The sequence below is a fragment of the Pogona vitticeps genome, chromosome 2 (assembly GCF_051106095.1).
Source record: "Pogona vitticeps strain Pit_001003342236 chromosome 2, PviZW2.1, whole genome shotgun sequence".
NCBI lineage: Eukaryota > Metazoa > Chordata > Lepidosauria > Squamata > Agamidae > Pogona > Pogona vitticeps.
In genome coordinates, this window is record NC_135784.1 from 156,063,914 (window position 1) to 156,208,092 (window position 144,179).

The 144,179-nt window shown below is 41.7% G+C and overlaps 2 protein-coding genes across 7 annotated transcripts; both read right to left on the reverse strand.

Moving 5' to 3' along the window:
- Window positions 1–25,260: 25,260 nt before the first annotated feature.
- On the reverse strand, window positions 25,261–100,585 carry MMD (monocyte to macrophage differentiation associated). 6 transcript variants are annotated; one of them, XM_072990930.2, is made up of 8 exons: window positions 100,202–100,315; window positions 63,422–63,547; window positions 38,058–38,139; window positions 34,941–35,101; window positions 32,947–33,021; window positions 32,113–32,214; window positions 30,518–30,587; window positions 25,261–28,060 (listed from the first exon to the last, which is right to left on the reverse strand). In XM_072990930.2, the coding sequence occupies exons 1-8, from the start codon at window positions 100,237–100,239 to the stop codon at window positions 27,860–27,862; spliced, it is 855 nt and encodes a 284-aa protein (XP_072847031.2). In that variant the 5' UTR covers window positions 100,240–100,315; the 3' UTR covers window positions 25,261–27,859. The 6 variants fall into 6 exon arrangements, with proteins under 6 accessions (XP_072847031.2, XP_072847032.2, XP_020639577.3 ...); XM_072990931.2 differs by lacking the exon at window positions 63,422–63,547 and having other exon boundaries at window positions 100,202–100,585; XM_020783918.3 differs by lacking the exons at window positions 63,422–63,547; window positions 100,202–100,315 and adding an exon at window positions 56,272–56,653.
- Window positions 100,291–100,575, reverse strand: SMIM36 (small integral membrane protein 36). Its single transcript, XM_072990933.2, has one exon. The coding sequence runs from the start codon at window positions 100,573–100,575 to the stop codon at window positions 100,291–100,293; it is 285 nt and encodes a 94-aa protein (XP_072847034.1).
- Window positions 100,586–144,179: the final 43,594 nt, after the last annotated feature.

Consider the following 144,179-nt stretch of genomic DNA (forward strand, 5'->3'; position numbering starts at 1 on the left):
CCGTGTTCTATCTGTTGCCCTCCTCCAGTGAGCAAGCTCCAGTTCTTACACCTTTCACTGAAACTGGTCGATAATCCCTTAAAGGGCTTGCTATCCACTCTCCTGTACTGCACTTTCCATGGCAAGCTTTCTATAAAACCTGCTCACTTAAATATGGGCATAATTTATGAAGTATAGACAGATCGTAATAATCCCAAAGTCCCACAATCTTTACGTTTTAAAAGGCAACAGCAGTGAGCATCAGCTATTCTCCATTTTATTTTTCTTCATTTAAAGATATTTGCAGAGGTAGTTTCAGACCTTCGCTAGTTAAAAAGAGAGGGAGTGGAGCTCTCCTGAAAGTCCCATGATCAGACAGACATACTCTATTCTTTGATTCAAGAATGGGGAATCCATGACCCTCTGTGTGTGGGACTACAAGTCCCATAATTCCTGCCACCCTCAGCCGTTCTCATGGTCCGCTGGTAAGATCCATCAGGTGGGCAGACAAAAGAGGCAGTGCGATTCAAGGGGTGGCCCACCCCTTATTGTGGAGTTACTTTACTGATCCTTTTGAGCAAGATCTAGTTGTTTGAATTGTCTTTACATGGAAATTGCTATTGACTAAGTAGGTTTTTGTAGCAAAAAAAAAATACAGTGGTGCCTCACTTAGTGATGTTAATTTGTTCTGAAAAAATTGCTGCTAATTGAAATGCATTGAAAACTGGATAATCTGTTCCAATAGGAACAACTTGCCGTCCTTAAGCGAAAATCGCCATAGGGAACAGCGCTAAGTGAAACGCGGTTCCCCAATTGAAATGCATTTAAACCTATTCAATGCATGTCGATGGGGGAAAAATACAACAACAAATTAAAAAAGAGTCAGAACAAAGTCACATTTGGTTAACAAAGGGTTTATTAAGTGCACTTTTTGATTTCAAACATTTTAAACAGTAAACTTTAACTTTATAAATAACAGAAAAACATTTAAAAAACAGCAAACATGAGGCTGTTTAAACCATCGTTAAGTGAAACAGGGGACCCAAAATTTAATCGTTATGTGAAGCATGGTCCCAACCATCGCGAAGCGAAAATCGCCCATAGGGACCATCGCTAAACGAAGCACAAAAAACTCCAAAAAAGTCATTGCTAAGCGATTTCATCGCTAAACGGAGTGCCTGTTAAGCGAGGCACCACTGTAATTAAATGCTTTATGATGTTTTCTTGTTTGTACCAAATGTTTGGTTTTTATATTACTGGCATTCAGCATTTTTAAATATTTTTAAATTTTTAGGATTTTTAAAAAAATGACAAACTGCCTTGAAAGGCTTCATGCCTGGAAATTTAGACAGAAATACATGAAATAAAAGAATAAATGCTTGCGACTTTTCTTTTATCTTTTTTACATCATTTATATATGTTCACCTTTTGGACCAACTCTATGCAATTATCAAGGTAGTTTAGCATCATTTTCAGTCTCATGAGCCAAACATATATACTTGAGAATTAATAGGGCTATATAAAATTAAGAAGACAAAATCCATGATGCAGCGCAAGTTCAGGAAAACCATGAGTCACTTAAAGTGAAGTGAAAACTGAGAGTTGCAGTTCAGATTATCCAAAGAGCACAGTGATGGTACCAGCTTGCATCAGACATGGAACATAATGGGGACACATTTTGTTACATCTGCTTGCTATATGTCAAATTCCGTTTTTGCCCTTTTAAAGCTTTTCAGCTTATGACAAATCCCAAACCAACAACTAAGAGGTACCGTATTTTTCGCTCCATAAGACGCACCTTTCCATAAGCCGCACCAATTTTTAGGAGAAGAAAACAGGAAAATATAATCTGTTTTATTCACTCCATAAGACGCACAGACTTTCCACCCCCCTGTTTTGTGGGAAAAAAGTATGTCTTATGGTGCGAAAAATACGGTATATGACAATGTGCAGCTCTTTCTGTGTTCCTCCTCACATCCAACAGCTCCTGGTTTTCTAGAATTTGTTATAATCAACTTTGCAAGGTGTGGGACTATTTACTGACTTGTGCACTTGAAGTGAATAAAACAGCATCACGTGGAACTCCAGAATCTGCTTCAGAGCAGTGGTGGAGAATCTGTGGATTTCTAGATATTATTCCACTGTCACGCTTCATCATTCCTGACCACTGGACATGTTGGTGGGCACATGGGTCAAAATCTGGAAGGCATTCGTCCCCTCTCCCTTCAGATTATACTAATTTTTACCCTTCATTCATAGTGCCTCTAATAATAGGGTTGTCCAGGAGCCATAGCCAATGGTTAATAAACAGCTACAAGATACAAATCTTTGGTGGGAAAGTTTACAAAGTCTGAGCCCAAGCACAATCTGAAAGTGATGAACAGCTTTCTTTGCCTATGCATCTTGCCTGTTATGAAGGCAAAAGTGGAAGATGTTGACCTGCGGCTCTCCTTCTAGCACCTGTCTAGCCCAAATTACCAGTGGTAGGATTTGGAAGTAGATGCCAAGCAGGCTTGCCTATCCTCTTTGACTCTCTGACCTCTACTTCCTCCTGTATCTATTGTTAGATGGATACTCTTAGGGTCTCCCCATCGTTCTCACCTCCTGCTTAAAGAGGAGATGTGCTGTGGCCCTTTCCCTTGTGCCCTCTAGGGCGTACTGACTCCTAACTAGTTAGGAAGTCCATTGAGAGGGACTAACAAGCCAATTGGTCAAAAACAGTGACTGCCTAATTTGCTTTGTATCTCTGGTTCTTTAAAGACTAGACTTACTTTAAAGAAAAGAAAACTTGGACCTTGGGGCAGCCAGTGGTTTAGGTAGACGACTGAGGAGCCAGAGAATGAGAGTGCAGTTCCCCACTGTGCATCCTAGAAGAGCCAACCTATGTGGCCTTTAACAAGCTATACAGTCCCAGGATGCTCACAGAAAATGCTAATGGAAAATTACTTCTGAGGACTCTCTACCCATAACCCTCCTGAAAAGGGGAGCCATAAATCACAGTTGACTTGACAGCACAATATTATTATTATTATTATTATTATTATTATTATTATTATTATTATTATTATTATTATTATTATTATTATTATTATTATTATTATTATTATTTCAAGCCCAGCTGTCCACTGAGTCACTCTCATTATTATTATTATTATTATTATTATTATTATTATTATTATTATTATTATTATTATTATTATTATTGTTGTTGTTGTTGTTGTTGTTGTTGTTGTTGTTGTTGTTGTTGCTGTTGCTGCTGCTGCTGCTGCTGCTGCTGCTGCTGCTGCTGTTGCTGTTGCTGTTGCTGTTGTTGCCAGTGTGGTGGAGTAGGTAGAGTGATGGATTAGGATTCAGGAGCCCTGTGTTCAAATCCCCACTCAGCCATGGAAGCTTACTGGGGGAGCTGCAGAATTGGTAAAACAATTCTTCAAAATGCACTTACCTTGAAAGTCCCATTAGGGTTGTGATACGTTGGTTCCAACCTGACAGTGCATAACAAAAAAAAAAAGTCAGCTAAACAGGCACCTGGAGACCAGGTGAAAATCCAGGCAAAAACAAAACAAATGTGTCACATAGTAAGTGGAAACCCCACGAACAAGGCATGTAGAATCAGTAAGTAAAGGAAAAAATGATTCCAGAATTCCAAATGTTATCTCATTGACCTGAGTGTATGTTCTAGCTTTGCATCTACCTGTTACATGCAGAGAAGTAAATACAATAAGACGTGTGTGCGTATGTGTGTGTGTATGTGTGTGTGCCCGCATGTGCGCACGCGCGCACACACACACACACACACACACACACACACACACACACACACACACACACACACACACACACACACACACACATTTTGGAATGTTTTCTTTCTCTTTTCCTTTAATTACCTACTGGAACATCATTAAGCAACTGTGATGACAAAACAAAATGTTCTTTCTGTAATGTGAAAGTGTCCTGAACATGTCTCTTTGTTTAACTAGCCACTGGATTGTTACCATTGTTTCAGAGCCCATGGCCCTTTTGCGATTCTAAAACAGTTGCATAACTTGTAAATAAGTTTGAAATGAAAAGAGAGAGAAAAGGGTGATGGGAGGTGAAGAAGGGAACAAATTATCAAGTTACAGCATCAGGTGACATTCTGAGTCCGCTGAGCAGCAAAACGAAGTGTCTGATTGCTGCCTTTTGTGCTGTTACAGTTGTCAAGGCCAACATGAATGGCACTCAGCCATTGTTTGCTTTCTAAAATGAGTGATGCCAGGCTTATAGCAGACCCTTAGAGCAGCGGTCCCCAAACGTTTTGGGGCCGGGGACTGGCTGAGGAGAGCAAGATCCATGCGTGGGGGGGCTGGGTCACCCCCGCACTCGCACAGTGGGTGTGTTGTGCCTGCAGGGGGTGTGTCATGCCCCCTGAAGGTGCAACACCCCCTGTAGGCACGACACACCCACCGTGCGAGTGCGACAGGCCCACGGCGAGTACAACACAACCCCTGCGCAAACGTGACACACCCACCTGCATGCATGTGGGGCTGGGGGTGGAGATCTGTATCTGCGGCCCATTTCCACGGACTGGTACTGGGCTGCGGACCAGGGGTTGACGATCCCTGCCTTAGAGGGTGAAGGATGCATATTTGAGCATTCCCTCATATTTGCATGAACACAGAAAACCAGTGGCATCACATGAGGCTGAGATTTTGGCCTGATGCCCTTTGGGGGCAGTCATTTTTTGTCGTTCTTCTGCACCAGGCCGTCTTTCAACTTGCATCCCCACCACGTGCAGTCCAAAGCAGTACAGACCCGATGAAGGCAGGCTGTATTATGCCTGGATTATATGCGGAGACAGAATTCTAACTTCATGAATCAGAGCTTGGAAAAGTTACTCTTTGGATTATGGCTTTTAGAATTCTCCCAGCCAGCATGGCCACTGGCACGCAGGCCTGTGAACAAGGAAATGATTCCGCTTAATCCTCAAAAATCTGTAGACTAGCTAAGGGTAGTCAATAGTGAGGTGAGGCAAAGAGACCCATTCTTTTTTTAAAAAAAAACTGTTCTTTTTTCTTTATACCAAGTCTGTTCCCTGGCACTAAAAACAGATTCTGGGCTTTCTTTATCAAACCTGAACCCAAGGGTTGAAATTCATTACTAATTCCCTTATGGTGTTTTAGCCATGTAATGTCAATCAGCCAAGCACTTAGGAAAATGTGGCCCACATCCTTTGCTGCTACAGAAGCCAGGCAAAGAATTTGTTTTTGCTCTTTATTAGGGGATGATCATAGGCTCACCCAATCTGCCATGGTCAGTATTCTGAATATGAAGCCAAATTTTATTTTTCTTGTCTCCAGCTATAGCAGGGGGATAGCCACACCCACAGGGCTGCTGTTTCACCAAGATGAAAGGCCCTTCATACATGTTATGGCAAAAGAGGTGGGATGGGGGCAGGATTCCATGCCCTTTTTGCCACGATGGGCCTCTACCTGGTCCCCCTTCTCATAAATCCCATGGGCCTGCAGATCCACACAGCTTTGGGAATGCTGGGACTGTGTGCAATGCGTGTGAAATTTGGGCAGGAAGCTCAGGGCTGGGCTGGTAAGTCCCTATGGTTAAAACCTCTCTAATCTCTGTCTGGTAAGAAACAAGCAGGGAAGATGCAGCTTGACCGTCACCCAGCATTTTTTAAGCAACTTGCACCCTCTTGTGGCAAACATCTGCTTGATCATGACAATGTGTGAGAAAAAGTGCCTGTTTCCTCTCCCCCCTCCCCCCCCCCCGAGATTGAAGGATTTCAGACTGGCAGGTCACACATAGAAGTCAACAAGGAGATGATGGAGAAAAAATATTCACCAATATCCATGAGCCTGCACACACTTGAAAGCCTGGCTCTTTTCATAAGCCCTTTGTGGCCTAACCCCAGAGTAATCTTGCTAAACAATTGGGCTTTTTGTGTGTGTGCTTACGAACTTGTCCAGTTTTTGCCACCTAATATTCCTGTATTCAGTATTTACAACTATTTTGCTTTTGCATGCTGTTTATGTACTTGGGGGGGGGGAGAAGGGTTTGCTGTGTATTTTACTGTACATCGTTGTGCTTTGTTTGCTGTCCAGAGTAGTGGCTCTGTCACTAAATGGATGGGACAATAACAAACAAACAAACAAACAAACAAATAAATAGGGAAGATGTCTAAAGAAGAGGGGGATAAAAAGATGGAGGAGGAAATACAGTAAGGGTTTTGGCAGGCATAGAGGAGAGGAGAGTGAAAGGAGAGAAGGAAGTGGAGGAGGAAGATGAGGAAATAAGGGCTGATAATGGGATGATGGTCCCATCACGTCCTGGCAAATAGAAGGGGAAGATATGGAGGTAGTGACAGATTTTACTTTCTTGGGCTCCATGATCATTGCAGATGGTGACAACAGGCAGGAAATTAAAAGACTCCTTCTTCTTGGGAGGAAAGCGATGACAAACCTCGACAGCATCTTAAAAAGCAGAGACATCACCTTGCCAACAAAAGTCCGAATAGCCAGTTTTTTCCTGTTGTAATGTACGGAAGTGAGAGCTGGACCATAAAGAAGGCTAACTGCCAAAAAATTGATGCTTTTGAATTGTGGTGCTGGAGGAGACTCTTGAGAGTCCCCTGGATTGTAAGGAGAACAAACCGATCAATTCTAAAGGAAATCAACCCTGAGTGCTCACTGGAAGGACAGATCCTGAAGGTGAGGCTCCAGTACTTTGGCCATGTCATGAGAAGAGAAGACTCCCTGGAAAAGACCCTTATGTTAGGAAAGTGTGAGGGCAAGAGGAGAAGGAGATGACTGTGAGGGTCCGCTATTCTTCACCTCCCCCGTCGCAAATAAAGCAGAAGGCACGTTTGAACTAAACAATTTGTCTTCTTTATTTAACTGGGGTAAAGGGATGGAAACGTCAATCAACTTGGGAATGAACTTCTCCTGCTGAAGTAACGGTTCATACAGGGGCACCCAATCTTCGTCGAACGGGTTGCTTGACTTCGACGCCCATGGACCGGCCTGAACCTGTGAGGGTTCTTCGGGATCGAAGTCCTCCCGCTCTGTTGTTAATAGTGGGGTCATCTCTTCGAACCCTGCGTATCCCCAGGGTATGGAGGTCTCTGCCCCGGGTTGTTCCCAGGGTCCGGATAGTAACCCAGCCTCTTCAGCTCCTCCAGATGCCATCTGGTCTTCTCCTCTTTCTCTCTCTCTACCCTTCTCTTCTCCTCTACTAATTTCCTGCGCCACTCTCGGGTCTCTCTTTCTCCCCAGTAAGAGGGCCGGACTCTAGCCTCATTCCTCCTCCTCTCTTCTGCCTCTTGTTTAGTCAGGCAGACCTGTTCCCATTTCCCTGACCAGGGATCTTGGATGGATACCCACTCCCATCCGCTCTCTTCCCCTGCCTGTCGGTAACTGACCTCTCCTGCTGCTCCCTCCTCAGGGTCCTTCGTCCCCCTCCCTGCCCAGACCCGAGGAGTCTGGGTAGATATATTTAACCCCTTCAACCCCTTCTCCAAGTCTCCTGTATCTACAGACTGGTGTAACATCCGGGGTGGGAATGGCTTGGGAGCTGTCTGCGTGCCCACGGAGGCTTTGGGGCGAGACGGCACTCCTAGCATCACCTCTCTACCCGGCTCACGGGTGTCACAATGACAGAAGAGGATGAGATGGTTGGACAGTGTCATCGAAGCGACCAACATGAATTTGGCCCAGCTCTGGGAGGCAGTGGAAGACAGGAGGGCCTGGCGTGCTCTGGCCCATGGGGTCACGAAGAATTGGACACGACTAAACGACTAAACAACAACAACAATGAGATGATGAGAAATGTTGAACTGATAGACGAATGGAAAGAAGAACCAGAGAGAGAGAGGAGAACACGGAGGACAAGGAAGAGAGATTCATGAGGAAGGAAAATATAGATGAAGCTGAACTTCCTGAGGGATGAGAGTGGATAATGAAAGAGGACAGAGACTGAGTAAGGTTGAGGATTCCCAATGAACAAGCCGAAAGGCAACACCAGCATGTAACTCCTCACAAGCCTTCAGAAGTTTTATTAAAATAAATATTTTTTTTAAAAAAATGGAAAATGTACCTAGCAAACCCAGAGGTTGAATGAGTGTAAGGTTACTGAAATAGTTTTTGGGTTTTTTTAAAAGTACAAGCTTTTGGAAAAAAACAAGTAAAATCATACAAATAAGAAAACAAACTTTTGGCAAAGTGCTGGCAAAATATTACAGGCAATCTAGCAAGAGAACAGTACTATCAGAACAAGAACGCGACTCTGCTATGAGGGCTGGAATCCATTCTTTCTCACTCCCCCCTACCCCATCCCAGGATGGCTCAGCTGTTTACAAGTTTCCTTTGCTAAAGCCTTCCTCAGAGGGCATCATTAGTCACCTTTTCCCTGCTAAGGACTAACTCATGCCCTTTCCCCCTTACAGATGTTCTCCCTTCATGTTGTTCTCTCCCCCTCCTCTATCTCCTAAGACATTTCTTAAGGTTTCCTGAAGTCCTTGTCTCCATACTTCAAAGACTCCAAAGTGTGAATTCAAGAGATACACATCTGGGATTTAAGAAAAAGAAAGGAAAGAAAAGCAAACGGTGCTGTCTGTATGCCACCTCATAGTGCTTAAAGCACTCTCTGAGTGGTTTATTTTGTAAAAGAAAATGATAAAGGCTACATAGTGCTCTCCCCAAGAAGCTGGTTACTTATTTTACTGACCTTGGAAGGAGAAGACTGAGTCAACCTCAAACCGTTTGTTAAATTTGTTAGTATCCGATGCTGACCGTGAGCAGGGTTTTGGCTGTTCTGTGATGCCCAGAAGGGACTTGGTCTTACTCTTGAGGAGAAACTGCGTCTGTTTGCCATTCTACAAAGCTGTGCCAGGACGATGCCCTCTTTGCATGTCCTAGAATTAAGCTCTCCCTCTGCTAAGGTGTGAGTATTAGATAGGGTAGATTCACTTTTATTGGTTTTTGGGGGGGCGGCGTGTGTTTTCTTCTTGAATACATTTGCTCTTGTATTTAAAAACAACTTGTAACTGTTTGGAACTTTTACCCGTCTTGTCCTTTTTTTTGTTTGTTTGTTCTTTTTTCCTGTATAATAAACTACACGAATCCTTTCAGGAAGCTGTCTGGATTTCTGAATGATAGGGTTTGTGGTACTAAAACCAGTCCTTGCCCAGGCCAGTTACTGGGACTTTTGTAGCGGTTCTTCGTGGGAGTCGTGGCAGCGATTTAGCAAGGTTGGCGCGCTAGCTCTGAGAGCCTCGCCTTGGGAATTCCTTCTTGTGTTAGACTCCTTGGGGCACTGCTAAGTTTGGGAGACTTGTCAGGTTAGGAGTGATATGGTTTCCCTCAGTGTCCATATCCTTCACCATATCTGGCTCCTACCTCGGCTCTTCAACCCCAGAATGAGCAACAGCAGTGTGGCTGAGTGGCTGTAGAGAGGGAGGCTTGACTGGGGAACCGTGACACAATCCATCAAGTCAGTTCCAACTTATAGCAATCCTTCACAGACATTTCTAACAAACAGTTTGAGGTTGACTCAGTCTTCTCCTTCCAAGGTCAGTAAAATAAGTAACCAGCTTCTTTTTAAGAAACAATTAAAAACATTGATGTATAGGCAGGCCTTCCCAACAGATAACCCCTGACGATCTTCTCTTTCTTTATATCTTTCTTTGATTTTTACCTTTGTCTAGCTGTAATGTTTTTAAAATTATATTGTTGTTTTTGATTGTAAGCCGCCTAGAGTGGTCTAATAAGACCAGATAGGTGGGATAGAAATAAAATAAATAAATAAATAAATGAAATAAATTCTAGGTTTGAAGTACTCACAAGTGGCTTACCAGCCCCTCCTTCTGGCATATGTGTGTGTGTGTGTGTGTGTGTGTGTGTGTGTGTGTGTGTGTCTGTCTGTCTGTCTGTCTGTCTGTCTGTCTGTCTGTCTGTCTGTCTGTCCAGGACTGTGCAGCTTGCCCACTGTCACACAGACTGGACTGACTCTTTCCCAGGGAAACACAGTGTGGAATTGAGCTCCTGACTCCTGTGCTATATCTCACTGAGCTATCCAGCCATTTGAAGGACAGGATAGCAGAAGTTAAGCTTTTGCAACCCTGATCTGTCTACCAGAAGTACTTTCCCTGTGGACTGGCCATTTCCTCCAAGTCTTTTGTGTGTGTGTGTGTGGAGAGAGAGAGAGAGAGAAAGAGAGAGAGAGAGAGAGAGAGAGAGAGACTAATTCGACCTAGATTGTCGGTCTTTTTTTTTTTTTAATCAAAGTGCACCACAGTGCAATTTTAATCAGCCAGCAAATCGAAACCATTGTCACGGAGCAAGAATTAATTACAATTATGGAGATCAGTCTCCCTAATACTCTCCTCTCTTTTTCTCTCCTCGAGCCTACCCCACATAGAGTTATCTTGGTTTTTATTTTCCACCACTATACAGCATATAATGTAAGATGAAAGGAGCAGGAATAAACACAGAAGAAAAGAGACCTGTGGAAAAGAGGAAAGGAAGTCCCTTGTCAGATGCCTGGTCTCTGGCCCAGGATTTCCATAAGACAGCATTGGGACTTTGACAATAAGTTTACTCTGAGGGAAAAACAAAACCTGCTGCACTAAGAGAAGTGGAAACCGGTCTGTCACTCTCCTGGACTTCATCCCTTTGTGAGAAATTCTGTTTTCTTTGACAGCAACAGAGTAGAATTTTGAAATTGTCAATACCCTTGTATGATTGGCTGCAGGATGACTCTTTCCATATTCCTATAGGGTCACCTTGCAACTATCATTTGCTTCTTTTCATGTGATAAAAGAATTGGGGAAGGTGGAACTGGCTTGGGTAAAAACGCAATAGCTGGGGCACGTACCCTGAGTCCAGTCCTACTCCCCCTGCATAGATTTTCATAGCTCCTAGCTTGTTATTTGAGCCCTCCAAGAACCGCTGGCGGCTCAGTACTTGCCAAGGTCACGCCCAGAAGACCACACAAAGGACGATGGGCATGTTGCTCCCTTTCGTTTACAGCAGGAAGTGGGCCAAGTGCCGTTCTGGGACTGCATGCAGGAAGTGCAGCACTCATTTTGCAGTCCTGCCCCCCCACCACACCAGCTTTCTCCTTTTCTGTCAAAGCAGGTGAACTGCAGCTCCAAAAATCCCCCAGGAGTGGTCATTCATCTTTTAAATAAATCTCTGGGGGATCCCACACCATTTAACATTTCCCAAATGCCCATTTTAAAAAACTGGAAACAGATTTTTAACTCCTTGAGGCATTTCCACCAGTCTGTGGGCCTTTAGAGGTTCCTCGGGGCAGAACACTGACCTCCCTACTCACCCAAGTTACTCATGTCTGACCAACAGAGTGGGGGGGGAACTGACACCCTTGTTTTCCCATGGATTTGCAATCCGCATCTTGAGTTGCCACTAGCTTGAATTCAAGAACTGCAGTATAGCTCAGTGGTCTATGTCAAGCCAGAGAATGGGAGTTCAGTTCTCCACTGGGCTTCCTTGACAGGAGCTGATGATCCATAGGGTCCTTTCCAGCTCTGTAGTTCTGAGATTAGATTGTCAAGAATTGTAGCTATTACATCTAATCAGATTTTTTTTTAAAATTAAACTTTTTGCTTCTTCCCAAGTTCAGCTGAATTTTCTAACATCTATGCCTCATGAAGCACTCTCGAAGACCTGAAAGTGTTCATTGTTTGTAACATTTCAGTGGCCCAAAAGAAGTACTGTTCAAACCAGACGTGTGTTAACTCCTGTTGTATTTCCAGTCACCATCTAAAATAGAAATGCAAGAAAATGGATCTAAAATATATGCAGTCTTCTGTCGTCACACAAGGGGTCACCCGAGAGCTACACTGATAACCATCATCTCTAGCCCTGGCTCTGGCAAATCCATTTCCTGTTTGTCACGACTCGGAGCTGTCTTGGAAAGGAAAGAAAGCAGAGACTTCCCAGTACCTATAGTCTGTTGGGAAGAGATGCCCAGATGCACAAGGACAAGGATTTCCCCCCTCTCGCTATTCTAGTTTATTGGCATAGAGATGGGAGCATTAAAAAATGCTCTATTTGCTTTACAGGAGGGTATTCAAAGATAGTGAAAGCGACCAAAAATGGTTCTGTAAAATAAAACAATGCCATTTTGAAAAAGCAGAAGATGATAACAGATCTGATGCCCTTTCAGAAACAACCAAGGAGTGTAAAAACTGTAGAGCAACCCAACAGGACCCATGAATTGGGGAGACACATCAAAGATGTCATAAAATAATATTTATCACTCAAATGCCCAAGGCATTTCAGCCTGTTAATGTCTTAAGATCCTCTTCACTGGGCTGCAAAAACATCCTACAATGTACAATATACATTTTGTGTATATAAAGGTCATTTTGTATAAACGACAAGGTGTACATTGTTAAGACATCAGTTATGTTCTTTATCATGTTCTTTATCATGTACAAATATTTGAATTATTCATTTGTTGAACTTTATAAAGATATGTCAGTTTCTTTATAGATTTTTACAGCCCACTGATAAAGGCCTTAGTAGGCTGAAACATCTCAGGAATTTTAGCAATATAGCATCATTTTGACATGAGCGTGCAATACCTTTTTCCAACATGTGCTTTCAAAACATCTCCCTGTGGAAGGATTTAAAAGCCTTCCCTGCCCATGGCTTTCTGCTGTGAGGAACAGTGGCAGATCCATTAAGGCGAGTAGGATGCTGCCCCACCTCCGGCTAAGGCTAACCCCCAGCTGCTCACTCCTGCTTGTGAATGCTTGTTTGTTTTCCTCTCTCTCTCTCTCTCTCTCTCTCTCTCTCTCTGTGTGTGTGTGTATAAGTGTAAGTATGTGACCCCTGTTTCTGGCGCCATTGAACTCAGAAGGTGTGCTGTCCTATCCCAAGGAATGTACACTGTCACACACCAGTAGGGGTCTTGGAGAAAGAGGTGGAGGAGTGGACTCTGAAGGGGAGAAAACTAAAAACCTGGGAGTGGGGGGGGGGAGGACTGGCAACCAGGGGATGTGTTGGAGGGAAGGGAGGAAGGTAAAATGAGGAAGGAGGGGGAGAAGGAGAGCAGTTATACAGTCGGAGGTTGAAGGAGAATGCTGTTGGGGAGAGGCGAGGGAAGGATAAAAGTGAAGAAGGCTGGGTAGAAATAATAAAAGAGGACCCGTGGAATGATGAAGGGGTCCAGTTTAGGGTTCCAAGAGAAGAGGCTGGAAAAGAGTGGGAAAAACCAAAGTATATAGAAATCCTCCGTACTGGGGACAAAGAGAACAGAGAAAGAGAGTGGAGAGGGAGAGAGACGCGTAACCTGGGAGTTCCCGTGGGTAGCAGAAAAGGACGATAAGAGTGTTGTGTGTACCTCTCTGTTGTGAGAGAGTTGTTGTTATTTGAACCTAGTGGTGAAGAATGGGCTCTGAAGAAGAGGGCAGTTCTATGGAAGAATGAAACCCTTAAATACTATGCAAAGGGAGGACTCCATATTATCAACAATCCCCCTGTCAAGATGTGAAGTTTTCAATGCATAGGGTGTTAAAACAATTAAGGGGGAAGGTAGAAGAAGCAGCCCTCCAAAAGTACATTGTATCAAAAAAAAAAAGGTTTGAATAGCAGTTTACTAAAAATCACTGTTAAACCATCAGCCAGCTCTCCAGCTGAGTCTGGAAGAAAGGTTGCTGTGCAAGAACATGGCCCAGCCAAATAATCTCTTTGTTGACTGACAGTCGAGCATGAAAGTAAAGTAAAGAAAAAAACCTCCTAGAGTCCTGAAGTGCAGGCAGAGTAAACAGGTATTTGAACACCTGAGTCCACCAGGACTTTAGGCCCATAGTATTTTGCTTACCTGGTAAAATGGGACCCAAGCAACTTACACCAGTGCAACTCACTTCCCTGGCAGATGAACTCATTGGTTAGTTAAAACAACAGTTCTTATCTGCTAAGTGCATTATTTGCCTCACCTGTAATTTACAGAAATTGTATTTTGCCTTCCCTGCCAGAGCAATAGAAATTTCCGTTTCTGTTGTTAATCAAATCTTGTGGCACAGGGTTAAACATCGCTGGCTCAAGGTTGACTCAGCCTTCCATCCTTCTGAGTTGCGTAAACTTGAGTATTCAGCTTGCTGGAGGCAGGGGGTGATGTGTAGCCTGCAACATTAAAGTGTAAGCCACCCAGAGAGTGTTTTAAGTGCTACAGAGCAGTATATAAACAGCACACTTTGCTTTTTTTGACCATATAGTGAGCCCCAGTAAGTCACTACACCAGCAAAATCCAGTTGTTTACAGTGGAATGGAAATGTAAACAACTGAGAGAAATATAGGGAGACAAGAAATACATACATGCAACTCCACAGGCCATCACGCCACACACACTGGATATCAACAACACTGATACCAAGGAGAATCAGGCATCATGTAGCAGCAACAACAGTGGTAGCAGATGAGGACAATGTTCCATTTTTCTCCATAGAGTCACACTTCCTTGATTGGGTGAACACTCAGAATACAATTTTCTGGCCGTTCTTATAATATGCATAAACACTAAAGATTGCTCAAAGTTATAATGCTTTGTACTTTTAAATCCTGTGTTTTAGAAATGTAATTCTTTGCTTTTTGATCATGTCTTCTCAGGCTACAAGCTCCTGCATTTTCAGAATGTAATTAAAATACTCTTCTTGGTATTTTACTGTACCTTTGATGCCTCTGTCTTTTTGGATTCAATTCTGACTTCAGTATTTGCCTGCAATTTAAGTTTAGTTTTCATATATGCCTACAATTTTCCATAGCTGTAAGTCTTTTGGATGTTCTCAACAATTTTGAAGTTGTTATGTGCCATCAAATCGCCTCCGGCTTATAGCAACCCTATAAATTATCAATCTCTATTTCAGCCTTTTTTGCCTCTAGTTTTGGCTTGATTTGATCTAGGACCTACTTGTTTATCTTTCTGGCAGTCCAAGGTATCTGCAAAGTTCTACTCCAGCACCATATTTGAAATGAATCTATGTTTTCCCAGTCAGCTTTCTTTACTGTCTAGTTTTCACACACATGCATGTTGATCAGAAATATGAGAGTGTGGATGATCTTGGTCTTAGTGTCCAGTGACACATCCTTACACTTGATGATCTTTTCTAATTCCTTCATTGATGTGTTTTGCCAGGTACCAAGGTTCCAAACCATTTAGGGCTTTATATGTTAAAACCATCACCTTGAATCTTGCACGGAAGCAGAAAGGTAGCCAGTGTAGTGCGGCCAGGGTTAGGGAGATATATTGGCATCAACTAACTCTACCCAATAGATGGCCACCATGTTCTGGACCTGCTGAAGCTTCCGCATCAGCCTCAAGGGAATCCCCACATAAAGAGCATTACAGTAGTCTATTCTTGAAACTACCAATGCGTGGACCAACGTGATGAGGGACTGGGTGTCTAGGTAAGGACACAACTGTGCAATCTACTTAAGATGGAAATAGGCGGACTTGATCACTGATGCTATCTGGTTTTCCATTGACAGCGCTGGGTCCAGGATAACGTTGGGAAAGTGCACTTCATCCCTGGTGGATAAAGTAAACCCACCAAAGGAGAGAGAACTGCCCAAACCACAGATGCCAGGGGCAGCCACCCGGAGGACCTCCATCTTGTTCGGGTTGAGCCTCAGTTTATTATCCCTCATCCACCACAGCACAGCATCCAGGCAGCACTCAAGGGATGGGACAGCATCCAATGCAGAAGGGGGGGGGGGAAGGAGAGAGAAAGTTGTTTGTCATCAACACATTGAAGCCATGATGTTACCTGAAATCATTGCAACAATGAAAAGACAGTGCCCACTTCTGTTCTAATTAAAGTAGCTTCTTAACTGCTTGAAAATTAGGAGGGCAGCAGCTTTCTAGAAACAGCAGGGCACAAGTACAATAAGGGAAGTGTTATTGCCAGTTCTTATCTCTGTTCAGGAGCTGCCTGATGACTTCGCTCTGGCATGGAACAGTAAATGGGCATGTTTCTGGATGATGGTGGGGAGCCCCCCTCTCTCTGCCACTGCCAGGCCCCAGAGATCATGAATAGAGAATGACTGTCTGTGTGTGAATCACTGAAATCTAGTGGCCAAAGCCTGCTTGCTATTCCATCAATCAAGGCAGAGACCTCACTCGTTGTACTGAATGAATACTTTCTTTCAGTCCAGAGTAAGATGGGAATAGTTACTACTTTCTTCTCCTCTGTTCACGAAACACCAATACTGTACAGATTTTAAAGTGCAGTGGTTCCCAACCTTGGATCCCCATGAGTTCTTGGAATAAAACCCCCAAAAGCCTTTGCCACTAGCTGTACTGGCCAGGATTTCTGGGGGTTGTAGTCCACAAATAACTGGGGAGGCAAGGTTGGGAGCAAGTTTGGAAAACTCAACAGTGGCCAGAGGATTGGAAAAGATCAGTCTACATCCCAATCCCAAAGAAAGGCAGTGCGAAAGAATGCTCCAACTACCGTACAATTGCACTCATTTCACACGCTAGCAAGGTTATGCTCAAAATCCTGCAAGGTAGGCTTCAGCAGTATGTGGACCGAGAACTCCCAGAAGTACAAGCTGGATTCCGAAGAGGCAGAGGAACTCGAGACCAAATTGCTAACTTGCGCTGGATTATGGAAAAAGCCGGAGAGTTCCAGAAAAATATCTACTTCTGCTTCATTGATTATGCGAAAGCCTTTGACTGTGTGGACCACAGCAAACTATGGCAAGTTCTTAAAGAAATGGGAGTGCCTGACCACTTTATCTGTCTCCTGAGAAACCTATATGTGGGACAGGAGGCAAGAGTTAGAACTGGTCATGGAACAACTGAGTGGTTCAAAATTGGGAAAGGAGTACGGCAAGGCTGTATATTGTCCCCCAGCTTATTTAACTTATATGCAGAATACATCATGCGGAAGGCTGGACTGGAAGAAACCCAAGCCGGAATTAAGATTGCCGGAAGAAATATCAACAACCTCCGATATGCAGATGATACCACTCTGATGGCAGAAAGTGAGGAGGAATTAAAGAACCTTGTAATGAGAGTGAAAGAGGAGAGTGCAAAAAACGGTCTGAAACTCAACATCAAAAAAACTAAGATCATGGCCACTGGTCCCATCACCTCCTGGGAAATAGAAGGGGAAGATATGGAGGCAGTGTCAAATTTTATCTTCCTGGGCTCCATGATCACTGCAGATGGAGACAGCAGCCCTGAAATTAAAAGACGCCTTCTTCTTGGGAGGAAAGCGATGACAAATCTTGACAGCATCTTGAAAAGCAGAGACATCACCTTGCCAACAAAAGTCCGAATAGTCAAAGCTATGGTTTTTCCTGTCGTGATGTATGGAAGTGAGAGCTGGACCATAAAGAAAGCAGACCGCCGAAGAATTGATGCCTTTGAATTGTGGTGCTGGAGGAGGCTCTTGAGAATTCCCTGGACTGCAAGGAGAACAAACCTATCAGTTCTAAAGGAAATCAACCCTGAGTGCTCACTGGAAGGACAGATCCTGAAGCTGAGGCTCCAGTACTTTGGCCATCTCATGAGAAGAAAAGAATCCTTGGAAAAAACCTTGATGTTAGGAAGGTGTGATGGCAAGAGGAGAAGGGGACGACCGAGGATGAGATGGCTGGACAGTGTCTGCGAAGCAACCAACATGAACCTGACACAACTCCGGGAGGCAGTAGAAGACAGGAGGGCCTGGCGTGCTCTGGTCCATGGGGTCACGAAGAGTCGGACACGACTAAACGACTGAACACACACACACACAGTATAGAGGTAACCATTTTTAAATTTGAATGCTACGGTGATTGAAAGATAAAAGCTAAAGAAAAAAGATAAGAAAAAAATAACAAGACAGAAAAGAGCTGCTTCCCTCCTTGTCCCCTTCTTCCAGGAGAAAGCTGTCATTCCCCCCCCCCCGCATTTTTCTAAAAGGTATAGCACACCAGTGCTGCTATGATGTGCTCTCAAGATGGTTCTGACTTGTGGTGGACTCTCCCCAGATTTTCTAGGTATAATGTAGTGGTTTCCCAGTCCCTCCTTCTGTTGGTGTTCCTGGACCCTAGAGCTTGTCCATCAGGAGTGGGAGGCACAGTCAGGATTCAGATTCCTTTGGCTCTGCAGTCAGTCCAACCTACTGAGCTACACTAGCTCATACTATGGATGATACCAGTATGAAATGTATGTCATAATGGGTCCAACCTTCACTAATTTAAGAAAGGTGAACTCCTTGCACTCCATGGTCCTGCCTTTGTAAGGTTTGAAGTTAAATGTTGCCTCTTCTGCAGTGGTTATTTTGCAGAAACATCTCCCCATGACTTCAAGGGCAGAGGGGTGCATCAATCATGCCAACATCATTGGCAGTTTGCCTGAGAGAAAAGTCTAGATAGGTCAGACTCTCTAAATGCGTGAGATATATGCCCATGCCTACGGAGGGTCGTTTATCCCCATAATAATCCTGCAGTCTAGTTTTTGAATCAAAATTGCACATAGATTCAATGCAGATTAGCTTGCAGAGTTTATGTCAATGCAGAATTCTGACTCATGCACCTCATTAAAAGTTTGATTTCCCTTAAAGAATAGCCAAAAATATGTACCAACTCGTCATTAAAGGAAGAAGGGAAGAAAAGAAAAAGGAGAAAGGGCAGAGACTTTTTCAATGCCTTGAGACATGATGAATCACTACACTTGTACAGAAACAACTCAAGATGACAGCAGTTTTAAGGAAGCAACGCAGTCGATACTAATGGTTGCTATGGTTTTACATCACCTGTCTTCTCAACTTGCCTAAGGCTGCTGTTTCAGACTTTAAAAATTCACATTTGGCATCTCATAAAAGATAATAAAGTCTTCTTCAAATAAATTTTCATGGTAAAAGCAGCTTTTCCCCCACCTGGTTTCCTATAGATGTTATACAGTACACACTACAGTGGACCCTCTACTTATGGAATTAATCCGTATTGGAAAGGTGGCTGCAGGTCGAAAAGTCTGTAGGTCAAGTGTCCATTGACCTACAATGCATTGAAAATCGATTAATCCCGTCAACGGCCATTTTTGTTCCATTTTGTTTTTTTTTCTGGTCTGTAGGTCGATTCTCCGGCTGCAAGTCGAACCTACATTTTGCGGCCAGAGAAGTCTATAACTCAAAAAGTCTGTAAGTCGAGCCATCTGTAAGTCAAGGGTCCACTGTATTAAATTCCCTTATCTCCGAGTGTTAATGATGACCGCAGTCCCAAACACCAGGGCTATATGCCCTATTGGGTATGTGTGACAATGCTACAGGACTACAGGACTACTATTTTTGCAGTGTGTCTTCCAAAAGAATGATGCTACACGGAGGACAGAAACCAGCTTTATACCGACTTTTCTCTTTGATGTCCTTGCTGCTAACATAGCAACAATGCAAATTTAATACGCAGTCACCATCACCAGGCACGTTTCCTGTTGGGCAGGAGGCAGAGATACCCCAAATAATACAACTAACAATAATAGAAATATTGAAGTGGTAGTTCATAGCCATATCTTCCCATCAAAACTATTCCATTATACTTTAATTTGCCCACAAGCAAGCAGGGAAAGACCTCTGAAAGGAAGCAAAAACTTGACATTCATGAGTCTGTATACTACCTGCAGTGTATTAAGGGGAGGGGTGGCAAATTTAAATGGGACTAAAGGCGTTTTCCCAATTTTTACAGCAGTCTAAGGACCTCATTAGAGTGGGGCTAAAGCAAAGAGGCATGGTCAAAGGGTCAAATTCGCATACCTAAAAAATGTTAAAAATAGGTTCTCTTAATGATTGATTTAACTTTGTTGTTTTTTTAAAAAAACAGCAGTCTTGTTCTCTCATGTTGTAAAATGTGTGAAATCACTTCTAGATTACAGCGACTTTAGGAATTAAATGACCTGTCAAACAGCCTGTCCTTTACCTCTTTTAGTGTTCTTAAAAATAATTTGTGCCTAGGGCAAGCCCTCAGGGGTTCTGGCAGGCCTTCAAAACTTGGCAAGACCACCCTCTGGATGGGTCAGAAGGCTCCCCTCTTCCAAAACCCTCCTGCTGCTCATACTGGGCAGGGCAAGCAGTGGGCAGTCATCTCTCTTTCCTTTCATGGAAGCCACCACTCTGAGGTCACAATGGGAAAGGGGCCACCTATGTTATGACATAGAGAGCAGGGCCTAACTCTGGAGGTACTGGGGAATGAAGGGATCCTGAGCCTACCTCAGTGGAGCTTGGAGCTGGAGGAAGAGGAGGACACTTCTGCTTTCTCCTCCAGTTAGGCCATCTGTTCATGACATTCATAGAATTGCCACAGTTCCTTGGCTATTCCCACAATTTAGAAGCAGCAGCAGCAGCAAACAAACAAACCTGAAGTTAACAGTGGCTCTCCTAATATTTCTCCACAGCAGCTTCTAGAAGCTATTACAGTTGGCTATGCTGAATCTAGCTGAATGGAGCTATAGGCAGAAAACACTGGGGTGTGTAATAATAATAATAAGAATGTGCTGTCAAGTGAACCCCTACCCTTTTTGGGGTTTTCTAGGCAGAGAGTACTCCAAAGTGGTTCACTGTCCCGCCTTCTGGAAAGCACTGTAATAGAGGCTACATTCTTCAGAAGGACCAAAGCATTAGTTTTTCTTGTTACTTTCCTCCTAGACAATGGGCATCATTTCAGTGCCACAGATCTGAATAATGATTTGGTGCAGCATCAAGTAAAGCATTGAGAGTTGCTTGAAACCAGCATCTTAGCCACAACTGTCTCCATGGAGACAACTGTAATTTCAAGATAAAGGGACATTATTCTAGTAAGAGGTATGTAGTGTTTCCCTTTATGATGTCAATGGTTCATGTTTGGTTATGCTAATTGTTCATGCACATTCATGTTGCTGAGAGGCTCTAAGAGTTTAGAGAGCACTTGTGAAAAAGCAGAAGCCAAGGGTCAGAGCAGATCTGAGGAAATAGAAGAAAAAGCCAAGGCTTGAAATAGAAATCATTTCAGTGACTGGAAGTAAAAGAAGGACAGGTCCATTATAAAATCAGTAGAAACACACTCTAGAATAAGTAACTCAGATAAATATGCCTCCCAAAGGAACTAAAAGACCAATAATAGTGGAAACTGAGTCTCAAGAGGTACAAAGTTTGGTACCTCAGGAAATGGGAGGAAATTGAGACCCTTTAACTCCAGGAGAACAGTTTGAGACTGAGGAAAATGCCTCTGAAAGACCAAGTATCCTAAGCTTTAAAGATTTTCTAAAGTGAAAATCACATCAGGAATTTAAATTGAAAGAATTAGCGATCAAAGTAAGAACGATGAAATTAGAAAGGAAAGGAAAAGCTGAGCAAGAGGCCAGACAAATGGCATTTGAGCAGGAAAAAAGACAAATGGAGTTGGAGTTAAAACAAATGAAATTTCAATTAGAAATGAAAAGATTAGCACGGCCTAGTTCTCAGACCCAAATGAAATCTGAGGTACATTTTAACAAGCAGAATTGGGACGACAATAAGAAGCCCTTTAATTAAAATTACCTCAGCAAAACAACAGGAAATGAAAGCCACAGTGGTGCCTCAGCTGAATTGGCCTGGCTTAGTTCTCAGAACCAAATGAATCTTGAGGAAAAGTTTAATGGATCTCCTCAGGACGAGAGAAGGAATTACGGATGCTGCAAATGCAGCGAGCCTAGTCATTTACAATTCAATTGTACGAAAAAATAAAGCTAAAAATGTGTAGAATAATGGCCAGATCAAGAAAGTACAGTGGTGCCTCACTTAACAGGTGCTCCGTTTAGCGACAAAACTGCATAGCGACGAAGATTGTGCGATCGCAAAAGCGATTGCATTGCAATGTTTTAAATGGGTTTTTTTCACTTTGCGATGATCGGTTTCCTGTTTCGCTTACCGATCATCGCAAAGTGATGATTTTTTAATAGCTGATCGGTGGTTCCAAAATGGCCGCCGGGTTAAAAAAAATGGCCGCCCGCTGTGTTTAGGGACGGATTCCTCGCTTAAGAGGCAGCGAAAATGGCCGCCGTATGGAGGATCTTCACTTTAAGGTCAGTTTTTTGCCCACAGGAATGCATTAAACAGGTTTTAATGTGTTTCTATGGGCTTTTTAAAATCGCATAGCGACGAAATTGCTTAGCAGCGATTTTTGCTGCACCGATTAATGTTGCTATGCGAGGCACCACTGTATACTGCGTGGGAATTGTAGAGGCCTCTGAGGGAAACCATGGCCAAGGTTCTGTCTCCATGGCAACCACAGCAACTGAGCAAGGAGACATTCCTGTAGCTCCTATAGTCCAGTGTTTTTATATAAAAAACGATAATACCCCTCTCAAAAATGCTGGTGAAGAGATATTAGTGGGAGGAAAGAAATACATTGCTATATAAGGGACACAGGATCTCAAATTTCTATAGTACATTCTGATTTGATAGCCCAGGATGACATAATCCCAGGAAGAAGTATGACCTTAAAAGGAATTGGGAAAGAATCTGTAGTGCTGAAAGTGGCAGAGGTTCATATAAACTATGGGAACTGGACTGGAAAGTGGCAGGTGGCAGTTTCAGATGAAATACCAGCTGCTTTTCTAATCGGTTGGGACTTAATAGAGCATGTCAAGAGTGTTTTTGTGCTTACACACTCAAAGTAGGGCCAAACATCACCCACTGCAGCAGAATTGGATACAGTAGCAGGGGAAGGCCTGGAGAGAGAGGTTTCCTTGGATACCCAGCTTAATAGTGGTGCTGAAGCTGAGCACACACTACTGAAGCCCAATAAAAAATAAATTTGCCCAGGAGCAGAAGGAAGACTTCAGCTTGGTGAGTTGCTTTGAAACAGCCACCAGTACACCCACTTTATTATCTCCTGAATGCCCTCAAAGGTCTTGCCTGGATAAGGAGCTGTTATATAGGGAAAAGATCCTTAGAAGTGGCAGAGCCAAACTTTGGAAGTACTCCTGGAAAAGAGAAAGGCTTGAATGAGACCCAGGAAAGAGTATTCTGTCCTGAGGACCAAGTAGTAGAACTGAGAACTATAGAGGGGAGAGAATTGCTTTTGCCAAGGGAGGAACAAGTAGACCTTAAGACCTTGCAAGACAAACCCCTACCTAGCTTATCTATGAATGAATAGAATCAGATAACACACTCAGTGCATCTAAAACAAACCAATCGTTTAAGACTGCACTTAAACGACACTCACCTGAGTCTTAAAGTGACCCATGATAGTGGTCCCCCACATAGGGAAAACATTGTAATAAAAATACCTTTGAGTGAATGTGTGAGTGAGGAGGAAGATGTAAGCCCTGATGCCTTAAAGACGGATGCATCTAAAGATGTTCGGGAGGAGAAGAGGGAACTGCCTACACTTTTCCTAGCTGAGCAAGTGAAGCCCCAAGTCAGACTTAAAGCTGATGTCACTATAAAACGACCAGCAGACGACATCCTGTGGTCAACTGAGTGGCCGATGACCGCCAGTCGATGGAAAAGATTGTGGAGGAAGGAGCCAGTGGTTGACAGAGGGACTCCTGAGTGCCAGCAGAGGTGTGTCCAGCTGAAGGAGATGACAACATCCGGACCAGTCCACAGTGTGCCAGACTACTACAGTAAAGGAAGAGACTTGGAGTTTGCAAATTTTGCCTTTACAACAGAGACTCAGATCGTGCCCCGAAAGCCCAATGACTGATGGGGGTGGATAACCCAAGCTGATATTGTATTATAAATGTTCTGTTTGTAAAGGTGATGAAAAATTGAACTGATGGACAGAAATGTGCAGAACGATTCAAGGACTTTTTATTATAAACTGAAATGGACTATGATTCACAGTTTATTTATGTAAAAATTTCATGATTGTGATTTTTGTATGGTTGAAAAGGTTACATGTAAATGATAAGGTAAAGTATATTATTGAATAGTAGTAAAATGTTTAGAGTAATAGGAATGGTAATTGTTATACTGAATGTGATATGACCTATAGAACTGTGATAAATGTTACGTAAGTTATAGAATTGTCCCTGTTTGTTTAGGAAGAAAACCGTGTTTCCCCTCCCAAACAAACATATTTAAGGGGAGGGGTCTGTAGTGTTCCCCTTTATGATGTCAATAGTTCATGTTTGGTTATGTTAATTGTTCATGCATATTCATGTTGCTGAGAGGCGGAGCCAAGAGAGATGTTATAAGAGGCGGAGCCTGAGAGGGAGCGAGTCAGAGATGCGTAGCATGAGAGAGTGGAGAAGGAGATAGAGTGTGGAGTTTGGGGAAATCTGAGGAGTGATTAGAGTTAAAGGTAAAGGTTCCCCTTGACATTTTTTTCCAGTTGTGTTTGACTCTAGGGGGCGGTGCTCATCCTCGTTTCCAAGCCATAGAGCCAGCATTTTGTCTGAAGACAATCTTCCGTGGTCACATGGCCAGTGTGACTTAGACACGGAATGCTGTTACCTTCCCACTGAGGTGGTCCCTATTTATCTACTCGCATTTGCATGCTTTCGAACCACTAGGTTAGCGGGAGCTGGGACAAGCGACGGGTGCTCACTCTGTCACGTGGATGCGATCTTACAGCTGAAGATCTACAGACCTTACAGCACAGAGGCTTCTGCTGTTTAACTCGCAGCACCATGTTAGGAGTGTATTATCAAACAGTAGATTGTTGTTAATCACTATCAATTTCTGTAATCAACAAACAAAAGTTATATTTAAAAGACTTTGAAGTGTGGACGTGAATCTTCATCTTCCTGAAGTAATGGTGATTTAGTGATCACCTGGTGGCAGTAGTGTAAAAGAGGGGATTGTTTGCCTTCGTGTGCTCAGAGTTTGACAGTCAAGCAAGGGGGCACGAGGGTGAACGCCACAAGGTAAAATATCAGAACTGTCAAGTTAAGTATCATATCTCCTCTCTTTTGGACTGTAGATACAGGCTGTGATCTAACGCATTGGTTCTTAACCTTGGGTTACTCAGGAGTTTTGGACTGCAACTCCCAGAAGCCTTCACCACCAACTATGCTGGCTGGGGTTTCTGGGAGTTGCAGTTCAAAAACATCCGAGTAACAAAGGTTAAGAACCACTGGTCTAACGGACTTTAAGAATCTGTTTGAGTCCCACTATGGCTGCACAAAGTCAATTTAACAGCAAGCACCCACACATCTACATTACATCACAGAAATGAAATGATGCTGAGTGCATGAAACAAGATTCATGGCTAGTCTGGATTATGGCCACAGTCTTGATTGCTGTGTCTTATCCATGATGAAGGAACAGCGGTGAGTCCTCTTCAAACTAACAAGCACAAAATTCATTAACATGACTCCAAATTGCACAAAATGTTTATTTGCATTACTCTAGTACATTTATACCTTTGGGGACAAGACAGAAACAAAAATATATTTGGCGAGTTTAGTTATTGTTGTTTTTAAAAAACCCAAAACAAAATGCTTTCACCCTTAAAAACCAACACAGTAAAAAGAGTAATTCCCACAAAAGTAGCAGAATTAATTGGAGCAAGTTTTGACAAATGTGGAAAGCTTTACATATATTTTAGTGGTCAGAACAATACTGTACTTGAATACAAGAATGCACAAAAAGTGAATATATTCAAAGACGATCACATTAGGGTTTTTTTTTTTAAAGGGGAGACAACAAAGACAACAGACAACATTCAGAAGTTCCAGGACTGTCACAGTAAATATCTTCTATTCTGATGTTTTATTTGCACACTAACTCAAAGAAATCTGTTCTAGCCCCACCAAGGTCTTCCAGAGCTCTGCTTAGAACTTTGTGAACCCCTCCATTCTGTGCGATAGTGTGAATGCAGAATATGTGCCATACTGACTCCAGTGGAGTAACTACTGCTTCTTCAGAACACTAATGTATATCTTGGTGCCCTGAAGAGCTCAGATGTGTCTCTGGAGTGGGACAACAACTGTGCAAGTCATCAGCTAATACTACATGGAAACCAAGTTATTTTAACACAAGCATTTGCCGCATCCTGCAAAATTGTATACAAATGCACCTCATTCTAAAATATAAACAAAACCACTTAACAAGTTGAGTGGAGATTATACATCACCTCAAGGGAAAACCTCTTGCCCCCAACATCATTTCTATAGTACAGATCTACTGTTTTGACAGGCAAAATATCCAGAGTAATATCTGAAAAAGGCAACGTGTTTGATTTCTTTTGTTTAAAACACTGATATGAAAAACAGCAAGTTAGAAAAAAGAATAAATTCAATCTTAATATAAGACATTCATAGTACAGTGGGACACACTACAGTAACCGGACACCGATCATTACAAAAAAGAGTCTAACATTTGATGCATGTTTTCTACTGTAAAATTGCTACCAAATTTCATTGTCCCAGATGCCCAGTTTCCCTACTTTATGTCCCAGACTGACGAGACCTAGCAAGCTTCCCTCCCTGAAAAGGCCATTTGGGTGCAGGATGAATTAATTAAACTATTAATACTCAAAACTTATCAGCAAGTATTAGGATAAAGTGTTTTTTTTTTAAAAAAATGATAGATGTCACCGATTTATACCCAACAAGAATTAGTGGCCTAAACTAGCTGTCTTGAACATTCTAGAGATGCACTCGAGTAAGTCTGAATGAACATCGTGAGACTTATTTCTCACTGTGCATAGGATTGCACTGTAAGCGTCATTTAAGCACCAAAATGTCTTAACACACCTACAACATTACTGTTGCTTGAGAGTAATTCAGATTATTTTTTACAGTTCTTAGCTGCTGGCCACATGAAGGACTAGAGCCACCATTTCTGGAGAGCCTTCTTGGGTATGCAACACATCTGCCTCTAGAAATGGCATAGCATGATGAATTCCATGTGTCAGCTAGAACTATTGGTATGCTTAAAAAAAAACAACCCCAAATTAGACAGTTCAGTTTACCACAAAGGGTAGCAAGTTAAGACTCAGCAAAGCCAATTTTGGAATTCCTAATTATCAATCACAGCCTTTTAATAAAAGCTTTTAATTGAGGTATAGTACAGTATCAGGACAGAATCTGGAATGTAACTTGCAGTTTCATTGTAGGTAAAACAGCAGAAATGTAGGCTGTGTGCATTTCTAAAGTTCTGTTTAAAAAGTTCCTTTTAAAATATAAAAAGTTACATTAGTACAATTGATTCGTGGGGGAGAGATAAAACCTATCTATCTGTGTCTTCTGTGTTATCAAATAGTTCCCGAAAAAGTGGTAGAAAGCAACCTTTCCCCCCACCCCCACCCCCCAAGAAAGGGGAACTGGGTCTTTGCTAATGCATTAACTGCTACAATTTAAAGCTGTCATTTAAAATGCAGAAATGTAACATTGCAGAAATTAAATCCATTAAATACATTTTAAAAAAACACACAACCAGACACAAAGGATTTGTAAACATCAGGCCACCAAACATTTTTATGCTGTTTTCCCTGTAAATGTGGAATAGACTATTTATAATGCAGCATGATGTTTTCAACCAAAATGTCTCCTCCCAATATGTGTGCTGGATAGTAGCCCCCGATAATGATGGTGGATGCAATAACAAAGGGAATTACCTGTGTGCAAGCCACACTGAAATGAATAGGAGATGCATCGTCTTCTCTTGGCCTGATTCCTATTCATTCCAATAGGGGCTACCCAAGGAAAAGTTTCAGAGAACTAATGTGCCCAGCACTTGACAGATAAACAGTGATTCTAGGAAACATTTTTATCACTCCAGTTCACAGTAAATGTGTTCAGAAATCAGAGTCAGTGCATTTACCCCCCCCCCCCGGTCCCCGTGCAATATTTTGACCCACTTCCTCAGAATTTCTATTACCCAAATAATACTGAGTCGGAGGCACAGAGTAGCCTGCAGAAGTGTGTGTGTGTCTGCGCGCATGCTGTGCGTGCGTATTTGTGTTTAATATCATAAATGACGGATGATATCTGCAGGGCTCCTGTAAAGATACTTCCAGATAGCATAATAATGAACTGCCGCCGCAGTAGCGACGAACAGATGCCAGATGGCATGGGCAAACGGGATCACTCCATCACACTTGAAGAAGATCACCCCCATGCAATAAATCAGACCTCCCCAGGCAACCTCTTGTAGTCCGTCAGTGTTACTCTGTAGAGAAACAGAAAACACACAATGTTTGATTTCTGAGAAATAGTTGAACACTGAAGGATGGTCAAAAGTTTAAGGGAAGACCTGTCTTCTTGGGACCAAAGGTTCAGGCACAGACTAGCTGAATAACACATAATACAAGCTAATAATGACATTCTTACATTCTCTAAGACGAAGAGCCATTCTTTTTTTTTTAATCTTTCCTGCTCCCAGAAAGTCTACGGGCTACCATGGGTGAAACGTAAACCCTGCTGCATCACTTGCTAAGCTCTCCTTGAAGATGAAGAGAGCCTTCCTTCAACCTCTCAAGAGACCATGCAGATTATGTTGCCTTTAAGACTAAACCTCTCTCCTCCCTCCATACATCAATAACATTTTGACAGAAGGAGAGACCTGTTAATCTTGAAAGTCTGCACAGTTCTTTGCACTGTGTTGATTATCCTAATAAAAGTATTAACTCAACAGTACACACCATTCTAAACACAGCTAACATTATGCAGAGGTAGCACAATAGTGGCTGTTTTAACTTCCTTGCTAATCACAACAGACAAAAAAACTAGGCTTTTTCACTCCTGATACACATATTGAACTGACTCCTCCCCCCAAACTAGAAGCCACAACCCCCAAAATATATTCCAAAGAATCACAGCCAAATCAGAACCCATATCTGTTTATGGGAAGTTTAAGATTTATTGCCCCAGTGTTGGATCTCTTGACATTTACTTCTATTATATTTCATTTGCGGTTCTGTTGATGGGCATGTTCTGTTTCATTTAGATTTTGCTTACGTCCTTTCCTGGAGAGATTCAATGTCAGGTTCCTCCAACACATTTTCTAAAAAACATTGTTCTTGTCTTTCCTGGGATTATATCTCAATGTGGAGGAGCCTCTGTGTCAGTCCAACAAAAATCTTGTGCCACAGTCTAATGGACATTTAACTGAATGAACGTGCAGGGGGCAAAATTAATTGATTTTACTTTTGAGGACCTGGCCAACCAAAAGAGGTTTGTTAACATTATAAGAATGGACTGCTTAAAAGCTAGTGAGAAAGCACTGGCCAAAGGACAAGGAAGCACTTACGAGTTTTGTTCTAACATCTGGTATGTTGAACAAAGAACCACAAAGCTTCATTGTGTTACATCTTACTTTACTAAAACCAGGCTGCCTTTTTTTTTTCAGATTCATGTATTACTTTGTCTGAAAGCATTCATGCAGCAATTGCATGATAACATGAGTAACAGAACAAATTTGCCAAAGGTCTTCCTTTCACATGTTGCACCTCTGGAAACCTAGGTCAGCTGTCCAACATTAGTATCTTCTAAATGATGCAAGAGACAGTTCTTTTTCACAGGAGCATTAAAAATTTCACATTCTTTTCAGGGTCTCATTACTTCTGTTAAGTCCTGTTCCTACCACAGTCACCTCAAGTATCCAGGATCATAACCCAAATACCTTTGTGAATCACCACAAGGGTTAAACTAAATATTATAACAATATGTCAAAAAGGATGTTTGAAACCAGAAAAGCCATTTCCGGAGTGCTGGTTGGCATGGAGAGAGAGAGGTGCTAATTTTTACCCTGCTCTGAATTGCTGTTTCTCTCCAGTAAGAGCATTTCTAAGTGGAAAAAGGAACAAGCCACTGAGGGTTGGTGAGCACTGGAGCTGGGAAGCTGTTGAAGCAGCACCAGTAAATCACCACTTCCTAGCAATCCTCATTCACTTCTTTGGAGTGAAAACAAGGTTAAAAGACACCTCTTTTTTTTGGTTTAAAAGTGTTCTGCCTGGAGTGAGAGATACAGCCTGCTCTATTAACTCCCTGCCACTGCCTTTTCTTCTAAAGAAACTTGCACCCTTGGGGAAACTTGTATATTTCAGCCCTATATCTTCTCACCTCCTTACATTCTCAGAGGCCAGGAAGATTGATCTCCCTGTAATCACTAGCCATGTTGGCTGGATAGAAAAGCTTTGTTTTAACATGGTTTTGAATGCAAGCTGCTGGTCCAAAACAATAAAGGTGTACTTTGTCTCCCATCTACGCCCTTTCAGTTTCCATCAGTGGTAAACTAACATGCTGTACTCAGACCTTTTGTACGTGTATATTCTTTTTAACAACATGAATTCCGCTTGCACATGTGGGCAAACACTGCTTATCTATCATCATTAAAAGTATAAGATTCATCTAAAGTATAGATATCTATAGGACATACTTAGATCTAAAACCCCTTGAGGGCTAGGTAATAACTATGCCTTGTTAAACAGAATGCTTTAAGATGGCGCCTGCTTCTCAAGAGAGCACTTAAGATTATTCTCAGGTGTGGAAAAAAAGTCAACAAACAGCTGAGGAAATGCAAATACTCTTTTCAGTACCAAGGATATTAACACATATAACAATTATGGTTTAAAAAAACATTTTATTAATAATAGAAACTGTTCTCTAGCAATCAAGCGTTTCTTACCATGGAAGTCACGACTAGTGCAGGAGAAAAGCCCATTGCTAGATAGAAGAAAAGCTCTACAATTTTATACCTACAAAAATGAAAAGTGTATGAGAATCCTACAGGAAACATTATCTTCACGCACAGCTAGTAAGTTTTATTTGGGATAGATACGCTTGTGTGAACTGTACCCCACTTCATTAGATACATAATTACATCAAATAACATGTTTTAATTTTTAAGTGTCACACCATCTTGTTTGCTGCAATGGTCTAACATGTCTACCTTCCCCATAATTCCAGTTTCTTCATAAGCAGGTGTTTTTAAAGAAACATTCATAGGTGCCTTATTTTTACGTCTGCATTGGACTTCCCTAAAATGAGAAGGGTTCCTGCTGATCAGCCTTTCCATTATGAGCAGTTGGAGAAAGTGCAATATCTCATAGCCATTCAAAGGGAGGGCTTTCGAACATACCCATATATAAAAAAGCAAACAAATCTAACCATAAGTTAACAAAGTAGATGTCTCTTTTCTACAGACCAGAAGAAGAAAGAAAGAAAGCATAAGGACACATAGAAAGTATTTTGTCTGGGTGGCAAGGAAGGGACCACATACTTTAATTAAAGAATCTGCTTCCCTCCTGCTGTTATGACTAGAATTTTTAAAGACATTGATCTCGATAGAAAGGATAAATGTTAAATACCGGAAGAGTGCAGGCTGGCTCCACTCACTGGAATCCAAGACAGACTACACTCCCCAAATTCTATTTGCTTGACAGAAATCCAGGCCCTCCTCACCCACTCGTACAAAATGCAACTTGAATTATTTATCAAAAGGGAATCTGAAAAGTGAGACACAGTCATTTGCTATGCACTCGTTATAGGCCTAGTGTTGATATGCTGAGAGGCAGTTTAGAAAAGCTAATTTAATAGCTGAGCCAAAGACTGCTTTTCTCAAAAGGAAGAAGTGAATATTTTAAAGTTGGCTTCTAGTCAGAAAAAGCCACTGTTTCTGTTTTCATGGCATTACAGTCACTATCTGTAACAATTAGTTAAGGAGAAGACACATCACTAAATATAAAATGTTTCTTCCCAAGTCAGGATGAGTTTGGCAACCTTCTGGTTTTGTGCATTGCTTAAGAATTCTAAGTTCTTAAGCAAATAAACACATTAGGTATTCTGTGCTAATAACCATGGTTCAGAAATTGGGATAAGGCCATGGATCTCTGTCTTCTCCCCCCCCCCCCCAGATCTGTTCCCTAAATTCACCTGCAAGATCCAGAACACTCCTGCATTTTATATCTGAGCCTCAGTCTAAATCAGGGATTAAAAAGCCCTCTAGATGTTGCTGGTCTGCAGCCTATATCAGCTGTAGCCAAAAACAGCTACTGGACCTTCAGTACAACTTCAGCAGGAGGACCACGTGTTGCTCATCCTATCATCTCTTCATCTGCTCTCCATTCCTAAGCCACGGTACATTTTTACATTAGCATAGAGTCTGTATCTAAAGACTCTATGCTAATGTTATATTATATAGTTACATTATAGTGGCAAAGTTAATCAACAGGAGAAAACAATCCAATATAAGGACAAAAACATTATTTTTCTTATTCTTACTTTTCATGGTAGAGAAATACGTAAGTGGCTCCTCCTGCAGCCATCAGCCAGATAAACCAACGCATATGGGATGCCAGAGGTCCAAGTTCACGAAGATTTAACCTAAAAAGCATTAAAGTGACTTCTAAAGATGACAACATGTCGGTGATATTACAATATTCTTTTCACAGATACCACAAAATGATTACAATTCTCTCAAGAAAGCTAGTTGGGCACTGGAGAGAGAAAGGCAAAGATAGAAAATCTAATAGCAGAAAATAAATCTGCTATTAGATTTTCGAAGCTCACGATTTAAGATCTATTTATTATTTTCCTCTATGGAGATGAAATCAATTCAGTAAAATCAAAATACCAGAGTCTGCATAGATTCATACCTCATTTTTTACTTTTACATTTGATTGCAATTGCTTTTAAAAATGGCTCCTGCTAGCAAGCAATACATGATTTTGTAATGTTGTTTATTTGTCTTCAAATATCTAACATGACTTACAGGTTTATCATATATCATATATTTCATATATGAAATGCCCTGGACACCATCCAGATGGATGCACACAGCCCACAGTTTTGCATGCACACTGACCCAGAAAACAGGATGGGTATGCAGAAGCCTGCTGCGGGATGCACGTTGCCCTTGCTGGGTCAGAGCAACTGTGTTGAAAATGCAAAGACAGGAAAAAAAAAAGACTCAATTTATGAAATGGAAAAAGGATTTCACGATACTGCTTCTAACCCTAGCACATTAGGTCAACCAATCCATCAAGTGGAAAGCTGTGATGGGAATACGCCACAGCCATTTTTTACCTACTGGAAAGCACACATTTTAATCCTTACCACGGTGCATATGATGCCGCAATGAAGATATAGATCATCACTCTGTCACATATATGGAAACAGTGCTCCATTGTCCTAAATGGAAAAGCAAACAATGAACAATTCACTAGGAAATGAAGAGAGGTGTGGATTATGGCTCTGGGATGGCAGAGCTGATGCTGTCTGGGCCCTTGCCCCACTTTTTTGTGCTTTTTGGGGGGCAGGGAAGCCTTAGGGTATACTCCCTCTCCACACCCACAATTTAGGGACCCCCCTCTTTTTAAGAGGTGGGCTCTTGGGAACATGGAGGGTTGCAGACCATCTATTCCAAATGGCTTTTCACTGATACGAAGTTTGTTGTAGTTTGCAAAAATTATTATTTTTATATGCTGTCGCGTTTCTTTAGGTTTTGTATGCTAAATGGTATTTTATTTCAGTTTGGTGTTTTATATTGCTGTATGCTGCATTAAGGACTTTGGAAAAGCAGTCTAAACCTGTTTCAAGAAATAAATTTAAAGTGACAATATATACAATACAGGTGGGCAACCTCAGGGTCCACCAAATTTGTCTTCTCATCCTTCTCTAAAAGCTACACAAAACCTGAATATGGGCTTCCAACTGCCAGACTCATATCGACAGTTATATAAATTGTGCACACCTGGAGAAAAGCTCAGCTGGAAGGGTTCATGGCCTAGGAAAGGCCAAGTTCTGTTCTAGCTTCTCCTCAGAAAAGGAAGTCACCACATTTCTTGCTGGGACTTCCTTTTCTAACAAGAAGCTAGGCCAGAAGCAGCCCGATCCTAGGCCATGAGCCCTTCCATCCTGGCCTATGTATCTCCAGGGAGCACAATTTAGGTGTCTGTAGATGAGGATCTAGCAGCTAGAACTCTCAGAATGGAGAATCCTGAGATTTGGAGTGTGTGTGGGGGGGAACATCAGAAAACAAAACAAAAAAATGAATACATGCCTAATAATTATCAAGACCTTCACACAATTTTTAAGACTTACTTGAACAGTAGACAAGCAACTGCACCATGACATAAATCCAAAGTTAAGACGCTGCTATATATGTATATGTTAAAAGTATGCAGCCCACCACCCACTGCCTAGTCTTGTATTAGTACTAAGTTTGAGGGAAAGCAAAGCAAAAAGCAAAGTGTGCTGCTAATATGCACCCCCCCCCATGCACTCTCCTGACAGCTTACAATTTTAATTATGCAGGCTACACACTGCTGCACAATGTGTAGCAGAACACACTGCTAGTTCAGTGCCATGTCTGGGCACAGCTGCTGTACCATAGTTTGCCACTACATTTACCTTTGGCCTTGTAGGCTGGTCACTAAAGATTTTCAATACAGTAGTTTTTTTTAAGCTCTGTGGTTTTTCCCCCCCCCCAACATACATTTATCTACAAGTCTAGTTGTGCGCATCTGTGTAAATGAATACGTGTCTAGGATCTTTAATGAAAAGCTATGGTGTTCTACAGAAAAATCAAGGCACCCAGGTAACAAGAAAAGTGTGGCCTAGGACAGCTTCTTGGGGACTCAGATTCTTGCGGTGCCTGGAGGCATTCATTTCTCAAATGGCAGCTGACTTACAAGATAAGCTCCAAGATGCTTTAGGGAACCGAGGGCAGGCCCAGTCCCAAGTTCTTCTTGAGTCCTCTAAACTAGTACCAACATGGCGGGGGGGGGCAAGGTTGCTTCCAAAGGCCTCTCAAGTCTAAGGATGGAATAGGAATTATTTAATCAAATGTTTCTGCTGTGAGGTGGGGTTTTCTCATCTAGAATTAAGAGAGATGATGCAAGAGGTGAAGGTGGGCTTTGGTCTCCCCGTGTATGTGATGAGTAGAAAGCAGTGCCTGAGAGCATGTATTACTCAAAGCACCTACAATGAAGTCAAGAATGAATCCCAGCAGTTATTTTTTTGACAAGAGAAAAGGGAAAATGCAACCTACTTAAAAACACAGTGTAGAGGACAACATCAGGAAGTCCAGACCAGTGTGTATTTTGTACCTTAAATGACTCTTTTTCCATGAAATGATATGAAACACCGTGGAAACGATGAAGAGGGCGCACAGACCAACTCCATACATCCATGCTGTTATCTTTTCCCATCGATCATCAGAAAGCCGATGAAGCAGAGCACTCCCCACAATGGCTGGAACAATGAGAAACTAGGGAAGGAATAGAACATGTGAATTGTCGTTCTCCCAAGCTGTTTTTTTTTTTTAAAATCTTTCTGCTCCTGATACCTAGATCAAACTCCTTCCTCTCTCTGGTCCTAGGCTTCAGAAAGGAGCCATTGCAAAGGACTTCAGTGTCTCTTGTTTTATGACATTAAAACAAAGTTGCTGCTGAGGCATATTACAGGTAACAGGTATGAGTAGATTTCTGTCCTCATCATGAAAAGTAGGAAAGGAAGCTTCCTTCAACTTGATCAGTGAAACTTTTAAGCATTTCCTTCAGCTGAAGGTTACAGAACTGCTGTATCATTTCCCCACCTCCACTCTCATAAAAAAAAAAATCCCCACAAAGCAGTGCCAAACTGTCAAGACAGTTCACTGTATTTGGAATTAAAATATGCTGAAACTAACACTTTTGTAAGTTCCTCATGCAAGCAAAAATGGTAGAAACTGCTTACAGCGGACGTAATGCAAATACTTCTGACACCCAAATGTATAAATAATACCCCCACTTAAAACAAAAGCCCTCCACAATGAATTGTATTTAAGGAGTAGCTAAGGGATAGGTCAGCCCAATATCCAACTTCCAAGGCTAACAGCAGTGATGATGATGATGATGATGATGATGATGATGATGATGATGATGATGATGATGATGATGATGATGATGATGACGATGATGATGACGATGATGATGATGATGATGTCTTGTCAAGACAATTCTGACTTATGGGGCCTCTTTTCTGGGTTTTCCCGGTAGAGAGTACTGAGCAGAGGTTTATCCTTTTCTTCTCGGGCACATCCTGGGACTGTGCAGCTTGCCCAAGGCCACACAGGCTGGCTCTATTTGCAGGAGGCACAGTGGGGAATCGAACTCCCAACCTCTGGCTCTAGCAAACAGATACCTAAACTACTGACTTACGGAACAGTTATTTACTATACACTTTCAGCATGGCTTGAGCTTTAGAAAGATGCAAGATCCTCAAATTAAGATGGAGTTTGGAAAAGTAATGACTAGTGCAAAGGTTTTTTGTTTTGTTTTTTAAAGCAGATTTTCCAACTGCACAAATGTCTTGCTGCCCCTCCTGTCCCCAAACCAGAAAGCCAAACATTAATTTTCAGGCTGAATGGTTGTTGTAGTGAATATTAAGTACGTTTATCTCCAGCCTTCACGGTGAGAGCCTGTGAGGCGCACAACTAAGATGGTGGCTTAAACTTGTCCATTTTACTCTGCGGCCAATAGAGGGCCTGAGGTCTTCAAGTACTGATGGAAATGAAGAAGAGTTGGTTTTGGGGGGGAAAAAGTTATTTTAATATTGTCTGGGCATGTTGAAGTATCAAACCAAACCTCACCCTAATATAAACTGAGTTCCATGACACTGCCTAACATTTCAGTTCTTAATAGCTATGCAAAACTTGCTTAATTTTTTTCTCAGTTTCTGCAACTGCACATCTATTAGTCTCCAACTACAGTTTTTTTTTCAATTGCACATTTTTCCCCAACTGCACACTAAACACATGCACCCCTACACACACTACAGGTGCAACACGGATGTTCGGAGGTTTGACTAGCCAATTTGAACCTCCCCTCAGCTGTTAACACACTAAGTAGCCTTCGGCAAGTCATTCTCTCTGCACCTTTCCCGCCTCCCTGTAAAATAGGGAATAATACTAATCTGATCTACATGGTGGTAAGAATTGCAGGTAAATAGTATTTGGAAAAGGCTTTCAAGTGCTGTCAGAGCTTCACATACATTGTGTGTGTGTGTGTGTGTGTGTGCTTGCATGCGCACACATGTACACACACATTATTGATTTTAAGTTACAAAGTAAAACTTCCCAAATATTTTTGTAACTTAGTTAAGATGTGTTTGTTGTATGGCATTCCCGAGCCTGCTGAGTCCCCACAGGCTACTTGACATCATACACCAATTATTTTATGAAACGCTCTAAAACCTGATGAAGGGCTTCAATCATGCGTGGCCCATGGCAACTGTCCAAGATAAACAGGTGACTGGAAATCATAAGCTGATCAGCACGTATTTTATTCAGGCGCCTTTTCAGATCCAATATACAAACACTGTGGATGGTGTAAGCCATCAGGCTTTGTAGCAGAAAATCAATCCATTAGCCAGGGAAGGCAAAAGTTATTCATCCTTTAATACCCTAGGACTTTATTTTATTTTATTTTTAAAAAGCTGGCATGCATTATTCTATTTGTTTGAGAGATTTCCCTTGATGCTTGTCTACAAAACTCTGCTGGTGCAGAACAGAACAGCCCCCTATGGGGGTTTACAATGGGAACACACTATGTTAGGAGACAAGCCGGCTTACACGTGACTCGGGAAGCTATTTCTGACAGATAAAATCCGCAACATTTTAAAATAATAAACTCATCATATCCATATTTTACTCAGAATAAAGCTCAGAAACAAAGAATTGGGGCTTCTCCTCTTTAACAACACATAAGGCAAGTGTGGGCAGTCCGTTTTACTGTCCAAGAGTTGTGGTCTCACCAAAAAATTAAAATAAAATAAAATAAAATTAGGAGACAATAATTCTCACAGGCTTATTTGCCAGTCCTTCCAATTTAACATGGAAGATATACAGTAGTAGAAAGCACAGCTGCCATCTTTTTCAAAGAAGACTGTCAAATCCACTTGGGCAGTAAATCCAAAATGCCAGAATGATATTTAAGCAATCATTAGTTTGGGGGGAGTCTACTTTCAAAGGGCCTTAAGCAGAAGGAGGAAGGACTGTATAATTAGGCTCTGCTGGCCTCCAAGAACAGGCACTTCTCTCTGCTGCTTCATCCACATTCATGACACTTCCCAGTACTCGCATGCACTCAGTCATGAAACAAAGCCTAGTAAAATCTAGTGCAGATGGGAATTTGAATGATTTGGATGCCCCATCAATTGTACTGCCAGTAAATCCATTTACTTACCGCGTGAGTGTAACAGTTAGCAGCATGCTCATAACAAGTGGGTTTGTACCGACTGTTTGCTGGAGCGGGATGGTTCATAAATCTGTTGAGACAATCAAGACATTCGGGTGATACAAGGGGATAATTAAAAGAATATAAAAGTGGGTGGGCATCTCTATTGGTTCAGGGGTCATCCACAAACCTATCCCTGTATCTCGGCAGGGCCACATCAATCAATTATTTTCTTAAATCAAATTGATTTAAATCATGATTTTTTTTTTTTAATCATTAAAAAATCTGGGATTTTTCTGGGAAACCATTCCCCCTATTACAAAAAATGTTCTTTTCATGTATAAAGCCCTTCATGGGCTGGGACCACATTACCTGGTGGAGCGACTTACCCCAATTTCATCTACCCAACCCACCAGAGCTTCTCAGGTCAGGCTCCTCTGGGTAGCCACCCCGAGAGAGGCCTAAAGTCATCAACCTGAGGCAGGGCCTTCTCGGTGGTGGCACCAAGGCAATAGAAGCAGCTCCCAGAGGAATTATGCCTGGCCTCCTCCCTGTATTCATTTAAGAGACAGCTTAAATCATTACCCTTCAGGGAGGTTTTTCAATTCGACCCCGACTGAGTGCCTCCCATCTGGTCCACTTTATTGTGAAAATTTGTTGGTGTCATGGGCTTTAATGCCAATGATAGGTCATTGTTACAGTATTTCCATTACATTTTAAAATCCATAGTTTGTCTGTGTTGGTTTTTGCCTGTAAATCACCCAGCATACTCCCTTGGCATTAATGGGACGGTATATAAATTAATTAATTGATAAATAAATAAATAAATAATAAGAAAAAGGCCTTGCACCTCCTTGCAGCCCATTTAAAACAAAAAATACAAACAACCGGGGACTCAAAACATGGCAAAATTGTCCCCCACCACCTCCTATAAGGTATAAAGAGACTTTCTGAGCAAACAAAACAAACTAAATTGTTATATTGGGGAGATACCCCGGACTGCATTTGGGCCCTTGGAGGCTGAATAGAGTTCATGGACTGTATGTTAATCATCTCTTATACAAAGCAATACACTCACTCAGATTAAAAAAAAAAACATTTAATGTTCTTGTATTCTAAACATTGGGTCTTAAAAGAGACGACATAGCTAGGTGGAAAGTTGTACGGGCGGTGTTTATACGTATTAAGTTTAGGCTAAAGGAGATATTTAAAGATGTTGTTGTTCTGTGCTGTTGAGTCAGCATTGACTTCTAGCGACCTTAATAGGGCTTTCAAGGCAAGTCAGATAAGGAGTGGCTTTGCCGGTTCCAGTCCCCCAGCAAGTTTCCATGGCTGAGTGGGGATTTGAACCCTGTCTCTAGAGTCTTTGTCTGTTACTCTATCTACTACATACCACACTGGGTCTTACTTAAAAAATATACTTAGTATTTAACAGGTAAGATTTTACCAGGGTTGCTTTCCAAACATCAGCATTGCAGCTCATCTCTTTTGTTCTTTGATTCCACTCTTTCAACTCCTTGGCCAAGGTAAGGCAAGAGGAGTGGAATCTACCACTTGAAAGCACTGGAGAGAATCCTGTCAGAGATTTACACCAGGGGAAGTGTAACTGCATAAATCGTGGTATTCAATCGTTGTCAATCCATGAGTTACCACTCACATTTCTAGCTGTGTGTCTGTTGGGCAGTCAGGAATGCAAGCAACAATTCAATAATCAGCAGCAATTGACTACCACAATTTATGCTATTACATTCAAGCCAATATAAACCTCCAAACAAGATTCCCCCCATATTATCTCTTTTATATAGTAGAAAAGGCTAGACAGGTTACCAAGAACCACCACCTCAACATGAACGTCTCACTCCCCACCCCCAACAGCTCTACTAACAACATTTATACTGTAATTCCATATGCTAAATATCAGCACTGTGTGATCAGTCTTATTTATTCATATAACACCATCAAATAACATACTGCGTGCGCGCGCGCACACACACACACACACACACACACACACACACACACACACACACACACACACACACACACACACACACACACACAGAGCACAGACACCTACTTTCAAGAGCTTATACCCAAAGTTTTAATGAACAGATGCAAAGGAGCAAAATGAGCAAACAGTTGCCTTATTTTTTCTTTGTACAATGCAACGGGCAAGGAAAGGAAGAGAGATTTTCACCTGAAGATAATCTGAGCATCATAGTCATCTTATGGTTGTTGTGGGTTTTTCGGGCTCTTTGGCCGTGTTCTGAAGGTTGTTCTTCCTAATGTTTCACCAGTCTCTGTGGCCATGGGCATCTTCAGAGGACAGCACCAGAGACTGGCGAAACGTTAGGAAGAACAACCTTCAGAACACGGCCAAAGAGCCCGAAAAACCCACAACAACCATTAGATCCTGGCCATGAAAGCCTTCACGAATACATAGTCATCTTAGTTGGAAGGGACCCCATGGAACACTGAGATCCGCCCCTCACAAGGCGGCACAGGGGACAATCAAACTCCCAACCTCAATTTGTTGCCTTCGTATCATCCTACCTATACAAGCTTCTGATATACAGTCCCAAATAATCCTTTGTTGCTAGGGTACTTCTAGGACATGCCCAAACACTAACAGCAGAACACTTCAAGAAAGCACGTTTTACTTGCAGATTTGCATGTCAGTGTTGCTTCAGCACTTTCAGTGGTGCTGAAAGATGTGAAGGTCAGAATTCACCTGATTTTAAGAACGTTCTGTAATCCTACAAACAGTTTTCAAGGTATTGTGAATTATGTCACTTCTTTTTTTGCAAGTGAAAATCAGGGTTCTGGCTTCTGAGTTAACAAGCAGAATGAGGAACATACCAGTTAAACTTTTAAAGCTTTATTTTGCTTGGCCACCTGGGACACAGATCTCACTAAATAAATATATTTAAACCAGACTATAAACTGACTGCATAGCTCAGTAGGACAGGCATCTGGCTGCAGAGGCTGCCTGTCCAATTTCTTACTGTGCCTCCTCCTAGTAGAGTTAGCCTGTATGATCTTGGGCAAGTTGTACAGTCATAAGGTGGCCCCTGACAAAAGGAATGGTAAACCACTTCTGAGTACTCTTTACCTGGAAAATCCTGGAAAAGATTTCCATAAATCAGAATTGATGATGGCAAATCATGATCATCAACATGATCTTAGCTTTAGTGTAGCATGAGTGTTTCTAAGTGCAGAGTTCAGGACTGCTATCTGCCTTGCTCTGCTTATAGATACTATTGACGACACACAGGAAATTAATTCTAGGCTATGTGTGGGGAAATCCCCACTTAATACAGCAAGACATATTTGTCTCTGTTATATTATATCCATTTTAGCACTCCATTATGTATAAAGGAAAAAGGACTGTTAGCTTCATACTGTAACATGTACGGGTTCCATACATCAGCAAGTCAATGTCTGTGTGTTTTTATTTTCTGCCCAAATGACAATTTATTCATGTAAATATACATTTACAATTGTGGTGCCAGGAAAATGTTCATGTCAAGCATCAGAATCAACACTGAAATCATCATTTAAAATAAATAAATTTCTTTGCGGCATAGATGTCTACACTCAAAACAATCACATTTCCATGGTGTTGAAAAGTATGCATACAAAACCAGGGCTCCCTACTTCCACCCCCTTAAATTCTATTGGGAATTTAAGATCTGCAGATACACTAGTGAAGAACCACACTGGCCAGTTTGGTTATCAGACTTATTCCACTGAAAACTCTGCTAACTGTCAAAACCATTTCCTCTTTTTAAAAAAAAGAGTAAACATGATTAACATTGTGTTATAAATCACATGATGTTCAAAAGGGCTTACTTCAGAATAAAGAAGTTTAAAACTTTAAGACTTAATAACTTTTAGAAAAGAGTTCATATATTTAAGAACTGTATATAGGAGTTCTGCCTTGAGCTTAACATTCCTTTTCTGTTTGTAAGGATAGCCTTTTGAAGAGCTAGACAAAAGGGAAAACCAACCAAACCAAACCCCATGAGGCATAGTCTGCTCACAAGCTCATTTTTGAAGTGGGACAATGGTTAGCAGAGTAGAGTCACACACCAAAAAGATGTGGGAAAGAGGCATTCCTACAAACCCCATTGTGTTACACCAATAAAGGCACAATATAACTCACAGCACTTGAGGGAAGATGAATACTGTAGTTTTTAAATAGCGGAGTAAGCAAAGAAAATACTTGGTTTTGCTTAATTGCTTCTAGTAGCATCCTCAATCTGTAAGATAACTTTTAACTGTGTGTTACATTTAGAGTGTAACTTGATCGTTTGGAATGCCAATGGAGAAAATGACATCTAAGGGCCTGAAACTATGGCAGGTTGACCCACACTGTCCACTCAAAGACGGGAGAAAGCCTCCTTCTGTCTAAGACATGTGATGAAATCCACAGGCTCCTGTTGCTGGAGAAAAAGGCAGGGAGGTGATTTCTCTACATTTCCCCTTTCTTCTTTTTCATTGGTTATGCTGACATGGAAGGTGCTCCAGCCCTTTGGAGGAGCTTTTCAGGAGAAGAGGCTCTTGAATAAAAAATATTGTGATTCTTCACATACCCATTCCTATAGCAAAGAACACCTCTTTAAGTGTGAAGTTGGAACCAATTCATAATCTTATGTAACAGCAATTTACCTGGCTATCACTCAATTTTACACTTTTCATCTGGAGTAGGTCTGTTTGGCCACTGTAACTCCCGACGCATCTAGTGAGCTAGACATGCTAAGATCTCAAGAGTTCTGCTTGCCACACTTGTCATGACAAGTATGCATGATAAGCAACCAGACTTCCTCACAGGCTTTGAAGCCACAGCAATGGCAGTTGCATATAACTCCTACCAGCTGCAAGGTGAGAAAAAGGCTTGAGATGGTTTGGCAGCTAGATGGCCAGGGCACCCAGAATGCCCACTCAAGGCCAAACTGGCAAGCACCATCCCAACAGCCTCTCATAATCCAGAACAGAAAAGGCCAATACTGTACAGAGAGGAAACAGCACACAACCTGCTCCCTCCCTGCCAGCCATTCCCTGACAAAAGATGTGGGTTGTATGTTTTGGAGACTACTGTGTGAAGTTGCCTGAAGTGTCTTCTCACCGTGGTTCCCACACCAGCACACTCCTCTCCTGCCTTTCTGGAAAGATGGGTGGCTGAAAGGCTCTTGTTGCAAGTGACATACCTCTGCACGTACTTTTTAATACAACTTCTGAGCAAAATATTTTTCACCTATAAGCTGTAAAACCTATGTGCATCACCTTTCATGAATGTTATGTACTGCCCTTCTAGTCTACCTGGTACTTTTGCCTTTGAAAAAAAAGGTACAATAATCAAACATTTTCAGCATAGGACCCACATTCAATCTGAAACCTATTACATAGAACCAAAGAATCATGAAGTTGGAAGGAGCCTATAAGGCCACTGAGCCCGGCCCCCTGCTCAATGCAGGAATACAAATCAAAGGATATCTGCCAGGTGGCTGTCTTAATTTCTCTTGAATGCTTCTAGTTTTGGAGCACTCACCACATCTAGAGGTAATTGGTTCCATTGCCATACTGCTATAACAGACTTTTTCCTGATATTCAACTGAAATTTGGCTTCCTGTAACTTGAGCCCATCCTGCAGTCACCCCTGCAGTTAGGGATGATCAAGAACAGACCCTGCCCCTCCTGTCTCACAGTTTTTCAAGTACTTGGAAAGTGTGATCATATCACCCCTCAGTCTTCTTTTCTGAAGACTAAACATGCCCAGTTCTTTCAGTCTTTCCTCATAGGGCTTGGTTTCCAGCCCCTGATTATCCTTGTTGCCCTCCTCTGAACTTGTTTCTATATATCAGCATCCTTCTTGAAGTTTGGTGTCCAGAACTGGATTGTCTCTCTCTCTCTCTTTTCTTTTTTAAAAAACTAAATATACCTAACATCGAAGCTACCATCGAAGCTACTACAGTAACATGACTTTGACCCAACTCTGGGAGGCAGTGGAAGAGAGGAGGGCCTGGGGTGCTCTGGTCCATGGGGTCACGAAGCGTCGGACACGACTAAACGACTAAACAAAAACACCTAACTTTCTCCTTACCAGTCATGGTGCCCCTCTTCAATTTCCTGATTTAACCTCCCTTTTCTGAAAGAAAAATAATTCTGGTGATGGTGGAGGATAGAACAAAGTTATAATTGGACCCCTGGTGCGAGCCACTTTAAGAGAGCTCCATAATGGAGTACCAATATATCATATCAGTCAAAGATCAATAAGTTAGTGTTGTTTGTATCCTGTATTTTAGACTGAATGATTCATATAACTGAAATAAAACTCACAACACAAACTGCACGGTACAAATAGTGGTCTGAAGAGAAGGATCCTTCTCCAGCAGCCCTAAAAGACCTGGGGAACTCTTAGGAACAGGGTGGCTGAAATCTTGTTGCAGTTAAAACTTTTGGAAGCAAATCATTGTAAGCTAAGAAATCTTATCTGTGTGCAACAGATAACATCCACATAGATTTCTGAACTTATAGCAATTCCATTCCAAAATTTATACCATTCTGTGATTGGAATTCAATACACAAGTTGGTGTTACAATCCTATGCAGTGGAAAAATTTCAGATGCACATAAAATGATTTAGTATTTAAATTCCAAAATAGTCTAGTCAGTTCTCCTAAAATATCTCTCTAGGACAATAAAGTGAATAGGAACGCACAGTATATTTTGTGGTCAAAGCATAAATCTTAAGGTTAAGACTCAAGGTAACAGACACACATAACTATGAGGGAAGTTAAACAAATCAAAACTTGAAAAGCTGCAAAGTTTTGTTTTTGTTTTTCCCGAGATGTGGTGGGTTAAGATTGATACAGTATTTCTGTCTTCATACATACTGTACTGTCTTCCAGAAAACAGAAGATAAATGTAGCTTCCCCCACGGAACAGGAGCTACTGTCAGTAAAGTGGAGACAAAATATTGCAGTGAGCTATTTTAACAATTTTTATTTCAGTGATACAAACTATTAAGGCTAAAACACGGACTGCAAACAACATCCTACCCTCAACAAATGATCTTGTGGACACAATCCACTGCCTCAGACACTGAAAGATCCCACAGAAATAAACTGGTTAAGTCTTAAATGTGCCACTATATTTTTGGTTTGGTTGCTGCCATGACAGACCAAAAAAAAAAAAAAAAAAAAAAAAAAAAAAAAATCCTGTTTAACTAATGTAGTCAGTCCAACACATACGTGCAGCAATAAGAAACAAAATTAATCATCTATCCCATAACATATGGAATGTTATCAATTACAGACAATACATAAGCACTTATCTGGACATCCTGCTAAAGTAGTCAAGAAAAGATAAATTACGTGGCAGATCAGAGTACAAGTGCAATTCAAAAATACCTGAGTCAGAATGTTGTGAATGGCTTCTTTACTTTGAAACAACCTATATTCAGTGAGCAAAACGCACCCACTTTTTGTTTAATGCCGTTAACAGCATTCCATGCTCAATCAAGTGTTAAAATGCAGGTAAATAAAGCTGTTAAGGGTCATGCTCTTTAAAAAAAATTCTCTGAGCAATGTGCATATAGTTTGGTACCTATGCTGTGCTTAGAACCCAGCTTTGCTGCTTTCTTAACACTGGACAGCTGACAGTGGCAGAGCGGTTCATTTTAGTATGATCCATTTATTCACCTGAATGGATACGGCAGGCGAATTCATGCACCATGACACATTAGAAACCATGTCTCTATGAACATCAGTCTCTTTAGAGAGGTCTTTGGTTAAGGCAGCAAGCTGTTGAGATGAAGAGGTCTTTTAAAATCTGATGCATAGTTTATAAAATACTTTTAAAATTGTATATAATGGTTTCAATTTTTCATTATGGTTTTTCATTACTTGTGGATTTTATATTATGTCTCATTTATTTATTTATTCATTCATTCATTCATTCATTCATTCATTCATTCAATTTTACCCCGCCCCTCTAGACAACATCTACTCAGGGCGGCTTACATAGGTCATTATGTCTCCTTGGGTCGCAACTGTGGAGAGAAAGATTTAAACAAACAAATGTATGTTTGGTGGTATGCTGGTACATGCTGGTTCATCAGCCCCACTCTGCTCTGTTGTGTGAATTGTGACAGCTACCCTTCCCTGCTTTCTTTCTCTCCCAACAAGCCAGAGAAACAAAGAGGAAAATCCTGCATTTCTGTCTAATCTGCGGAGTGAAATATAAACTAAACAAGTGCAGCTGCCAGCATTTGCACACAATGATGAGCAAACCATGATGTGATTAACCTGACATCTGATGCACATGAAAGGGGCTGAGCAGCATGCACCAGCACACTTGTACAGGGCAAGCCAGGGTTCGTGCACATCTTGTACATATGGACACACCCAGGGAGTCTTTGTTATTGAAGCTGTGATGCTGCTAAAGCCATCGTTCTACATTTGAGGCACCCAGATGGTGACCAATATTATACAACTGCAATGATAAGGACTTGAACGGACAGGATCTGCCAAAGTACTGGTGGTCATTCATCAAAAGTGAAATCACATAAATAAACCATCCAGAATGTAGGTCTGCCTTTATCACTCATAAAGCAGTGCCAGAAGAGTGGCAGGGTTGTTTATGTGCCAGAAAAAAAATAGCAAGAAGTTCCTAATACATCGCAAGATTTAGAACACTTCAACAGCTTACACCATTTTGCTGATCCTCCATTGTTTTATGTGGCTGGAGCAGGTCTACATTTAGAGACAGACAAGTATGCTCCTTAATTAACTAAAAATGGATAAGGCTGCATATAGACACAGCATTAAAATGACAAATCCATTAATAATCATGCACACATTAATAATCTGATTAGCTTGCTGATACTCTATTATTTTATTACTTTTAACAATTATAACTGAATTCCTGAACCCCATTTTAGAAGATAATTTTAATCTTTTTTATGTTGTCATGTTTTCATCTTTTAATTGTATTTTAAATCATATATTGATAGGCGGGATATAAATTAAATAAATAAATAAAATAAATTTATCTTTTAGTATTTAACTTAGTTTGTTTTTAAACTGTGTGAATTTTTATGTTGTGAGCCACTTTGGGCCCCTTGTTGAGAGAAATGCAGCAGATATAATAATACTAGTTGTTATTATTATTATTATTATTATTATTATTATTATTATTATTATTATTATTATTATTATTATTATTATTATTATTATTATTATTATTATTATTATTATTATTATTATTATTGTTATTGTTATTGTTGTTGTTGTTGTTGTTGTTGTTGTTGTTGTTGTTGTTGTTGTTGTTGTTGTTGTTATTATTATTTTACTGGACCATTATGGTCTATTAGGAACAGACTGCCCTTATCTAGTTTATTTTAGACTTAAATTCAGGATTTAATCTTTGGTTTTTATTTTGGGTATTGTTGTTTTTGGCTTGTTGGGAGAGAAGGAAAGCAGAGAAGGATAGCTGTAACAATTCACATGACACAAAAAACATTAGTCTGAAGCTTTAAGTGAGAAATCAGCTTCACAGAGAGACATACCAGGATCAGAAGAGATGGGGACCAGAGGAAAGAAAGAATGTGACTTGTATTGCATACACTATAAATGGTGCACTCTCAAATCTATCCACAGGCCCCATGTGAACACTGACTACGATTTCAAATGTAATACAAATCAAATTGCAGTGAAGTCTTTTGATTTGGCTTTCCAGTGTAGAGGCACCCTTAATCTCTGGATTTCCTAATACAAATCTGATGGTGGGATGGGGGTGGATAGGAAACAGCAGGGTTGTCTTTACTCTATGCCTTTCAATAACTCAGAGATATGCAACAGAACAGAAATGGAGAGATACATCTTGTTCTCAAAAATATGGGGCCAACACTAGTGCTTTCTTACGCAGAGCCACAAAAATCAGTGGGATGGCTATCAATTCCTGTTCATTTCACTGGTTCTAATCTAGATGGGATTGATAATGGAATTAGCCCTATTGAAATTTGGCAAAGCAGCAAACTGGCCTCAAGACCAGGAAATCCATCCTGCTAACGTCACTGGTAGCCTATATATACAGTAGGAGTTTTGTACTTTTTCCCCCTGTTGAGTATCTAGGCATGACAAAGAACGTACTAATTCAAATGTCTGAAAACAATCTGTCTAAAAGCAGGTCTCAGCTTCATCTATTCTCTCTTACTCTATCAGCTGGCCAGGATGGTCTTACATTCCTTCTTTAAGGGAATGGTTGTTTGGCTGCTGGTGTTACTGAAGCAGCTTTGTAAATAAGACGATAAAAGTGACCAGCCTACTGGATACTGAGAGAGGAGGAAGAAGGTGCCCCATCCCTTCTCCATCAGCCTTCTGCGATGCTCTCCACCAACAATTCACTTGCTTCTGCATCCCTTCTGGACCAGCCCACTCACCTTCACAAGATACCATACATTCTGCAGTCCCTTGCATGCAAGTCCTCACTGGGAATGGCTAGTACACTGGTTCCTAACCTTGGGTTACTCAGGAGTTTTGTACTGCAACTCCCAGAAGCCTTCACCACTAACTGTGCTGGCTGGGGTTTCTGGGAGTTGCAGTTTAAAAACATCCGAGTAACAAAGGTTAAGAACCACTGGGCTAGTAGACAAGTGATTAATTAAATACAAAGCCACATCAAAGAAGAGCAGCATATAATAGTCTGGGCAGTGTGTAATCCTTTGTGAAAGACAGATAGCCTATGCAAAAACATTCTCAGGGCCAAAAGCAATGCTGAAGCCTGTTATTTTCAGATGTTGTTTCCTAATAAAGAGTACGTCAAAAAGCCTCTCTATCGCCCATTTTAAAGGCAAAATACATTACAAATGTCAGAAGAGGAAAACTGTGATATAGACCAGTGGTTCTTAACCTTTTTGAAAGAAACGCCCCCTTGAGCCATTGAGGAAGTTATCATCGCCCCCCTCCCCGCGGTGATGACATCCTATTTATTTATCTATTTATCTATTTAGCAATCTGTCTGTCTGCCTGCCTGCCTGCCTGTCTGTCTGTCTGTCTGTCTGTTTATTTATTTATTTATTTATTTATTTAAGACACTTAAATCCAATGACCCCTGAAAACAAAATTCAATTCCAAGAAAATGAAATGCCCCCAAAAAGCAACATTTAATGATTTAGTTGCAAGCAAATTTTAAGACACAAAAAGAAATATAAAAAGGGCATAAAAACAAACCACAATGCAGGAACTAAAAATTTCAAGACAAAAATTCTGAAACTAAATTAAGATTGGAGGAAAATATATATTCATGCACACTGTAAAAAGGCTGCAGCCATCTTCACAGGTTTGGCTTGCTCCAGTGCCCCCCTACCGCCCCCTTTTGCTCCAGCGCCCCCACGCCGCCCCTTTTCGTTTTACCGCCCCCCTGAAAAATGAAATCGCCCCCTGGGGGGCATTATCGCCCACGTTAAGAACCACTGATATAGACAAATCTTCAGGTTTAGGTGAAGAAGGCTCTATCATGAAACAAAGCAAAATGATATACAAATTGCAAGTGATGTGAAAAGTTGCTGCTGTGACATTTATTTATTTAAAATATGTTTATCCCGCCTTTTCCCTTAAGGAGGACCCAAGACAGCTTACATCATTCAAAGACAACATAAAAGGAAAAAGTGGTAAATATACAAATAGTGAAAAAGATTAAACAAATGCTACATTAAAAGACAGTAAGCAAAAGCAACAGACTCAAAGCAATAAAGCACAATCATCCACTTAAAAAAACCACTCAGGCAGCCTGTTGCTTTCCTGAAGAAAAAGGTCTTCACCTGCCTATGGAAGGACAGCAAAGATGGGGCCAGCCTGGCCTCCAGTGGGAGGGAGTTCCAAAGTCTGGGAGCAGCCACAAAGAATGCCCTCTCCTTTGTCCCCATCAGATGCACCTGAAAAGGTGGTGGGACTGAGAGAAAAGCCTCCCCAGATGATCTTAATACCTGGGCAGGTTCATAAACGAGATGTGGTCCTTGATAGCTTGGACCCAAGCCATTTAGGGCTTTCTAGGTTAGAACCAGCACTTTGAATTGTGCCTGGAAACAGTTTGGAAATGGAACCATTTGAGGCATTTGCCCTTCTGCTGCAGTATCTTCTTTAATCTAGGGGTGGGAAACATCTAGCCTGCAGGCTATATATACTCCCCCAAACAAACATTCTGCAGGCTTCTAGCACCTCTGGGAGCCCCATCCCCCTCTAATTTGGGAGTCCATTATATCTGCTAAGTAGCACAGAGGCAATTCTACAATATTCTGAGAAGTCCCAGGCGTCCAATTTTTTATTTTTCAAGAAACTTTTTTTTTGGCCCATAAAGGGCAGAAGGGGGCCTTTTCTATTCAAGAAGACATTTTGTTTCAGTTAAATCAATTTTTCAGTGAATAAAAACCTACTGCAGTATCCTGTACGGTACAAAACCACTGCATTGGAGGGAAGGTTAAAAAAAATCCAAGAACAATTTAACCTCCTTGGCCCTCTGATCCCTTAAGAATGCCTACTCCAGGTGTAATTTTTAATTTGACCTTCAGATTGTTAGATTCTTACATATGCTCCATGTCTCTTTCTAATCAGGAAAGAGAGCAACCAAGTCTGCAGTCTGAGTAACATTAGGCTAAAATCCTATTATAAAACACCACGAGCTTAAGGGAGATTATGCAACAGTTTTTGTGATTTTTCTCACCATCTGTTATGCGCCTGGGGAGCACAAATGAATATGGAACTGAACCACATCTAAGCATGCGACAGACAGCTGGCACAATCAGTTAAGTGATTTCTGGTTTGGGCTGCAAACCGCAAATATGATTCTGGCCTATAAAAGAACAGAATTTCCTGAAGCTGTCCCCAAAAAGTAAATCCAGTTGGCCCAAGCATTAAGATATGCTCAATAGTCTCTCCGCTGCTGCATTAATTGAGTGACAGTCATTGTGTGGCACAGACTTCAAGAGAACAAATGGCTTTATCCATCAGCCCACTGACCAATATTGCTGTTTCACAGTTTTCCCTGGAAGTAAGTAAAACCTGAAGGCACCCAAAGGAGACTGGAGTGGCTATGATGACTGAATGAGCAAACACTAATATTCCATTTGGATACCACCTTCCTACCAGGAGGCCCACCTGGAATCTTTCTCCTTATGTATTCAAATGAAACTTTAAATCAATAAGCACACATGAACCAATGTTTGCTGTTTTTTTAAAGGGTCACCTCCAGGGCTAGGGCAGTTTAACATTATCTTTCTTAAACCAGCTTTCAGATTTTGTTGTGTGTTCTAAACAAAATATATTCGTATTTTTAAATAAGATTCTGAGCTGAAGCACAAATGTCATCTCTCCCCACCTCCTGTCTTGCCAGATCATAAATTCCAGGTAGAGACTGGAAAAAGCAGCAGGTTTTTCTTAGCTTGACACCCAAGTCATGTCATTAAAGCCATACAGCTGGCTTTCTAAGTGCATCCTAAGTGCATTACTACACATAGATCAAGTCCATTTTGAGTGTGAAGTGACCATTGTGATGCTTTAGTCCCAGACTCCAATTGGAAGTATTCCATTCATAAAACCTCCCAGCAGGAATCACAGCTGTATTTTGCAAGTCTGTTCCACAGACATAGGATACTGGCTCCACAAATGTGGATACTAGAAGAACCTGAATTTTGAGACAATGTTTCTGGTTCTAGCCAAAACTGTTCTGATTCACAAAACACAGGATGTACTGTATTTAAAAAGAAAGAAAGAAGCAGAAGCAGTAGCCAGAATAACAGTGTTGCAACATTCATTTGCCTCCTTACTTGAATTCCTATTTTAACTCTGCATCTCTCTACACTGCAATCAGCAAATTAGGCAATCCAGATTCACATCTGCTGAAAGAAAGAAAAAAAGGAAGGCCAAAGGCAAAAGAAAGCCTGTCCTTCAGCATGTCTGATGTGCAAAAACAGACTAGGCATGCTATTATTGCAGCAGTGGGCTGTGTAAAGAACAGCCCTACTTTTCTCCCAATTAAATTATTCCAGCATTTCTCACAACCTAGTGCTTCAGTTTTTCTTTGAGGATTAAATCAGAGATGTCTCTCTCTCTCTCCCTCTCCCTTTCTCTTTCACAAGCACATAAATGTATTCTACTTAAGATACTGATCCCTTTATACTAGGTTCACAAACAGATGTATTAGCATCCGATTCCTCAACAAACACATTTTAGCCCAAAAAAAGAGATGAGAGATCCTCTTGCAATCCCTCTTAGAAGATTTCTTACTTTCTTTCTACTTTCTTCATCTGTTCCTCTTTCTCCGCTGTTCCGATGTGAGAATAGCCCAAAGCAAAGAGCTGAGTCCTTCCCTCTTGCAGAGGCAGTCATTCAGAAAAAGAGGCAGGGGAAGAAAGGCTGAAAATTCCTCTCCCAGTCAAAGGGAAAAGAGCAGCTTAGTCCAAACAAGACAAATATGACAAGCACTACTGGATAGATGAACTTTAACCTACTTCCAGAAGAGGAAAAGCTGCTTCCCTCACAGTGACTTGTTTCCTTTTTAAACACAAAGTGGTATAACAACCTCCTCTCTGTACAAAGTTGAGCAGATGCCCACCTACTTTTCTCAGCAGCCAAGAGAGACCAGAAAGAAAGAGAAAGAGGTAGACAGGAGGAAGGGAAGGAGGGACAGTGAGAGAAAGGAGAGGAACTTTGTGGTTGTATGCCTGCATAGTTTCAAGCGTCTGTCCAATTGCAGGTACTATCAGATGTCCACATTCTCTGTAAATCTCAGTATCTCAGCTATCACAAAGAACGGCATTGAAGAAGGTACAGAATAACCCAGAATTGGGGGAAAGTACAGGCACATACATGATAGGTGCAGACAAGTTAGAATGGGAGGAGACATGGTCTTGTTTTGAACAATTCAAGCAGGACCTAGTTGCTCTCTAGCTTAATTAGATCCATTGAAAAGAGTCATCTTGTGCAACAGGTTTATACCCCAAGGGTCTTAACTCTGCATTATGCTGTTTACAGAGTCACACCTGAAGATCTACTTACTTACTTACACCCACCCTTCTCCTTGAGAAGGACCCAAGGTGGCTTACAACAATGAAAGACAATATTTGAAGTTGGTGAAAAAATGAGTATACAAGTGGTTAACATCAATAACAATATTTATAGCTAAGTACAATGAGTAAAGAGGCATTATACATCATTCAAAGACAGTATTAGAGCTAAGAACAAGTATACAAATTTTTTTACAAAAATGCCACTCTGAGAAATGGAAAATGTAGAAAAGGAAAACACAAATAGTACTAAAAATCCAATCAAAGCAGTAATGCATAACAATCCATCTTTAAAAAAAAACACAAACAGGTAGCTAGTTACTGAGGGAAGGATTGCCTGAAGAGAAAGGTCTTTGCCTGCTTGAGGAAGGACAGTAAAGATGGGGCCAGCCTGGCCTCCTGTGGGCAGGAGTTCCAGAATCTGGGAGCAGCCACAGAGAAGGCCCTCTCCCCCTCAGAATCAGCTGTGAAGGTGGCAGAACAAGAGAAAGGTCTCCCTTGACTATTTTAACACCCAAGCCAGTTCATATTCTCTGAGATAGCTTGCACCCAGGCCACTTACGACTTTATAGGTTAGAACCAGCACTTTATATAGGTTAAAACCAGCCTAGAAGCTGATCATCAGCCAGGGGAGCTGCTGTAACAGCAGGGTTATGTGATTCCTCTAACCAGCCCCAGTCAGCAATACGGCTTCTGCATTTTTGACCTGCTGAAGTTCCCTGACTCTATCCATCAGCAGTCCCATATTACAGTAATCCAGCTGGGAAGTAACTAGGGCATGTGTCACAGCAGCCAAATCAGGTATTTCAAGAAACAAATGTGCTAATATACTAATTTTAATTGTTCAAATGCACTCCTGGCCATCAACGAGACCTGGGCATCCAGGGTCAGCAATGAATCTAGGAGCACCCACAAGCTGTGTACCTGATTTTTCAATGGAAGTGTAATCCCATCCAGTACTGCCTGCATTCCTATTCCTTGATCTGCCTTTCAACTGACCAGGAGCACATCTGTCTTATCTGGATTAAGTTGCAATTTATTCACCCTCATCCAATCCATTACTGCACCAAACACTGATCTAGAGCTGAAGCAGCTTCTTTGGATTTAGATGGCAAGGAGAGGTAGAGGTGGGTATTGTCCACATAATGGTGACACCGGACCTCAAAACTCCGGATGATCTCTCCCAGTGGTTTCATGTAGATGTTGAATAACATTGGAGACACAACAGAACCCTGAGGGACCCCACAGGCCAGTGGTCAGGGTTTTGAACATGAATCCCCCAGCATCGCCTTCTGAGTTCTCTCCTCCAGAAAGGACTGAAGCCACCATAAAAAAGTGTCCCCAAGTCCAATTCCAGAGGTAAGGGTCAGGAGGATACTGTGGCTGATAGTATCAAACGCCACTGAAAGGGCCAACAAAGCAACAGGGACACAGATCTCCTATCCAGTTCCTGATGCAGATCATCTACCAAAGCTGTCTCTGTCCCATAACCAGGCCTGAAGCCAGATTAATAGATCTAGATAATCTGTCTCATCTAAAAAGCTCAGGAGCTGAGAGGCCACAACCCACACTAGTAAAAAGCAAAAAGCAAAGCCACAGTGCTTATATACTGCCCTTCAAGCACTCTTTGGGCGGTTTTATAAGTTAATTATGCAGGCTACACATTGCCCCCGCCCCTCAGTCAGGTGGGTAATCATTTTACTGACCTGGGTAGAAGGCCGAGTCAACCCTGGGTTGTAAGCGCAGTTTTGGCTGCGCCACCAGGCTCTCTAGTACCTTCCCTAAGAATGAGATATTAGCTACCAGTTGGTAATTATTCAATATTGTGGGGTCCAAAGAGGGCTTTTTAACAGTGGACTTACTATGAATGGAGCAATGAAAGAATGTCCACACATTTCCCTTTGTTTTCTAGAAGGGAGCATACAGATACCTACTTAATCTGCAAAAGAAAATCAACTTTTTAAAAAATCCATTTTTATTATGCATTCATCCATTCACTGTATCAAGTGCAATTGTGCATTCTCAGAAGGCTGCACTTTATCAACAGATGCCAGCGACAAACTGAAATTTAGTGATAAAAACAACGATGCCATAACCTGGAATAAGTTCCACCAGGTGAAGCTGAACTAAAATAACTTCCCACTTACAAGCCTGGCTCCACAGTCCAGTAAAACACACGCCTCTTTCCTATATGTAAAAGTCATAGACTACACAACTCTCTGTCCTTTCTCTCTCACGCAATAGTCCAAGACGTATGCCTGTGCTCAGGCAGACATGCATATGGAACTGTTTTTAAACAGTTAATAATACTGTGGGAAGAAACCCAGAATGTGATAAATGGAGGCCATCTGATTTTCTAGGGCAATCTGTATGAAGTGAAGAGCTCTTTAAAGATCTACTGGGAACTGCCAAGGCTCCTCTCTTTCTAGCTCTCCTGGGCTTTTCCAAAGAGGCTACTCACAAAATATAAAAAATCAGGACACAACAGGTTGCATGCACTCATTGACTTCAACCGCAGGAAACCTAGACAACAAGCGACATCTATGCTACTCGATCTGCTGCCATTTATTAACCCAGAAAAGCTGCTGCCACTGGATACTGCTTTCATAGTCATGAACCAGGTTTCCCTTTCTTTCACAAACGCATTTCGCCTTTCCTTTAAGAATACTGTACTGTATCCGCCTTCTAAATTAGGGTTCCACTTAATCCAACATTTCCCAGGAAACTTTATTATTATAAATACGAAGAGCTGTTACTGAGAGATAAAAAGTAACCCGCTATTTTTAGCCACCCTGATTCCGTAGCTCTTGGCTCTGACATGCATACATTCATTGAAAGGTGCAGCGAGCGAGCAAGAAAGAAACCAAAACTCCACTTTTTAAAATCGCTGGTGAACACCACCGACTGATGGACTTGCACGGTCCAGAAAGGAGCCCATCTGGGCCAGTTATTCGCTGATCTCCATACGCGCGGCATGCTCCCGAAAGGATAGCCGGGTTGGGACCCTTGAGCTGAATGAAGGGGTGCGTGGATTTGCCCAGGTTCAGACAAAAAAGGGGGGGCTCCACCGAAAAGGGCTGCCCGGAATCCTCATCCCTCCACCCACCTCCTTCCCCCACTGTCCCCGGCCCCGCAAAGGCGACGGCGAAGGCCGGCTCACCTCCGGAACTTCTCCTGGAGCCGCCGCATGGGGGTCCACTCCGCCCGCCTGGTCGAGAGCCGGGGGTCGGCACGGGGGACTCCGGGCGGCTCCTGAGGCGGAGAGGGCCGGAGTCCGGGCCCTCATTGGCTTGCCAGCCCCGAGCGGAGGTAGCGAGAGAGACGGCGGCGAGGCGAAGCCAGGCCGGGGGTTGCCTCGTCTTTTTCTTCCCACCCACCGACCCTCCCGAGTTGCGTCGCCGCCCTGCGTGTCTGCGCCCTCGGGGGGGGGGGGCAAGGAGGAGCGTCAAGCCGGCGGCGGGCTCTAGGTCGGGGGCTCTGGCTTGGACCGCTAGCGGCGCCAGCTCTGGGGCTCAAAGCCCGCCCGGCCTGGGCTCCGGCCCGCCCCCGAAGTGTCAGTCGATGCCGGGGCTGGGAGGGGAAATCCCGCCTCTCTTCTGAGGGCTCCGAAGAGGAGGAGGGAGGAGGAAGGAAACGGCGGGAGAACAATGGGTGGCAAAGAGTCGGGTGCTTTCGGGCGGGAAGGCGGCGGCTGGAAAAGCGGGCGACGTCGAAATGCATCCGTTCCCTAATTTTTTTGGGGGGGAGGGAGGAGGGCAGAAAAAAGCCGCCGCTGCTGCTGCTTGCAGCCTAAAAAACTTCCCACTCCATAACGTGCGGTGAGGGGTGGGGGGAGAGGATGAGTCATGGCGGTGACGCGCCCTTCTCCTGGCGGGGGAATTTGCCTCAGAGGGGAAAGGAGGGGGCGTTTATCAGGTTTGTGAGGGAGAGTCGGTGCCACCCCCCACCTCCCGCCCCATCCCTTCAGAGGTGGAAAGAGAGCCGCTCTTGGGGGGGCAGCGTGGCGTGGCCGCCCCTCTCTGCTGCTGCAAGAATGGAGAGGCAACAGGGACGGGGGGCGCCTGCGAAGACGGTGCTCGCGGGGCTGCATAGAAGTGGGGGCCAGCGGATTAAAAAAAGCCACAGGTCTGCTTAGTTCAGCGTCCTATTTCCACGGTGGGCAATCGTGGACAAGCCGGGGGCTGTTGGACGGAACCCCTCTACAACCCTAGCTTGCGATGCAGGATGATGGGCCTTGAAGTCCAGTAAGACCGGAACTGCCCCCCTTGTCTTATCCTTCACGAACCTGTTTCATCCCCTTTCAAAGCCATCCAGTTTATAAATACGTAGTTCGTAAGCCTTTTCCTGTTGCCTTCAACTTTTCTTAGCCTTAATTGTCTTCTCCAGAGAACCTTGCCTTCTCAGGATGTGGCCAAAGTATGATAGCCCCAGTTTAGGGGAGATGGGAACAGGACTGGAGAAATCCCAAACCAGAATTAAGATTGCGGAAGAAATATCAACAACCCCCGATATGCAGATGATACCACTCTGATGGCAGAAAGTGAGGAGGAATTAAAGAACCTCTTAATGAGGATGAAAGAGGAGAGCACAAAAAAAATGGTCTGAACCTCAAGATTAAAAAAAAAATAACCCCAAGACCAGGGCCACTGGTCCTATCACCTCCTGGGAAATAGAAGGGGAAGAGATGGAGGCATTGACAGATTTTATTTTCTTGGACTCCCTGATCACTGCAGATGGTGACAGCAGCCATGAAATTAAAATAGGCCTGCTTCTAGGGAGGAAAGTGATGACAAACCTAGACAGCATCTTAAGAAGCAGAGACATCACCTTGCCAACAAAGGTCCGTTACTTTTCTAAGTCTTAATTATGTTTTCCAGAAAACCTTGCCTTCTCAGGATGTGGCCAAAATATGAGCCCCATTTAAGGGGAGATGGGAACTGAGATGCTGTCGGACTACTTCCTTGGCAGCTAACATCTCCATTAGTATGCTGGGAAAGAAAGGAACAGAGGCTGTGTGATGATGTCTCTATATCTATGACCTTATATCTTATGCATTGCCCTGATGCCTTTTAGTTTTCTGGGAGAGAGAAAAGGAAGCCGGCTGGCACATTCTGGGCTCCATCCCCTGATGAGGCAGGGACTCCCAAGCTGTTGTCCCTGGTGTGCTGGCCCAAGGCAGGAAGACGGTTCTACTGCCCTCCAAAGATGTGACTCCTATAAGCGATCCCTAATCTCATTTCTGGGATTTTTGGTTCCTCACCCCTTTTTGCCAAGAGACGTTCTGACACCAGCATGGAAGAATTCATCCTATGGACCTAAGTCCTAGAAAGTTTAAGTAAATTCTGTTCTCTTTCAGAACAAAGAGGAACAGAATCAGGCAGCATGAGTGCCCCATTCAGAAAAGCTTTCTGAATCTAATTTTTCTTGTTAGATGTGAACCACTGGGGAACTTGTCTGAAGTGTGTAATAAAAATGTCATAAATATGACACAATAAAATGTTTTTAAAAATATTCTATTTTTATTTCTTTAAACGGTGAGTTGGATCCAACAATGCAAAATAATAAAGAGTTTGGGTCTTGCTAATCTTAAAATAAATTTCCAAGTACAATTTCTCTTTTCCCCAGACAGATTTCTTTTCCATATGGGGCACATCTTGAAACAAGCTACTTTGTGGGACAAACTGTGCGCTTGCTTTTGAAACCAAGCAAAAAAAAATGTCCTTTTAAAGAAAGGAAGAACCACAGTGTGCTGGCAAGCAGATGGAATTTCCATCATATGACAAGGACAGAGGAAAATAACACTTCCTGCTGAGATCCTTGTGTGAATCAGTCTTAAAAATGAAAAAGCAGCATTTAAAACATAAATTTCAGTGGGATCAAAAGAACTAACAAAGAGGGGACAAAGTATTGTAATCTATGAGCTAAAACCACTCTATATTAAATGCATAGTTAGCATGCAGGTAAGTTTCTTTTTCTCCCCCACGCCCGGAAGTATGCACATTAGCTTCCACTATAAGATCAGGACCCTCCATGTCACCTCAGCCCCCTTGCAAATTCACCTCCTACACTATAGGGGCTAGAAACAGAAAAAAATTAACATCATAGCTGTTGCCAGTAGAGTGATTCTTGCATTGATGGGGTAAACCATATTTAGGGGAGGAAATCATTATGAGAGACAGAATTCCCTGTCTCCCTTAATCCACATAGCTGGCTGGATAGCTCAGTGAGTTAGGTATTTGGTTGTGGAGCTAGAGGTTGAAAGTTGGATTTTCCACTATTCCTCTAGGGAGAAGAGCCTATGTGGCCCTGGGAGAGCTGCACATTCCCAGGGTGGCCCCAGAAGAAGGAAATGATAAAGCACTTCTGAGTATTCTCTGACAATCCTGAAAAGGATCACCATAAGTCAGAATTCACTTGATGGTACATGATGATGTTGATGATCATTGCCCACATGTGGTGGTCCTATTGCTAATGGAGAAGGGTCTGCTGTAAGTGAAAGATAAAAGGAGGCTTAGCCTCAAAGCCCAAACTAGACCATCTAGTTAGGACATCACATTTTGAACTTCAGCTTCTTTTTGTTTTGCGATTGGCTGTCAGGAGATGAAACCTGGCTCCTTTGCAAGTCTGATTATGCTTTGAAGGGAAAACCTTGAAGGGTAATAGCAAGAAATACAAATTTCCTTAATGTATCATTTGACCTCAACATAAACTGTAATTTAGTCCTCCAAAATGTTTTTGCAAGGACAGGAAGAATTTCCCAAATTGAACTACAACAACAACAAAAAATGGTTCTAAAAATGATAACAAAATAGGAAGGGAGAAGATTTACAAAGAGAGAATGGTAAAATAGCCACCACTGTCAACCTGAATTGTGGATAACAATATTCAAGATGCCACAAAACCATGAGTCAGAGTTACATCTTTCAATATAAGTCCAAACTTTATACTGTATATAGTCACCCCAGAGAATTTAGATGGATTTAAGCCAGCTGGCTTCATCTCTCTAAAGTCATGGTTCCTCTTGGCCAGGACTGCCTGCCTAATTCAACTCCTCTTGTGCTTGTACAGGAGTGTGGCTCTGCGTGGCACCAGCAAGTGAAGCTTTGCAAACTGAGGGCTGAATCAAACATTACATATCTCTGAATTTTCCTAAGATTTAAGTCTGTATCTAAAAATATAGTAGGCAGATAATGCAAATGTGTTTTGGGAACCCACGAATCATGATGGTGCAGATCCATTTAAAAAAGAGAGCCAGGATTGGCTTTCTAAGGGAGAATATTAGACACTAGAAAGTCAGGGAGCTTTTGCACCAAATTGTAACCTGCACATCTAGGTCGACCTTGATCTGTCCTGACCACTTCTTGCATGATAAGATGAAGCTCTGTTGTAGCACCCTTGCTCTACTACAGTGGCTGCCACTAAGGAAGGACAAGGAAACTAGGAGCATAGTGTTGCTATTACACAGCAAGTTTCACCACATGGCTTCGGGTGCAAGAGGAGGTGGGGATGCTTCTTGAAACTGAAGCATTCACTAGACCAGTGGTTCTCCACCTTGGGTCTTCAGATGTTCTTCGACTAAGACTCCCAGAGGCCTTCACCATTAGCTGTGCTGGTCAGGATTTCTGGGAGTTGCAGTCCAAGAACATCCAGGGACCAAAGATTGGGAACCACTGCACTAGACCAACCACCCGCACCTTCGCCAGCTGTACTACAGATCATACCCTTGTACAGTACTCATATAGTAGCCCAGAGCTTTGTCTTGATGACTTCTTTGCTGATTCAAGACCCCAGTGGGGCAAGTTTTATTTTATTTTTGGTTGCCATATTCTGCTTTTCTGCAAGAACTGGGCCCCACAGTTGTTTATAATTTAAACCCGCAATGCATTCAGGATGTACAGAGCAGTTTATGGCACTGTTTTGCAATCTTGGCTATTGATACCATATTCCAGATTCTAGACAGTGGTCAGAATCCTGTTACTTCTGTAAGCTGGTGAAAGCATAAATTGCCACTGACAAATTGCTGATTGCTATTATGTGCACACTTGTATTCCTCACTGAATGCCAAGTCACATAACTCAGCACATAACAAGGAATGCAAGCACTGTTTTCTCAATTAGCAGCAATTCACCAGTGCAGTTTATTGGTATGTGAAAGTAATAGGATTCCGGTCTTTATAAAGCAGGCAGAAAGCTTATAGAAATAAAATGAAAGATTAAATTAAATGGATAAAATTTATAACCTCTGTGAATAGGGTCAAATAATTTACCATTGGAATGATTAATTCTGTTTGTGTGGATATATGCTTTTCTAGACCTTTAAGTATTTAGAATATGACAAATGATAGAAATATATGTTTAGATATATTAAAATATATGTTTGCTTAAAAATATAAGTCTGCTGTTTCCATTGTGAGCCTAAAATAAATTTCTGTACTTCTAAGAATTATATAACAGGCAAAAATAGAATATCTTGTCTTTTCTCATATCATATCTCCTTACAGTACTGGGAAAGAGAGTCTGTTGAATTTCTGTCTGTACATCTTTGTTACTAGGTTATGAATGTGGCCATCCAGCATCTGATGAGTATTCCCATATATGATTCATAAGGATTGTGGCCAAGTAACCCATTCCTTCTGTTTATTTTATATATATTCTTTATTTTGTCTCCACATGTCAGTCTCCCCAAGGGTTTATGGCAGCATATTTTGCAGGAATGAGGAACCTCTGGCCTTAACAAAGTTGTGGGTTTTGATTCCTAATGGTCTCAGCCAGCCTGGCCAATGATGCATGTGTCAAATAAGATCTGGAAAACTCCAGGTTCTCTACATTTGATCTATGGGATTATCTAAATTTTCTTCATGACTGCCCTGTGAGGTAGGACAGGCTGGAAGATAAGGGCTATCTTGCCCAAGCCCACACCCAGTACCATAGTATACATCCCTTCCTTCCAAGCCTCTGTTGACAGAGTGTGGAAATTATTGGCTTAAAAACCTCTAATTATGCAGAGCATAAAAGTTCAGAGAAGGGACGTGGTGGCGCAGAAGGGACGTGGTCGCGCTGTGGGCTAAACCGCAGAAGCCTGTGCTGCAGGGTCAGAAGACCAAGCAGTCGTAAGATCGAATCCACGTGACGGAGTGAGCTCCTGTCGCCTGTCCCAGCTCCTGCCAACCTAGCGGTTCGAAAGCATGCAAATGCAAGTAGATCAATAGGGACCACCTCGGTGGGAAGGTAAACAGCGTTCCGTGTCTAAATCACACTGGCCATGTGATCACGGAAAGATTGTCTTCGGACAAAACGCTGGCTCTATGGCTTGAAGAGCGGGATGAGCGCCGCCCCCTAGAGTCGGACACGACTGGACAAAAATTGTCAAGGGAAACCTTTACCTTTACCTTTATAAAAGTTCAGGGACCTACAGAGCAGAATCTGCTTCAAATCTCCTATCAGTGGACCACCCTTTATGGATTAATTCTCCTTAGCTGGTACTTATTGTCTCAGTAAGTTGCTCAGAGACACAGGACAGAGAAAGAATAAAAAGGTTCCATTTTACTCTCAGTTCCTCACAGAAACAAAAAAGCAGCATTCAGTAGCAAAATAATGGTTACATGAATAGAGCTTAGCTGAGTAACGAGCTTCATGACTGACTCACTACATGACTTGCTGACTGTCTGCATAGCTCTAACTGTCCACAGACTGTCAACTACATTGCTAACTGACAGAACACTCCTAACTGGGGGGGGGGGGAGGCAGGAAAAGAACTTTTGGGTAGAGCGGCATGCTTCTCTCCAAAATCTGAGGCAGAGAGGGAACAATTGGTTGCTACTGGGCTGACTGACATTCGCCCCAGTCTAGAAAGATCCCTCCCAGCCAAAACCTCTTACAAACAGCATGGGAAGGTTGCTAAAGCCCAGCAGTTTCGGCCTCTAAACAAACAAACAAACAAACAAAAAAAACAAAAAAACACTTTCCTTGGATCTGTTGTCAGTGACCACAGTACATGAAATCTTCTAAGACCAAGGCTTTAAACGTTGTCCAGTGAAATCTGCTCCAGTGATTTTTGCTTACAATGTTTCCATAAAGGCAGGGATCCTACTCAGGCAGAAGAACACGTTCAGCTTTGGAACCAAACAGCAGGAAATACAGGAAAGCTGCCAACAATGTTTGATACCACAGCAAATGTGATGGGGTTGCTCATTGCACTGAACCCAGGATGTAACAGCTGTGCCAGATGCAGATGTGTCTGCTTAAGGCAGGATGCTGCTTAAGGATGCTACTGGAAGATGCTCCCCTTGACTGGTATTCCACCATACTCACTTTTCTGGGTCTTCTGCTTTCACAGGCAGGTTCTTGTTGGCCAGAGATTTCCGTATTTTGCCTCTGGAGTTATCTCCCATTTTCCAGAAGAAAAAGCACGGTTGCAATACTTGTGGAAGAGTCCTTCTGAAGTGACAGAAGGAGTGCAGTTAGTTAGGGATGCCTCCCTTGACCTGGTGTAGAGCGTGTTGCATGAACTTATTCAGTCCTGTCGGAAAATAAGAATGCAAACACAGCCGAGGTACTTTGCATGCCTAAAAACGGGTCCGCCTACTATATGGATATGGAGTAAGAGAGGAGAATGTGCTCATGCGACTGGTTGGGCAAGTAGTAACTTTTTAAACATTCCAGATCATTAAAGGAACACACCTTTTACCTTGCAGATGAGGTTGGAGGTGATGTGTGCTGCCTAACCTTTACTTTTCCATGCTAAACAGTCATGCTTGTGGGAGTATCCAAATTATCTCTCTCATCCATAATTTGCCAAAGCTGAGTCCTTCAGTATTTGGCTCCTTCCATGGACAAGTGCATGCCATATATGTGTATTCCTGTGTAGATGGAGCCTACTTTCATGACATTTTAAAGAATCACGAGAGTCTGCTAATTTGTTTAACATATTCTTATGCTAAGAGAGTGTGTTGGCTTTTCAACACTTGATAGTATTGTTGGTTCATGTTGGTTTTACTTTCACAAGAGGGCATTTGACAAGAGGGCATGGCATTTTGAAAGAGACAAGGGGACTTCCCTCCTTAGCCTATGCACACTTTGTTTTAAATCCCAGAAGACAGCTAGGAATTCCCATCCATCTACCTCAACTGACCTGGCAGTGAAGCTGTGGATTCTCTCCCTTCCAGTTCAGCCATCTGCCTCTTCTGTCATCACCACTGCTGGGACAACTGTTGTAGCACCAGCCAGTCAGGATGCCACACTAGCAGCTGGCCTGTTTTCCTCTGGAGACTTGAATTCAGACCCCATCCAGGTAAATCCCTTCTCTTTGCTAAGCCATGTATTTCCACCAGTTTTCCTGGGAGCAGCTGACATCTGCCTGCTTCCCACAAACTCTTCTGGTAGCAGAAATCCCATTTGGTAGCAGTGGTGTAGCTACATAACTCTAGATGTTATCTGTTTATAAGTTACATTTGCACCCACTTTTGCTCTCATGAGCTTTGCACATTATCCTCACAACAGCCCTGTGAGGTAGGTCAGGCGGAGAGACCATGACCAGTGAAAGGTTATCCAGGAAATTTCCTGTCTGAGTGGGGATTTGAACCCAGTGCTCTCGAGTTCTATGGGCTGCAGTTAATTAGAAGGAGGCACCAGTCTATACTGTATGGTGCTAAGACATAGCAATGCGGACATATGTCATTGCCTTTGTGTCATCAGCATCTATTATTCCAGTTCTTACTCACATCTATGTACATACCTCCCTGTAAGACGTGTGGCAAAAAAAAAAAGTACAGTATGTCAAGTTTAGCAGCTTTGGAGGCAAGGCCCCATTTAAAGGAGGGTGTAAAACTGGTAAGAAACAGTCATTCCAGCCACTGCCTGGGAAAGATAGCATTTCTCGACTTGTTCTCCATGGTCTGGAGGATATGGTGGATGTCTCAGTCATTTGTCCACAAGATTGTTCTCCTGGTGAACAGAACTGAAGGGAAGAGATCAAGGAGGCAGCCAAGGAGAGGGAGGAGGACATAAGCAGGTAGACAGAGGTGAGGATCAGAAGAGCACAGCAGGAAATGGAGCAGAGAAACAGAAAGGTGAAGAGAGCTGGGAAGAGATGCTAGGTTTGCACACCCACTTGCTTACAACTGCTTTCCATATACATTTCCAGTTCTGGCTGGGCATCTTTTTAGTCCATCATAACATGCATTAACATTCAAGTCAGTGTCCAATGACTAATCAAAGCAAGCTCAACCGATAAGTCATTTCCTAAACATCTCTCTTCCTCTTCTGCTTTGCCCTCTAGCAAACATCTATGGCCAGTAAATCAAATTCTGCTACTTGCTGAGTTCCTTTTCTAAAAAGCTTGGGTGTACTTTCATGATTTATATTTTTGCTTGAAGATACATCAGTATGTATGTTCCCTGTGTCTGAGAATGGCCCAGATAGGCGGGATACAAATAAAATAAAATAAAATAAAATAAAATAAAATAAAATAAAATAAAATAAACAAACAAACAAACAAACAAACAAACAAACAAACAAACAAATAAATAAATAAATAAATAAATAAATAAATAAATAAATAAATAAATAAATAAATAAATAAATAAATAAATGATTAGAGGACACATCAATCAGGACGTTGAGGATGTACTTTAAGGTTGTTGTTGTTGTTATTGTTTAAGAACAGAAAACATACAGAAACACTTGATTTTACCCAGAAACTGTCAAGATTATCTGGTATTGAGTGTTGGTGACTACAACTTGGCCTATGAATACTGAATTGAATAACCACTTTAGAAAGTGGTGTTAAACAAACAAAAAACGTTTAGGTAAGGAAATCCATTTAGGCACATGGATAAGGAAGGCTAAATGTAGAGAAGATCATAGTGGTGGTTTCCATACATGCACATCAGGCCGTCGTTTCTTCAGAAAGAAAAAGCAATAAGAAGGACATGATCCTAGAGAAAAAAGGCTAAAGAGTACCAATCCACATAGAGACATAGAAAAAAAAAAACAAGAGGGGAAAACACCAGGGCTTTCTGTCTCTCTGTTGGGCCCCCATTGGTTCACTTCGCTTGGTGCTCTATTACAACAGAAACAACGTTTGTTTCTATGTAATGATTAAACTGTATAATGACACTGTCCTTGCAAAGTGGGAGACAAGTGTGGTGGAGGATAGCTATCAGGAGGACAGGATCAGGCTGCCGACATTATGGCCTGGGGAGCCTATTTGTCAAGGAGCAACAACCTGTCCATGCTGTGTCAGGAAAATTGTGAAAATGGCTAATTTCTCTCTGAAATACATTTATAGTTGTTGAAAAAAGAATTAACAAGTGGTTAACATTCTGATACTGTCTATGAACAAAACGGTATCTCTGTTTAGCATCTGTCACCGATAAGAAGGAATTTGGGGCTGACATCACCAGGTACCTGCTCTAGGCCCACATCCCTAAATGGGGCTGACTACCTGCCACTGCTGGTGGTTCACCTGTCTTCTCCTATAGCGGTGTTTTCCAGCTGGAGGTTACAAAGCATTTTCTGGAGGTGGGTGGGGTTGCAGATCACCTTTCTATGTGTTGTAGCCTTGTTAAATAATTTCTTTCTTGACCTTTTGGAGTGTGTGCGTATGTATGAGAAACAGGCCTTTTGGGGAAGAAAGAAGCCCTGTCTACATTCTGAGAAGAGATGACTTTATCCCATTACAAATGCCTTTTAATGCAAACATGGCAGGTCTGCTGGTTTCCAGGGTACTTGGCTGTTATCAAAGTGGGTCATGTCTAGAGATGAACATGACGTGATTTGGCCTGGTTTGCCAAAATTCATAGACGCTACAATGCCCTGTGCCCACCAGCCGACTGGCTACCCCACTCACAAGCTAGCGCATGCCAACTGAGATGTCCTCCTGTGGCATCTGTCCAGTTTGGGCAGGAACCCGGGCTTCCCTTCCTCACCTCCTCTGCCAGCTGACCATTCAATAGCAGTGCAGTGAGGATTCTCATCTCGCCTCCTCATATGAATGGTTGGCTGCTGATGGAGGTGGGGAAGGGAAGCCTGGGACAAGCTGGCCAGCTTGTGAGTGGGGCAGCTGGCTGGGGGGTGGGCAGAGGGAATGTGTGGCATCTGTGGTACCATGCCAATGAATTGTTATGAACTGGGTCAAATCGCTATGTGCCCATCTCTAGTCATGACTTGAAAAAGGTTGGGAACCACTGTCCTAGAGTAATGGTTCTCAGTCTTGGGTGCCCAGTTGTTCTTGGACTAAAACTTCCCAAAGCTACCACCACTAGATGTGCTGATCAGGATTTCTGGGAGTGTAGTCCAAGGTAAAGGGAACCCAAGGTAAAAAAACCACTGCCCTATAGAGTGAAAAGTAACAGAAACAATGAGAAGCAGGCAAGACAAGGCCCTAAGGACTTGTGGTCAAGTGAACAGGAAGCAGCAGTAGCGGTAAGGAGGAGATGGACCTGGTTCACACTGAAGACATCTTGCCCAAGACCCTAAAACCCAGATCATTAATGAGTATTATATGGCTCTTAACAACAGCAGCAGCAATTGCACCTTGCACTTTTTTGAGGGTGAGCGAGTTAATTACCATCTCCCAGCACATTGATAACAGGGAAGTAAATTATTGCCACATCCTGCTGCAACTGCAATGACAAAAAAACAAAACAAAACAAAAAAACACAAGCAAACAATACTGCACAAGGCGAACTGTGACCGAGAAGCTGAACCAGGCAGACAAAAGGCACAGAAAGGGGAAAACAAAAGGAGACTCATCTGATTTTTGACACCACAGAGTGTGTGATGGCAGGCTGTCAGCATAATTTCATGTGGTTGCTGCTAGTACTGGAGTCCGATTTTTCAGTGTGATATGGGATATGGGATTAACTTCTTGCCTGGTAGCATAGATGTGTCCTGCTTGTCTTGTGCCAGGCACAGCCAGGCTTAAAACAGGAGGCTTGCACTTTGGTCCCTGGCACTCTGCATGGCCCAGTGGGTGATCAGATGGAGGAGAAAGGAAGACAGTGCCAGCCAGAACATTCAGATGGCACCCCATGGTCCTCCTGGCCTGCAAAGGCGATTGGCCCTCAGGTGATACTAGAGGGCTCATCAGATGTCACTGGCTGATACAAAGCTTCTCTCTCTCTTTGGAGAAGCTTTGTATCAAGTTCTTGGTTTTGGAAATGTCCTTGAAGGAGATTGTGACACTAGATCTTAGCCTACCTCCCCACTGCTTCTTGACCGGCTACCCATGTACAGGGTGCTGTGGAGACAAAACAAAGTACTCTCTGTGCACGGTCACAGCCAGAGGTGACTTGACTTCTTCAGGCTCATGCCTAGTCAAACGAAAAGGTGTGGTTTTATCCATATTCAAAAGAATTAATGTGAAGTGCCCATCTCTGGTCTTACCTTACAAGGTGGCCTTGGGCAACCCACTACCTCTCAGCCTCAGCCCCTGTAAGCAGGGTTAATAATACCAAATTATTACATCCTGAGGGTGAAAGACTACCTTAACAATATTTGAAAAATCCCTTTTAATGATTCTGTTGCCCTGGTCTACAGATGCAGAGGAATGTGATGAGATTCATAGAATCACAAAACCACCAAGTTAGAAGAGCCCTATAAGATGATGGAGTAAGGTGGATAAAAAGGGCTGTACTTTTTCAATTTATCACTATTCTATATTTAGCTATTGAGCAAACTAAACAACCATCCAACCGATCAACTTTAGGAAGAACTCTTTCTTTGCTGTGCTGATTTTCTCATTGCAGGGAAGGCAATATAGAAGAGCACTCACTGAAAAGATTAATCCAGTTTGTATTCAGAAACGATCCATTCTGCCATCCCAGTAGATGGACACTCACTCCTACCTTACTTGGCTGTGCACATATATAAGCTAGGCCTTAAGAGTATGCACAGAGGGCTCAACAGAGTGTTTTGACTCAACACTCTCAAATACTATAAAAATGTGAACATATTTGGACACTATGGTGGTAATACATATGACTGTTTACAACAATTTTTTTCTAGTACAGCAGGATGACCTCAAATATTAGAGATTTTTGCAAATATATACATGGAATGCAGCATGTGTCCAACAGAGCTGCAACTGGCAGTTTTGACACCTGGGGCAAGCAGTAAAAAAAAAAAAAAACAACGCTCTCCCAAATTTACTTTGTAATTCATCATGTGAAAATCACACACATATACACCCCTATTTTCTGAGGAGGAGGCTATGCCTTCACCATAGTAGCTGGGGAAGAAGTCCATTCTTTTAATTTTGTATACTGGTGCAAAGCCCCGGTTGCATCACCTTAGCCATGTTCCTGGTATTCTACAACTGCCTTGGCCACCTCATCCCCCATGGTTGTTTGGCCACAGCCACACACTTCTCTGCCTGTTCTTTTTCTGCCAAGGCCAAACTGCTAAAAGGCCAAACTGCTTCCCTCTCATGACAATCAGCAGTTTCAGGAGATATAGGTTTTCATCAGGACCACAGTGTTCGGGGAAGAGGCATGCTCTCCTGGCATGCCACAGACCATATCCTGATATCCACCCCCACTGCCTACAGTCATTACAGACAGACAGACAGACAGACAGACAGACAGACAGGCAGGCAGGCAGGCAGGCAGGCAGGCAGGCAGGCAGGCAGGCAGGCAGGCAGGCAGGCAGGCAGATAGATAGATAGATAGATAGATAGATAGATAGATAGATAGATAGATAGATAGATAGATAGATAGATAGATAGATAGATAGATAGATAGATAGATAGATAGATAGATAGATAGATAGATAGATAGATAGATAAGAACACTCAAGGTTGGGAACCACTGCATTGATGCATTTAAATAAGGGCAGGCAACTCTAGGTTATTCAGATGTTATTGGATCACAACTCCCACCAGCACTGGCCAACACAGAGAAAGGATTACGGGAGTGTAAGCAAACAATATCTGAAGGGTCATGGGCGCCTAACCCGTAATGTTATGTATACTTTGACCCTTAGCCATAGGTTTTCTGTGAGAGTTCCATCAATTGTCTTCCATAATGTTCTCTCCCCCTCCCCCCCCCCAGGCCCATCTTATCCTCATTTCTACACAATTACATTTTCCATGCTCCCAGAGATTAAGAAAACTGTCTTTTTAAAACATCCCTGTGAACACACCAGCCAGCATGGCCACTGACCATGTTGGTTAGAGTTACCCTGGGGTTTATAGTCTGAAATGGGAACTCCCCCTGCCCCTGGTTACTTGGGCACTTATTATTGCTACTAACCTTGAGTTCTCTGATAAGTGGGAAAAGAAAATAATCACATGAAGAGCATGGTGTACTTGTTTTAAGATAGAAGCAAACAGAAAAACTTGCCCAGCAGGTTGGAAATGGACAAAACTTGCATTTCTGCTTAGAGAAAGGTTATGGAACAAACCTCTTCAGTGAAGAGTGTTGCTGTGTTTCTAGCTGCCATTCACTTGGGGTCAACCCAGCACAACACAGTGAACATCAAAATGCCCTTCAAAGTCATGCTAACTAAGGATGAAGTGTGTATTGCTTCCCTCCAGGCATTTAAACCCTTCAAAGATAACATGCCTGAGAAATGGAACATGCCTATGAAAGCCCTGTGTAACCACAAGCTAATCTGTAAGATGCCAAAGGAGGCCGGTCCATGATAGAACAACATGCAGTTTTGTTGCTAAAAAGGTAAAGGTACCCCTTGACATTTTAGTCCAGTCGTGTCCGACTCTGGGGGGTGGTGCTCATCCCGTTTTTCAAGCCGTAGAGCTAGCGCTTGTCCAAAGACAAGTTTCCACTGTCACTTGGCCAGCGTGACTAGGGAGCGTTGTTTTACCTTCCCACTGAGGTGGTACCTATTTATCTACTCACATTTACATGCTTTCGAACTGCTAGGTTGGCAAGGAGCTGGGACAAAGCAACAGGAGCTCACTCCGTCGTGTGGATTCGATCTTATGACTGCTGGTCTTCTGACCCTGCAGCACAGGCTTCTGCTTTTTAGCCCACAGCACCACCACGTCCCTGTTTTGCTGCTAATAATATACTAACTTTATCATTTAGTCTGGGCCTAACTATTGTTTTGGAGAGGAATGAATGAGGAGGGGAAGAGATGGGAAACAGGTATGTCAGCTGTAATCTGAACACATGATTTCTGCTTGGAAATGTTACTATTTCTTTCCTTCTTTCTTTCAGCTACAAGTCTCAGAATCTCCCGCCAAGCACACACTGGGGACCTGTAGCCCGACCCATATTTTCCCCCTGCTCTGAATGAGCAGACAAATCCATTCCTGTAGCAGCTATAATGATACCAGGCGGAGGGGAGTCTACCTTGCACCTAGTCAGCCTCTAAATAGACCAGGGACAGAACTTAGAGATTTGAAGGACTGAACTTTGGCAAGCCCTCCTCCAGCATTCAAAATATGCAATGTGGAGGGAGGGCGGGGGGGGGCTGGCCTTGGTTTAAATCTCCCTTATTCTTGCCACAGGGAAGAAATTGTCCTGGCACATGAGATATCAAGTACACGGCTGCGGAAAGCCGATCAGCCATGAGTTCTGTGTCTAACAGTCCTTTGTAACAGCTCCTAAAATGGAAACAAAGTCAAATACATTATTGATGGGGCCTTGCCCGAGCGTACAGATATAGTGACACACATCCAGTCCTTCTCAGTTGTTCCCAATAAAAGAGGCCATAGCTGAGAACAAGGAAGGATCCCATGGGATGAAAACTCTTACATCATAGAGGCTGAATCACTTATCTTTGAGTCAGAATGTTCTTTTTAAGAAGGATGCAAGGGAAAGAATCATAAAAGCCATGAAGGTGATATCCTCAATTAAATCTTTCCACTCCCAGAGTCCCACTTTGCTTCAGTTCAGAGCAGCCTCACTGTTCTATTATTCATTCCTTTAACAGGAAGTTTCCAAGTTCTGCTTAGTCTAGATCAGTGGTGCGTCAGGATCGGGCTGTGCATATTTGCGGTCTTAAAGCTGTAGTTGTTGTAAACCCTGTTTCACGCAGAACTTGGGAAAGTCGTCTTCCTTGCCTCTGTGGATTGCCATGCCTCTGGGTGCCTCTATTCCCAACCCCAGCTCCTGTTTTGAGGTGAAGCAGCGGAGAATGTACAACCTGTTTGGGGACCCCTGTGTCTATTGAGAAGAGGATAGACCATTTGGCCTACGCTGCCTGAGGTGGAATGATATCTCTCAAGCTAATGCCAACCGACAGTGCAACATTTGGTCAGGATGAATTGTGGCCTGTCCTGTTTCTTCTCCTAGTCCTTCATGTCCTGTGGTGTCTGACCTGAAGAAGGGTCCTGCTGGACATGAAGGCTTGCCTGTGTTCAATAAAAATGTATCTCTTGTTTTTGGAATTAGTGTAAGGACCACATAGCTTGTTTAGGACCTCGATACTCGGCGGAACGCCTACTCCCACCAAGATCTACCCGTGTCACCCGCGCGAGTCAGGAGGTGAGGCTAAGGAGCCTAATGCCGAGGGAGGCTCGGAGGGAGAAGACAAGAAATTGGGCCTTCTCGGCGGTGGCTCCTCGCCTCTGGAATAATTTACCCCCTGATATTCGCGCGGCTCCCTCGCTGGGTATTTTCAAAAACCAACTAAAAACACTGATGTTTCAGCAGGCCTTCCCCTCAATCAACTCCTGATCTTTCCTTCCTCTCCTTTCCCCTTGTGTCTGTTCTGGTTGTTGAAAGTTGAAAGCTTTTCCTTATGCGATATTTTTTATTTACATTGTGGTATTTTTGGTTGTAAGCTGCCTAGAGTGGTCCTAACCGACTAGATAGGCGGGATATAAATCGAATGAATGAATGAATGAATGAATGAATGAATGAATGAATGAATGAATGAATGAATGAATAAATAAATAAATAAATAAATAAATAAATAAATAAATAAATAAATAAATAGTCTTTCTCTTTTCCTTTTCCTTTTCTAATGGAGACCGACAGCATGATGGGGCAGGCAGGGCATGCTTCAATGTGAGAAGAGGCCTTTCAGGAAATGTGGGCTGGTTGTTGATGCCAATAGACTCCTCTATAACGTAGTAGAAAAGAGACAATATGGCAATTAGCAATGACCCCCCAGATCCTCCAAGAGATCCTTAGACCTCAGGGTGTTTTCAGCTAACTCACTGTGCCTTAGCGCTCTTTCTTCCTTTCTCATTCTCTCTCACACACCTCATGCTTTGTGAAGAAATACATCTTATTCAAGGCTTACTAGTTTTCTCCATCAACACAGTTTTTCAGATACTGAGAGATCTATTATTTATCCCTGAGAAATTTCAATAATTCAGGACTAACTTATCTTCTGCCCAAGCAAAGAATGGAAGGTCCAGAAGTACAGCAATACTTACTTGTTCTTAAGGATTATGTGCTTCAAAACATGTTGTTGTTATTGTGAAATTTTAATTCTTTGATTGATATCTGTATTGATTACTGTGTTATCTTTTTCTATAGATTTACTCATAAGTAAAAGACAATATATAAATATTTTGACTAGACAATGTATATGCGTGCACATACACACACACACAAATACATTATACTAGGAAGAAATTTGCATAGAATTAGCTGTGAATTGCTTCTGAGTGAACACAACTGAAATCTCCGGAATCAATGCAATTGTTTCTCACCACTTGGTTTTTAGCTGACCCAGCCAGGATACAACAACCCCAGTCAGTAATTGGCGTTCGCAGCATTCAGTTGCCAAACCCATTTGCTTTGCACTATTCTTAGACTCAAGTTACAACGTTCTGACTGAGTCCTAGGATTAGAAAGGAACTAGATGAGAATTCTTCCAACCTGATGCCTTTTAGGTGCATGGGACAACATATCTCATAATTGGCAATGCTGGCTAGGAATGATGGAATTTGCATTCCAGGATAACCAGAAGGCAGCAAGTTGGAAAATGTTGAGCTAGGAATTCATGGAGCACCTTTACAGATATGTCCACAGATATATAAACCTTGAGGCCACATGGTTAAAAAGTGCAGCTATGCATGTATGAAGCTGGCATGCATATGGAAACACATCCTTACTACACTGAACAATTGAGATTTGAAGCTTTTACCATATGTGGTGGACTTGTAGAGTAGCGAAACAGTGTTGGATAGCAGTATATACTCTGTTACAAAAAATAATCCTTTGTAATGTTCCACTAACCCCAGAATTGTTTTTACTGAGCATTATACCAAATAATATAGATAAGACAAAGAACTACCTAGTTTTATATATATAGTCACTGCAGCCAGAATTCTTTATGCTATGAACTGGAAGAAATCAGAGATACAGAAACAAGAGGAACTCATTGAGAAGATATGGGAAGCAGCAGAAATGGATATTCTATCAGAAGTGTTGAAAAACTGTCCAATACATACATACATATAAACTTTATTGTTTCTGGCCATAGACCTTTACAATATTGTGACTTCTGTAGCATATAAAGTCCAAATAAAAGAGGTAATTACCTTAAAACCATTAAAACCAATAAATCCAATAAAACCCGGTCTAAAAATATTGTCATAATATAAAACGTCAATCCACTGTATTCAGCATTTATGTGGCATTATGATCCCTGACAAAACGAAGCCTCAGCTTCTTAGCTGCTAGACTTTCCAATACAAAAGGCAACTGAACAATGGGATTTATTATATAAATGGCTTGAGCCACCAGATAGTGCTTGAATAACATAGAATCAAACTAAGATGTAACTGTAAGTTGAAACCTGGAGGGCAATCAAATTATAGAAAGGCAAAAAGTGGACTTGATATCGCAACATGAACAAACAGATTGGATGATAGTACATTTGGTGTTTTCCTCCCCCTCCTTTTCCCTCCATATCCCCCTCTACCTTTTGTACTCCTTATCTTATCCCTAATTTTTAAAAATTAAAATTAAAATTAAAAAAGAAGGGGGGAAAATTGAGATTTTGTTTTACTAAAGCCTGAAATGATGGCATTGAGATGGCCAATAATGTCTACCTTCCGTTCAGAAATTCCCCAGGTGCATTTAGAGCAGATAAAGAATGTGTTTCTCTTTGCTACCAACACCCTACTATTTATGGCTGCTGATCCTCTTAAATCTCAAGCTTACCTGTGCTTACAGCAAGAAAAAGAACCATTGTCTGCAATTTTGCACTGGAAGGAACACATCTTGTCAAGTCAAAGTGATCTTGAAACTCTGGAACTGCTGCCCATTAGAAATTCTTTGTGGATGGAGCAAGACATAAACCAAAGCAAAAAGCAAAGTGTGCTGCTAATGTACCACCACATCGTGCTTATTCTCTGGGCAGTTTACAGTTTACACAGCCTACACATAGCACATCCACCCATGCCCACAAGCTGGGTACTCACTTTAATGGCCTCAGCAGGATGGAAGGCTGATTCAACCTTGAGCTGGCTAGCTGAGCCCAGGACTAAGCTCACGTCATGAGCAGAGTCTTGACTGCAACACTGCAGTTTAATCACTACACCATGAAGCTCCTCAAGTTACAGTATAGCGGCAGAGATGGGGAAAATTCACTTTTTTGGACTATATCTCCCCGCCTCCTCTGTTGGCCATGGTATCCTGGGAGTTGCCATTCAAAAAGTAAAATTTTCAATGTTGGCTAGTTGCTGGGATCATTTCAAACAAGTCATTATGTGTCTTTCTTTACCCTGTAAGAAACTAGAAATATGATACAAAGATGGTTCAACAAGAAAATGAAGTCTGAAACCCTAAGAATAGAGAAACAAGTACCACTGAAGTAAGAGCAAATACAGTAACTTCTCTTTGTATCCCAGCTTTCCTGCAAGGAACTCAAGTATTCCCTCTATCCCAAATGGTCATCAAAATGACCCTGTGAGGTAGGCAATTTGCAAAGATCACCAAGCGAGTCACATGACAGATGAGGGATTTAAACTCATGTGCATGCCACCAAAAAAAGCAGACTCCTAACCACTACAGTGCACCAACTCTTCGATAATTCTAGTCTATTGCTGAGTAAATCTGCTTAGCTGTGTGGCTCATAATTTATATCTAAGCAACAGAAAAATCAATGCTTCTGTACTGGGTGTTGAGCAAAACAGCCTCCATATTTACAGCTGTTCAGCACATGCAGTTCGATTTAATTCAGTTCAGTTCAGTCCTGTTCTAGACGAGCCCTTACAAGCTCTGCCTTGGGACACGCACCACATTGTGGACTGTGGACTTCAACACTGAATCAGAGGCACCTGGAACATATGTGGGGTGTCTGGGACTCCCCATAGCTGCTGTTTGGGCCACTGGGGGATTTCTAAAGGCTGCTGGATGAGTGGGAATCAAGGGCACCAAATATATACACCACCATTCCCAGAATCTCCAAGCTAGTGACCAAGCTGGGTAGAGGATGATGGGAGTTGTGGCCCACAAAAGAAACTCGCCCAGAAAGTACGCCTGAGACTCAGACTCTCTTCTTTGCATCATAAGTATATTCTTTTGAGAAACAGAACCAGTGAGATTATATCTTTAATGAAACAACCAGCCTTCAAAATACTGGAGGTAATGTTCAACGTCTTCACTGTCAAGAAGAAGGATGCCCATGAATGAAAAAGGAAGAGGCTGAGCATGGAATATGGCATCGAGATCAGATACTGGCTATTTGTCCACATAGTGCTCAGCACCAGTAAGAGCAGGGGAATACCCTTCCCCAGCCCATAGCACTTAGTGATGTCACCAATGGCACATTGAATCAGTGCAGCATAAAGCTTGGCGGGACCGTGATCAGTGGCTCGAGTCATAACAGTGAGCTGCAGCGCAGCGATTGTTGGTCGTCTTGTAACACCTGTTACTTAACCTGCTAAGTCTTATAAGAGAGCTCAGATGAGATGAGTTTAGGGTGTGGGGAGAGGAAGATTTGAAAAAAAAAAAACCACAGGAATTCTCAGAGGAGGAAGATATATGGATGGAGATGAGGAGTGGGGGGACAAGAGTGATCCAACATCAGAGTAGAGTTTTTAGGTGCAGAACTCAATAGTGGATTAATTGTTTACAAACCTTTGGCATTCCAGAGGCACGCAAATATCTAGAAACTACTTTTTTTTTTAAAAAAAGGATGCCTTTCCAACTGTTCATCATTCTATTAGCTAGAAAAAGATAATATATAGTAAATCAATTGTTGTCAAACTGAATAGACAGGCATTTGCAGCTCAGGTTCTGCCCCCCCCCACCTTTCTCTCCCTCTTGCTCTGCCTACTGTAAAGGTAGGGTACAAAAGCTTGAGTACTCCTGTGCTTAGAGACATGAGCATAATGAGTTTTGCTAAATTCTGTTTCCCATACCTAAATACTGTCCATTTCCATGGACAGCATTTTCCAAGAAGGAAATGAATATCACAACAGCAGCAGCAGATGTACAGTGAAGAGAAAGAAAAGCATGAGATGGACAAAAATGGAACACAGGCTTATTGCTTTTACTGTAAAGCGGTTATTTTTTCTTTTAGCCTTTCTTTTTGTTTTAGCCTGCACAGAGGGAGGAGCAGCAGGACTGTGCAATGAGAGCCAAAACATACTTAATTGTGAAGTCTTTTGTAACACATAAATGGAACTTCAGACGTGGGAGTTTTGAGAACATATTATTGCTGCTAAGGTCGAGAGTACAGACATTTATAAAGCAGCCTGTACTTATGCAATTCTCGATAAAGCAAGTGACCTCACCACAATCTTCAATTAAAGGTTTCCCAAAATCTTCGTCTAATCCCAAGTGCTGAGAAACAGGATTACTGTTACCGCTTTTAAAGGTAATAACATAGTTCAAAGGGGATAACCGTAGTTCCAGGAGGTCCTCATTTCAACATTGTAAAAGAATACGAGCCTCAACCCTTTGAAACTCTGGACTGTCAGTGCATTTGTCAGAATGTCTTATGAAACCGGCTCCTCTGCTTGTGTATTCAATTCCCACTGGGGATGCAATTAGATGGCCCCACAGTTTGACCCAGGTTGGTTCATTCCTTTTTCCTGTGACCACATGATGTACATAACATCGCGAACCAGCCCGCCCTGATCAATGCCTACTGCATGTGTTTGGATCCCTGTCAGAGGTGATTCTTTTTTTTTTTTTAAGGTGCGGGGAGGATCACTCAGTTTTGATTTGGTTCCAACATGCATGATTGCTGGGATTGAATCAAAGCAACTGGCCGGCTGTCCTTTTACTGAAGCTGTTTGACAATCCAGAGAAGGGGGAAGCTTCCTTCCTGCTCACCTGTGGAAAGGAAAAGAGAGGAAGTTTTGCATTTCTTGCTAATTGTTGCTAATGCATCAGCAATGCTTTGAAAAGGCCTTTTCTTAAAAGCCCTTTCAAAGCAATTGCTGGTGCACTGTGTCTGTTAGCAATAATTAACAAGAAATGAAAAGATTCATCTCTCTTCCCCTCTGGAGGGGGAGCAGGAAGGAAGCCCTCCATTTTTCAAGGTTGTTAAGCAGCTTAGGCAAAGCACAGAAGGGGAGACAGGAGGGCTTGTTGCTGTTGTTTGTTTGTTTATTTTCTTTCCCACAATAGGAAGGAACTTTGGTCTAGATAGAACATTGTAAACAGGGTTGCTTGAGGTGTGGTGGGGTTGATTATTGCGTATGAATGCCAAGATCATCCCAAAAGACATACCACCAGGATAATTGGACAACCACAGCATTTCCAACAGGAAGGAGCTGGGAATCTCCCAGTACTGCCTTGTGAAACCCATCTGCCAGGAAGGACCAACACGATCACAGTGCAGCACTCTCATCCTCAACCCCAACCTAGCTGGCCAATTCAGAATTGTGCCATTGGTGCCAAAACAAAAGGTTGCAGAGAAACCTGGAAGAAGCAACACGATCACTCTCTCTGAAGGATATGGAAGGAGCCACTTGAGGAATGTGAGGACTGTGAACACATTAGGGTACACCCCCTGCCCCCAGGCAATGACAACACCTTGCTGGTTGATCCTTCCACTCCAGAAGCAGCACTGAATTGCTTCCAACACCACTTCTTTTGGAGTACGGTTGTCTTTGGGGTTGAGGACATTTGAGTAGCCCTGTCTTAAAGGAAGAATTCCAGAAGCAACTTTGAGGAAGGTACGAAAATGCCTCTAAGGATATGTCCTAAAAGAGCCAGGCAGAGTCAAAACCTAATTTGGTCTTGGAACTCTCCTTCCCCTTCACCTCCCTCCAGATGTTCACATGGCAACACTCCAGGCATCATGGCAGGGCTGCCAAACGAGAAAGGTCAGTGAAACCTCTGGTGAAAAAGTGGTTTCTTTGCAGCAGCGGCAGCACCACGGCAGCACCACGGTGTAAAACAAATTACTCTGAAGTAGATATGGCCGATTTCATTTCAGTTTCTAAAATCCTGGGACTTTTGAAAGCACCAATCTATTCTTTCCTGGTTTTTAACATAAGGTTTCCACACACTGGTGAATAACATACTTTTTTCTTTAGCAAAAAGTCCACACAGAAATGTAGGTGTATTTTTTTTCTTTGCACTTTAAAATACAATTTTAGATAGAAGAATCGCATTGTAAGATTCAGAGAAGCCTGATAACCGAAGGATTATTGCACTCTAGTTCATGCATTCGTTTGGGAAACACACATTCAGTTAGTTTATATAGAAGGGTGAACCAAATATATTCCTCTCCCATCCTCACTTCAAAGAAGAATCTGAGTAGGGTTAGTTTAATAATATCCAATGCTGTTGATCTCAACTCACAGGACCCCTGGCTGGGGTTTTCTAGGTATAGAACATTCAGCTGTCGTCTTCCCAGGTCTTCTCCTAAGGAGTTTTCTTTCATATCCCCAAATAGTAGTTAAGCTAATTAGTTGGACAAATTACTATTTATGCTGCAGCATACAAAACAAGAGAGAGCATGGAAACGAATACTCAAAGGAACAGAACCCTGCCGCTCGCTCAGAGAAAGGGAAGACAAGCCATCTCAGCAACAGTTATTAAAGGATACATTCACAGGTCATGATTCTGCCAACGCCATTTGTTGACTGAGGTGGAGGAGAAGATGACACTCCTGTTTCTCAGGCCATACAGGATCCCACAGTGGTAAAGAAAAGCCCAGATATATAACGAGCTATACTCTTAGGTGATCGCGCGATGCATAGCCACCGGGAATCATGGCAACATTTGATGCCACTGGTGTCACTTGTCTGCATCTCTTAAAATTCTGCTTATGTATAATGCTTGTTATGTTCCTTCCAATTCAGTTGTATGGTCCTGAATTTTTTTGTCACCGTTTACTGTGCAATATGAAGAAACTTAATTTGAATGACTGCCTTAAGCACTGTGCAAGATGCCATCCCATCAATTATTAGTCCAGTCATCATCTGTACTTTGAGTGAGGAAGGGACGCCATCTTGCTTTTTGCTTTAGGTAGCCAACATCTCTGGGCTGAGCTGGGCTGAGCATCAGTGTGGGAGAGATGTCACTAGCCAGAGCCTCCTCACTCTACTCTTCAGATATTAAGTAAACATGTGAGGAGACTCATCTGCAATATCTTTGCATGAATTATAACTGGATATGACCCCTATTGGCTATTTCACACATTACACAACAACAATTATCACCTTGCCACAAAGTGAACATTGAACAGGGAGCCATGCCCCATTCCTGTGTTCAGGTGGTACAGAAAGTACAGATTTCCAAACATCTATTTATTACAATTTTAAGCATTGATTAGGGTTAGGGTTAGGGTTAGGGTTAGGGTTAGGGTTAGGGTTAGGGTTAGGATTAGGGAGTTCAATTTCCCAAGTCCCTTTAGTGATCCATAGGGTCCCTTCCAGCTCTGCAATTCTAAGGGTAAAGCAAGTAAAAAGAAGGAGGGAAAAATAAAAAACAGAGTGCCAGCAATACATACAGGACCAAACCAATACAATTAATTATACTTGAAAAAGCTAAAACCATAATGCTGTACATGTCCATATTAAAGTAGAGGGAGGACACTGATATCTGAAACAACTTAGTGATAGGAAGCTATAAAAAGTTAATGAAATGAAACAGCCTTTTCCACTAAAACCCCCAGAATACTCCAAGAAGCATAGTTACTAGCAATGCTGGCACGTGTATTTGGGGAATTGTAGTTTTAAACAGTTAGATTAGGCATCCTTCAATCTCAAGAGACTATGGTAATGTGCTCTGAACAGAGGTCTTGGAACAGCATCTAGTGTGGCTGAGAAGGCCAATACGAGAGTGACAATCCCTTCCACACTGAAGACAAATACAATCTGTCCCCTGTCCAGCTCCCTGATTTTGCTGGTTTGGGGACTGCCTCTTTGCCTTGGCCTGCTGAACAAGTGTCTCTTCAAATTGGGAGAGGCCATGATGCACCGCCTGCCTCCAGGCTGAATGCTCAGATGTCAGGGTTTCCCATCTGTTGAGGTCCATTCCTAAGGCCTTCAGATCTCGCCTGCAGATATCCTTGTATCGCAGCTGTGGTCTCCCTCTGGGGTGATTTCCCTGCACTAATTCTCCATACAGGAGATCTTTTGGAATCCAACCATCAGCCATTCTCACAACATGCCCAAGCCAACGTAGACATTGCTGTTTCAGTAATGTATACATGCTAAAAATCCCAGCTCGATCTAGGACTACCCTATTTGGAACTGCCTTTTTACCGTTTTAAACAGTAACCTCGTCCATTTTGACAATTTCCAACTGTCAGCTGAAGGGCTGGAACAAGATATTTGAGAGTTAAGGGCAAGATATTTGATTGATTAGCTTATGGACAAGATGGTGGCCATCCCTAATCCATGGAACTAGACCTCGCTGTACTGGCTGATGAACAATCCTTCAACACTGTCTATTGGAGGATCCTTTACTGCAAATGATGGTAACAGGGAGTACGAGAGAACACAGGGCCAGCTTGCACAGCTCACATAGCTCTGCCTTCCAACACTGCTGCTACTCAACATCTTTTGTCTAGGAATTACTACCTCACTATGCCTTGGCCACATAGCTTCTGTGGATGCTGCTGAGCTGAGAAGGAATTAATTACCTCAACAATTACCTTCCTTGGAAATCTTCCCAGTTATCCCAGTTGACTGTAGGCTCCGCAACAGGAACTCAGGACCTCTTTTCCATCACTGTCCCTCACTAAGCTATTGTAACATTTAAAGGCCTGTGTGCGATTGTGCTGGCATAGCCAAGCCCCACATATTAGTGCAATTAGTTGCGGGCCTTTAAACATGACACACAAACAACATGGGGCAAAGCAGAGATTAGGGCAGCAATCTTTTTGGACTATAGCTCCCAAGGTTTCCCTGCCAGCAACACCACAAGCCATGATGACTGGCAGGATTCTGTGTTGCTGCAATCCAAATATATAAGTTTTCCAAGCTCTTGGAGGGAAGCCATGGAAAACCAGCTCCCATGAGGTTACTCTGTTATTTAAAGAAGACCAAGGGTGTGGGAAAAATGCTACCATGCCATCTCATTAAGATAAACAGAGTCCTCCCCATAAGCCATGCTGTGTCCCCTTGAACTTAGGTGGCCTCTCTGCGCCTCTTTGACCTCAGAAGGTTGCTGAGGGGGTGGGAGTGATTTGTCATATCCACAGCGATTTGCCTCCTAAGCCAGAAAAGCTGCTGCCACCATAGCTAATCCAGAAGTAAGTAGACAAATAGCTCTTAAAGAGAAGAGAAAACTTTGTAGATCTGTTCCATCTTCCTCCCTGTAACTGCCTTGCCCATCTCTCCTCAAAAACAAATGTCGCAGAGCCGAATAACATTTGTAAATCAGATTTATAAAACAGCAGCCTTTTCTTGGATTTGGGTGAGTTGATCTCAGTGATAGCATATGGTGTTAAATCAAAAGGCTTTCGGGTCCAATCTTATGAACTGCTTTCAATTAGTGGGATTTGCAGAAAGCATTCTATGTAGCCCACCACACTACAGTACTGGAGATCTCACAATGCTGATAAAATTACTAACCCAGCCCACCTCTATTTAGTTTTGGATGGCTGCACTTTCAGGTTAATACTGTATTATATTTGATTATAAATCTTGGGAAAGAGCTGAACTTTACATACAAAAACAATCTCCAGCCAGCAACATACATTTTAAAACACCTCCTCACAACTGTAGACAGAATTACAGAGAGCAATAATACAGCTTTGCTCTTATTGCTTTGGCTGTAAATCTTTTGGACTGACCTGCTCTTGGTGACATGCAGGATTCCACACCACACCCCCCAGAATGGCTATGAATTCAATCTACTTCAGCCTCAATGTGAGTGTGAAGTGCTGTTTCCTACTTGCCACTGATTATCCATCTCTGACTGTACCGATGTGGCAATAGTACTGTATTTTTCCGTGTATAAGACATCCTCATGTATAAGATGCCCCCCACTTTTCTAGCCCAAAATTAAGAAATCTAAGTGGGGCTTAGCAAGTGGAGGGGAAAGGAGGGATCAAAGCCCTGCAGGATCACTTAGATCCCTGCTTTCCCCTCCACTTGTTTTTGTTCTCTCCTCAGCTTACCTCCGTGTATAAGACGACCCTCAATTTTTAGTCTAAAGATTTTAGACAAAAGTATAGTCTTATACATGGAAAAAATATGGTAAATTTGGTCATGTAAATCTTCCTGTTCTATCTCTTTCCCTCTGCCACTAATTTAGTATAAATAAAAACAGTAATAACAAAATACCTGTAAACATATTGTGGCGATCACCCTGCTTTGGCTCATGTATGAGGTTATTTGCATATACCAATGAGAGCTATTGGGAGGCAGAGCCAGAGAAACCAGAAGGGAGGGGTGAGTCAGAGTCTGGGGAGTTCAGTCAGTTAGTCAGAGAGGAGAGTTGGAAGTAAGAGTTAGGTGTGGGAGTTAGAGAGTGTGATGGAGTTAGGAGTTAAGAGTGTGGAACTTATAAAGAGCTAAGAGAGTTAAGAAATGAGTTATTACTAATCTATTGAATACATTAAAGTCTGTAAAGAACCCGTTTAAGCAAACTGTGGTCAATAAGCCTGTGTTGTTCAACTTTATACTCAGCTTGGACCTCAATCTTTCCAATTAAAGGTTGTTGACAGAGGTCAATGGGTGGCAGTAGAAAGGAGCGAATGTGTCATGGACCTCAGGCTAGTGAAACAACCTGGGGACACGTGACGGGTGTGTCACACATATATATGCCGTTCTTTGGGGGAAAAATGTCCTTTTGTTTCTAGAATGGTGGGTCTCAGGTTCTTGGTTTGGATCATTGATGGAACATAAGATACAACACATTCAGATGCACTGCTGTGCATCAGCCTGTCAGATGTTCTGGACTTCATAAATCTACTAGTTCTGCTGTCTCGGGGATTCAACAAAGTGGTATGAAACACCTAAAGGATTAAGGATAAACAACTACTGTTCTAGATACGTAAGACTTAATAAACCAAAATAAGCATCTCAATAGAAATACTGTTGAAAACCACCACTGCAACCCTTTCCTCTATGAATAAGGTTAGGATCTTATTATACTCCTGGAGTGCAGACATTTGCACGAGACATACAAAACTTTGCTGGGAAATTCCAGTGTTACATTTTTTTACCTCAGATATTTTTGCCTCAGAATGAATGTCAGCATTCTTGTGTTGAGCATTTTGCCAAAGCAGTAATTTTCAAAGACAACAGCTTCCAAAATAGCCATAATTATGTCGTAGGGTGGCCATGTGTACCAAAGATGGTCACTCAATGGCGTAATAACCCATAACTCACACAGCCCACTGGCTTCCTTAGTCTGGACAACCTATGTCATTTGAGACCATTTCTTTCTACACTGTCTGTCTCTTGCTTGTCTTTGGCCTCTGGCTGGTCCACCACAAAGAATCCTGTTTCTTGAGCAGCTGGCAGTATTGAATTTAGCAAACCGACGTTTGAATTACACTTTATTCCAACCGTCCTTCAAAAATGAATGCAGTCACCAAAAAACATTTAAAGCTGTGGAGGATGGGAGGACACGAGAGTAACTTTAATTCCAATGAACTTCATCATTTTTCAGAGTTATGTTGCATTAACTCTGGTTGCTAGGCAACTGTAGTGATGTTCATCGACATCAGATTTTGGGAGGGAGCAAGTGACACAATCAAAAAGAGAAGGAGAGAGGCTTCTGTAAAATGGAGGTGGCAGACATATCTCAGGTATTTTTCACATCTGCTTTTTTTTTTTTAAGGCCTTAGCTTAAGGCCATAATTGTGCAAGCATATCTATCGCTGTTTCAGAAAAGGACAGCCATAATTCCTTAACAGTAACAGCTCTCTGAGAACTGCAGCAGCCCCCTCATAGCATCTCGAGGGATCCCTCTTCTTGACCTCATTTGAGGCCTTTCTTTGCTTTCCTTATTTAGTCTGTTATTGATGACACTTCCTACTTATATTCCAAAATGGTCCTTTCTTGGGCTTTTGAGAAAAAGATTGATTTCAAAAGAGAAATGAAGAAAATGTCTTGGACCCACAGGGTTTGTTCTGACTTTCTACTGTCTGCCTCATACAACATAAATTCTGGTCTTCCAGTTAGTCTGTCTTCCCGCAGACATGCTAGGTTATAGTTGCTAAGGCTGGGAATGATGCCAGATTTGATTCAGTGCTAAAGAGCTGAAGTCCTTAGATGGCCATCATTTTGCAGATCGCACATTTGAAAAACAAAAAGAAAAAAACCAGCTTCTGTTCTGAAATTGTCAGCTGAGAAAAAACAGGTGCATAAATGAAAACCTATGGGAAATGCATGGAATGATGCACTGAAAATTCAGCTCTCCGTGTCTCTCTACCAATTTTCTAGCAGCACCAAATGCTGCTGCACAGGAGGGGCTATCTCTTAGTAACTGAGTCTATGCGTTACACAATTTGTTGTTTAGTCATTTAGTCATGTCCGACTCTTCGTGATCCCATGGACCAGAGTGCGCCAGGCCCTCCTGTCTTCCACTGCCTCTCAGAGTTGGGTCCACAATAGTGGAATGCAAGTTCTGCATATGAAACTTCTCCCGTTCATTTCCTTCCCTCTCTTAGTTGGATTGGGGAAAATCCTGTCTGAATCCTTGGACAGATGATCTCAGGTAGTATTGGCAATACTCAATGAGATGAACTGGCTGAAACACCATGGAGTTGTACCATGAGGGTTTATGCAGGGAAGTGAAAGCAGACAGCAGGATAGTGTGGTGAAGCATGGAGCGGGAGGCAGGTGAAGGAGAAGGAGAAGTGGTCAAATCCTCTTAGGCACAAGAGAGGCACCTACATTCTTGTGGTGGCACCTCTGTGATAGTACAGAATGCTACACCTTCCACTCTTCCTCAGTCTCTGCTTTCTCGTTCAGTTAGTAAAGGTTCACCTTCTGGTCTCCTTTGCCTGAGCCACACATACACACAAGAAGAAACCAAGAAGGTTTACAAATTATTACAGAGCAGGCCTTACTGACATCCTGGCTGAATAAAGCAAAGCAAAACAAGACAAAAATGAAATCAAAACACATAGCGATGCTTAAATATTCCAGGCAGGCTGCAAAGAGGATTGTCATCTAAGAACAACAAGAATGGAAACTACAGGGATCCCTTCTTTGCTTCTAGCCACCTCATAAAGTGAGTATTTTAATTCTGACTCCCTTTTTCATGTGGGATTACACTGACGAATCCCAGTAGTTCCTCAAAAGGAAGTCTGATTTAAAGGTGTTTGTTTCCCTTTCTTCCAAGTATGGTTAAGATATGCAGCCACAGAGTGGCCAATGCATATGTTAATATTATGTTGCACTTAACTGCTGGTGTAGGAAATCTCTTCCTGGAGTGGGGCCATGAAGGCAGATGAAGGGAAGAGAGAGTGGACATGGGCGAGGGGGGTTCATGGGTGGCAGAGAAACTGCTGCCTTTCCTCCTGCTTCAGTAGCACCTTCACAAGTGAAGAGGGATCTCTTGATTGAAATCTGCCAACCCTCTTCAAGCAACCTGTGCATACCAGAGAAAATAGACACAGTTGACCCCCCTCCCATACCTAATTGCCAATTAGCCAGTAGCCACAAGAGAAAGAACCCGACGGGTGGAAAGGAAGGAAGGAGGTGGAGCACCAGGTTATATCTAGCAGCCTAATGCTGGTATTGTCATCATCCCGTACGCAGACAAAGCCCCAGCTGTCTGGGAAAAAAGCCAAAGGATTTTAGTGTAATTGCTGGAGAGGATGACCTATTTGTAGTACAACTTGTTGTCAAGCAGGGCACCTAAGAGTCAATTGCATGAGTGCATTGGACTCCTGGGAGCCGAGCCTGCAAGGGCTGGTCGTTCATCATTTACAGGAGAAGCAAGCATTCCTAGGCACGCTGTGAATTCTGATCCAGGAATACTCACTAGCTTCTGTGAGATAGTGCCACAGGGATGTGTGATTTGATCTTCACAGTCAACCTTTCTCCTCTTTTCTTTTCTTTTCTTTTCTTTTCTTTTTTTTTTTGGATAATGGATCTCAAGATCAGATATCTTTGGCATATATCCTTATTTAGTGAGTCAAATTTTATGGCCTTGGTGACCAGCCACATAGATTTCTATGCCACTGTGGAAGACAGGATGACCAGGTACCTAACCGCGTGAAGTGGCTCTGACGTGGCCTACTGAGTCTCCATAACCATTCTGAGAAGCATGTGTACAAGGAGCTTTGGAACAATTCACCCATCAAATCAAGCCCATCTGTATTCATTTTACCTTTGCATTAAACTAGAAACCAGGTGTTCTATAACAACAGCCTGTAGGATTTAAATCACTAGTTCAGTTTCTGCTGCTGAACATCTTCTTTTTAGAGCATGTCATTTTAAAAAAATCATCAGGTTTGATTCTGCAATAAAACAAGTATCTGTGTAGTGCCATCAAATACATATTTGGCAATGAGAAAGGAATGCAGTATTTTAGAGGCTTCAAGATGCCTTAAAGATAGTTTGGAAGAAAATGCAGTGAGAGGTAACACTTAGGCCAAACAAGAACCGCCTTGTTTGACGGGAGTTGTTTATATATGATATTTTTAATCTTGTCTTTCTTCAAAGAACAGTGCTTCTATTATTCCACAAATATATCAGCTAATCGTCAATTGACCTGTTCATAAATCACACTTTTATATTGTCTTTCCTGGAATAGTAATATCCTGCAAGTGAGAAACTGCATGTTTGAATGCTCCCAATCTGGAAAAAGCACCTCTGTATGTGGAAAGGGAGCTACCATGCCAGAAAAAACCGCAAGACCATTTTGCTGTGCCCCTACTTGTTAGTTTTTCATCTGCAAGGTGCTTCTGTGTTTGTCATTTAAAAAAATATAGGAGAGATATTCAATCATGCAAGGTCTTCACTTTCAAAATCAACTGATACAGTTCAAGAATGCCCAAACTGTGGTGCTATTTCTGTACATTGACTTCCATCTCTGGAAACCATCTCTGATGAATGGTTTCAAGGTGGCTATGAATCCACATCGAAGGAATAGGAAATCAGATCGACACTTCCCACATTCTAAATAGCAATTGAAGCAGCAGCATGGATTGGAGCAGAGGAAATAAGGACAAGGAGCTGCTGGACAACCCAGAACTCATAGGTTGTAAGAAGTTGTCTTATATTGAGTTAGACTGTTGTCCCATCTAGCGCAGCTGAATGGCAGTAGAGTCTCAGTTTCAAGCAGGGTTCTTTCTGAACCCTAGCTGACGATCTCTGGCATTCCCTGGTTGTCTCTGTGAAGAAATACAGAGAGCTAAACAGGTTTGTGGCCGGTTGAGCTTCTGGGAGGATGAAGGCAGCTGGCTCATCTATGTGAAGCTGACTCAAGATCAGTGTGTCCTACTTGGCAGCCAATGGCGTACAACTGCCTTTTTATTAGAAAGGGTTAGGGCTGGGAATATGCTAGGCCAGTGGTTTGTGACCCTGGGAACAATCCAGGTGTTCTTGCACTGCATCTTCCAGAAACCCCTGTCAGCATCTAAAAAGGAAGAAGTCCAGTTGCCATGACTCAGCTTCCAGACTGAATAGGCAATCTTTCTTATTTTTCACATAGGGTAGATTTCTTTCCAAAACTATTCAGTGTCAAATGAATAGTAAACTTTTTTTAATCGGGCTCTCCCTCAAAATCTGTGATGAATTTTCTTTTCTCTCTCCACATTTGGTGTGATTATTGGAAATATGTGATAAGAGTGTAATCCTGAATCGAGTATTGACTTCTTGCCTACTATAGTGTGAAGTGGTATAGTCTTCCTTCTTTTCAGGGCTGGTGTTTGTTGTGAGGAAGTCTGTGAACTTCCTGATCCCAGGCAGGAACTGGCAATAGTCTTGGGCTTCCAAAACTTAGCTAGAATGTGGCTGGGTCTCTGCAGGGCTAAAAAACGAGGTGAAGCTTCAAATACTAACCAGGCTTGAACCTGTTTACATTCCAAAATCTGATAATTAGATGTCTTTGGGTGGTAGGATGGTACACATGGAATAGCATTGTGTTAGCATCTTATTTAAAACCAGTTATGGAGGAATGAGCGGAACTTTGCTTTGAGTGGTTGTTTATCTTCCATGCTACCGCAGAGAAGGGCCTCCTGTCTGTTGTGACATATTGTAGCTAAAAGGTGGAGGAGGTACACAGAGCAAGGTGTCCAGTCGAGTTCTCAAAAGATAAGCTTATATGAGAGAAGGCGATCCTTCTGATATTTTATGTATCAGTGACTGAAGGGAATTATTGAAGCGTGGTGACTATTTTTGCAATCTTGTCCTATTTGTAGGGTTCCAAGTGACATATGGCTGGCCACAGTTTGAACAGAATCCTGGACTAGATATGTTGTTGGGCTGAACCAGCACAACTTTTCTTATGTTCTTGATATTTAGGCACTGGCACAGGATACAGTTCTGTGGCTAGTTACAGCTTAGCTACTGCTTTGGAGCTTGACAACCATCATTGGCAGAATAGTGAACCTAGTCCCAGATTTGTCTGTTCATCAGAATAGCTCCTTAGAATTAAAGGCTGTTAGTGCCATATCTCAGACAAACTTTCATGGCAGACGCTTCTTAATACTTGTAGTGCAACACAGTACTGACATTTGTGTTATTAATATATGTCAGGCAAGGTTGCAGCTTAAGCTTCAAGAATGTGACTCAGCTGGAGGTCAGAGGGATAGCTTCCTTTGGCCTGTACAATCATTATTCTTTCATTTGACTCATGTGGGAAGCCCTGCCGTGTGTGTTCTCTTCATAAAAGTACAGACTGTAGCCTTCCTATCTGCTCCAGCTTTGAAAACCTCTGATTCCATAATGTTCCATCCCACTGTGACCCTTCTTTTCAGAAGTTTAAGGAACAGCCCAGAAACAACTGTTTTCAAGTGACAGATTATGTCACCATAAGGTTATGGCAAGCTCATTAAGTGCATGCATCTGACAGGAACGATTTGCTGCAACTATCAATCAACAGCATTTATATTTGGGTGGATCCCCCCAAACAGAGATTTCTGATTGCTTCACAAACATCCTGTAATCTAAGTGTTGATAAACTATTCCCTGTCATTGTAACATACGGAAAAAGTAGGCCACAGCTTTGTTTTGCCCACACATGATTTCTGTAATGAAATGACATCTTAAATGAGTCTTGGCTTGTCATCAGCTTCAGTGATATAACCAGCAACGTGGACCTTGAAGAATCACACCTCATTTATACTGTACATAAAATACTATTCTAAAAGTGGCACTTAATTTCCACATTGGAAATAGTTAAGGAGGTCATCCTCCTTGTTGCAATAAATTAAGGCTGGGTGACCCAGGGCTGAGAGAAACGGTGAACCGATGGGGTCATTCCCTTTAAACAGTGGGGTTAAACAGAATCTCTGGATCAACTTCGAAAGAATGGTCTAGGTAGGAAATCATGTCAGCGTATGAACAGTATATAATCATTGTCAATAATGATGACATATTCATGTATTTCTCTGTGGAAAACACTGTATGTGTTTGCTAAGAAGCTGTGGCTAACTGTGACTTCACTACTTGAGTACACACACTGCCGTGAAATGCAGAATCCCTCATAGTTATGCCATTGTGGAAGGACAAACAAAAACTATTTTGCCAATTGTTCATTACACCCTTTGTCATGGTCTGCATGTGCAGTTAGACATGTTAGGGCAGCCAGAAAATTGTGAACACTGCACCACAAGTGCTAAAACCCTACAAGATTTCGGCTATTGTGTACTTATCATGCATGACACCCGCTTCATATCAATTCTCATCAAAATCCTTTCCATTTATTGCAAGTGGACAACTCAGGGTACGTGTACCACATGCGCTTTTCATGAGGCCAAGGAGTCTCCATGGTGCAGAACCTCTTCTTCCCCACAACTCAGAGACCCAGCAAGAGTGCCACTTGTGAAATTACACTATCTCTAGTCTTATGAATAGTTCGCTGAGTAGCTCTGCAAGTTAGGTGCCTGGCTGTGGAGCCAGAGGTTAAGAGTTCAATTCCCCACTACTTTTCCTGAGATAAGAACTAGTCCATTTGCCTCGGGCAAACTGCACAGCCACAAAGTGTCTCAGAAGTGCGCTCTGTGCCTAGAAAACCCTCAAATGGTTCACCATAGCTCAAAATGGATTTAATGGCACATAATTATTTCTAGTCTTATTAACAGACTGCCACTGTTTGCAAATACTGTCAGTAGTCAGAAAGTAGTGCTTGCACAGGGGCTGCGGATTGATTCAGGGGTTCACAGTTCATGCTGATTGTGATGCAAATCACATTCCAGCCCCCTTCCCTTCCTCCCTCCCATCCTTCCTTCTTTCTTTCCCTCCTGGTCTTACCTCTGCCGATCCTTTCATGATTGCAGCTCAGGGGAGTCCCCTATCTCAGAGCGAGAGGGAAAGGAGTGGGAGGAAGTGCACCCGAGAGCCCAGGAAAAGGATGCCTCTGCAGGGACACCCATGCAGCACAGTAAGATTTTGCCCAAGGGTTGGGGTGAAGCAGCTAAAGTCCCAACTGAACTATCTCAGAAATCCCCCCAGATATAGTAGGATTCTTATATGAGCTTCCAGGAAAGAGCCACAGGAGGGGTTGGTTGGATCTGTTGGCTAGATGACAGGATGCTGGTGTTGGGGGAAAGAAGAGGTGCAAATGTCCCTTGATACAGTTCAGGAAGACCCAGAGTGGGGGCATGTGCCAGCGCACATGTTCCTGGCATTGTTAGGAGACAAGCTAGGTAGAACTTCCCTGGTTCAGCTGAGTATTGTCTCTGGGGATCCTCCTCACTCAAGCTTCAGATTACTGTACTACAATTCTGAAAAACTAACTGAACTAACTGAACTAGATTACCTACTTGAACTTCAGTTGAACCAACAAACATCTCTGTATATGTTGGCCTAGTTTGTTGTTGTTATGTGCCATCAAGTCAGAATTGAGTTATAGCGACCCTTGATAGAGTGTTCAAGGTGAGTGAGATATCTTAAAATGGTTTTACCCGCCTCCCCACTCCCCCACCCCATGAGTTTCCATGGCAGAGCCATGGAATCAACCCCAGGTCTCCTGAATTGTAGTCTATCACTCTATCCACTATATCTCACTGGGTAGAAATTCAATTAACATACAAATAAACATATTATATGATTAGTAAAAACTAACTCCGGTTTTTGATCTTGCCAAAAACTAAGAAATGGCCTCTGCAGCTATATAATACTGGCTTTAACCAACAGTCTGAGGTAGATGTTGTGTTGGAGTGCTTCCAGATACTTCTACTAGTTTTTTTAAAAAAACCCTATACTTGAATAGTAAGCATAAGAGCACCAAAATAAAAGCAACAAAATGCTTTCAGGAAGGCACACATGTACAACCCTGCTCACACAAGTAAATGGAGAACTCCATGTAACAGCTAGCTCATTATGGGTTCTGGAGGTCTCTCTGTATATTCTCCATTGGTGCCCTTATACCCAAATGTGATGAACACATTTCTCCTTATGCTCAACAAAGTAAGTATAGAGCCTCGTGGCGCAGTGGTTAAAACGCTGTACTGCAGCTAAAACTGTGCTCACGACCTGGGGTTCAAATCCCAGGTAGCCGGCTCAAGGTTGACTCAGCCTTCCATCCTTCCGAGGTTGGTAAAATGAGTACCCAGCTTGCTGTGAGGGGGGGGGGGGGCAATGTGTAGCCTGTATAATTAAAATTGTAAACCGCCCGGAGAGTGCTTGTAGCGCTATGGGGCGGTATATAAGTCCAATAAATAAATAAATAAAAATAAGTAACTCAGGGTCAAATCACATCTTGTGTTTTCCCTCTAGGCACACAATTCCTTCAAAGCTCTGTGCCCAAGAAACGACTTACAAATAATACCTGCATTTCTTTCCCAATGACCAATCACAAAACAAAATCAAACTAATTTGCAACATATAGAATGAGGCAACAAAGCACTAGGACAAGTAGTGTAGATGTCCTTTACTTCTCAAGGGCGTTCTGCTTCTAATGTGCTAACTGTACATTATATTTTGGATCCTAGAATCTTCCTAGTATCTGTGACAGAGCTGAGAGTGAGAGGAGATGCATCGGTTGCTCTGGCCAGGTGTGCTTCTGAGTTTCCCTGGGACATGCAGCATACACAGGAAAGGGCTGGGATGTTGTACTTCTTTATACATCAGTCATTGGGAAAGGGGCAGATTTATCAAAGTAAGATCTTCTGAACTGCTTTTTGAGGTTCTGGCCTCCTTGCACAACAACACGAAGCAAGAGATAATCTCTGGCCCCTCCTCCTTCACTTTCTGTCTATGTGCCATATAATGACTCACTTCTAAGTCTGGCCAAAACCTGCAGCTCCTTGAAACAGCTGTTGCAACACTGGGATGTTGACCTCTGCCCTATTTCAGCCAAATCTTTTTATTATTTTCTGTAAGATCAAGGGTTGTCTTGAGAAAGCAAAGCGATCATTAGCATTTGGCTCTGAGAAATTGTTGCAGACCAAAAAATGCACCTTGCGTAAGACTGTAAAGGTTCAAACTGTGAATAGCATGGGTTTGACTGTGTTCCCCTAACTTTTAGGGAAGAGGGGCTTATTGTTTCAGGACTAATCTTATATTCATATACAGCAGCTTAGAAAGATTTTTTTCAAGTAAATTCTCAAAGATTAGGTGGTGCATTTACTCTAATATTGCCATGTGGTAAGGGGATATTTTACTGTAATGCAAACTCAACACTTGGTCTTAGAAGCATGGAGCTGTTATCAATCAGAAGTGATTAGAAAAGTTTTTTTTTAAAAAAAAAATTAAAAGTACTTTTAGTTGCAATATCAACATTTGCCACTAGAGGGTATAAGAAAGCATTCCCTATACTGTACAGTATTTTCTGGTCTGGTAAAGACAAGATGAATCAATACTGCATAGTGCAATAAATTATTTGTGCAGTTGAAGAAATGGCAACAGTAACAGCAACCTGACAGCCAAGAAATGCCGTGGTAGGAATAAAGAACAAAGAAAGCATGCGTAGCCCACACTATTTTTGTTTGGATCTCGGAAGGCTAGTTTGATTTGTGGGGGCAAAGTCAAGAGAGGAACTTTGGAACAATAAATATTACTTTTTCTTAGCTTGGTGTGAATCTAAATATTTCCCAGGGACCTAGCCTTCTAAACACTGCAAGCAGGAATACAGACTCTGCTCCCACACGTTGTTCCTGAAACTTGGCATTATTCGAGAAAAACAAGCAACAGTCCTAATTAAATTTCAGAGCAGGGAAGTGGAGATCACTTCCTCTGTGCCTACGAACAAATAATTGTGTGAGCCAGCTTCCAAGTCAAATGTGGTGATGGTTTCTCAGCTATTGTTGCTAGGCAACCTCCTTGACCAGGTAGCGCTATTGGCCAGGGATCTTCAGGAATGTGCATTCCTGTACAAAATGGCAGGCTTCACAGTTCCTCAGCCAATAAGCAGACAGGAATGAAATAATTCATGAAGGTTTGCTGCGTGTGTGAAACCGGCCTGACTTCAGGGACAGTGATATCCTTGACAGTCTGAATACACCAAAACATACATTTAAGTACACAGGCAACAAGTAAGCATTTAAATTTGTATTACACTCAAGGTGCATGTTTTTGTCTCAAGAAGTTTCTTTTCAAATTTTCTAGTTCATACGAAAACAGAAGAGCAGTATGAAGAACAACCTGCAAAACCAACATAAACCGAAAGCCTGAATTAATCCATTCCTGATACCAACATATCTTAGAAGAAAATTTGATCCAGAGCTATTTAATAGGTTAAAAATCCTTCTCTCCAGGTTGGGGAGGATATGACTGGATATTTTACTCAGTGGGAAAACCAGAGAGCATTGTGCTGATAACGCTGCAGTGTGCTCCTCGCTTGCATTTAGTCATAAATATCTCGAACCACTGACCTTTTCCCAAGCATGTCTCAGAGAGATCTTCCACCACCTGAAACAACACTGTGTTAGGGCAAGGTCTACCAAATTGCAGTGCCCTGTGGAGCAATCCAGATAGCTCCCTCCCATCCATTCTCATGTCAACGGCAAGCTTAAAAGGAATCAGAGGCGATAAGCACAGCATGCTGCCCTCTTGCAAAATCTCTTCATTTGCATGTCATATTGGTTGAATGAGTAGAATGTTTGTCCTAGGGCAGCAGTTCTCAATCTTGAGTAATCCAGGTGTTGTTGGACTGCAGTTCCCAAGAGCCTGCACCACCAGATGTGCCAGCTGGGGTTTCCAGAAGTCGCAGCCCTAGAACACTTGGGTTTCCCAAGGTTGCAGGAGCTCACTTATCTGAATGGGAAGAAGACAGAGTTATGGACTCATAGGCGGTGGAGGGGTAATCAATTTGTTCAAGTATTTCTCTTTGAAGGCAAGGCCGTTCTCTCCCCACTTAAGTGTTTTTGAAACTTCTTGAGGATGTCCCTGATTTCAAAGTTCATTTCTCCCTATCAGCTCATAATCAGCCATCTCTTCCAAAATAAACAGTATGAAGAATCTTGCATCGTGGTCTCCTTTTGTGTCTGCCCTCTTCCCACAAAGCGGAGGTTCCAGTATTTCTCAGGGGTGTCATCAGAGAGGCATTTGTCTCACGGATTGGTTCCCTGAGGGGCTGGGCTGGTTCGCTTCTTTTGCTGGAGATCAGACAACATAATTACTAGAGTAAACCAGTCTGCCCCCAGGGCATTCCTACCTGCATCTTTCTTGGCCCGGGCTACAGGATTGTCGGGGAGGGCAGGATCATTCCATTTTGGCTCATTTCCAGCACATGCAATCACTGGGATTGAACCAAAGTGGAGTTTGTGGCTTCAAATTTTCCTTCCACTTTCAATTTCGCAGTAGTCATAAGTGGCTTAAGAAGATGGCTTAGCCACTTCACAATATTAGGAAATTAAACATTTTCCCTGCTCCTCTATGAAGGGGCAAACCTTTAAAAAAAATCCACTAAAACAGCACTGATATGCTATACCACTTATAAACAACTGAAAAAAATTGAAAACTTCTTCTCAGAAGGCAAAAAAGAGAGCAGGGGGCAAGAAGAGGAATTTTTCATTATTATTTTTTTAGGGAGGTATGCCAAATAGGATTGCTATAGGTGCATACACCATTTGGATGCATGGATTGCACCAAATGGCATACTGGACTTCTACCCAACCTTAAGCAACCTTAAGCTATGGAGCCCACTCCAATTGAGTCATGAAAACAATGCCAGAAAACACTTTATTAGTCCTTTGCTTCCCGCATTCACAACTATCTCCTAGCCCCTATCTCCATCTTTGCCTTTTCCCTTTCCCCTTGATCTCTTTCTTCCTCAGGACAAACTTCTCAAACTTATAGTCAAATAGATACATCTCAAGTATATGCAAAGACAAATGGACTAGAACATCAAGGCTTTGAAGAACAGAGGAGGGCATCTCTGATTCCCCATAGGAGAATTACATAAAGGGAAACAAGAAAGGAGACACACCGTCACCATCACCATCACCACCTCCTCGTCTCCCAAACTTCCTCGTCCGCCAGATATATTACTACTATTGGTCTATAAATCCAGTGTCTAAATGAGGCAGGGAGGGCAATTCAACCTGTCTATGTTTTGGGTAATGAAGGGAAGGTGGCTCAACTTGCCATCTGATATAGCCAAGTGGTGTATTTATTGTGCTGGCGTACAGAGGTCTAATATTTCTCCTGCTGTCAGAATGAGTTGTTAGGGATACCAAACATAGCAGGGGGGCTTTCAACATTTTTCAACTGAGTAATGAGACACATAGCATCATGGTGGTCCTTCAGTAAAGCCACATTGTGCCTTGTCTAAAATGACCTTAAAGAACCACTGCTTCATGCCCCCTTCCAGATGTTCCATGCCCCCCAAAAGGATGAGCCTTCACTGTTTAAGAACCACTGACCTTCACAAATGGTGACACTAGAAACAGGTAAACTATTTCAGGTTAATGTTTCAAAGAGCTTTCTCTGGCATCTCGACCTCAGCTTAGAAAGAACAGCTATCCTCCAAAGCAGAAGTGGGCAGGTCCCTCAAATGAGTGGGCAGGCCCTCCCAAATGTTGTTGAGGAACTAAAACTTCCAGAATTCCTCACCCTTGGTGAGGCTGGCCAGGCCAGATGGAAATGGACAGTCCAACATTTGGAGACTTGCACTTTGTGCATTTCTGATCCAAATACATTTTTTTGGCTTGCTTTGAGGCCAGATTTCAATAACATGATCAGTCTTAAAAATAAAGGGAGGGAAAGCTGCAGTACCTTTGAGTACAACACAGAGTTTACCTCACCTTGAAGGAACCAGAGTCAGCATCACCTCACACATACAGTATACACAAATGCTTCCAGGTCAAGGATATAGGACAGGCTTTCAGGCATGTTTGATTGATCTCTTCCATTTTAGAAATTAATCTCTCTCTCTCTCTCTCTCTCTCTCTCTCTCACACACACACACACACACACACACACACACACACACGCACGCACGCACGCACATGCACACACACCACAATCTGTTTAGTACTAACGACTTGTATCTGTATAATGGTTGTTGAGGTGTGACTCAATCCCACAACAGCACACTTTGCTCCCCTTAAGATATTTTTTTCTGCTCATGTCACCCAATACTGTAACCAGATTAAAAAAAAATACAGTAGAGATAGTGATGATTTTCTGAAAGATTGTCAACAGAAATTTCCTTTTTCTGGCTGGCACTTGATCCTTACAGTAACCTTTCTTACCACAGCCATTAAAATTGAGAAAAAACGATGTGAGGAAATTATGTGGGTTGTTTTGTTGCTGTTGTTGTTGTTTTGCTAATCAGAATAACCTATATCAACTGATATAATTACTTCAGTAATTTGTTAGTGGCAGTGGTGAAACACAAGCACATCCCCTGATTTCTTGAATCAGGGAGTTGTTTGGAAAGATATACTTTCTCAAACAGTAAATAATTTATATAATTTGACTGAAGAAAATTGTTTGCGATCATATTCAGAAGAACACACATTCGGAAACTGCAATATTTTAATGGATTAACTCCTTACAGTATTAAAATATTTTGAAAGATTCTGCAGTACTAAAATGTTTTAATGCTGTAATGAGTTAATCCATCAAAAATATTATTGAATGGCAGGTCATTAACCCTAGGATGTCCAGCTCAGTCAGCTGCCTATGCAATACACAATGTTACTTCTCACATGATTAGTATCACAACCTTTCGAAAATGTGAGACCATCAAAGATCAGCCATGGAAAGTTAGGTGAATGAGTTTCACTGGCAGAGCCACCACTAAGTGGAAGGCCACATGCTTTGTTTACAGAAGTTCACAGCTTCTCCAGAAAAGGCTGGAGAAGCTTCCTATCTAAAATCCTAGACAACCTTTGCCAGTCAGAGTAGTTGGTTGAAAACACCAAGCAAGATGTATTTATGGTCTAATGATATGTCTTGGAAGAAGGAACACTTCAGAGATTATGGCCATTTTTCTACCAAAACCAGGTTTGAAACCACACTGAAATTGATACAGGAGATGAGTTTCATCCAGCCACTCCTGATGTTCTTTCTATGACAACCAGCTGCTCAAGTATCTTGCCCAAGAAGGAGATGTTTGCAAATGATCATCAGTTATCAGATTGTTTGTGGCCCCAAAAGGATTTTATCAGGAACAGTCTCCCAGTTCTCATAATGAGACATGTATTGGACCCATCCTTTCAACTCCTACGGTGCTAGATTTAATAAACCAGGAAAAGGAAGGTTTAATTAAATGGATGATGAGCAATACACTTTCAAGAATCGATTCATGATGCTGTTTCCTTGAAAGAACCCAGAATTGTATATATGATCTACCAAAAACAACGTAAGTGTGCAACAGTACCTTTTGCATGACACTATTTCTCAATGCTGCACAGATGTGCCCAATTGTGAATGGGTGTCACTCCCAAGACAATGCGTTCTACAAGACCATTGTGACCCATGTTCCATTTGCTTGGCAAATAACTATAAATACTATTTAAATACTATAAATACATTAGACCTTTATAGTCTTTCGCATCTTTGATACTGCTCAAGCTTTTGATTTTATTTCCCTTCCACTGGCAGCTGGCAAGAACAATTTCTGGCCCATAGTTTATCTTGACTTCTTCTTTTAATGTACAGACATCTGCTAAATGTAAATGGGAAGTAGATAAAAGTGAATTGTGTGACTTAAATCCCCCCCACTCTATATCATCTGTATTTGGCAGATCTGTACATGGGGGGGAGAGACAAAGAACAAGGAGGTATAATGCCACTTGTGTGTTGGTGTTGTGCATGATACTAGAAAATGCTTTTCCAAATTCTGCAGGTCAGCTCTTCAGGAGAACTTTATGGTTTGCAAAGACAATAAGGCTGTTCCAAATAATAGCAAAAATACTTCATGCCTCTATGCTACACAAGGATAAGGCAGCACAAGAAACTGATCTGAAGCTCAATATCCTTTAATTTGAACTTTCTGGATGGCAAAGAGATTAGCTGAAGGATTGATCTACCTACCCAGCAGTTTCCACCATTCCTTGATTCATTATAATGACCACTGTTTTCGCCTTGTTACTAGGTTTTATATTGGACTTTAAAAATACATTGAGGGAAGGAAAAGAAAAAAAAGAAATGAAAAGAAAGCAATTCAGGATGAAATATGCCAATTTGCCACACGGGTAAATTAACGTAGGTTGTTAATTGCAGCTTACCTTGCTCTGTTATCCTTGTGCAAAGAGGATGTAAACATGACAGAAAAGGCCAGCAAGGCTAGAACTCAGGAGCAACTGAAGGCCTTTGTTCAAACCACCGTAGTCCTTTTCCCTGGGGGACCAGATGGATTTTCGTACGCTGGAACAAGTCCTTTCGGCCAGTGGGTGCCTGGGTTCCCTTGCTGCATCACTACTAGCCGGATTGGAGGCTGGGTTTCTGCTGGAATCTCAGGCGCATATTCCTTACTGGGGTCTTTCCCTCTACAGTCATAGAGTATACAAGAAATTAGGAAAACCAAAAGCAAGATGACATAGCTGGCTACCAGGATGATCAAGTTCAAGGTAACCGGATCAATTTCCAAATAAAAATCCATTGGATCCCATAATATTTTGCAGGTTCTCTTAAGTTGCCCTTAGACATATATGCATATACACCCAACCCTGGTAGAGCAGCAGCCCAACTGAAAAATGTATTGGCTTTGTGGTAAAAATACTTTAATCCTGTCCACTCCTGTAGCAATGGATTTCCCTGCCTGAACTGCATGATTAAAGCTGCTCAGTTTAATAACTTAAGCTCCTTCTTTTAATACCATGTTGCCAACAGTGACAGGAGCTAAATCTGAATGTTTCATTGCAGGGTAATATTCCGCTTTCTTGGTGAATTGTAGATGCTTCCAGATAAGTTTCAAACATGGACTTTTCTGTGTGTGGCATCCAGACAATGTTGGCTTCCCTTTATTACCCTGTGGTGTTTCTCTAAGGCAGTAAAGGCATAATAATTGCCCAGCGTCTTATGACTGGCAGCATTTAGCAGTCATCCATCTGGAAGAACTCTAATATATGAACCATTCACTTCATCACTTTTCAAGTCAAAGGAAAATTTGAATTAAAACACTGGCTAGGTTATGGATGGAGGCATAGATAGAGGCATATAGTTTTGTAAATCTTGAATTATGAAAGGAACTTTTGGAAGTTATGACAATCACACTCGCAACATGCATTGAAATCCAATTGTGGCTACCCTCAAAGGATCTTGCCAATTTACCTTCAGTGGGGACAGGACATCCTGTTTTTATAGAGATAGTCTTCAGATACCTCGTAGAACTGCAGTTCCCAAGCTCTGATTTAAAAAAGTTTGACACTAGTTTGAATTTACAGTGCAAACATATATTTTCTTTTTTAAAAATCATATTATTATTCATATAGAAAGTGACAATTTTATCTTGAACACTGCTTATAAACATTCCAAGTACTGATTACATAAACATCCTCGCAATAAGTAAGAATTAAATATCACAAAACATCAGCCAATTGTTTGCACTTGAGTTTCATGATGCAGAACTTGCAAGTAACTAACTACAAATAACTAGTTATTTGCAATTTGTTATTTTCCTCAGGAATGAAGTATAACAGTGTTATGTTACAATTGTATTTAAATAAGAGGTAGTGTCACACTGTTTGTGGTACAATATTCTAGTTATTCTATAATTGCAGATTGCGCTCCCACTCAATTTTGGGGAGGTGATCCCATGGGTCAAGTGCAGCTGTGTGATGCCTACTCCATCTCTTGTATTGCCCATGTTGAGAGAATGTTGCAATGAACAGGGGGAGAGTGTGTTTCGTATTTCAGTGTCACAGTATTGATTGATGGGTTTTTGTTACAGTGTGGTGCTAAGATGTCCATGTTGTAGTTTCACAGTGGTGTCTAGAAAACACACCTGTTGCATAGCTTGTTCCAGAATGTGGTTGATGTTTGGGTGAAAATTATTGGTATCCTGGTGAAATTTTTCTAATTCTTTTCCATGAGTCCGGATCAGAAAAAAATCATCCATTTTATTGGAACATGCTCTGGTGTAGAATGCAATATAGGTAAAGGTAAAGGTTCTCTTTGACATTTTAGTCAGTCGTGTTCGACTCTAGGGGGCGGTGCTCATCCCCGTTTCCAAGCCGTAGAGCCAGTGTTTTGTCCAAAGACAGTTTCTGTGATCACATGGCCAGCGCGGCTATACACAGAACACTGTTTACCTCCCCACCGAGGTGGTACCCATTTATCTACTCGCATTTGCATGCTTTCGAACTGCTAGGTTGGCAGGAGCTGGGACAAAGCGACGGGAGCTCACTCCGTCGCGTGGATTTGATCTTACGACTGCTGGTCTTCTGACCCTGCAGCACACAAAGGCTTCTGCGGTTTACCCCACAGCGCCACCACGTCCCTCCAGAATGCAATCTAGATAAATATTATTATTATAAATATTATTATTATGACATGAGACCACCTGACAACATCCAGTTACACAGCTGTGAGTTCATGATGGAAAGTAGCCAGTATATTATAAAATTTGTCATTGTTACAAGTTGATATAATCTGTGAATAGGAAGGAAAGTTTTATGGAAAGACAGGAAACAAGCAATGGATACTCACTGTGGGGAAGTGGGATGAGCAAGCCCTAAAGCCAGGAAAGATCCTTGAAGGCAAATCTGGGGGGACTGCAGGTAGGCTGAGATCTAATATTTCGCTCCAAACTCAAACTGTCCTTTCCCTAGCTACGGGTCATAAAAGAGAGTATAAAATGTAGATCCTGAATGGAATAGCTGTAAACTGGATTTGTCCTAAACATGAGGAACTTCCCAGTTTTTTGGACTACAATAGAATCTTCCAGGTCCCACAACCAGATAATTTCTTTCTTCCAAGCTCTGATTCTGTCCCAGACACAAAGGAGGGGATGGGATGTGGGGAGAAAGGCTTCTGCTACTTTGCCCCAGGGTGGTGACAGAGTTGGGGCAGTTTCCCTGGAATTACTTGGTTACCTGGAGCGGCTAATAAGGATACTTTGCTGACAAAGAGCAGGATCAGATGACCTTTGCCTCCAAGGGGAGAGGGTTGTTCCCTTGCAAGAGGCAACCACCTCTCTCCTGATGATTAAGGCTTCATTGCCATCCAGATGTGCCTGCTTCCAAGAGACATGCTCTTTGGCTGTCTTGTGCTTGGAAATGCTGGGTACCCTTGACCTTGGCAGGAAAGACTATTACAGCCACAGCTGCTGTGAACACCCCGAGCCAAAGGATGAGTGAGAGGGTTGTTGCCCTTGTGAACTTCTCGCTATAATGGCAGCCTTTCAGGATGGTTTAATATCGATGCACTTAGATTTCTAATCCAAAGAGATTATTATGAAAGTAAGCACTACTTAACAACATTGATCAAAAAAGACCCACTCACATCAATCAGAGCTTGTTTAAAATTCAGAGCTCCAAAGAAAAAGAAGAAGAAGAAATTCCCCCACACGTTGCTGGTGTTTTCCTGTGGCCAAAAAGTCTCCCATAAAAAAAATGAGCAAATCACGACAGAGGTTTAATTTACCAGCTAAAGACCTGGACAGGAATTGGAGAAGGTCAGGTCAAGACAAATGTTGCACTCCTCTACCATCTTGTGGTGATCACTGGGAGCAAACTTTTTTGCCCCACAGCAGAGATCCAAAGAATATTCAATAAATTCTTGTCTATTCAGGCTGCCTCAACACCACGAGACATTGCATCGAGAACTTTTAAAGTCTTGCGAGGATTGATCCTTAAGGGGATTCCTGCCTGATGGCTTTAATGTAAAAGGGGGAAAATTAAATTAGATGAATTAAATCAATCAATTAATTAAATTAAATGCATTGGCTGGGGTTGGGATTACTGCTCTGTGGTGGACATTTGCTTTGCCTGCAGGAGGTCAATGGTTCAGTCTCCAGCATCTTATGCAGGAGATGGCAAGCAGTGCCTGAAAGCAGCCGCTGCTCGAAATAGGCAGTATTGGGCCAGGTGAACCAATGGTTTGACTCTCTCTCTAAGGCTCCTTTCCAAAACATTTTTACAACATTTTTGTTCAGGAACTGCTGGATAGCTCAGTGGTTGAGATCTCTGGCTGGAGAGACAGAGGTAGGAAATTTGATTCCCCACTGCGCTTTCTGACATATCATCATCATCATCATCGTCGTCGTCGTCGACGTCGTCTTCATCATCGTCATCGTCATTGTCGTCGTCGTCGTCGTCATCATCATCATCATCATCATCATCATCATCATCATCATCATCATCATCATCATCATCATCGGTCTTCTTAAATTTTGTAAGCCACTCCGAGAGCTTTGGCTGAAGAGTGGCTAAGAAGTAGCCATAATAAACTAATCTTCTCCTGCTGTCCCTGAGGGGAATCACCGGTCACAAGCAGCAGCAGCAGAACTGTTTGGTAGCACCAGAGGAGATACATGAAGGGGAACAGCAGTGTAGCTAAGCACATGGCATTTCCTGCCAGTTGAAGTTTTGCTGAATCCAGCCCATTTGCTTTCTGCCAAGGATGGATCCTCCCTTAGGACTCCAAGAAATATAACAAAAGGTTTCCATGATGCATTTCAGGACTCCGAACAATTCCCGCTGATCACTCCAACAGACTCAGCTGACCTAGGCTGGGTTACCCATCCTAATTAGCAAGACAGCTTGATTGGCTTAGCTGCCTTTGCTGTCAGATAGCTGTTGCTAAGAATAGCTGGAGGATATAGAAAAAGAAATCCACCTGAGCTTACTTGGAAGTGAAAGACAAGAAAAGAAGGAAAGACGTCAGCAGTCTGAGCGTGCCGCACACGGCACAATAGTTCAACAATGCAGGTAGCGGACTGGATTAGCTCAGTCTAATAGCTTCCTCTTGTCCGTTGTGTCAACACTGTAAAAACAGTGTGAGAACATCTGATCTCAGGGCTGTTGATCTTTAATAGAACAAATTACAGGAGGAACAAAGGTATTTGTCTAGTGTAGCAACACACACACACACACACACATACACAGAGAGAGAGATAGAGAGAGAGAGACATTATTGTACTGTAACTATATAACAGTCTTTCCCAACAAGGGAGTTGCTAAGTATTTTCTGATGGGTCGCAGATCACCTTATGTGTCTTGTAGACCTTGTTTAATAATTTCTTCCTTTTGGAGTGGGATATTAAAGTTAGTGTGTATTTGTATCTATAAGAAACAGGCCCTTTGGGGAGAAAGAAACCTCTGCTTCCTGAGAAGGGATGACTTTACCCCATTAAAAAGGTCCTTTTATGCAAACGTGGTGATGGTGGTGGGGTCTCACAGGTTACTTGGCTATTATAAAAGGGGTCATAACTTGAAAAAGGTTGGGAAATTGTTATATATGAAGTGGAGTAGAGTCAGCCAAGTGTATTACAAATTCAGATTCATTGTTATTGTTTATCAGATGTATTGGTTTTCAGTCACCCTTCATTAGGCAATAATGCCATACACTCCACATATACACACAGAAAAATGAACAGTCCAGACTCCAGACACATAAATGGATACAAAAAAACAAGTACTGTAATTGTCAGGGCCACCAGGTTGCCTAGTGTAAACAGCAGAGGTTGGAATTAAACCTGAAACCTAAAAAGTACAACATAGGACGACAATAAGATCAGGATAAGTGGGCAAGGGAACATGCCGCTGCCTAATGAAATAACTACATAAACATCACTGAGACAACAACATTCAAATCCACTCAGTTAAATCCCAGATACAGAGGAAAGGAAAATGAGAGTGAATTGGGAATGACTTTAGAGGTGAGGACTGAAAGTTGGTATTGGTAAGATCAAACAACAGCAGCCACTTAACTTCCATCAAGGACCAACAATGCCCTTCTAAAAGGTGCCCATCTGCTGAAGAACAAAATAATTAATTTTTACTGTCTCTTCCCTTAAACCCTGTGACTGGAGAATGTGTTGTAGAATTCTGAATTGTTGGTTCCAATTCCTCTAGCTGTGCAGCAGAAGTCTTGGGATTCACAGAGCAGATAGCTTCAAGTTCCACAGAGTAGACCACTCCTTTTTTTTCTCATTGACTGGCACTCACAGTCTCAATAATTCACTCTTAGACATTAATACTAGAAAGAATAAAAGCCATTTTCTTTTCTTACAGTTGTGAAATAGACCACTATATCTATAATAAGATACATATATAATGTATATATTCCTTATATATTATATATGCACACATGCATATTTATATTTGGATAAATGTTTCATTACATCTCTAGCTGCTGACCCTTTATATATATACACCGTATAAAGTTATTTTTATTTATTTATTTATTTATTTATTTATTTATTTATTTATTTATTTATTTATTTATTTATTTATTTATTTATTTATTTATTCCCTGCCCGTCTAGACCAATGGTCTACTCTGGGCGGCGAAACTCTGCCATTTTCCTTGCTAAAGCTTAATTGTTAGACAGTCAATACCTGTTTTGTATGAAGGTGTTTCAGCGAAATGAGATGCTCCAGTCTAGTGGGTATATTAAAACCTGCCCCATAGTATAATACATAAAGTAGCTGTGGGATCTGTGAAAGGACTGTTATCTCTGTCAGGGGGCAAGTTGCCCTCATGAGAGTCTACGGTGACCAGGCTTATGAAATTCAGAAGCTGAGTGCTCTTCAGGACAGGAGATGGGATTATACAGGCACCCAATGGGCTGCTCCTGATTTATGTGGTCCAACGCAAATCAAGCCAGGCTAAGCTGATGCAGAGGGAACCTGCACGGATCTGTTCTGCACATTGCACGGTGCTGGCTGCAGTGCCAGCTCCAACCCAGCAGGTGGCAACAAGTGATCAACTATCTTTCCGAGTCGGGTCTTTTCTCCACAATGGGAGAAACATATGCGCCCCCCCCCCCCCCAAGTTAGGAAAGACATCCACTGTTTGTCAAAAACACTTTTGGTCAAAATTGTCATTCCCTTGCCGGCATCTGAAGAGAGAAACAATTTTCCACTGTTATTGTTCGTGGTTTATGCTAGAGCTCTCTCCTCTCAGGAAATGTTTAAGTGCAGTGGATAAACCATTTCCTGCCTCAGGGTGCATTCTTATCTATTTGATCTGCAGTATATACAATCCATGTGAAAGCTGCTGCTTTCGAAACGATTCCTTAATAGCCATCCCATCTTAGCTGGCCTGAAATGGGAACCTGTGCGTTCCAAGCCATGTCGGGCACGCCTATGGGAAATGTTTGAGCCTTCAAGTGGAAGGGGTTACATTCTCATACAGAAGCACGTATGTGCGCATAAAATAGGACTTGTGAAACAAAACTGGAAAATGGAAAGGCTATCATGAAACTCTGTAACTTTTAGGGTTAGCTGTCATTTTTTTGTAATCATCAAATGGAAAAAAATAATTGTCGATCTATTACACTAGTGGCAAATGTTTTGTTTATTTTTGTTACAATTATGACCCGATCCTCAAATCAAAGCAGCTTATTGGAGACTGTCGGTCTGGAGACCCTAACCGATCCCACCACTCAATCCCTACATCTATCAGCTTAAAAACAACAGCACATAATGTCGGATCTCAGGCTGCCTTGGATGTTGGAAGCCTTTTTCCTTCTAGGGGTCCATCTCAAGTCCTGCTGCCCTTCTCCTCTGGGAAGGAAAAGGTAGCTAAGCAGTGAACTAGCCATTCACCTGGGGACTTTGAAACCTCTTTGGCTGGTAGTGGCCTATCCCAGCTTTCTCATGAACTGGGAACTCCCATAATGCTGCATGATGACAGTACTCCAATCTGGGGACCCTGCCGGTTCACCATAGCCATGCCTTGCTGAATGTGATGTGAAAGCATCCTCTAGAAGGGCCCAGAGGCTGGATCTGAAATGAGGGATGAGATGCCATAGGTGTGATTTCCCTTTGTCCATACCGTTCCTGGGTGAATTGGGCATTGGAGTCTCAGATGGAGAGCATTTTGCACAAAAACAGATCATGAATGAATGAATGATTTGCAACTTGTGCAGAGTTCATCCCAAATGTCAATGACATAAAGGCCTCTACATATCCTATCTAATTCAGCAAAATACATGCACGTGTGTTTGACACAAATGACACTTTACTGGCCCTTTAAAGCTTGCTCCAATAGGATCCCACTGTCTTGGACAGTGCCAGCTCATGCATTTGCACTCATCTGGCCTCTGCCCACCTCAGGTTACCCTCATGCAGCCTATTTCTATCACTCTCCTTACCAGAAGCAGAGGGTTTCTGGGCAGGCATGAATGTTTTCCTGTTTGCCTGCCTCTGTGTATGTTTGTGTGTGCGACACAGAATGACCCGGTGTGTGCATGTGCGCATAGGCACACGCATACAAACACATAGAGACCTTGGCTTTGGTTCAACCTATGTCTGGTTGCTGAGTCTTCCTCCCCACCAACCACGCACTAGCTGCCACCAACCAGCTCACCGGATTCTGCTTTAGCTTTTTCAAAATAAATTAATAAATTAATAGTCTTTCATAACATTTGAAAGTATAGGAGAGAAAAGGCACACACTCACTATTCAAATGAAGAAGCATTCGTGTAAATTTCACACAGGATGATGTAACAACTATGTGCCTTCAATGTCGCCTCCATTTTGTTCTGGTACCCATTTTAACTGAATATCCTTGTAATTTTTCTTATAGCATCCATGGTCAGTCCATGACCTGTCTTCCTTTATCTAAATTCTATTTATTTTGGATTTGGACTAAGAAGAGACTAATGGTATAGGGCAATTGACAGCACGTTGATTGTCCTCAGAAACCCTGGTGCATTTTGATAGACAATTGTTCTCATGAACTCAGATCCTGAATATAGTGGCCCACTTAAAGTGCCAGAGGTTGCATAAGAACTATTTAACCTGGAACCATAAGGTTATTCATGTACAGCAGTGTTTCCCAACCTTGGGTCCCCAGATGTTCTTGGATTACAGCTACCAGAAATCCTGGCCAGCACAGCTAGTGGTGAAGACTTTGGGGAGTTTTAGTCCAAGAACATCTGGGGACCCAAGGCTGGGAATCACTGATGGGGAAGAGGGAGAGGGAAAGGGATTTGGTTTTTGGGACCACAGGCTAAGCTTCTTGGAAGAAGGATGGCTAGCAAGAGATGGCTTGCACCTCGCAAGGACTGGGAAGAATGTGTTTGCCCACAGCATGAAGAACTTCATCAGGAGGGCTTTAAACTGAATTGGAAGGGGGTGGGTGGGTTTAATTCCAACCTGTGCTGTTTAGTGTGTGTGTGTGTGTGAGTGTGTGTGTGTGTGTGTGTGTCTGTCTGTCTGTCTGTCTGTCTGTCTCTCTCTCTCTCTCTGTATATCAGTTGCACATATGGGGTAAGTCTTGGTACAAAAGTGGTGCACAAAGATCACAGCTATTACCATAGCGCAGAAATTTGGGTGATGAATTTCTTTCTCTTCAAGGGGGATTACGCACAGAATTAAGGGGAGATGAAGCCTTAGACACAATAAGAGGAATGGACCAAACTGATCAAAAGGGCAACAATAATAACATTAACAATAATAATCACAATAATAATCATAAAAATCATCATCATAATAATCACAATAGTCATAAAGATGTACAAAGATGAACAGGCCACAAATCACACAACCTCCGGTGTCTGTATGTGAATGCCAGGAGCATGGGAAACAAACAAGAAGAACTAGAAATTTAATTCGGGAGGGTAACTATGACTTGCTAGGAATAACTGAAACTTGGTGGGATGACTCCCATGACTGGAATACAGCAACTGGGGGATATAAACTGATCAAAAACAACAGAGAGAATAAAAAGGGAGGTGGAGGGGCAGTATATGTCAAAATTAAACATTCCTGCACAGAAATACAGGAAGAGGAGAAGATTGGCTGTCCCATCGAGAGCATCTGGATCAATCTAGCTGTGGCAAAAAAACAAAAGGAACTTGGTAGCCGGAGTCTACTACTGACCGCCCAATCAAAGAGAAGAAGAGGATGAAAATTTTGAAAAACAAATTGCAGGGTTTTCAAAGAGACACAATGTAGTAGCGATGGGAGATTTCAATTATTTAAATATATGTTGGGAGCCAAATTCTGCTATGGCCCTTCCAAGAAATTCCTGGCTTGTGTGGCTGATAATTTTCTCCTACAAAAAGTGGAGAAAGAAACAGAGGATTTGCTATCCTTGTCTTTTATTATGTCTTTTCCCATAAGACATAATATGAACTTCCAAACAAATTGGAAGTGCAAGGGGGGGGGGACAAGATTGCAGCTGGAGACTGATAAACAAATAGTCCAGGAATACCTTACCACCTTGAACGAGTTCAAATCTTCAGGGTCAGATGAACTGCATCCAAGAGTACTGAAGGAAAGGGCTGAAGAACTCTCAGAACCGCTATCCATTATTTCCTTGACATCATGGGAAATGGGTGAGGTCCCAGAGGATTGGAGGAGGGTTAATGTTGTCCCTATCTTCAAAAAGGGCAAAAAAGAGGAACCTAGGAACCACAGACCAGTCGTCCTGACATCAATCCCAGAAAAAAATCTGGAACAGATTGTAAAACAGTAATTATGCAAGCACCTAGAAAACAATGCAGTACTAACTAGAAGCCAACACAGATTTGTCAAGAAGAAATCCTACCAAACTAATTTGATCTCGTTTTTTGATGAGATCACCTCCCTGATAGACAGAGGGGATGCTGTAGACGTAGTATATCTTGACTTCAGCAAAACTTTTGACAAAGTGCCCCATGATGTCCTGACTATCAAGGTAACTAGATGTGGGCTGTTTAGATCAAGTGTCAGGTGGATACACAGTTGGCTACAGAATTGTACTCAGAGGGTGATGATTAATGGGTCCTTCTCTAACTGGGAGGAAGGAGGTAACAAGCAGGGTACCCCAAGGCTTAGTCCTAGGCCCGGTGCTTAGCAAAAAGCAGGGAAAAGAAGCTGCCTTCTGTGTATAAAACAACCCTCAATTTTTGTCTAATTCTTTAAGGAAAAAGTGTTGTTTTATACACGGAAAATATGGTAGTTACTTCGGGTGTTGGTGAGTTCTCCAACGTTGGAGGCATTGAAGAAAAATTTGAATAATCACCTGGCAGATATACTTTGATTGTATTCCTGTATTGAGCTTGATGGCCTTGTAGGTCCCTTCCAACTTCACCTTTCTATGATTCTAAAGGGAGAGGCCAGAGAAACAAGAATCAAACTTTCAACAGGGAATTCCACATAGACAGTCACCTTAACTTGGGTGACCCAGCATGGGTTTTACTTTGGGACTGTGGTCACTTGGCCTTAGCTGTAGTGTGGAAACTGTATTCAAGGGCTTGTTTTGTCCCAGAAGGAGGTAGAATGGTATTTATCTACAACAGCTGTGTCTTTGTCTTTCCCCTGTAAAACTCAGAGAAACATGTCTGTGGTTAGTCCATTGTAACTTCTGATTCTTGAAGCTCTCTTTCACAGAGGACCAGTTAAGGTTGCCCAGTATTTTCTATTCAACAGCATCACATGATTTCAGGAAAGGACCTTTCCCAGACATTCTGGCCTTTCCCTAAGGATACCTGAAGCTGAAAATAAGACTTTCTGCATGGAAAGCTGATGCCTTTCTCTCTGAACATCAGCCTCTCCTCTAGGTTCACAACCTTGCTAAAGGATATACCCTACAATTTGGAATGATGTGAACCCAATAATATTCTGATACCCGCAACATTGTATTGTCTTCCAAAGAGGAAATGACTCAGTATCAAACTTGCCAATATATTTAGCATGTTTTTAGAAGAGGTGCTCCCTCAAGAGACGAAAGTTATCTGTTCGCTACAGCGTGGAATTTTCCTCATGCTGCCCACTTGCATTTAGCATCCTTTATGTTGGGACTGGCTACTGGAGGATAAATATGTGCATAACATGCTAGTTTAATCATTGATAAAACCACACTGTAGGATGGAACATGGGCTAAACATAAGGAACCCACATTTGTCCCACCATCTAATCTAAGTGCCATATGTGACCTGGACCAAGAGTCCTCTGCAGTAGAGGGTGGTTCCTTACTTAGTGGCCCAAGAGTGGCTGTGTGTCCTGCTTTACAATCCTCTATTTGAAGTCCCCCTCTACTTGAAGGGTGGCCCCAGTCAAGGCCAGTTAGAAGATCAAGAACCATAAGGAGGGACATCATGTAGAGAACATTGAGTTAAAGCTCGTACCAATGGACGCAAGTTCTTCTGCTCTTTCAGATGAGACGAGAAGCACTAGCACTGCCAACCTCCTGCTGCCTAGGCGCCAGCTACCAACACTGCACAGGTGCACCTACAGGGAAGGGAGGGAAGGAGGAAAAGGAGGGCAACTTCGCCTGCAATTGTACTGGCGGGTGGTTGAATCCCTGTTGGCTGCCAGGCCCCTTTGGGGGTACAGCTCAGGCCAAGGCCTTGGGGAAGGCTCCCTTCCCACAGTCCCCTGGCCCCAAAGACCACCCAGCGGCATCGTGGCCTCTTTCGACACGAATAGCAGTCAGGGTCAGGTTGCACTCCTTTGTTTTAGTTTGTTCCAAAATAAAGTTCTTCCTCTCTTCTCTTGCTGGGGGCTCTACAAAAATACCTTTGCTGTCTTATGGGTAGGGTTGCCAGATACACGGGTACCAAAAGGAGGACATAGAAAGACAAAAAGGAGGACAAAGGAGGACATATTGAATGTTTCATTTGAATCATTCCAGAATAAACCCACAATCAATACAAATTTATTACAATAGCTGCCAATAAATGTCTCTTAGTGAACCGACCAAGAAACAGTCATGTTAAAAACTATAACAAAACTATAACATAAAATATACAAAATATACAAAAGCCTGACATTTTAAAGGTTTTTATCTTTGCCTGCCTGACGGAGGATATTAGGCTAAAAAGGAGGTCATGTCCTCCTTTTGCCTGACATCTGGCAGCCCTACTTATGGGCCAAGGAGAATAATGTTTCTTCTTAAATGGCCTTCCTGACTTCAAAAGAGTGTCCAACACAGTTTATAGACGATTTTAAAACTACTATTCAGTTTCAGCTGAGGAGCACTTAAAGAAGCTGATAAAATAAATCCTAAAACAAGCCAACATATAAATAAGCAAAACCTTGGCAGAAATTGGTATTCTGAGTCACTGAGAGATAAAACAGCTAAGTTGCCTCTTAGTCTTGTTTTCCTGTGGGTCACACCTGCTGTGGTCCCTGGTATTTGATCTTTGCTCTTTGACCTAAATGGGGACCATGTGAATAAGGGGCCAAAAGTGGAGTGCTGAGTGGTACAGAGATAAATATGAAAGTGCAGGTGCTCATACCTGCCATCAGACAGGTATAGCTGCTCACCCCTGCCCCATAAGCAGGTCCAAAAACTGAGGCAGCTGGATTGAAGAAAAAGCAGGTCTTTTTTGTAAAGCTAATGGCTCTTAATTGCACATTCGATACAAACCATCCTCAATCCTCTGCATCACTAGAGAGATAGCTTGCAACAATATACTATTTCTGTTTCCCAGTTACTGCAGTTATGTTCAGAGGGAAGAGGGAAGCTGGAAAGGAGTGTGGGTATGGATGATTTCATCAGCCTTTCCAGTCCAAATATCCTAGGACTTCAACATTACAAGTCCTGGCTCCACTACACCACTGATCCTAGGGCTGGCCAGCAGCATTTTGCAGCCTAATGGAAAGAATAACATGATTTTCCCTACCATTCCATGCACACAAGAAGTTGAATCTCTCTGGTGGGACAGCACCACATTTGTACCTTAAGGAGTACAGAGCAGGTCACGGGGCCACACCTTGTGATATCTTCTCAGGAATTGCCTCATTCTGCCTAATGACAGGGCCAGCTCTTCTGCATTTTTCTCAGTAAGCTATAAGCACATGGTCCATCCAAGAGTCTTCGAAATTATACAGCATGTGCTGTAGTCATGAAACAAAAGACCATGATCACTGTCACATCTCATAGGAAACTAGTGGGCTCAGGAAACAGACCAACCACCACAGCTCCTGGTGTATACTTGCTCACCCCCCAGTGCTTGCACGTAGTGCTCACATGTTCAAGGACACATCACAGACAGAGTATATTAAGGATCCTTCTGCTAATTTGATGATATCTGAATAGATTCGGAAGTACTAGATTCTGGGAACTATGACACAGAATGACAAAAAAAATATTATCAAAGATAACTGAGTTATATTACAACATTTGTCTGGAAATCCTGAGATTTCCCAAATGGCTTATAAATTAAATATTCCCCACAGTGACCAAGTTCACGCAACTGGTGAAATTTACATCCATCTGGACTGAATCATGTTGAGTGTCCTAAGAATTACTAACTCCTAAGAAGTTTTATACTCCAGTTCTCAGACACCTGGTCAACAAGGCCAGCTGTTCACAGCTGTTCTTTCAATCGCGTTTGTTTCATTGTTTCCAGAAAACAATGAGGTGATCAAAAAAGCAAAATAGACTTATGCAGACAAAATAAATTTGAAAGCAAGCAAGAGAGGGAGGGAGGGAGACCCCAGTGCCAAGCTTTTAAACGTTCTTATTCAAACCAAAATCAATGGAAAATAAATCAAGCCTGGACACAAACAGGAAATTGAAAAATTACATCAATGAAAAAGGCAGAAACAGACGTCAAACATTTGGCTGTAGATGATGAGGGACCGAGATTTTATCATAGTTCAAGAAGAATTATAATAATTATGTTTCAGTTTGCAGAGGGCAGCATTCTCTCTATGCCAACTTTTTTACAGTTGGAAGGAACAGATGACCTCAAAAGCCTTCATTATTTCCAAAACAGTATAGAAACACACATGCACACGTCTCTCTCTCTCTCTCTCTCTCTCTCTCTCTCTCTCTCTCTCTTCCCACTATGTTTCACGCAGGACTGGAGAACTAGCCATTTTTTCAATCTTAAAATAAACCAATTGCTCAAAACCTTCTTGATTTCAACAAGTTAATTTGCAACAAAAGCAGGATAATTTGTAAAGTGCAAAGCCTATATTATGACAATCAGACTTCTTTTAATCTTTTGGTTATTACCTCTTCCAATGATGTGCTATCTGCAATCTACAGTTCATTGCTCATAACATACAGATTTCTCGAGATTTACTTTTCTATCTTTAACCTGTTCAGAACTTCACCCCCTTCATTGAGAGCACTCTCAGAAGCCACAATCACATGATGAAGTTTAGCTAGTTTGCCCCATTCTTCCCTGAGGTCTGTTATACATAACAGCATGTAGATTTTTAAACTAAAATGTATGGGGAAATAATAATGAAAAAGCAGGTTTAACAGTACATGTTTACCTTGTCTATGAGGTATGTACTAATATTTTGTCCCAGATATGTGGACATAGCAATACAGCATGGAACTACAAGATAGCTCAGTGGTTTAGGCATCTGGTTGCTGAGCCAGAGGTTGGTAGTTCAATTCCCCACTGTGCCCCCTTGACAGAGGTTAGACTTAATGATTCATAAGTCCCTTCCAGCTCTGCATTTCTAAGATGATGATGATGATGGTGGTTTTCCTTTCAAAACAGTGCTGTACTGATTCAGTACATTCACCCCTTTTCTATCACAATAATATTCTTTGAAATCCAGATGAGTTGATTCATTTTTCAGATTTATTTTTTCCCCACAGGTACAAGTTCTTGAAATGAAGTCCAGTGAGGAACAGACAACTTAGTCACTTCCAGGCATTCCTATTTGCTCACTCCCCCCCCCCCATTTTAAATTAAGTTCATCCTGATTTTTGCGCACTCCACCAATTTTGTTTTTCAGAACTTTGATTTCTCTTTTTAAAAAGTTTGCATGCAAATTCATATGCAAGTTGTGCACATTTATTTTAAATACATGCATTTCTATCTCAAATATTGCTTGATGCATATGTGTTCATTTCTGAATATTATTTCCTTTAGGATGTAAAAATAATGAAATATCGGGGGTAACAGTGTAATGTTGACTTATTTGTGAGCTGCATTAAGTTCCCTACAGCTTTGTCTCATGTAAGGGAGCTCAGCATTACCGCCTGAACATTTTAAAAACATATCCAAACTTTTACTTACCCAAGTATTAACCTATGATTTCGTATGATATGCCCAACTAAAAAGCAGGTGCGTGCATAAAATTATGAACTGCATGAGTTTCTCTCTGTCCCCACATGTAATTAAATAAAAACAAAATCCATTAGATTAAATAACAATGCAATTAAATTGTTGATTCTGACAGAGGAGTGTTAGCGGATAAGAATGTATATAAACTTATTTTTGTCTCTGTGTGGAAAAGATTTTGTCTTCCAGTTTGGCTCCATGGTGCTTGACTAACATCCCATGTGCTTCGGTAGAGCCTTGTCTTTTGGCCACTTATCGAAGGCAATTGTCCTTAAACATTTGATACCTGGCACCCATATTTTTTTCCACCTTAAAACAAGAGGCACCCACCATTCTTATTTTCAAAACAATGCAGATCCAAACATGGTTTAGAAAATCTGTGTATTTGCTCAATCAGCTTCAAAAACAAGAACAAAAAAGGCACACACCCAATCTTGGCAACTGCACAGCAGGCCAGCAAAAGTTCAGGAGAGGTGTTACCTTTGTTAGACCACTAAAATCAAACTTTCAGCAAGAGATTCAGACCAGCTAACAGGGCTGGCTAGTGTCTTGCTGTCCATTTTGTCCTGTCCTGCAGTGGCTGAGGTAGGATTATGCTGTCTAGCCATGGTGATGGTGCTAGGATTTCCCCAAACCTCTCAGACCCACCTTTGCCATTTTGGACCACCCATTGACCCACATTTTAAACAGCATGAAACATGGGTCAAGCCTTCCATGCCCCTACAGGATTTTCTCCTCCTCTCCTGCAAATTCTGCTTTGAAGGGTCGCTCAACCTTCTGAAGCAGTTTTTGAATGCAGGAGAAGGGCTGTCATGAGGAAAGGTTTCACTGACAGGACTGCATTTCCGTTGGCAGAAGGACCTCACTTGATTTTCCTTCTTTTTTTTCAGAGGTGGTCATTCCTAAGAAGTTGGGAAAGTTACAGATTTAAAGCCACCATCTTATTGGCTTTTTGTTTTGTTTTTGTGGGGTGGGGAGGCAGGTTATGACATTCCAGATGCTGTTTGATTCCACCTCTATCAGCCCTAAGGGGTTCTGGGTTTCCTCTGGATTGTTTTGGCATTTTTAAAACAGATTTGAATAGCTCATCCCAGTATTCACATCCACACATGGGAAGGGCATTTGTTGCTCGATTACTGAGATGTGGCTAGATGGACTGAGGTCCACTGGAATGCCCTAGTAGCACTTGTCTACTCATATCCAGAAGTTGCCTGAGTCCTCACACAGATTGACCTCGACCTTTTGCTACTCTTCTCTCCCTCCCTCCACCTACTTTGCTCTGTCCCCTCTTCCCTCGTTGTTTTAACCACCAACAACAACACAGGGCATGGAGGGACAGAGATTGACCAGCAGGAAAACTGGGGAGCACCATGAAATGACACAATTCACAAAGTGCATGGATCAGAATGGAACAACACTGAACTTGGATCCACACAAGCAGATCCTATACTGGAGCAAATTGGAGCAAAGCACAACAAAATTACACCCACTGCCCAGGGAGGGTGTTTTGTTTTGTTTTGTTGTTAAAGTGTAAATTCATTTTGTCCTCCTTTGGCTCTGTTGACACTAGTTTCAGCCTTGTTATTTTATGGACACCGGGAGGAAGTACCAGTATCAATGGTTACAAGAAATGTTGAACAAACTGCTCAGTGTGAACAGGCTCATAGCTAGTGCAACCAGTGTTGTGAAGGATCATGGGAGTTGTAGTTTGACAACACTTAGGCAACCACGCAAAGGCAATGCTGCAGCTTCCATGCCCCAACTCTTCATCTAAGTGGATGGCCACCGGAGGAGGCAGAGGAGGGAAGAATGCACTGTGATCAGTGAGTGGGCAGTTGCACTGAGGAGGCAGGAAGTGTGAGTCATTTGGGAATGGGCAAGTGCACAGAGATGGGGAATGTGCAGCACCTGTGGAACACCTGTGTGAGTGCGGTGTCAAACTGCCGAATTGTGGTTCATGCCCATCTCTAGTTGCAACTACAGTAGGCCAATTAGAGTAAATGGAATTTAGAAAGGTCTTGACTTACCAAACCCTCATTAATTCAATTAGCCTAGTCTATTGCAATTGACCACACTATGGCACAGATTTCAGCCCTGTGTAGAGGGGAAAAGTCCTCCACTTAATAGTTTCTCCGGATAACCATGTTCCAATTTTGAAAAATATAATGCATTTATTCCTTTTGGCACGCTTCCTTAAGGGTTGGCATCTTATTTATTACTGTCACTCAAGCATCACATGTCACTCTCAGACTTTCACCCAAGCAACACCATGAGTTTAATAACAATAGTGCTCTTAAAACTGCAGAGCTGGAAGGGACTTTAGGGATCATCGAGTCCGGCCCCTGCCAAGAAAGGCCCAGTGGGAGGAATCGAACTCCCAACCCAGATAGTTAAACCACTGAACTACCCAGCATTTCCAGACTTAGCCATTTTTGTTTTTAAAAGCTATTGCAAAACAGGATTTTATTATCAACTGTTTGTGAATAAGGAACAGAATGCAAAGAAGAAGAAGAAGGTGCTGTGCTCTTTTGGTTGCTGAGATCTCCAACCACCACCTCCCCATGCCAGGAATATCAATTTGCTTGGAGAACAAAGCCCCATGTATTGAAGAAGGGTGTAAGAAAATCCTGGTTGGTATGGTTTAAAACTCACCAGTGGTTTCTGATGAAAACCTTTATGATAAATACAGTGTTGAAAACTGTTGAGCGTCATTTTGCTCTCATTTCAGTGGCATCAGCCTCAATGACCTGAAGAGTGCCTGCAGAGAAATCATCCAGAGATTTCTTCAACGGGTGTTTCCCTGAACATATTAAACTTGATAGGTGGCCTTTTCCAACTTGCCTGCCCTGAAGGAACAGGAGAAGTAGAGATATATATATAATAAACCACTTGGATTATTATTTTAAGTCAAGACATCTGTTCTTTATTACCTTTGAAAAACAGTAACATCTGTTCACTCTCTGCCCTCCAACTCTGAGGCGATTTCTTGTTTCCTGACAATATTTTGCAGAGAGTGTGTGGTTGCCATTGCTTGTTTAGAAGTTATTTCCAGTAAAAAAAAAATCATTGAAGACCATAATTGTTTGGTTCAAATTTTTGTCTTTCATGTGTGCGTTAGGCACATTGGTGATCCTTGGAGGGTTTTTTTTTTGCACAAAAAGGGCCCAATATTTATGGACCTCCCACCCCCCAAAAAGACAAAACTTCAAGCATCCCTTTTTCTGCCCAGCATCCTTATGCCGGGGACTCTTTCTGGACTACTACCACTTCTTCTTCACACACCCCTCCAAATTTCTTTTAAAAGAAAAAGAAAACCACCCACTTCCTTTTCCAGAAAGTTTTGAGCTTGACTTATAATATCTTCACTTCCATCGAAATGAACTCTAATTGGCTACATGCTCACCTCCTATGTTTCATATATGAAAATGGAGATATACTCAACATGTCTGTCTTCTAGCCAGGATCACTGAGTTTGAGTTCTCTAGTATTGTTGTTGTTGCTTTTATGTCCTGTCAAGTACCTCCCACCTTATGGTAACTCTATGAATGAGTGACTTTCTAAATGTCCTGTCCTTAACAGTCCCACTCAGCTCTTGCAAACATAAGGCTGTGGCTTCCTTTACTGAGTCATTCTGTCTCAGCTTTGGTCTTGGAAAAGATGTGAGTGACTGCCAGGGATGGTCAGGGGAAGGGTTGTCAAGTCCCCAGCCCATAGCTGGCTGAGTGCCCCCTCCTCCCAGTGCACCAGTGACCACTGGGAAATTCTTATTGTGCAAGGATGTCTGGGGAAAAGGTGCCCCAACATGATGGCAGTGAGATTTGTTATACCGACGTAACTAATGTTACTTATTCGTGATACCTAGGAAACAGATGTTGCACCTAAAAAGTAAGATGTAACAACTAGTTATATTGCATATTATTCACACGTAACTACTTATTGATATTAGAGGGACATGGTGGCACTGCGGGTTAAACTGCAGAAGCCTCTGTGCTATAAAGTCTGTAGATCTTCAGCTGTAAGATCGAATCCATGCAAGAGAGTGAGCTCCCCTCTCTTGTCCCAGGTCCTAGCGGTTCGAAAGCATGCAAATGCGAGTAGATAAATAGGGACCACCTCGGTGGGAAGGTAAAAGTGTTCCGTGTCTAAGTCGCACTGGCCATATGACCACGGAAAATTGTCTTCGGACAAAATGCTGGCTCTATGGCTTGGAAACGGGGATGAGCACTGCCCCCTAGAGTCGAACATGACTGGACAAATTGTCAAGGAGAACCTTTACCTTTACCTTACTTGTGAATAACTATGTTGCTAGTAACTAGTTACTTCCAGGCTGTACACAGGACCAAATTTTTTAAAAGAAATAACTCAAAGAGAAAAACATGGCCATGATAGGAACAAAGATTTACCAGAATCATTTCCCAGAAACAGAACACTGATAAAATACAACCAGCTGCAGTGTATTTATTTGTACATCTTTACCCTTTCGTACCATTGCCTCTTCTCTCCTCCCTTCAAATTGTTATCTTTCCTTACTGACAACATTTAGACTGAAAATTTATTACACTGAAAACATAAGACTGAAAACTGACTTTTTAGCATATTAAAGGACCACATGGACTCTTATTAAATAAATACATAAATTCTGTTTGCTATTGAAGGGGTCCAGTTAATACATATAAAATATATCTTAGCCTAATCGTAGCCATCTTGCTTTCTGTAGCTTGCTTCGCTATATGAATGTTTTGCTTAGGCAGGCAAGAATGAACAAGGGAGGAGGGGGTGTCCATCTGAGTTTCTTCTAATTTACAAGTAAGGTATTTCTAAACCTGTCCTTGGAGAAGTTGGGCATCTAACACAGACAAATGGATTACTGCCCACAACAGAGTTCTTGCAGGAATTCCTACTGAAAAGACCCTGATGTTAGGAAAGTGTGACGGCAAGAGGAGAAGGAGACGACAGAGGATGAGATGGTTGGACAGTGTCTGCGAAGCAACCAACATGAATTTGACACAACTCCAGGAGGCAGTGGAAGACAGGAGGGCCTGGCGTGCTCTGGTCCATGGGGTCATGAAGAGTCGGAAACGACTAAATGACTGAATGACGATGACAGAATCTCCTCCCATTTGTTCTCCTCCTCCCCACCCCCTCATGTTTTGCCTTATAAAAAGTTATACTTTTTGTACTGGGGTACACTTCTCCACATGTTTTCAGCGTGTGAAGTTTGCATCTATTTGCTTGCTTTCAGCTGAAAATAAACAAATATCTGTTAGAGTTCTCCATCTCTGGCTGATTGATTAATGCATAGAGACAGGCAAAAAGTCAGAAATTAGTTCTGGCCCCCTTCACTATGTAGTAGTACCTTGGCTTATGTGCACCTCAGTTTATGTAATTTTTGGTTTACGAGCCAAAATCCATAATCGGTTTATGGTTTTTACAGGGGTTTTTTCGCTGTACGAAAAGGACACATCACGCCTGGAGGTTTCTCTTGCTGCCCCCGTTGCTACGGCAGTCCGCGTTCCAGTTTACGCAATTTCCGCATTACGTAACGTCCCGGATGACAGATTAATTTCATAAACTGAGGTACTACTGTATTATTGCATCAAGGAACAAAGGTGGCTTCAACATGCATGCTCTGAGAAAGCTAGTAACAAAGATCAGAAGAGTTGCACCACGTACTATATAATCCTTACCAGCCATTGAACTTATCTATGTCTCTTTGAAGAAACATATGTGCAAATAATAATAATAAAAACAATAAAAGTAACAAAGTAAAAAGACCCACTCTGGGAGCTCCTGAACACTGAAACTTAATTTCCAAAATTAATAGGAGACATCTTTTCACAGAATGTTTTGAACATATTGGAAAATAAACAGTTCCCTCTCCTAATACAGAAACCCAGAGAATAGGTACTATCTCTCTTCTTTCTCCTTCCGCTCCATACTGCATTTTAATATACTTGATATAAAAATTAAATGATAATATTGTAAAAAGTGATAGATATGAGACAACTTCTTTATGCTGGGCCAACTGTGTGTTGATATGATAAAACAGATTAATTCCCTCAGAAAGGTTCAAGAAGATTTCATTTGGAGGCAGCTGGGTACACAGGGGTGGAGAAATGGCTTCCTAAGCATGAAGTCACATTTTGGCTGCAGGATTTAATGTTTTCTTGATTGTCTTCCGAAACAGAAACATTAAACCCTTTGAGAAATGTCCTTCCAGAGTAAAAAAGAAAAAGAAAAAAGGATGGGTTGTCTGTAACCTTCGTTATATTACATGTTTCCTACATCTCCACTCCAATAGAAATATGGGTTGTATTTTTTTGCCCTTTCAAAGGGGTGTGTGTGAGGGACAAGGCAGCCAGTCATTGCTCATTTGCAGAAAATAATTCTTCTGAGTAAAAACTCAACATGACCCATGGCCGTAGGACAAAATTACATTTTATATTGGATATATGAGATTGGATCTCTTGACTTCTTTCTTTCTTTCTTTCTTTCTTTCTTTCTTTCTTTCTTTCTTTCTTTCTTTCTTTCTTTCTTTCTTTCTTTCTTTCTTTCTTTCTTTCTTTCTTTCTTTCTTTCTTTCCCTAAAAGCTGCAGTGAGGACCTTCAAATCTGATCAGAGTTGTTGAAAAATACACATGCAGTGGTACTGGAGCAACACTGACACGTGCTTTCAGCCCTTTGAGACTCAGAATGGCTACCTGAGCACATTCCCTCCCCACTTGGTAGAGGAATCGCATCTGCACTTCTTCCGAAGAAAACAATGGGATACAGGACATCCCTAGAGAACAAAAGCAAGATGTCTCCTTCTTGGAAGGGCAAGGAAGAGGTGTGAGAAGGAAGAAAGTGGCCTCAGCAACCCTAAGAAGAGCCATCTAAGATCAAAGGAAGGTCAGCTCAGGTCAGAGCAGGTAAAGGGCAGGCTAACAAACTGGATGAAGTCCTGTTTTGCTCCTCTTCCCCAAGCAGGGGCATGCATCTTCTCCAGTGTAAGCCAGGTTGCATCCTGTCACTTCCAAAAAGGTGAAAATAAGTATAGCCACATTCCCCCATCATTTTAGCTTCAGTCAGGGCAAATTAAAAAAAGAGGGGGCAGTTTGCAAATGTGAGGTAAGACAGGATATTTTCAATATTTCAGAGGTATGTGTATACCTCTGTTTGACAAATCAGGGGGAAAAAATCCCTCTTCCACTCTAGTCCTGACTGGACCTGAACTCTTCTCTGGAAGAACAGCCATTCTCAACCTTTTGCTGGCCAGGATTTCTGGGGGTCGCAATCCAAGAACCTCTGGGGACCCAAGGTAGGGGAACTACTGGAGTAAATGGAGGGAGGGAGGGAGGGAACGTCCATTTTGTCATTACTGGATGGAACCTATTAAAGCCTGTTTCCTACTGGTGAAAATATTGGTCCCATTAATAAAGGAGAAGATGTTTACTTTTACTGTAAACAGCTTAATGAGGAGATGTTTCATTATATGGGGACATTAAGAAGCACCGTGTTAGGAAAATGCTGAAGTAATGACAGGCATGTGCTGAAACTGATGTAGTAACCCCTACCATCCTTTAAGAGAAACAGAAGTAACAGGAAAAAAATTTTATTTGGTGGGAGAGTGAGTTTCATGAGTGACTGTATAATGTACAAATTTGTGCAGTGGCTGAAGATAAATGAAGTGCAAACGCCTCCCTGGGAGTAATTTGTTTAGAAGAGCATGCTCAATTTCACTAGTTCCTTCCTGCCACATGAAAATGGTATGTGGACCACCCAGTCACATGGCCTGAAACACGTTTTCCCTCATCCTTCTTGCTGTCATTCAGCCTGGCCCCAGGCAGCTGCTGTTTTCAAAATGCCCTTGTTTTCCCAGCTGCTTACTGTGCCTGAGATGAGGTTGCTAAAAGCCAAGAATGGGTTTAAGAAACCAAACAAAAGCTCTTCAGAGTAAGAATAGACCCAAGAAGGGGTCCTGTTGATAGCAGCAGGAAAACAAACCATGTTAGAGACACCCCTTCATTTATGGCCTGGATGAAAGCAGGAAGGAATTTGACACCCTTCATTCTACTTCAAAGACACCTTTCTTTCCCTCCCTCCCTCCCTCCCTCCCTCCCTCCCTCTCTCTCTCTCTCTCTCTCTCTCTCTCTCTCTCTCTCACACACACACACACACACACACACACACACACACACATGCACGCACACACAGAGACACACAGACACACACACACACACACACACACACAGGGAGAGCTCTCTCTCTCTCTCCATCCATCTATTTCCTCCATTTATGGACCTACCACTTACTAAATGTTTGATATCTGCACTAGAAATCCTACAGTACATGATTTCCATATTTATTATTTGAACATCGATACAGCTACATATAGGAGCAGTGGACAACATTTGATAGACGAGGCCATAGCACTGAGCCATGGCACCGAGTATTCGGCTTCTTGGGAGATTTTATATTCGATGCCTACTAACTATTCTCAATATACAGTTCCAAAGTAATGAAATGATATTTCACGTGCAAAGTTAATGTCATTTGAAATTGGATTTAAGGTCAGTGGAAAATATGTACATTCAAAATTCAGTATTGAAAATCAGTTGTTTCAGCCTTAACCTGTACAGTACCCACCTGGCCTTTCAATCCATATACAGTAGTTTTTGCATGTGTGAATCTTGCTGTCACTTTATTTACTTGGTAGATGGGTCAGGTTTGGGGGCACAATGGCAACCCTTTTAAAAATGTTTTTAACATGCTTAGTGAGAAATCATTTACTTTTTCTTTTATATTTTTTTCTCCGCAACAGTTTACCAATCTATCACTTAGTCAATGTCTTCCCTATTGGTTTTTATATAAATTTTATTTGAAAATGAACAAAACTTAACAACAAAAACATAAACTAAAATACAATCATAACTTGAGGTACACAGTGTTCCCCACCACCCTCAGCTTTTTGGTTGTTTGTATTTCACACTGCATGCCCCATTTCCAGAAATATAATGATTCTTGTGTTGGAATATAACCTCACTCCGTACATGTGTTAAAAACACATTCCATATCTCCTTGAAAAATTATTTTCAATATTCCTTTTCAATCTTTCAGTTCACATGTTAATTTATCGTTGAGAGCCATATTCCACATTTTTTTCTGTACCAATCCTCCATGCTAAACTGTTATTTTTCCAGTTCTTTGAGAATATCAGTCTTGCAGCTGTTACCATAATAATGATTAGTTCTTTTTCCCCCCATTCAAATTGAATATTTCCAAACATATTTAACAGAGCTATCATTGGACACTTTTATATTTCAGTACCCATTATATCTTTTTGAAAAAAATTCCATTCCTTCTGGCTCATTTCCCTTTTCTTTCTTGAATCTCCAACATGAGGGCAATATTTCTTTGTTCATTATGTTTGGTTTCATTGGCGTTAAATACCATCTCCATATTACTTTGTAGCAATTTTCCTTAACCCTTAAAGATGATTCTTTTATTCCACATCTTCTTATATTCATCTCCACTAATTTCTTTATATCTCCTCCCATACTTGTTTAACAGCTATTTTGTATTCATCATCGATAACATCTCATAAATTACACTGAATATTCTTTTTTCCATTTTATTACCTTCTGTCTTCTCCCTTTTTTCAATAATTTATTCAAATTTATCACTCTATACTCTCCTTCCTTCTTTTTCAATTCCTTGGTTCAAATTTCTAATTGCATTTTATTGAACCATGTGATTCCTTCTTCTCCTAAAACTTCTTTTATCTGCTCTCTATTATACATCTTCTTTATTTAATTTTTTATTTTTACAACTCCTTGTTCTCTCATAACCTTATTTAAAATTTCTCTTAAGTTTTTCGGGAAAATTTCTTAATTCCACCACTTGACTCAATGGAGAAATCTTTGGAATCAATATTTTCCTGTGATTTTCCCAATTGCAATTTAAAAATGGGTTATCTATTTTTTACAATATTTTTAATATTTTCCTTAAAAATATTCTCTATATTCTCTTTGTATTTATAAAACTCCAAATCACACCATATTACCTCATTACTATTTGCTATAATCTCTGGAATGTACTTTAATTGATTTGCTTTTTAGTATAATTTAATATTTGGTATACACAAACCTCCTTATCTTTGAGATATATACCATATTTTTGTTTATTTTTGTTCTTTTATTTCCATTAAAACATATTAATCATATTCTGCAATTCTTTTAATTCCTTATCACCTACTTTAACATCCAAAATATAAAATTTACCTTAGAGATTATCTTCATTTTTGATACTGCTATTCTTCTGAACCACAATAATTTCAACTTTTGGTATTCTTTTATTTGTTCCTTTATTTGTTTTTTCATTTTATCAAAATTCATTTTTATAAAATCTTGCAAATTCCAAGTAATGTTTATTCCTAAATATTAAATACTATTTTAAAATTTACCCTCAAATGTATCTTTAATTCTCTATCTTCATTATCATAATTTGCTAACACAAATTCTGATTTACTCCAATTTACCTTTAACCCATTACTTCCTCAAGTGTTTTTCAATTAATTTTAACATTTTCTATAGATTTTAATTGATCTTCAATTATTAATAAGGCATTATCTGCTATTAACTTCACTTAAATTTTTTCTCTATTCCCCATTTCCTTATTTTCTTTAATTATATTTATAAATAATACCATCATCAAAGCAAATAAAAGTGGAGATAAGGGCAACAAACATCCCCACTTTTGTGTGGCTTATATTTATCTTTCCCTCTAACCTTATAACAATAATTCAAGTTATTTTCAATGCTGCCTTGTTCAGTTTTACATAATTACATACAAATATATATGCTGCTTTAGCGATATATCACTTATGAATTTTTTTAAAAGGAAACCTTTAGGGGAGCAGGGAGCTGGAAACAGGATGAAAATGAATTGATTTATATGAAACAGCATGTGTAGTCTGCAGAACCAGTAAAAATAGCAAGAAATGTACTGATTTAAATGACAGCCATGTGAATGGGCCCAGCAGTCTATATACCACGTGACTATACATGCAAATATATCGATATATATAAAAACGAGGAAAAAGAAACAATTCAGATGGTCCACGTGTTTAGGCATCAACACTAACAGAAATAATTTCCTTAACCTTATGTTTAACAGATACACATTCACCTGAGCAAATTCAAAAAAGAACATAGTGCATATAAGTTATTTAGGATTTGTGTAGCCTAGAGGTTGTAAAAGAAGTATTAAACATAATGTGTTATTCTCATTTGTTGGAATATTTTTTTTTAAATAAGGGAAAATGACTTTGCATTTTGCTTTTGAACTGATGCTTTCTAACCTTATACACATTAACTTTTAGTGATAAGAAACAGTGAGTTTGGCATTGTTATTCCATTGCTTTCCAGTGCTTACTTAAAGTCAATGTCTTTAAGTTTAATTAAAGCTTAGGAAGGCTTTGCAATGAAAGAAGCCCTGCTTTGCAGCCCTGGAAGTTTTCATATGGAACAGGCATTCTAATGTTCAGATTATTTATGGTTTCTTTAAAAAATAATCAGTAAAGGTTTCCCTATAATAGTGTTTTTAAAAAGTAATTTTAGATCTATTACTATGGGGTAGAATGCCGTGTTGTTTGCCACTTTTACATTCCCTGTGTTAATTTTTGATTGAGAACTGTTTTAAACTATTTAAATAAACCATAGCTGTTTTAAAGTATTCTTCATGGATAGACCTCCAAGATTTTCCATTGTCATGTGACTTTGATTTCTAATCCACTTCAGAGAATGAATGAATTTATTACAGTCAAAGACCTGCACCAAACAAATTGAATGCTATAAAACGATACAAAACATGCAACGTATATTATACCAAGCATTGCCTCCCAAGGAGGAGGAGGCTTCAGAAAGAGGGCCCCTCCAAATGCCACTTCTTGCATTTTGAAAAGTGCCTGTCCTCTGTACAGTAGGGTATGTAACCACCTGAGAACTTCTACTGTTGTTCTAAATAAGTAGGTATTAGAACAGATAACACTCAAGTTATAATCCCTGTGTTTAAAAAGAAAGCAAATGGATGAAATGTCATACATTGTTATTGCCATTCTTTTTGCACAATTCATCCTATATGTTGTAAAGTAGACGTTGGCCAAAATCCTGTTGCTTAACGTAGTAAATCCAACTAGAGTAGGCTCCAGTGATTCAAATGGACCTAGCTCTAATGGTAACTTGTTATGTTAAAGAAAGTCACACCTAGAGTAGGCCTATTTAAATCAATGGAACTTAGAGAAGTTGACTCATCAAATCTCTACTGATTCAATGGGCCTACTCAAGTGTTATTTACTATGCCAAGCAACAGAATGTTGTCCATTGTTTCTTCACCAGTTAATGTCAATGTCATTGAGACTAAGTTGGGGACAGACCCTTGGGCCATGTTACACCTTGCTGGCTACTGCCACCCTTTCTTCCTTTTCCTCACAGCTAGTCTGAGAATCTGGATAGGCATCTGTGATTGTGAAACAGGCAGGGCAGGAAGGAACTAGCACTCCTCTGACAAAGGAACAAGCCACTGTTCTTGAATGGTTCTGACTCTGACTCAAGCTGCCTTGAAGGAGCTGACAGGAGAAGGATTGTGTGGGGAGAGCGATGCTGCACAAGAAAAAACCCCTTGGGAGCACAAGCTCCTTGCTAGTCTCTGTATCACAATCAGGAGAAACTTCCTGGCTTCATATTTTCCACATAAATACTCCCACCACAGGCTCGAGTTAATGGCTCCCTTAACTGCCGTGTAGAAGAGGCTGATCCTCTCCATTGACGTCACTGATCCAGAGTGTTTCAGTGAAATGTGCTGAGCTTCTCTCATTTATATGTTTGACCCAACACCTCCACCAGATGTTCCACTCATTGTACATGACTGTGGTGTGTGTGTGTGTGACGCACACGCACACAGACACAAAGAAAACCTAGAGAGCTACTTGCGGCTATCGAAAATCCCCATTGAGATGGAAACAAAAACCTCCCTGATAATAGCCTTTTTATTCTGTTTTGAAAGATCTCTCTCAACCCTGCTGGGGTGGGTCAGTAAGAGTGGGCTGATCTGCTTGCCCAGAGTTGTTCCACTGTGGGGCAGTTCTCCATCTGGAATAGACATGAGCGCCTGAGAGGAGGGGCACATGTCCTTTTCCCCAAACCCCGTGCAGTTTTTCTGTGTCACTGCAACTGCCTAACTTGCTGAGACTCTTTTTACTCACCAAAGGCAATAGTTTTCAAACCTCATCCCTTCAGGAGACTCCTTACACACAGACTTGCTCTACCAAGGAACTTCTATGTGCCTGCTATATGGGACTCGTGTACATTTTAATAAGGACTCTAGATTTTCTCATGTACACACACATTCACCCACAATACTCCCTTGCATCTGCATATGGCTCCAGAAAGGGATGTGACAAGGACTCACAAAATTTCTTGTTCTTGCCAGTTTTCTGAATCTTGACATGCTGGGATTCCCATCTGAGGTGACTCCTACATCAGCAAGATTTTTCACACTGCTGCAAAAAAGGACCCTGGTCTCATTTTCCCTCCTGACCCCTACTCTGAAAATTTTTTACCTGTCATTATATGAAGGAAACTGCCAAATACTGCACCGTTTCCTGCTCTTTGTGGTTAATCCCGCACAGGAAAGCTGCTGTTCTGCACATGAACTTCAGCAAACTTGCACATCTGAGTGTTTCTTTGACCCATTCCAGGTGAATCTTGCAGGAACTATGACACTGTGTGCAAGCATGATGACAACCTTGCGTTTCTTCTGCCCTTTCTACTGTGTGTGAATCCTATGCAGGAGAGATGCCACTCTGTACAGGAACTGTACTTTTGGAAGAAGGGGGAAAAAGACCATGAAACCTCTCAAGAAGCTCACAAGATTTCCTACCAAGGGAAAAATATCTCGTGCAGAGGTATCTTGCTCAGCTTTTGTTGTTTCATCCAGTGCTGAGAGGCATGGGCGGGAACAGAGCAAAATGGGCAAAAGAGGCCAAAAGCAATTGGCAGAAATCCAAGTGGACCCTTTCATAAGGTCTGGCGCTCATGTGAAGACCTTTATGCCTCTCATTGTAGACTAAATCTCCCAGGCTCTGCCTGCTGCCTTGAAGTGGGAAGCTTTAAAAGGATGGGACTTCTCTTGAAATCGAATGATCCTTCACTTCTCCAGAAGGTTGTGCTGGGCCCACCGTTGCCATTGGCAGTGGCTCCAGACCTCCTGGACCTCTTTGAGGTGGTAGGCAGTTCCCAGTTTTTGAACGAGGTACACAAGACTACGGCACTGTTCTGGGCTGATAGGTCTTGGGGCCCAGAGTTACCAGGCTCGGCGTGCTCAGGTCCTTTGGATTCAAGGGCCACTGGCTTTTCAAGGGTGCCTCAGCCTGGCATCTCCTCTGCTGGCGCCATGGACCCCTGAGCCTCCAAATCTATGTCCAGGCTATGACCAGACAAATTTATATCACCCACCATTGTGACAGGTTTCCAGAGAGGACAGACACATGATGCCTTGTTAGTGCAGGGAAAGCAGCCCTTTGAAAACATATCCTGGAACAGATTTGCAGCTTAGGGTTTGTTTTTTACCCTAACCATTCCAAGGCTGGCTACCACACTGTTCCTTCACCAAAGGATTCCCTGAAACAGAATGTCATAACTTTCACTCCGGGGTGTTTACGTTAGGGAAATCTAACGGAATAAAATTCTTCAGAATTGTGTGGCTTATATGTCATATGGTAGCTTTGGAAGCAAATGCATTGTTGTGCAGCCTTTAGTCAAGGCTTAATCTTTGATCCCAATAAAAGTGAACTGTACATGTCAGGGTCTGGATATCTCTGCCTCACTATGTAGTCTTTCAATCCATGATAAACTGTTACACTAACCGGTCTCAGTGCTTACACAGACAAGTTTGGCTCCAATGAAGACTGAAGTTTAATAAACCCTATCTACACTTCATAGAAACCTCCTCCACCTGGTACTTCCCCAGACTGGGGATGATGGGTCTTGTTGGGATGATAAGTCTGCTTCATCCTATGCAGAAAGGGCCGAGCTAAGAGAGAAAGCATGCTCCCAGTGTGTTTCTCGGTGTCTTTGCAAGTGAGGAATGTAAAGGCAAGATGGTCCATGATCTTTACCCTGATGAAGGGATTAGCTCCAGAAACCCTTCACAGTTCTTGATCTCTGTCCAGATATAAGTGAAGAAAGAGCAGACTGTCTTGGAATAAACACTTTGCTTTATTCCCTGCAGAACAGAAAAACAGCCAGTCTTTTCACACATGAGTTTGGGGGGAAAGGTCTTGCAGAGAAATAGGGAAAATTGGCAGACAGGCAGGAACCTTGTCTGACTTTCATTTTAGAACTGCTGATTTAGAAATCTGAAAATATGATTCTGGTGTAATTTTTCCTTCATATGCTCTCTCCCCTCCCTGTTCACCCTTGGTTGGGGATACTGAGTTTTGGAAACTTTCCATTTTATGATTGCTGGATTTTATTTTATGGGGTTGTTGAACATCAACATAGTCTGTCTGTATCTTAGTTTCCAGGTGAAATTAAAAAAAAAATCATTAGATGGATCTTTCGTATTCATATGAATTGATGGTGAGTTTGGTGTATCGCTGATCCCCCCCCCCAATCAGCCATATTTGGGTTTGATTTTTTTTAACTGAGTTGCAACAATTAGTAGGGTGTGTACATTGCACCTTATTCTAGAATTCTTGACTCTGGTGACACCTGGCTTGTAACATAACATGGACTGTTGAAATGACAGGAGAAATCACATTCCCTCATCTTCAATGGTCAATCCATAAAATGGGAATTAAAATTACTGAAAGTAAACAGTCTTTTAAATATACCTGCTAAGTTTATGTGCATTTCTCACACATGCAGACACACATAGGCAGGCAAAAATAAAATCTCTTCGACTGATGCTGCAGAGATGTTGATGTCAGTGACACATTTAAAGTTATCCTTTATTACCATTTTATTAAAGGTCAAGGAAACCTTCCTTCTTTCACATTCCTCCTCTGCATAAAGAAAGCCATTGTTTCCCATATAGCCCAGATAGGAATGCCATAGTTTTCTGTCCAACCACATGGACCCAGGAGGTGCCAAACCAGAACATACCATCTTAACCAAAAGTGCAATAGACTTCATATTGAACCCTCTCCTCTCCCTCAAATGTGACTTTGCAGGAAAGGTGCATTTGATGGATTTTACTGTTGGACTTTAGATTAATGGACTACTGTCCATTAGCTGTGAATGCACACCCTTGTCAAGCATCCCAAACATACCAAGGCTTAAAAACAAGTTCATTGTTAGCCGAACATGCTTAAAAATCTTGAATATGCAGGAAGAGCCCAGCTATCAGGGGCCAATGATGACTGTGTGGATGCCACACTTCAAGCCCTTGCATGTGCATGTTAATATCTGAACAGAGTAAGTGAGTTATTCATAGCTGAGTGGACCTTGAAGCCTGATCTCCCATCTCCAAATTCAGATGGCAGGACATAGGAGAGTTCAGCAGCTCCTTTCCTGGAGTATTCTGTCACAAAACCTAAGATTGCTTTCTCAGGGTTGAATTAGGAAATGTGCATACGATGTTTTCACATGCTTGTAATGGGTGTTCCCCCAAGTGAATAACATGTCTGTTTGTCATAGTACATGATTTTTCTCATCAAGGTATCTTGCAACTAGAATGCCTTGCTTTGTGATTTGTCACTTACTGTAAATGTAAACTCAGACTTAAGTTGCATATCTGATTGCTGAGGCATGTGCCTCTGAGGAAATCTCTTTGTGGGAGGAGCAACGGATAAGTCATAGGGAATACATTTTCTCCATAACATTTAGTTTGAGTCTCAGAGTATCTGTCCAACTTCACACATGTATCCAAGTTAAGTAACAATGATGCTAACTGATTTATTTCAGGGTGGTTTTTTTTTTACTGTACCGTTTGATTTGTAAGAGTTGAGTTGCAGAATTAATGAAGATTTTAAGTACTGTATCTGACCCATCACATACTTAATCCTGTGGTTTTACACATTGGTAGTGAATGATTTTGAGTATTAAACTAGAAAAATCAGTGTGCCATTAAAAAGATGCATGGCAGTAGCTAAAGGTCTTGGTGCTGTCAGTGTGCTAAAACTTTGGTCAATCACAGAATCACAGAGAAGCTTGTGGGAGGGCAAATAACTAATCGGCTCCATCTTCAATGAATGAAGAGATTTGTAAAGCAGCACCAATCTGCACACAGCAACATGGATCAGCACCAATTTGACACTGCTGCGCTTGGACCTGGGTGTCTAGCTGTAATGTTAAGACCTTGATTTAGCGAAATACTGGAGATAAGCCTTCCAAGAGTTATGCTGGGTCAGCTTCTGTGTGGGCACAAACAGTCATATGGTACGAAGACGCATGCCAATTTCAATAGACACTTGTGCTGGAACAGCCGTCCCCCCTGCTCAGTCCCTTGTTGTGACAGGTTGATCGCCAGCCCGTTAACGCAAATGCTTTTAATAGCAGGAAATCCTGGATCCTGTCATCAAGAGGGCAATGTAATCACACTCTGATTTCTGACCAAAAGGTAGCATTCACACTCTTAACTCAGGATACACTTATCTTGGTATCTAACTATAGCAGTGGTGCCTGGGGAAAATACCTTGAAGGATGATTAACTCATACACTGTGGGACATATTTTAAAAACCTCTGCTTTGTAGCACAAGTAGAGGGTGTGGGGGGGTGGAGTGGGGGCTTGTAGCACTCTTTATGTTTGTTTTTGCAGACAAATCTTAATTACTATGTTTTCCCATGACACATCTTTACATCTTGTCTGCCTTACCATATATGTCTAGATTTGTTTGATTGTTTTAAAGGACACTTTTCTCCCAGTAAGGGGACCAAAGTGACTCGCCATATTTAAAAGAACAGAATCGAAAACATAATCAGTTAAACATTTAAGATAAATTAAACTGTTTGCTAATTAAAGTCCAATTGAATAAATAGAACCAAATGAACATTAAAGACAATCTTAACATTACAAAGGTATTCAGGAACTCAGTCATGATGGTTAAAAGTTTGCTGCTGATGGAAGGATAAAAGGGAGAGGGGAAGATTGAGGGACAGCCTTTTATAACCTGGGAGCTGCTACAGAGAAGTCATTCTCTTGCATCTCCACATTCTCTGCCATAGGCAGACTATATACCCAGGACCTTATTTATGTGTTTCTAGGTTGGTGCAATGGCTATATTTTATTTACTGCACTTCTCTGCTGCCTTTTCCCCAAGGCAGCTCACTGTTCATTAAAAAAAGAGACAACAATTAAAGACAACACACAAATAACAATTTTATATTGTCATATAATAAATGAAGAAATGGAAAAACATTTAAAAACACATTAAAAAGGAGCTATTGGCAGCACATTTAGGGCAACTAGTTAGTCTGGAGAAACAGGAAGAGGGTGAAGTTGCAGCAGCTTCCAGCTTCAAAATTGTAAGCTTCTGAACATGATGTCTACAATGAATTACAAGCAACTAAATTACAAGAACGTCAAGGACACTCTGAAAGGTTTGTCTTGCTGATCCCATTGCTTTCCATGCAATTGACACATACCCCAGGCTTTCTTTCACTTTCCACAAACCAGAATTCAGCATTATAAGTGGTGCATTGTTTATGTAGGAATTCATTCTCAGTTCAACACTGCAATCAACGAAGCTAAGCTTTTCCCACTCCTCTTCACTTTTGACACGTGAGCTGTAGATCTGCAGGAGTTTGAAGAACAGCAGAGGAGAGCATAGGAACAAGACCGGCAAAATGGAGGCTCTCAAGTACAGTGGGTAGAAATAAGGTTGCAGGAATCGTATGAGGACTTGGACCAACAGTAGGGCTGGCCAGATATACAAGAAGACAGGCTGTATTAGAATTTCACCACAGAGATTATTGTTCAGCTTTCTTCTGTGACAGGTCTCTCATAGAGAGAGGTAGGAAAGGAAAATCCTGAGTTTTAAGCCCCCGCCTCGGTTATAATTTGGAGCATCTTCTAATGCAGTGAAGTGTTCTCAACAGGTGGTTTGGCCCTAACTCCCAGTTAGAAGAGAATCGCTGTTTGTGGTCTGACTTTGGCTGGCTGACAACAGTCTTCCTGGTTATATTTTGGCTTCCCAGTTTGGTGCCTTCACTCTCTGACCCTTTGGCAATTTTTCTGGGTCTGAATCTGTCCTGTGACTTCGCTGGAAAATACTGGAGGGAAAGAATGAGAGGCTGGAAAATTCCCAAAGAATCCCAAAGCAGTTCGTGACTGTTGCAAGTCATGTAGTTGACAGCCCTACTCTTCTCTTGCAAACATAAGGCTTTGGCTTCCTTTATTGATTCAATCCATCTCATATTTGGTCTTCCTCTTTTTTGCTTGCCCTCAGCTTTCCCAGACTTATTCTCCTTTCCAGTGAGCCTTGTCTTCTCATGAAGTGCCCAAAGTATTATAATGTTTAGATAAGCCATTTTTGCTTCTAAGGAGAGTTCAGGCTTGGTTAGATCTAGAACCCTCTTTGTTTTTCTGGTGATCCATGCTATATTTACTCCTCTAACCCATTTCAAACAAACTGATTTTTTTCACCCTGTCTTCATTGCCTAGCATTCACCTCAGCATACAGTAATCAGAAACACAATAGTGTGGATGATCTTAGCCTTGATCTCTGGTGACACACTGAGGTTCTGGGCCATTTCACATTGGAAGCCCCACTCACTATTTGGAAGGAGAGATAAGGAAATATTTTAAGATAATGAATTAAAGTGAAGAACCAAGAAACTTTGGGTGACACATCTTTACATTTAATGATCTTTTCAAGTTCCTTCATAGCTGCTCTTTTGAGTCTCAGTCCTCTTCTATATATATAAACCTTTATTGACATTAAAACCCAGTAATCATATAATCAAGATTCTGTTTTCTACTACAGTAAGAGAAATATGGTCAAGTTACATCAAGGTTTCTTGGAGCAGTCAGTCTAGCTCATTACAATATCTCTTCTGGAACAGTGGAATAAGACAGCAACTGAGCATAGTGTCTCCTAAGAGAAAGCTAAGCCCATTGAAGTAACTTGTGAACATATTTGTATTTTAAAGTTCCCACTTCCAGATGATTCCATGTTTAACAACCAATCACTCTGCTTTTTGCAATCAGGTTTCACTTTCTCCTGAAACTTCTGCAAGATACATTTTCCCCTCCCAACACGCAGATGATATCATGTTTTACAGCTAGCTGGACAGGCTGACCTTCAAGGCCGCTTCTCAGGAGATAAGAAGCAAGTGGTGTCTCTTTCTTGCTGCTGGGCAAAATTCTGACTGTTAACCACTAGGAATCATCCCCCCACCACCTATACACAGAGGCCTTATTTTAAGATGGGTACCAACTCCCCCATCTTTCTGCTTCTGATTTTCTTAAAAACTATTCCCCCATGGTCCCATAGGGTGAGGGGCTCCTTCAACTATGATACCCCTCCAGCTCAGAGCACAGGTCCCCATGATTCCTAAAGATACTCAAACACTGGTGTACTGACTGGACAGTTTGTCTTTATACAGACCACTGGAGAACTGCTTAGCCACAGGCATGCCAATAAAGTTCCCAATTTGCTATGTGGCTGGAAACAAAACCCCCGAAGAATTAACCACCTGGAGAGAAAAGAGTATGCATGTGTTTGGGTGGGAGTGGAGGAGAAGCTGCAAGTTAGATTTTGTTTGTTTTGAAGTACATGGTTAGCATGCCCTCGTTTTCTTTCACTCAGGTTTCAGCCGCAGATAGCAATTACCTCTCCTCCCCCACAAATATACTGAAAACACAAACATCTTTTCCTGTAAGACTGCTTCTGCAAACAGCAAAATTAGATTTAAAATGCAATTGCAAGCATAAATTGCCCAAAGGTAAAGAACATGATGCCAGATAATAACCAAAATTTTTTAAAAACACGTCTTTTCTTTGTTTATACAACAATCCAAGGCAGACTGACATCTTGAATGTATTGAGCTTGATTAGTATTCTTCTGGCAGTTGTTCTGAAACAATATGAAGAGGCCAAAACTGCTCATTTTGAAGAGAAAGAAAGAAAGAAAGAAAGAAAGAAAGAAAGAAAGAAAGAAAGAAAGAAAGAAAGAAAGAAAGAAAGAAAGAAAGAAAGAAAGAAGAAGAAGGAAGGAAGGAAGGAAGGAAGGAAGGAAGGAAGGAAGGAAGGAAAGAAAGAAAGAAAGAAAGAAAGAAAGAAAGAAAGAAAGAAAGAAAGAAAGAAAGAAAGAAAGAAAGAAAGAAAGACTATATTGTGATCTAGAGTGGTCTTAAGTGACTAGATAGGCGGGATATAAATAAAATAAATAAGAAATAATAATAATAATAATAATAATAATAATAATAATAATAATAATAATAATAATAATAATAATAATAATAATAATAATAATAATAATAATAATAATAATAATAATAATAATAATAATAATAATAATAATAATAATAATAATAAATGGGACTGAAGAGGAAGTTTGGGCAATGATTGCCTAATGTCATAGAAGTGACATAGCAGATACAGAAAAAGTCCATGTCTTCCATGAGTTTAACTGCTTAGGATAAGCAAAAAGCTCCAGGGAAGTGGATGTAGTGTTGCAGAGTTTTGAATTTCTAGTAAAATTCCCTTTTTGCCACACAGGAGAAGTACAGAGATCCACAAAGGAGAACAGCTACAAGTTCCCCAGAGTCCCCACTTTTCTCATTAATTGGCACCTAAAGTCTCAGAACTCATCTGAGATATCTGTAGAAAAAAAGAATAAAAAACATTTCTTTACTTACAATTGCTTGGAATTACACACGTGGTGGGGCTGCAGGTTAAAGCGCAGAAGCCTCTGTGCTGCAAGATCAGAAGACCAGCCGTCGTAAGATCAAATCCATGCAACGGAGTGAGCTCCCATGGCTTGTCCCAACTCCTGCCATCCTAGCAGTTCGAAAGCATGTAAATGTGAGTAGATAAATAGGTACCACCATGGTGGGAAGGTATTGTAATGGCGTTTTGTGTTCTAGTTATGCTGGCCACTTGACCACGGAAACTGCCTACGGACAAACGCTGGCTCTATGGCTTGGAGACTGGGATGAGCACCGCGCCCTAGAGTTGGACACGACTGGACTAAATGTCAAGGGGAATCTTTGCCTATATACTGCTTTCTTTACTGCATGCATACTTAAAGCGAAGAGCAACAAATAACTGCCATCAATGAATGGGAGAGAGGGATGGAGCATTAGAGGTGAGACTCTCTTTGAATTTGAAAAATCTGGATGAATGGTTGGTTAGTTCTAGACAGATAGACATATAGATAGATAGTGCTAGAAAGATAGTCCAAAAAAGTCCCTCCCAGTCACCCAAATTATATACAGCATACTATGTTGTAAAGAAGTCTTCAATATAACTTTGTAAAAATAATTGTGTACTTACTCAAAGTTTGACTTCTTTAAGTAAATTTTGATTTTGTTCTCAACATGCTATGTCATTGCCTCAGATCCCCCAGCAAGGAATAACCCCACCGTGAAAATGCCAAAACAGCAGCATTCCCACTACATGAAAGCTCTCTGAAAATTATTCCTTAGATGATAAGATCAGGTTTCACAGACAAGGTAGGAAGGATCTCTACTTTTCATTTATTGAAAGAAGCTTTAGTGGGGGAGCATCACAGTGAGGTATTTGCATGTCCCCCCCCCCAAAAAAAATAACATTGCCAAAGAATCAGAAAAGATTTTGTGAGGCAAAAGGAAGGGTGGATAATAGTTTGAACAGAATGGGATCTGAACCCTACATTTTGTGATGGGGCACCTTGAGCTTTGATGATAGGCTGTTTATGGCTTGATCCAGTCAGGCTTGAGGGCCATTTTTCAGTTTTAGTGGCAACCTGAGGGCCACATCTACAAAACATGTGGGCTAAGGGGAGAGAGGCAAGCCAAAGCATCTGTTTTGCTCTATTTATTTATTTATTTATTTATTTATTTATTTATTTATTTAGTTGGTTAGTTGGTTATGCACTATAGAGCTGGACACAGTATTTTGCTTTTTTTAAAAAAACTGCAAAATTGGTTTGGCTGGAAAATGTTTTTTTAAAGAAACAACGAAACAAAAAAAAATCACACCTTCTGCGCTCTAGTGGCCAAAATATTTTGAAAAACAATTAGCAGATATTTTTTAAATGGCAAAATTATCATCATGCCCTCTAGAGAGCATAAGGGCACTTTCGGTGGGGGAATCTCTTCCTGCCAACATTTATATTTTGATTTTTTCAAAAAACCCAAGACACTGTAATTGTGTGTTGGGGTTTGGGACTCTGGCCTTGGGCCTTCACATCCTGGACTTAATTTACAACTCCTCATTAACAGTTGTTATCAGTGGCGAAATGAGTACACCTTGGTCATCAAATGAGTGTCCTTTGTCCTTCAAATCAAGGGGCACTGCTGCTTCTGATCCTGAGCCATTGCCCCTCCTGTGCTGGGCCATTCTCCCGTTTAGTGGCTGTTTGGTTTCTCCAGTGTAGAGCTCCGAACACTCCTCTTTGCATTGGACCGCATCTACTGTATTGCTCCTGTTGTGTTTTGGTGTCAGGTCTTTTGGGTGGATGAGTCTCTGCCTCAATGTGCTTGTGGTTCTGAAGTGCATGTCCAATTTTTCTTTTTCCTCTCCGCAAGCCCTGCGTGACCCCTTTACTTCACTGTGATCAAAACACTTTGCTTTCGTTTTGTGTTCCTGTTAGATGTGACTGTGAATGAAACAGAAACAGGGCCCCCATCTTTAAAAGATGAGAAGAGGAGCAATATGAACATTCAGAGCCTGAGGAGATCCTTTGTTACTCACTTGTTTTCAAACATTTGGCCTTTGGTTTCTTATTCCAGCTGTATGATGGGCCAGATGCATCATTTGATGATTCACAGACCCCAGGGCCTCGGCTTCTTTCTTAGCCTGTAACAGCTTGCCTTGGGGAGGGCTTTACTTTAAAAGCTTTCCAGATGAATCCCTCTAGCACTGTTCCCTTTTTATTTGCAGCATGTGTTCCACATCTGGGATGGATTTTGCAAAAAGATCAGGGAGGAAATTCAACGGGATGGAGGTCATTTTCTGCACCCTTTCTTTTCCAAACTGAAAAATCTATTTCAGGGAATGGATTGCCCAGGCCAGTTAAGTTTCTAGTTTTCCTTTCCTTTCTTTTCCTTTCCTTTTGGCCTCTCACCCAATGATGGGCAAAGTGTGGCTGTCAAAGCTTTTTCCCATCCTGGATTTGAGAGTACGGGAGGTGGGGCCCTTCACTCCTCTTTCTGGTAAGAAAGATTTCACCTAAGATTACACTGCATGACTCCTCTGAAGCAGCCCTCACTAAACCTTACACATCCTCACAGCTTCCTCCTTTTCACTTATAGCAGGACTTTAACAATAGGGTGGGCATGCTGTTTATCTAGAAATCATGGAGTTGCCCCTTTGAGGGAAACAATTCAACCTTCAGTTTAAGTTTATCTCTCAAGGAAGCGTATTGCCTTGTAAAAAGAGTATATCTATCCTATTGTCCTATTAAAGAAACAACCATGACAGGCTAGGATCTTCCAGAGTTTCTCTTGTTCCCAGGGAAGGGAAGTCCCAAGAAATTAAAGAGAATAGTAATTCTAAAACACAGCAACGGAATTCTCTAATTAAAAACTACCTAAGGCAGGATGGCCCCTTCCCATAAATAAAGTTGGACTAGGCTGAGTGCCTGAAGACTGCAGCTTATATTAGATTTGGTTCTTAGCTCTGCTGGATTTTAGAATGAGAATAGAAACCAGAGCTTGGAATATTGTTATTTTTTAAAGGAAAACATTATATATTTTACTTGTGACACCAAATCTTAGGCATTGTTATCATTGCTCTGTTTTTCAAAATAATTTGTTGTGGTTTATGTTACAGACACGCTGAATAAAATCAGTGGGGATTTGGTGATTCATTGGGCTTACTGTTTGCCACCTACTACTGGATTACGTCACTGTGTCATCAAAGCGACCAACATGACTTTGACCCAACTCCGGGAGGCAGTGGAAGACAGGAGGGCCTGGCGTGCTCTGGTCCACAGGGTCACAAAGAGTCAGACATGACTTAACGACTAAACAACAACTGGATTACAACCATTGCATTGTGTTACTCCAAATGATAATTGATTATCAGTTGCTCTCAATTTATGGCTACCCTTTCCAGTGTTTTCTAAAAAAGGAGTATTTGAAAGTGCTTTACCCTTCCCTTCTTCTGGTGGTGTTTTGGGACTGTCCAGCTTGCCCAAGGCTTCACAGGCTGGCTCTTCTCTGAAAAGGCACAGTGGCAAAATGTAGTCCCCTTCTCTGGCTCTTCAGCCAGATATCTAGCTCACGGGAGTATCCAGCCATTCTGCCATTACTAGCACATCAAAAAATTAAGGGAAATGTTCCCCAGTTTTAAATAGTGCAGCCCTGAAAATGCAACAGACAAAGTAAAGCAATACTCCCTTCACCAGAAGTGGTTGAGCAGAGAATGGCATCACACTTCAAAAATCCCATCACATGCCTCTAAAAATTCAAAAGTAAATGGAAAATATATTTGAGAGCAACTTTGTAACTGCTTCCTTCTCTAATGGAACTTAGTTTACTATTGTCAGCAAGAGTAACTAGTTACAGCCAACTGCATTAATTGTTAGTTTCAAGTTCTGATGGCAACATACAGTGGGGTCTTGACTTAAGAACGGCTTGAGTTAAGAACATTTTGACTTAAGAACCGCTCTCATAGGAAAATATTGACTTGACTTAAGTACTTAGATTTGAGTTAAGAACTGAAAAAACCCACGTGGGAGGCATAGAAAGTGCAAAATGTGAACTTTCAGTTACGTAACTGTTGGCCAGTGAAAAGAGTGCCTGTCTGCTTCCTCACTCCTCCCAGCGTTTAGAGAGTGGATTGGGAGACAGTCTTCGGACTGCCTGGTACTGTCCTGCCTGGACTGTATTTTCCCTGCCTTCCCTGAACCTTTCTTGACCTAAGAAAAAAAAGAAACAAAATATCCCCCTCCAGTGGTCGAAGGCGGAATAGCAGCTTCCCATTAGTTTCTATGGACGGAAAAGAGCAGATACGGATCAAATGGTTTTCAGTGCATTCCTATGGGAAATGCAGATTTGACTTGAGAACTTTTTGACTTGAGAACCGCCTTCCAATACGGATTAAGTTCTCAAGTCAAGACCCCACTGTACCTGAGATCACTAGTCCAGCACTTTATCCATCTGCTAGTATGCCTATGGCATGAGACGAGAGGAAGGGACCTTTCTTATTGCTTTGATCCCAAGCTGGAAACATCTCTTACCACTGCTATTTAAAGTTTAAAAAGAGAGGGAAGCCAGGCAAGGATTGCATCACAGTCTAGAGAGTGTGGGGGACCTTTGACCTTTTCTGTTGCTGTTTTTTAGTTGTTTAGTCATGTCCGACTCTTTAGTCATGCCCTCCTGTCTTCCACTGCATCCCGGAGTTGGGTCAAATTCATGTTGGTAGCTTCAATAACACTGTCCATCCATCTCGTCCTCTGTCGTCCCCTTCTCCTCCTGCCTTCACACTTTCCCAACATTGTCTTTTCCAGGGAGATGTCTCTTCTCATGAGATGGCCAAAGTACTGGAGCCTCAGCTTCAGGATCTGTCCTTCCAGTGAGCACCCAGGGTTGATTTCCTTCAGAACGGATAGATTTGTTCTCCTTGCAGTCCAGGGGACTCTCAAGAGCCTCCTCCAGCGCCACAATTCAAAAGGATCAATTCTTCGGCAGTCAGCCTTCTTTATGGTCCAGCTCTCACTTCCATACATCGCTACAGGAAAAACCACAGCATTGACTATGCAGACCTTTGTTGGCAAGGTGATGTCTCTACTTTTTAAGATGTTGTCTAGGTTTGTCATTGCTTTCCTCCCAAGAAGCAGGCGTGTTTTAATTTCGAGGCTGCTGTCACCATCTGCAGTGATCATGGAGCCCAAGAAAGTAAAATCTGTCACTGCCTCCATATCTTCCCCTTCTATTTGCCAGGAAGTGATGGGACCAGTGGCCATGATCTTAGTTTTTTCTTTTATGTTGAGCTTCAGACAGTTTTTTGCACTCTCCTCTTTCACCCTCCTCTTTAATTCCTCCTCACTTTTTTCCATCAGAGTGGTATCATCTGCATATCTGAGGTTGTTGATATTTCTTCTGGCAATCTTAATTCTGACTTGGGATTCTTCCAGTCTGGCCTTCCGCATGATGTATTCTGCATATACAGTAAGTTAAAGAAGCCAGGGGACAATATACAGCCTTGTCATACTCCTTTCCCAATTTTGAACCAATCAGTTGTTCCATATCCAGTTCTAACTGTTGCTTCCTGTCCCACATATCGGTTTCTCAGGAGATAGATAAAGTGGTAGGGCACTTCCATTTCTTTAAGGACTTGCCATAGTTTGCTGTGGTCCACACAGTCAAAGGCTTTTGCATAGTCAATGAAGGAGAAGTAGATGTTTTTCTGGAACTCTCTGGCTTTCTCCATAATCCAGCACATGTTAGCAATTTGGTCTCTAGTTCCTCTGCCCCTTCGGAATCCAGCTTGTACTTCTGGGAGTTTTTGGTCCACATACTGTTGAAGCCTACCTTGAAGGATTACTACAACCCTATAGCCTGTATTTTTGATAGTGCTGACTGGTGCTTTGGGAAATATAAAACTAAGACATTTAGAGGACCAGAATTTTCTTCCACCCTGCAAGAAAACCATCTCTCCTGGAAAGTACCAGTGAAGTGAAGCACCATAGAGTACCAGCAGAGAATCAGATTGCCCAAACCTCTAAGCCCTATTCAGGTATTATAGCCTGAAAGCAGGGAGGGAGTAACATTGGAAGAGATGCAGGAATGCACATACGTTTTCCTCCACCCACCCATATATCTTTGAAGTCCCCCTGCCCATGTTCTCCCTGAATCTCAATTATCTTTGTATGTTTAGCATCAAGGTATGAAGAGGAACTTGTCAGCATATTCAGCTGAATATGCTTACAATAGTGG

Coding starts and splice junctions, on each gene's coding strand:
- MMD (XM_072990930.2), bottom strand. CDS start 100,239: ATGTTTACATCCTCTTTGCACAAGGATAACAGAGCAAG. Junction 63,548..100,201: donor CACAAGGATAACAGAGCAAG/GTAAGCTGCAAT, acceptor CTGTCACTTCAG/AAGGACTCTTCCACAAGTAT. Junction 35,102..38,057: donor CTAACTGTTACACTCACGCG/GTAAGTAAATGG, acceptor TTCCTTCCCTAG/TTTCTCATTGTTCCAGCCAT.
- SMIM36 (XM_072990933.2), bottom strand. CDS start 100,575: ATGGATTTTTATTTGGAAATTGATCCGGTTACCTTGAACTTGATCATC.